This window comes from Sarcophilus harrisii, chromosome 5 (assembly GCF_902635505.1).
Source record: "Sarcophilus harrisii chromosome 5, mSarHar1.11, whole genome shotgun sequence".
Lineage (NCBI taxonomy): Eukaryota > Metazoa > Chordata > Mammalia > Dasyuromorphia > Dasyuridae > Sarcophilus > Sarcophilus harrisii.
This window is the reverse complement of record NC_045430.1, coordinates 142,408,339-142,552,517: the sequence shown is the minus strand read 5'-3', so window position 1 is coordinate 142,552,517 and position 144,179 is coordinate 142,408,339. Positions and strand designations below refer to the sequence as shown.

General features: G+C 32.7%; 1 protein-coding gene across 1 annotated transcript; it reads right to left on the bottom strand.

Moving 5' to 3' along the window:
• Nucleotides 1-23,813: 23,813 nt before the first annotated feature.
• GNAT3 (G protein subunit alpha transducin 3) lies at nt 23,814-115,847 on the bottom strand. The gene is made up of 8 exons (XM_031938677.1): nt 115,534-115,847; nt 86,724-86,766; nt 59,932-60,073; nt 50,361-50,518; nt 43,144-43,272; nt 27,501-27,630; nt 27,124-27,277; nt 23,814-24,531 (listed from the first exon to the last, which is right to left on the bottom strand). Exons 1-8 carry the CDS (start codon nt 115,649-115,651, stop codon nt 24,341-24,343), a joined length of 1,065 nt encoding a protein of 354 aa, XP_031794537.1. The 5' UTR covers nt 115,652-115,847; the 3' UTR covers nt 23,814-24,340.
• Nucleotides 115,848-144,179: the final 28,332 nt, after the last annotated feature.

The following is a 144,179-nucleotide window of genomic DNA, read 5'->3' as shown; positions in this document are numbered from 1 at the left end:
CACCAAAAACTTGCAAATCCAACTGTCTCTGAAAAGAGCAACATGAAAAATCCTGAAGCATAGCATAAGTTCAAAGTGAAGAAATAGGCTAGAAAAATGATCAAATGACAAACAACAACAAACAATTTGATAATAAAATCGTATTATGGTGGCAAGGAAGATCCAAACACAAACTCACAAGATAACAGTGAAACTGCTACAACCAAAGCCTCAATGAATCAACAAGTACAAAGGGTTCAAGAACAAAACTGCTGTCATATTCAGATATAGAGCTAATGGACACTAAAGGCAAATTAAAGAATATTTTTTCACTTACTATATTCTTTCTCATATTTTCCCTTTGGATCTTTCTTCATATAAAAATGTTTTGCATGATAACATATGTATAATATATCAAATTGCCTACCATTTTAGGGAGAGGGGAGGGAAGGGAGTGGAAAAAGTAGGAATCAAAATCTTGTAATAATGGATGCTACAATTTGTCTTAACATGTAATTGGGGAAAATATTTAAAAATGAAATTGGTGAAATGGACGAAAAGGTACAAAATTTCATTGAAGAACTCCTTAAAAAGTAGAATTTGCCAAATGGAAAAAGAGATAAAAAATTCTCACTGAAGAAAATAATTTCTTAAAAAGCTGAATTGAGCAAGTGCAATTTATTGACTTTAAGAGACATTAAGAAACATTTTAAAAGGAGCACCTAAGTGATCCAGTGGATATAGCACCAGCCTAGGAGTCAGGAGGACCTGAGTTCAAACTTGTCCTTAGACAACTACTATCAGTGTGACAATAGGCAAGCGCAACCACCAAACAAAAGGAAACAATTAAACAAATTCAAAAGTATATAATAGATTCAAAAGAATATAATAATAAAGAATAATAAAAAAAATTCAAAAGAATAATAACATAGAAGAAGATCTGAAACATCTCACTGGGAAACAACTAACTTAAAAAACAGATCAAGGGGAGATGATTTTTAAATTATTGGATTGTGTGAAAACCCAGAGAAAGAAAATCAAAAATATTTATTGGAATATAGATTCTTTTGGAACTGAGCTTATATCCCTATTTGTATTAGTATATTACTACCCCAGCAGAGGATCAAGCCTACAATAGTTTAACAAATATTTGTTGATTGAGGACTTGAACACAGAGGCCATCTTTTTTTAACAAATGGTCTTCAGACCATTTTACGACCTTCCACATAATTTTATATAGCATCCTTGGTATAAAGTAAAATATGTTTGACTCATATTGATCTTTTAAGGCTTGTGGGATCACTGTAATAAAAACCTTTTCTTCAGTGTCTCCAGAATTCAGAGAAACACTCTAAACATTTTTAAAAGGATTGTCTTCCCTACCTTTAAGGGAAATTGCAATCTTAAAAAATGTTTTCATCTCCCCAGGTCACCAATTCTATTTTTTAAAATGAATATTAGTATATAAAAGATAACATTTGTATTACAACAAAGTTTTTTTAATTATACTTTTTTATTTACAAAATATATGCTTGGGTAATTTTTGTTCCCCCCTCCAAAGTTTTTTAATAGCACATATTTATTTGTGCCTTAGATTTTTCAATTATAATTGAAAGTCAATTGCTTCTCTACAAAAAGAGAGCAGATTTTCAACCCCAAGGAAACTAATAGTAGACAGTCTCCAGACAAAACACCAAAAGGGGGATGTAACTTGGTCCTCATTCACACAAAACTCTCCTAGAAGAAATTATAAAAGATCTTAAATGAGAGCTAGAAGAAAAATGGGGAAAGGAAAGAGAAGTCCTGCAAGAGAGTATGGAAAAGACATAATTTGCTAAAAGAAAAATTTGATAAAGTCGAAAAAGAAAGCAACTCCTGAAATGTGATTTGGAAAAGGTAAAGAACTCCCAGGGAAACAGAATTTGTGAATTGAAAAAGATAAAGAATTCCCAGGAATGTAGGATTTGTGAGTTGGAAAAATATAATAACTCAGTAAAAAAAAAAAAAAAATTAGTGAAATGGAAAAAAAAAATTCCATAGAGCAAAACAAATCATTTAAAAATTCAATTGGACATATACAAAAAGAAGTTAAAAAAGCTAATGAAGAAAATAAGTCATTAAAAATCAGAACTGAACAAATGGAAATGAATGATTCATTGAGACATTAAGAATGAGTCAAGCAAAAACAAAAAAAAAAAAAAAGAAAGAAAGAAAAAAAGAAAAAAAATAGAAAAAAATGTAAAATATCTACTTGGGAAAACAACAGACCTGGAAAATAGATCTAGGAGAGATAATCTGAGGATTACTGGATTTCCTGAAAATTATGATGAAAAAAAAAAGAGCCTAAACACTATTTTACAGGAAATCATCAAAGAGAACTGCCTAGATGTAATAGAATCAGAAGGTAAAATAGGCACTGAAATAATTAATCAAATACCTTCTGAAAGAAACCCTAAAATAAAAACTCCAAGGAATAGTGTGGCTAAATTTCAGAACTATCAGACTAAGGAAAAAATATAAGCAGCCAGAAAAAAAACAAAACAAAAAAAACAATTCAAATACTGAGGAAGCACAATAAGGATCACTAAGGATCTAGCTGCTTCCACATTAAAGGATCAAAGGGCCTGGAATCTGATATTCTGAAAGGGAAAAGAACTTGGAATGCAGCCAAGAAAAAACTGCCCAGCTAAGCAGAGCATTTTCTTCCAGGGAATAAGGTGTACATTTAATGAAACAGATGAATTCCATTTGTTTCTAAGGAAAAAAAAAAAAAAACACAGAACTAAACAATAAATTTGACCACCAACTATAAAACTCAAGAGAAGCAGATAAAAGTAAAAAGAACTCTTTAGAATTATATTCTTTTTATGTACATACATAAAGAGTGCATGTATAATTGATTTTACTGATATAATATAAAAAAGGGAAGTAGAAGTAGAAAGGGGATAGTATCAGGAAAAAGGGAAAGGGAAAGATAAAAAGAGGGAAACTACATCCCACAAAGAGGCAAATGAAAACTATCATATCTGAGGGAATTTAGGGAGGAAGAGGAACATTGTGTGAATCTTACTCTCATCAGATTTGGCTCAAAGAGAAAATAATAGACATATTTGGTTTACAGAGAAACTTCTCTCACCTCATTAAAAAGTATGAGAGGAAAAGGGAAAAGGAAAAGAGTAATAAGGGAAAGGTATAACAAAGGGGAAGGAACTTAAAGGGGGTGGGGGTGATTTTAAAGAGGGAAAGCTGCTTGAGGCAAGTGGTGCCCATAAGTTTAATACTGGAAAGAGGGGTAAGGAGGGAAAGAAAAAGAAAAGCATAACCTGGGGGTAATAAGATGGCAGGAAATACAGAATTACTATTTTAACCATAAATGTGAATGGGAAAACTCTCCTACAAAGAGAAGGAAGATACCAAACTGTATCAAAAATCAAAACCCTACAATATGTTGTTTACAGGAAACACATTTAAAGCAGGGAGATACATACAAAGTAAAGGTAAAAGGCTAGAGCAGAATTTATTATGCTTCAGGTGAAGTCAAAAAAGCAGAAATAGCCATCCTTATCTCAAATCAAGCAAAAGCAAAAATTGATCTAAATAAAAGACATAAGGAAGGAAACTGTATCTTGCTAAAGGGAAGCATAGGCATTGAAGCAATATCAATAGTAAACATATATTCACCAAGTTGTATAGCATCTAACTTCCTAAAGGAGAAGTTAAGAGAGTTGCAAGAAGAAATAGACAGCAAAACTATAATAGTGGGAGATCTCAACCTTGCACTCTCAGAAATAGATAAATCAAACCACAAAACAAATAAGAAAGAAGTTAAAAAGGTAAATAGAATATTAGAAAAGTTAGGAATGATAGATCTCTGGAGAAAACTGAATAGAGGTAAAAAAAAGAATACACATTCTTCTCAGCAGTTCATGGAAACTATACAAAAATTGATCATATATTAGGACATAAAGACATTAAAAAACCTCAAATACAATATAAAATAAAATCATTTCAAATTAATGCAAGAATTAAATGCAGAAAGGCAGAAATAGTAAATACTTTCTTTTCAAATCACGATGCAATAAAAAACTACATTCAACAAAAAGCTAGGAGTAGATAGGCCAAAAAGTAATTGGAAACTAAATAATCTCATCCTAAAGAATGAATGGATGAAACAGCAAATCATAGATACAAGCAATAATTTCACCCAAGAGAATGACAACAATGAGACATCATACCAAAATTAATGGGATGTAGCCAAAGCAATAATAAGGGAACATTTTATATCTTTAGAAGCTTATTTGAATAAAATAGAGAAAAGAAGATCAATGAATTGGGTTTGCAACTTAAAAAGCTAGGAAAAAAGCAAATTAAACCTCCCCACCCCAATCAAATACTAAACTTGAAATTCTAAAATTAAAAGGAGAAATTGATCAAATGAAAGTAAAAAAAAAAAACAAAAAAAAAACTTGAATTAATAAATAAAACTAAGAGTTGGTTTTATTAAAAAAATAAATAAATAAAATGGATAAACCTAAGATAAATCTGATTAGATAAAAGAAAGAAGAAAATCCAATTGTTAGTCTTAAAAATGAAAAGGGAGAACTTTCCACCAATGAAGAGGAAATTAGAGCAATAATTAGGAGTTAGTTTGCTCAACTTTATGCCAGTAAATTTGATAACCTAAGTGAAATGGATGATTACCTTCAAAAATATAGGCTTCCCAGATTAATTAAATTGCTTAAATAGTCCCATTTTATAAAAAGAAATAGAACAAGCTATTAATCAACTCCCTAAGAAAAAATCCCCAGGACCAGATGGATTTACATTTGAATTCTACCAAACATTTAAAGAACAATTGACTCCAATGTTATATAAATTATTTGAAAAATAGGGAATGAAGGACTCCTACCAAATTCCTTTTATGACACAGATATGGTACTGATACCTAAACCAGGTAGGTTGAAAACAGAGGAACAAAATTATAGACCAATCTCCCTAATGAATGTTGATGCTAAAATCTTAAATAAAATATTAGCAAAAAGATTACAGAAAATCATCCCTGGCATAATATATCATAACCAAGTAGGATTTATACCAAGAATGCAGGCCTGGTTCAATATTAGGAAAACTATTAGCATAACTGACTATATCAATAACCAAATTAACAAAAACCATATGATCATCTCAATAAATAAAGAAAAAACATTTGATAAATTCCAACATCCATTCCTATTAAAAAACATTTGAGAGTATAGGAATAAATGGACTTTTCCTTAAACTAATCAGGGACATCTATTTAAAACCATCAGTAAGCATCATAATGGGGATAAATTAAAACCATTCCCAATAAGATCAGGAGTGAAACAAGGCTGCCCACTATCACCATTACTATTCAATATTGTATTAGAAATGCTAATTTTGGCAAAAAGAGTTGAGAAAGAGCTTAAAGGAATTAGAGTAGGTAATGAGGAAACCAAACTAACTCTTTGCAGATGACATGATGGTACATTTAGAGAACCCCAGAGATTCTACTAAAAATGTATTAGAAATAATCCACAACTTTAGCAATGTTGCAGGATACAAAATAGACCCACATAAATCATCATCATTCTTATATATCACTAACAAAATCCAACAGTTAGAGTAACAGAGAAATTCCATTTAAAGTAACTGCCAATAGTATAAAATATTTAGGAATCTATCTGCCAAGGGAACCTCAAGAACTATATGAACAAAACTAATAAACACTTTCCACACAAATAAAGTCAGAGCTAAACAATTGGAAAAAATATTAAGTGCTCTTGGATAGGTCGAGCAAAAAAATAAAGATGACAATATTACCTAAACTAATATATTTATTTAGTGCTATACAAATCAGATTCCCAAAAAACTATTTTGATGACCTAGAAAAAATAACAACAAAATTCATCTGGAAGTACAAAAGCTCAGGACTTTCAAGGGAACTAATGAAAAAAAAAAATCAAATGAAGATGACCTAGCTGTACCAGATCTAAAACTATAGTATAAAGCAGTGGTCACCAAAACCATTTGCTTTTGGCTAAGAAATAGACTAGTTGCTCAGTGGAATAGTTTAGGTTCACAGGACAAAATAGTCAATAACTTTAATAATCTAGTGTTTTATAAACCCAAAGACCCTAGCTTTTGGCATAATAATTCAGTTTGACAAAAACTGCTGTGAATATTGGAAATTAGTATAGCAGAAACTAGGCATTGATCCACACTTAACACTGTACACCAAGATAAGGTTAAAATGGGTTCATGATCATCAAACAGAATGAGATTATAAATAAATCAGAAGAATATAGCATAATTTACCTCTCAGAACTGTGGTAGAGGAAGGAATTTGTGACCAAGGAAGACTTAGAGATCATTATTGATCACAAAATAGAAAATTTTGATTATGTCAAATTGAAAAGCTTTTGTACAAACAAAACTAATGCAGGCAAGATTAGAAGGGAAGCAATAAACTGTGAAAATATTTTTATAGTCAAAGATTCCAAAAAAGGCCTCATTTCCAAAATATATAGAGAATTGACACTATTTGTAGCCATATGAAAAGGTGCTCCAAGTCATTATTAATCAGAGAAATGCAAATTAAGACAACTCTGTGATACCACTACATAACTCTCAGATTGGCTAGGATGACAGGAAAAGATAATGCTGAATGTTGGAGGGGATGTGGGAAAACTGGGACACTGATACATTGTTGGTGGAATTGTGAATACATTCAGCCATTCTAGAGAGCAATTTGGAACTATGCTCAAAAAGTTATCAAACTGTTCATGTCCTTTGATCCAGCAGTGTTACTACTGGGCTTATATCCCAAAGAGATCTTAAAGAAGGGAAAGGGACCTGTATGTGCAAAAATGTTTGTGGCAGCCTCTTTATAGTGGCTATAAACTGGAAAGTGAGTGGATGCCCATCAATTGGAGAATGGCTGAATAAATTTTGGTATATGAATGTTAGGGAATATTATTGTTCTATAAGAAATGACCAGAGGAGAATTTCAGGAAGGCCTGGAGAGACTTACATGAACTGATTCTGAGTGAAATTAGCAGAACCAGGAGATCATTATATACTTCAAAAACAATACTGTATGATGATCAATTTTGATGGACAATGCTCTCTTCAACAATGAGATGAATCAAACCAGTTCCATTTGTTCTTCAATAATGAATAGAACCAGCTACACTCAGCAAAAGAACTATGGGAAATGAATGTGACCCACTTCATAGCATTTCTAATCCCTCTGTTTTTGTCCATTTGCATTTTTTATTTCCTTCTCAGATTAATTTTACATTATTTCAAAGTTTGATTCTTCTTGTGCAGCAATATACCTGTATGGATATGTATACATATATTGTATTTAACATATACTTTAACATAATTGTTGGTCTACCTGCTCTCTGGGGAAGGCAGTAGGGGAAAGGAGGGGAAAAGTTGGATCAGAAAGTTTTGCAAGGGTCAATATTGAAAAATTACCCATGCATATATCTTGTAAATAAAAAGCTATAATATTTTTTTAAAACATATAATATTTCATTTTATACTAGTTACACATCAGGAAAATTTTAGCATTCATTTTTGCAAGTTTCTGAGTTCCATGTTTTTATCCCTCCATCCCTCTGCTCTCCCCTTCTGACTATGGTAACCAGGTTGATATAGCTTCTGCAGTAATAAGTGTAAATTAAATTATTATACTTATTTATTAAATATATATATATATATATATAACCACCGTGCAGCGTTATGCAAAAATATTTCCATATTAGTCATAGTTTTGAAAGAAGAAATAGATCAAAAGAAAAAAAAATGAGAGAATAAGTGGGAAAAATATACCTTGATCTGTGTTCAGAATCTCTTAGTTCTTTATTTGGATGGGGGTAGCATTTTCATAATGAGTCCTTTGTCCTTGTTTTGGATCATTATATTGCTGAGAAGACTTGAATTTTTCATGATTGGTCATCATAAAACATTGCTGTTACTTGTGCACAATGTTTTCCAGATTCTGCTAATTTCATTTTTATCAGTTTTTATAAGCTTTTCCAGATTTTTTTCTGAAACATGCCTGTGTATCATGACTTGCTGCACAATAATATTACATTACATTCATATATCATAACTTCTGCAGCCATTCCCCAATTGATGGACATCACCTCAATTTCCAATATTTTGCCACCATGAAATAGATTATAAATATTTTTTTGCACATGTAGAAGTTTTTTTTTCCTTTTTTATGATCTCTTTGGGATATAGAACTAGTAGTGATGTTACTGGATCAAAGAGTATGAAAACTTTGGTTGCATTGGGGCACAGTTTCAAATTATCCTCCACAATGATTGAATCAATTCATAACTCCACAAACAATGCATTAGTGTCCCAATTTTTCCACATCCTCTCCCACATTTATAATTATCTTTTCTTGCCATCTTACATAATTTGATAGTAGGAAGGGGAAACTCAATTTAAATATGTTATATATTTATCAATCAAAAGTGATCTAGAGACTTCTGAGGGTGGAGCCAAGATGGCAAAGATGACACATATCTTTCTCTGACCTTCTCTACAACCCTCAAACTAATTAGCAAATCCAGCCTCTGAATTAGCTCTTGACCGGCAGAACCCACAAATATTGAGAGTGCAGCAAACTGTCAGCAGAAGACAATTTCAAAAATCACCAGAAAAGGTTGGTTTCAATTGGAAACAGGAGGGAGGCAGCCAAGTACAAGGCTGAGTATAAATGCCAGCACAGACTCCCAGGGTAGTGCAGTCTCCACATGCCAGGGAATCTGTGGGAGGAAACAGACCAGACTGTTTCAATTGGAAACAGTAGGGAGGCAGCCTATACAATCAGCTGACCACAAACACCAGTGTAGACAGTGCAGAGTTCCTGGGTCAGTGAGGACTATGGGGGTGGTGTGGACTCCACGTGGAAGAGAATCTATAGGAATCTTCAGCAGTGTTGGCCACTCTGCCCTGGTTGCAAGCCAGTAGATCAGCACAGAAGTTATAAAACACCCAACACAAACACAAAAGGTAAATAGTGAACCCCCAAATACTAGAATCTCAATAGGACCTGGCCACATCCATCTAGCACTGGAAGTGAATCAGTACTAACCCAGCACAGCCCTGGCCACTTGAAAAACCTCCCCCACTGAAAAGCAGACCTTAACTTAAAAAAAAAGAAGTAAAAACGTAAAGAGGACTCTGATGATAGACAGCTTCTATAGTGAAAGAGAACAGATTTCAATCCCTGAGGAGACTAAAGACAGATTGTTGCCAGATGAAGCCCCAAAAGTTGACATATCATGATCCCGATCACATAAGACTTATTGAAGAAATTAAAAAGGATCTTAAAAGAGAGCCAGAAGAAAAATGGAGAAAGGAAATGAAAATTTTGCAAGAGGGTATGGAAAAGGCATATTTCTCATTAAAGGATAGATTTGATAAAATGGAAAAAGAAGCAACTCCCAGAAAAACAGAATTAGTGAAACAGAAAAAGAAAATAACTCTTTAAAAAACAGAATTTGTGAATTGGAAAAGGTAAATAACCCCCAAGAAAACAGAATCTGTAAAGTGGAAAAAGAAAATAACTCCTTAAAAAACAGAATTTGTGAAATGGAAAAAAAAATCCATAGAACAAAACAACTCATTTAAAAATTCAACTGGACAAATACAAAAAGAAGTAAAAAAAAAAGTAAATGAAGAAAATAATTTACTAAAATTCATAATTGAATAAATGAAAATAAATAACTCAATGAGACAAAAAGAATCCATCAAACAAAATTTTAAAAAAATGAAAAAAAAATAGAAAAAAATTGTAAAGCTGGTAAAAAAAAAATTGTACCTAATTGGGGGGAAAAAAAACAACAACTTGGAAAATAGATCTAGGGGAGACAATCTAAGGATTGTTGGATTCCCTGAAATACATGATGAAAAAAGAGCCTAGAACACTATCTTTCAGGAAATCATCAAAGAGAACTGCCCAGATATCATAGAATCAGAAAGTAAAATGACCATTGAAAGAATTCACCAAACACTTCCTGTGAAGAAACTTGGAACGCAGTCAAGAATAAATTACCCTGCTAAACTGAGCATTTTTCTTCAGGGAAGAAGATAGACATTCAATGAAACTGGTGAGTTTCATTCATTTTTGATGAAAAGACCAGAGCTAAAAAAAAATAAAATAAAATAAGACCTCCAAAAATGGAACTCAAGAGAAGCATAAAAAGGTAAAAAGAAAAAAGAAACTTTTGAGAACTATTTCTGTTATGGGTATACATAGAGAGTACATGTATAATCTGATTTTACTGTTATAATATAAAAAAAGAAACTAGAGATGGAAAGGAGATTGTAAAAGAAAAAAAGGGGGGAAGAAGAGATAAAATGAGGGAAATTACATGTCAGGAAGAGGCAAAGAAAACATATTATAATTGAGGAAAGAAGGGAGGGTGACGGATATTGTCAGAATCTTACTCTCATCAAATTTGGCCCAAAGAAAGAATGTTAAATATATTTGGTTTCACTGAGAAAAATCTTTCATCTTATAGAAAAGTAAGAGGGAAGAAGGGAAAAGGGAAAAGGTAGGCTAAATAGAAGGGAAAAGAGAAATAGTAGGAGAAAGGTATATGAAATAAAGAGGGTCTCTAAAGGGGGAGGACTGCTTGAGGCAAATAGTGCTCATAAGTAAAATACTGGAAAGGAGAGGAAGGGGTAAAGGAAAGAGAAAAGTATAATTTGAAGTTAATAAGGTGGCAGGAGATACAGAATTAGTAGTTTTAACTGTAGATGTGAATGGGGTAAACTCTCCCCATAAACGTAAGTGGATAGCAGACTGGATTAAAACCCAGAATCCAACAGTAGGTTGTTTACAAAAAACACATTTAAAGCAGGGTGATACAGAGTAAAAGTAAAGGGCTGGAGGTGAAGTAAAATAAGCAGGGATAGCCACCCTGATCTCAGATCAAGCAAAAGCAAAAATTGATCTAATTAAAATAAATAAGGAAGGAAACTATATCTTACTAAAGGGCACCATAAATAATGAAGCAATATTGATATTAAACATATATGTATCAAGTGGTGTAGCATCTGAATCCCTAAAGGAGAAGTTAAGAGAGTTGCAAGAAGAAATAGACAGCAAAATATAATAGTGGGAGATATCAATCTTGGTCTCTCAGAAGTAAATCAAACTACAAAATAAATAAAAAAAGAAGTTAAAGAGATAAATAGAATACAGGGAAAAAATATATATGATAGCTCTTTGGAGAAAATTGAATGAAGACACAAAGGAGTACACTTCCTTCTTGGCAATTCATGGAACCTATACAAAAATTGACTATATATCAGAACATAAAAATTTCAAAATCAAATGTAGAAAGGCAGAAATAGTAAATGCATCTTTTTTAGATCATGATTTAAAAAAATTACATTCAATAAAGGGTCAGAAAATAGACCAAAAAGAAATTGGAAAATAAATAATCTCATCCTAAAGAATGAATGGATGAAACAACAAATCATAGATACAATCAATAATTTCATCCAAGAGAATGACAATAATGAGACAACATACCAAAATGTGTGGGATACAGCCAAAGTGGTAATAAGGAGACATTTTATATCTCTAAATGCTTACTCATTGCATAAAATAGAGAGAGAAGATCAATAAATTGGGCTTGCAATGAAAAAAGTTAAAAAAAAGAACAAATTAAAAAAAACCCAAAATACCAAACTTAAAATTCTAAAAAAAAAAAAAAAAAGGAAAAATCAATAAAATTGAAATAAAAAAAACTATTGAATTAATAAATAAAACTAAGAGTTGGTTTTATGAAAAACCCAATAAATTAGATAAACCTTTACTTAATTTGATTAGAAAAAGGAAAGAGGAAAATCAAATTGTTCATCTCAAAAATGAAAAGGGAGAACTATCCACCAACGAAGCAATTTGTAGGAGTTATTTTGCCCAACTTTATGCCAATAAATTTGACAACCTAAGTGAAAGGAAGGATATACCTATAAAAATATAGATTGCCCAGATTAATAGAAGAGGAAATAAATTACTTAAACAGTCCCATTTTAGAAAACAAAATAAAATAAACTATTAATCAACTCCCTAGAAAAAATTATACACGGCAACAAGAAGACTATATGACAGTCAATTCTGTTGGATGCAGCGCTCTTCAACAATGAGATGATTCAAACCATCTACACCAGAAGGGGGACAGTGGGAACTGAGTGTGGACCACAACATGGCATTCTTACTCTTTCTGTTGTCATTTGCTTGCATTGTATTTTCTTTCTCAGTTTTTCTTTTTCTTCCTTCTTGATCTGATCTTTCTTGTTCAACAAGATAACTATAAATTTTTTAAAAAGTGATTTGGAATACTTCTTCATGTACCTAAAGATAGCTATGATTTTTTCCATATGAAAACTACCTATTCAAATCCTTTGACCATTTTTCATTTGGGATAATGGATTTTATCCTTATAAATTTGATTCAGTTCTCTCTATATTTGATAAATGAAGGCTTTATCACAAACACTTGCCATAAAGATTATTTTCCAGCTTTCTGCTTTCCTTATAATCTTGATTTCATTGGTTTTGCTTGTTCAAAAGGTTTTTAAGATAATCAAAATTATTTGTTTTACATTTCATAATTCTATCTCGTGTTTGCCGATGAATTCTTCTGCTTCTTATATATCTGACATTTGAACTATTCCTTGTACTTCTAATTTAATTATGGTATCATCCTTTATTTCGAATTCATGGTATCCATTTCAATATTATCTTTGTAGAAGTATGAAATACAAGTCTATGCCTAGTTTGTAAACTATTGTTTTCCAGTTTATCTAGCAGTTTTTATGCTAAAAGGTGAAGTATTTGGGTTTATCTAACTAGTGTTACTATGGTTGACTATGTTTACTATGGTTACTATGGCTGAATCTTGTATACTAAATCTATTCCACTGATCTACCATTATATTTCTTAGCTAGTACTAAAAAAATTTAATGATTAATGTTTTATAATTCAGTTTCACACCTGATTTTGCTAGATCACCTTCCTTAGTGCTTTTTCAAATTAATTCCATTGATATTCTTCACCTTTTGTTCATCCAGATTAATGATGTTTCTCTTTTTTTCTAGGTCTGTCAAACAATTTTTGGTGGTTCATTTGGTGTGATACTTAATAAGTAAATTACTTTAGACTGAATTATCATTTCTATTATGTTGGCTTGGCCTACCAAGGAGAAATTGATAATTTTCCAATTGCACAAATCTGACTTTTTTGTGTAAAAACTGTTTTGTAATTGTGTTCATATAGTTCCTGGATTTGTCTTGGCAAGTGGACTCCCAGATATTTTATATTGTCTACAGTTATTTTAAATGGAATTTGTCTTTCCATATTGTGCTGCTGGGCTTTGTTGGCAACATACAAAAATACTGATATTAATGTGGATTTATTTTATATCTAGAAACATTGCTAAAGTCATTAATTGTTTCAAGTAGAGTTTTAGTTGATTCTCTAGAATTCTTTAAGTATGAAGGAGGAAGAACTTCTTGGTGGACATGGAATGAAATAAAAATTCAAAATTTCAATTCCCATACTAATAATAAAAACAAGTCCATCAATTCCTTAAACAATTGCATAAGTACTAAATTGTAAAAAAAAATTTAACAGGTGTCAATAATTTTAAACAATTCATTACAATAAATGATTATGTGTTATTATATGCATTGTGCATTATAATATGAAATGATTATTCCTCTGCAAAAAAGTAATAATGTTATTTTCTGATTGCCTACTCTAATTCCTTCTTATTGTGAAGTTTACATTTCTAGTACAATATTGAAATATAATCATTCTTGTTTCACCCCTCTCTTAATGGGAATGCTTCTAGCTTATTAGCATTGCATATAATGCTTGATGGTTTCAGATAGATGCTATTTATCTTTTTAAGGAAAACGATTTATTCCTATGTTCTCTAGTGTTTTCAAAAGAATAGGTACTGTATTTTCCTAAAAGCTTTTTTCAGCAATTTTTGAAATAATAATATGATTCTTGTTTTTGTTATTGATTCTTGTTTTTGTTATTGATTTGGTAAATTATGTTGATGCTTTTTTCTTATATTGAACCAAACCTGGATTTCCTCATAGAAATCTCACCTGACCAAATTTTTTAATCCTTGTGATATATTGCCATAAGCACCTTGTAATATTTTGTCTATTTTAAATCAATATTTTTAGAAAGATTGATCTATAATTTTCTTTTTCTGTTTTGGCTCTTCCTGATTTAGGCATTAGCACCATACTTGTGTCAAATAAGGGATTTGCCAAAACTCCTTCTTTGTGCATTTTCCCAAATATTGTATATAGTATTGAAATTAGTTGTTTTTCTGAGACACTAATGTGGAGTTGTGAAATGACCCAGCTATTCTGGAGAGCAATTTGGAATTATGCCCAAAGAGCTATAAAACTGTGTATACCCTTTGACCCAACAGTGTAGTTACTGGGTCTGTATCCAAAGGAAATCATAAAGAAGGAAAAAGGACCCACATATGCAAAAATGTTTGTAGGTGCTTTTTTTGTGGTAGCAAAGAACTGGAAAAGGAATGGATGTCCATCAATTGGGGAATGGCAGAACAAGTTGTGGTACATGGAGATAATAGTATATTATTGTTCTATAAAAAATGAGAACAAGCTAATTATAGAAAGTCCTGAAATGTTTTACATGAACTGATGCTGAGCAAAACAAGCAGAATCAGGAATATGTTGTACACAATGACAGCAAGAATGTAGGATGATCAACTATGAAAAGCTTGTTTTTTCTCAGTGGTTCAGTAAACAAAAGCAATCCTAATAGACTTTGGACAGAAAATGCCATCTGTATCCATAAAAAGAACTAAGGAAACTGAATGTAAATAAATATATTCTAAGTTTGTTTCTTATTTCTGTTTTTTTTTTTTATTTCTCCCATGTTTTTTCCTTTTGCTCTGATTTTTCTCTCCAAACATGATTCATAAAGCAATGTATATTTAAAATAAATACTACAATAAAAAAGAAAAAAATAAGTTTGGTAATATTCTCTTTAAAATGTAATGTTCTCTATTGATGTTTTCTTGGAGTCTCTGGAGGCAGCCTTCGTTTCAGTTCAAAATCACCACAGGTAGCGAGGTGTTAAAGTCCAAATCCTTTATTGTCTCTTTCGAAGTCTTATCTCCTTCACTTGGAGCTTGGCTAGCTTTCTTAAAGGCCTTTTGGAGTCTTGGTTTCAATGGATAAGGGAAGGAGGAGAGCCTACCACCAAGATGGTGTGAGATGGGATGAATCTGTCTCAGCCTCTGAGAGCTTCTAGTGCACTCTCTTTTTTGGCCCTGAGAGCTTTTAGTTTATATGCCCCACACTGAATATAAACCAATCATTATATTACTAGGAAACTATTATTTGTTGTAGGATTAAATCAATGCTAAACCAGATTTAACCATTGTCTCCTCAATTTCACTTAGTACCTTGTTCCAAGTTCTGGCCCATAACATCTCCTTGTAAGATTAAATCAATCATACTGAACCATGCTAAATTAGATAACTATTGTCTCTTTCAATTCTTCTGACTTAGTACTTTGTAGGAATCCTTTGTTTCAAGTTCAGAATTCTGGCCCATAACAAAGTTTGGTAGAATACACTTCTATCCCTATTCAATTTTCTCAAGAAGTCTACTATATCTACATTTTCTGAGGTTCTGTTCTGTATTTTTTTTTTATTTTCTGGCTAGATTTGTCTGATTCTGAGAAAGAGAAATTGAGGTCCCTGACTACTATCACTTTGCTTTCTATTTCTTCCTGTGATTGACAACTTCTATAAATATTCAGATGCTGTATCACTTTGTGCATATGTTTAGTATAGATATTATTTCATTGTGGTACCTTTTAGCAAGATGTAGCTTCCATCCTCACTATCTCTTTTAATTTTATCTAATTTTGTTTTCTATTTATCTGCATTTAGAATTGCTCCCTCTGCATTTTTTTTGTTTGTTTGTTTTTGGCTTCAGCTGGAAAAAAATATAGCCTGCTTCACCTTTATTCTATATGTATCTCTCTGTGTTAAATGTGTTTCTTATAAACAACATATTGTAGAGTTCTGGTCTTTAATTCATTCTGCCTTGTGCTTCCATTTTATAAGACAATTTATTCCCATTCATATTCAGTTATAATAACCAGCTGTATACGATCCTCCATCCTATTTTCTACTCTGCAGGCAAAAGAATCAATATAATTCATTACAGTATTTGTTGGGATGATTGGCAGAAATTTGATACAACAGACTTGTTCATCCATTAGAGCTTTAGGTTTTAGTACTGTAATTAGTTCCTGTGATGCATGACATTTATTGTATTTAACATCCATTTTTCTCCCTAATGAACAAACATCAGACATATGGCCTTTTTATTTTTAAACAAGGAAAATATGGGTTAGATATTTTAGGAATCTGATTTTCTTTCAGGTTCAGACTAGTAGTATCGTTAGTGTGCCACTATTATGGAAAACATGAATGTCATTCATATAGAATGATTGTCTTTGCCTTAGTAGATAACATATGTTATTCTTTATCTGAAAAGTGTTATAATTAAAAGGCTATTATAATCTTTACAAAGTGAAATACACTCTCTTTTATTCCTCTTGCTTTCATGTACCTATTTCTTTCTCTAGTGTGACAAGATGTGATTTAGAACTGAAATAGTGCTACAGCTAAGAATAAAAAATTGTTCAAAATAGTAGTGGTGGAAATAAGAAAAGGCCACAGAGCACTCATTTCTCTCTTGATTTGATGGAACAAGTACTTGAAAGGAAAATGGTAAGAAAGAGTGGTGATTAATGTTGCAGTGACATGAAATTTTCTTTTTACTTACTGAATAGTTGCACATTTGCACAGAGGGTTCGCTATTACTCAAAAACACACTGTAGTCATACTTTGGCATGGAAATTATATTTCTTCATCTTGGAAGAAGTGTAGTATAATATAGTAGTGTTGAATTCGGAATTAGAGGACCTGGTTTCAAGTGTTTCTGATAGCTCTTGCCATGAACTAGGTTCATGTTTTTTTTTTATTTTCCCTTGGTCTCCCCTTATCTGCTAAAATAAGAAAAGGAGATTGAAATATATGTCATCACAGATGCCCCTCTTTGCCTCAGTTCTTCATCTGAATGAATAAAAACAAGAACAAAAAACATGAGCTGGAGAACTAATTTTCCAAGAAAAACCCAAAATGGATTCACAAAGAGTCAGATGTTATTGAACAACAGCAACAACAACAAAAAGTGTTTATATTTAGATGACTTTATGCTCTATTATGATTTGGGATGCTGCAATTATAAATGTCTGATGATTAAATGTTGCCTATGACTACTAAAAATTACAACATACTTTGGAATTGGGAGCATAAATTTTTCTTTAACTTCTAAAACACATAATTATTTTATACTGTAAAGTTTTCAATAGCATACTAAATATGATGTGAGACATTGGAGAGAAAAAAAAAAATTAATTGATGTGATTCTGCCCTCCAGTGGCTATAACCTTGTACAGCCTATGTCAATCATTTACATTGTTCAACAAAGTTATACAGATCCATCAAGGATCTGTGAAGGATTAAAAACTTCTTCATTGTAGTAGACAGGTAGAAGTCTCTCTTATTTTTGAAGTTCTTAGGAATGGATATTGCAATCCCCCCTCCCCCCCCCAAAAAAAAATATCCTATGGTCGTAATTTCTTGCAACCAAGGCATTGATATATACATGTCCATATCTATGTGCATGTATGATATTCTTATAAATATTAAGATCAATTAACAAACACCTACTATGTCCCAGAAACATAAGGGACTAGAGGTACAAATATAAAAAATTAAACTTTCCTCTGCTAGAGATGTTTGGAATCATATGATCCATATTTTAAATGTTGTATGATTTTATCATTGCCCTTACTTCCTCTTATTGACATGAAGCAGAATTTTCCAGATTTTAGCTCATGTTCATTAAGGTTGTAATGGCCAAAATTTCATTATCTAAAGGTAGATTTTGGGTAATGGGCTTATATGCCCTTAGATTTTCTACTTCAAATTTTGAGATAACATAGAATGTGTTACATAATTCAAAGTTAAGGATTGTTTTCCCTTCTTCTAGAACACATGATAGGCTAACTCTAAATAAATTTTCAGTTGGATTTTGAAAATAAAATCTGCTTACTAGTGGTGAGGTGGAGTGCAATGTAGTAAAAAGTGGTTAAAAATGTCTTATCAGTCCCGAGATATTTCCCAATACATGAAAATGGGAAAATAATATGTATTGATTGATTATTGAAATTCAATAAGAATCGAGAGAGAGAAAGAGAGAGAAAGAGAAAGAGAGAGAGAGAGAGAGAAAGGAAAGTCATCTGCACCCAGAAAGAGGATTGTGGGAATTGAGTGTGGGTCATAGCATAGTATTTTCACTCTTTTTGTTGTTGTTTGCTTGCCTTTTGTTTTCTTTCTCATTTTTCCCTTTTTGATCTGATTTTTCTTCTGTAGCATAAAAATTGTGCAAATATGCCTAGAAGAATTGCACATGTTTACTATATATTGAATTACTTGTCATCCAGGGGAGGGCGTAGGAGGAAGGAAGGGAAATAAATTTGGAACACAAGATTTTTCAAGGATGAATGTTGAAAATTATCTATACATATGCTTTGAAAGTAAAAGTTTTAATAAAAAAAGAAAAAGAAGCATTATCTAGAAAGCATACTAATAATCCCAGGGAATCTGTTGATCCTAAACTCTTCAATCAACCATTTGAGCTCTATTAGTCATTATTTCCCATTGATACCTATTTCTTTCTAGTTGAACTGGCCTTAAAAACAAAAACAACCAAAGACTATTCTACAAAATAGAACTCCAGTTCTTACCTCATGCCTTTGTCCTGGCAGCCTTCACACTTGGAATGATTTCCCTTCATTCCCCCACCTCTTAGATTTCCTACTGTTGTTCCAAACTCCCTCAAGGGCTAGCTTCTACATGAACTGCTTCCTGATCCCCTGGATGGTAAGGCCTTCCTATATGTGTGTGTGTATGTGTGTGAGTGTGCACATGTGTATATGTATTCATCCCACAGAAAATTGATACAAATACATAACTGTGTCAATATGTGGTGATAATACATATAGATATTTATATTGTATAATTTTACATCTCTATTAATTGTATGAATATATCAATAGACATCTGCATAGATATCTATTAACATAGATATCTTTATAATGTATACAAATCTATACTCAGATATAGATTATCTGAATATAGTCTATAGAATCTAGTTGTCAAACAAAACATATTTTTAATCACTTACTATCCTGCCACTAACTATTATGCTAAATGGTATCTGTCCAAAGATAAAAGTGAAGGCCTTCCTGACTTCAACAAACTTACATTTTATTGTGGAAAACAGCATTCTTCTATGGATAAGAATAGAGGCTCAACCCATAATTTCACCGATAACCAATTTCAGGATCCCTCCATAACTGTTGAACCATTTTACTTTTTTGTATATGTGTATAAATTATATATACAAAATGAATATAATGTGATCATGGGAGATTTATTGGGGGGAGAGGGGGAGGCAGGATAAGTAGGATCAAGGATCATGTGAAAGATTACATTTGAGATGAGTTTTGAAAGAAACCAACAATTTCAAGAGGAGGAAGTAAGACGGAAGTACATTCCAAGCATGATTAATGAGCATCATAAAGCTACTGAGATGAGCTGGTTGAATATTATATTTGAGGAATGGGCCAGTATGGAAAGTTTTGGAATACTGAAAATATAAGGTTGGAACAGTAAGAAGGATAGGTTGTTTCAAATGCAAGACAGAAGAGATTATATTTGATCTTTGTATTATCACTATCCTTACCCTTCTATTTTTAAAGTTATCATCATACTTTCAGATCTCCTAAGTGAGAATAAACATTAGAGATATGAAAAAGAAATGTCTATATTTTAAAAGGTTAGAGATAACCTGAACTAGAATACCAAACTTTGAAACCATGATCCTAAAGAATATTTGTTTTCTCTTCTGGAGTTTGCCATAGTGAAAATCCCATTTTTGAAATGTTAATGCACATAATTCCTATATACATTATATAGAATGGATTGTTATGTCATGATGCATAATTCGCTTTCCTATTTTGCATTTCTTTTTAATAAACATGTAAGGATAAATGTGTCTGGATAATATTTCAGAGAGAGAATTAATATGTAAATACAACTGAGTAGAATCCAGAGAACTGTCCCTTTCATTTCTGTTTAAATAAGAACCAAAGTTTGGAGAAAAGCACATTAACTTAATGAAGCCAGCCACAGAAAACAATTTATCTTTTAATAGAATGGTTATTAATATTGTTTCAGTTACAATACAAAGAATTTAAAACATGAAGCCATCAACCTCTCCAAAGAAAAACAACATAAATTATATTACATTTCCCTTTTTTAGTCAATAATCTTTTTATTTTAAATAAGTCATTGATTTGGATCTGAATTTGATTTGAATTTTGCTTAATGGTGAAATAAAGTTGCTATTGATGTATCATTGAAACTGATATATTTTTCCCAGTGTTTATTGACACTGAGCCAATCTGCTCTTTCAGTTAGGAGTGCACCTAAAAAGGACTTTGATATAGTCATCAAAATCATCCTTAAATACCTTTGATGATTAGAACTCATTAATTCAATATGTTTGCCTCAGTCATCCAGTAACCCTTACACTTGAGCAACTGTTTTCAACATTCAGCTTTTCACTACTCCATATTCTGAAGATAGCAGAATGGAAATTTGGTTCCCTGGGAATCAATCAAGATTTTTCCTGGAAAATTGTCTTGATGGTAAAAATTCTCTTCCAGTTAAATCATTTTTATTACTGGCAAGATACTGAACTGTCCTTCAACATCTTATGTAGCTAAGTGTTTACTGCCAGAGAAGTTTCTTTAATAGATACACTAAGTTACTTTTATAGTTCTTTTGATATCCATGTTCTTTTAAATTGGATTAGATAAAGGCTAAAGATTGCCAAATCTTACTTGTACCTGTCCAAGAATACTTCCATGACATTGTACCCCATAACTGGACATGATAGAATCACTCCCATTTTTAGGATAAAATGCTAAATGTATTTTTTTAAACAGATACTATTCTCTATTTGCTTGCTACATGAGTAAAGTATTATATAATCTTACAAATAAAGAGATAAATATACTAATCAAACCAAAGTGATAAAATTAATGGAAACTGCATAATTTCTCCTTATAAATGTAATATATACAATACAATGAAGTTATAAAATCAATAAGTCGATTAAATGAATAACTAGTGTAAAATTCAAATTATGCCTATTTCTACTTATTCAAATGGAAGAAATGTAATTGACTCATTTTAAAGAATAATTGTATAATATTGGTTATTATTTCCTCAGGCTACATATAGGAAATGTTTATACATAATCAGTCCCCTTAGGAAGTTCATTTGAAGAAAAACAGCAAAAAGTATTATTTCACTAAAAGGCACACAAGTGCTAAAAGTTAGAAAAATAGAAGTTCATATTATTTCCTCTAAATAAGTAGAATATGTTTTTCTGCAAGGCACTGAATTAACTTTTAAAATTTACACATATTTTTCTGGGATACAAACACTTAATATTTAAATAGGCAGCTGAATGAGTACCCTTAAGTAAGCTAGCTCACTGCTCAGGATCTATTTCCCTACACTTTAATCAGATGATGGCTTCTAAAGAAGCATTACATAATGTGATTGATGGCTACCACAATGATTTCTGCTTTGGTTAAAAAATTAGGAAGGCTACCTAGCATGATTACACCTGAGACTATAGGGGATATAGACTCATAGGGATAGGAAATAGATTTGTAATTTAATTGCTATCAGGGCTGTTTGAAAGGGAAAAAAAAAAACTGCCTTCACTAGTTAGTATACATTGGTATATTCTCTGTAAGTCCATGATCCAGTAGTATTGATCTCCTTGCTATTCTTTATCTAAAACAATCTATCTCCTGATAGGTGACTGTCTCCTGTGTCTAGAAGATTCACTTTCCACCTTTCTGTTTCCTAACCTCCCTGGAATTTTTCACATTAACTAAAATGTCACCTTCTGCTAGAACCTTTCCCAATTCTCCTTAATTTTAATGTGTTCTCTCTGACATTTTCTTACCACCCCTTTATCTTAGATATATCATACTTCTACATAGTTATTTGCATCTTGTCTCTTTCATTAAACTAAGATTTCCTACAACTAAGGAGTTATGTTTTTTGCTATTGTTATTAGTTTGTTTTGCTTAATTAAAATTTTACTTTTCTTTATTTCTTCAAAGCTTATAACAGTGCCTGGCCATAGTAGGCACTTAAATGTCAGTTTATTCACTGATTGCAGCTTAAAGTCTTCAAGCACTGAAAAGTTAATTGATTTACCAAGGGTCACAGAAGCAGTATGCCTTAAGTGAGAACACAATTAAATGAGATTTTTCTGGTTAGCTCTCTAATCACTATACAACATTGTCTCTTTGGGGACAATTTCATGTAAGAAACCAGCCATGGGAATAGTTGGGAAAATTTAAGGCCAAATTTGGGGAATTCTGAATTGTAGTAAAAGATGATTCCCTCCATTCATCTTGATCACAGAGGATCGGAACTGAATATATTATGTGCATCATATAAGATCCAATTGAAAATTCAAAATTAATGTCTTACAAGATCTAACTTAGTTTCAATTGATCAAGGATGGACAGAAGCAGCTACACCCAAAGAAAGAACACTAGGAAATGAATGTAAACTGCTTGCATTTTTGTTCTTCCTCCCAGGTTATTTATACCTTCTAAATCCAATTCTCCCTGAGCAACAAGAAAACTGTTCAGTTCTGCACACATATATTGTATCCAAGATCTACTGCAATCTATTTAACATGTATAGGACTGCTTGCCATCTTGGGGAGAGGGTGGAGGGAGGGAGGGGAAAAATCGGAACAGAAGTGAGTGCAAGGGATAATGTAAAAAATTACCCTAGCATGGGTTCTGTCAATAAAAAGTTATTTAATTAAAAAAAATAAAAAAATAAAAACAAAAAAAAAAAACAAAATTAATGTCTTACAAGGAGAAAAAAAAAAGACTCAACTAAAATCCTACTCTCAAGCCTCATAATAACCTGTAGAAGACTCTGGATTTTTAGAGACTACTTCAGTAGTATATAACTCTGGAAAATCATATTAAGCGGGAAAGATTTTGAGTATAGTAATAAGACTAAGTAGAACATGTCCTGAGTATGCTGGCTTGCTTACACAAATCCAGATAATGTTCTATTAATACCTCAAAGCAAGGGCTCAGAGATAAATAGTGCTTATCATCAGAAGACTAATCTTGCTAAGTATAGAGTCCCATCATCAGAATGTTACTCATTAGGAATTTGTTTGTTTGTTGTTGCCCATGGACAACTTAAAGAACTTAGAAGAGGTTGTTTTCTGTATCCACATTAGACTTAGCCATACTGATGAAATCATGTATTATTCAAATGATGAAAAAAATCAAAATAAAAATGTTGGGTTCATGTTCTACATAATTATATATATATATATATATATATATATATATATATATATATAATACACACACACACACACAAATGCACACACACACACATGCAAATGCATATATATATATATATACATTTAAAATTAAAGTGATAATATATATATGTATACATATATATATATATATATATATATATATATATATATTCCAAATATTTGTGTTATGTGAAATTGGCCAAACTAGTCTCAAATAATTCTCATTCAATTCTGAATAAAATCTCTCAATTTAATTTCTAATCAAAATTGACAGTTAAAAAAAATTGACCTTTAAAGAGTGTTCTAGTGCCCTGCATTTCCCATAATTTCTCTGCTTAAAGAATCTAGTTCACAACACAAAAGGCTATTTTTAAATGTCATCAATGTGTCCTATTTTAGAGTTCAAAGATATTTCAGGAGCTAAGCTCTATGAAACCTAAGGCATTAAATGAAGTCACACACTTCCCTACATTCTTATTAGACACCATAGTAAGTTCAGTTATTTATGATGCCAAAAACAATACAGGTAGTGCTTGAGCAAGAGATTGCATGTTTCAGCATTTGGGCACCAAGCCCATGCAAAATCATTCTAACTCTTATTGTAAGTCAGTTAAAACTTGTCCAGAATACATCAGAGCACACAGCATATCTTCCTTTATCCCATGAAAAAAATCACATAAGCAAAGCACATTTAGAAGCAGCAATTAAAAGAGCCCACAGTCTTTCAAGTTTTCTTTGATGATTATATCTGTCACTGCATCAAATACAAACTTGACATTTTGGGTGTCAGTAGCACAGGTCATGTGGGAATAGATCTCCTTATCTTCCTTTTTTAAATTCAGGTCTAGGAACTGGTTCTTGATATAGTTCCCTGCATCTTCAAATGTATTTGGTCCTAAATTGAAAAAGACAGGAATAATCAACACATTGGATATGAAAAACTTCAAATACTGAGGACTTCAAAGAAAGAGCTAATAGTTATTTCACACTCAAAATTATAAATAATGCCATCAAACATCCTTTTCTTTAATAAAATCCCTTTTTAAAATTAAATCTTGCTGTTGGCATGTATAGTGATCAAAATATACCAGATGTGCACCATCTTCAGTGGCCATGATTTAACTAAGCCTTGGAAAGGTTGTCATTGATTAATCATTTTCTATATGGATGAAAGAAAAACTAATACACTCAAAAACAAATGAACACTATATGGCAGTATGTGATCACATGCTAAAAAGTGTTGTTTGGAAGATACAAGCTGTAGTAATTCATAGGAGGAGAAAAATGGATGAGGCCAAAATAAACATAAGGGGTTTAAGTAAGAGATGAGGATTAAAATGGATTTTAAAGGATGTGCAGAATTTGGGTATCTATTGGGTAGGCATTAGCAGCAAATGAAAACAACATGAAAAAGGGCAAAATAACTACAGGGAGCAGTGAAAAGACTGGTCTGAGTAAAATAGAATATCTTGGAGTGTAATTACAGACCAAGTTAGATGATTTGGGAGGGAACAATCTGTTTAAACAGAACTTAACTAAACAGGGAGACAGATTAAACAGAACTTAATGGGATTGGCAATAAGAAGCCACTTTAGGTTTTTGAGTAGATGAATGACTGTGAAAATGCTATTTTAAAATATTAGTCGAGTAGCAATGCATAAGGTTTATTTGTCAGGAAATCTGATTTCCTTTAAAATAGTCCAAGAAACTTATTTTATTTGTCTTTAAAAGTCAAATTTTATTTAGCAGAAACTTAATACAAAATAGGATAAGGCTACTGGGATTTGCCTCTGGGAATGGTATTTTTTTTCATCTTTGCTGACTTGGTAGAAAATATCTATAACATTTTTCAAACAAGCCATCAATGAGCAATTATAATCATGATTGTTTAATTATATGAACTATATAGTTCTAAAGTTGCTATTTAATTTTTATGCCTTTCCCAGACAACATGACTTCTGAATAAGGATGACTGATGTTCAAGTGTCACCTCTGACTTATTCACTGAATGTGTATGTACTGTACCTGGGAAAGTCAATGACTATTTTCTGCCTAAACTTCCAAATCTCTAAAATAAAAGAGTTGGATTCAGTTTTCTCTAAGGTCCCTTCCATGCTTAAATCTATCATTCCAAGATATTTCTACATAGGTTTGTTGAAAGCAAAATATTCTCCTGGTACTTAGCAAATTATTCTTATGTAATAAATGTTCTTTGCAATTTAATGATTTCAATGATTAAAGTAATTTTTAATCACAAATTAACAAATATCTTTGAGATAAATTGCCTTGTTCACTATGATATCTATGCTTACCCAGATTTAGAGCAGAGGCTACTGAAATAATATTTGAATTTTAATCATGATCATATTACCTTCTTCATGACCCCATATAAAATTTTCTTGGCAAATTTATTGAAATTGTTTGTTCTCTTCCCAACTCACTTTATAGATAAGTAAACTGAGGCAAATCACATTCAGTGATTTGCCATTTAGGTGGCACAGTGGTAGAGGACTGGACTTGAAATGAGACTCATGCTTTTGAGCTCAAATCTGGCCCCAGGCATTTGTTGTGTGATCCTGTGTTAGTCATTTAACCCAATTAGCCTCAGTTTCCTCATCTGTAAAATGAGCTGCAGAAATTTCAATTGTTTTGGAAGGAAACCCCAAATGAGATCACAAAGACTTCAACATGACTGAAAAGGACTGAACAATAGTGAAACATCTTTCCCTCACTTGTAAGATTATGGTGAACTTGAGCCTCTGAAAACAAAGACTATTTATGGATTTTTTGTTTGTTTGTTTAATTATCAACTTATTCAGAATAAATATTGGAAAATGTAGAGTTTTAAAGACACATATATAGAATTAGAAATATACTACCCTCTGGTAAATCAGTTTTCTTTTCAGAGAACCCCAAAATGTCTGATATTTAAAGATTCCTTTAGAGAAAGATAGTTATAATGCAGGATATTCCTTAGCCTTTTCCACACTAAAAAGTGTTTCAATGCTGTATATATAGTAGTATGAAAATTAATATTTCCACTTTCTCAGTATCAATGACTCAGAAGTCTTATTTTCTTGTTCATTCAATAGCAGGTTTTTTTTTTCATTGTATACAACCTGGCTTCTTAAGTTATGGGTCATAAACCAATAAGGAGTTTCATAACTGATTGTGGGGTCATGAAACTATGATTTATTATCGGTAAATGTATATTTGTATGCCTATTTTATGTCCATGATTGTGTAAAATTTCCCAATGCAAAAAGGAGTCATGAGTGGAAAAAAGTTTAAGAAGCCGTGATATACAGTATAAAAACATAAGCTGGTATGAAATTCACTTTTTCTTCTTATGCTTGTACATATGAAAAACAACATCACTTTGAGAATCACTATTAACACAAAGATTTATACATATTAAGATATATTCAAGGAATCTAGATGCGTGGATATTGAATGAATGGCTATAGGATTTGGATAACAAATCTTACCAGTGTATTCTGGAAAACAGATACTAAGATGAACCTTAGCTACTTTTTCTTGAAAGAGATCCTTTTTGTTGAGAAATAGGACAATGGAAGTAGTAGCAAAGTACTTGTGATTACAGATGCTGTTGAACAGGTGAAGGCTTTCATGCATTCGGTTCTGTTAAATAAAGATGATAAGAATAGTAAATAGACATAATCCATTTTCTACAAAGAATCTTACTTACTTTGGTATAATAAACAAGGAGATCAAAAGAATGTTAATCTTTTAAAGATCAACACTGGGTAAAGAAATCTAATATATATCATACCATTGTGATACAGAATTATTTCTTTATTTAAAATTCTGATCAAATTAAACCATATTTTATATGTGGACTCACCACTTCCTCATCTTCCACCAGGACCATATCATAAGCACTTAGTGCTGCACAGAATATAATACATGTAACTCCTTCAAAGCAGTGAATCCATTTCTTTCTCTCTGATCGCTGTCCACCTACATCAAACATCCTTTAAAAAATAAAAACTCAAATAATGAGTACAATTAGTACACTTCAAAATTTAAAGAAAATTAAGTATACAACATGACTTTTATGGGAGAAAAAGTAAAATTAAGGCAAAAAGATAAGAAATGGCCATGGAAAGAACTATGGATCTGGAGTTAAGAAGACCTGAATTCAAATGTGACCTCAAACACTTCCTAGCTCTGTAATCATAGGCAAATTAATTCTCCTCTGTATGCTTCATTATCTACAACTGTAAAATGAGAATAATAATAGGACCTATCTCATAGATTTGTTTTGATAATGAAATGAGATAAAATTTGTAAAGCAATTGGTATATTACCTTGCATATAACAAGCACTTAATACTTATCTCCACCCATCCTTTTTCCTTTATTAACAATACAGTAAATAATAATTTTTTTTCTTTTAATGTATGGCTTATTTTAGCACGGTTTATACCTATAGGCAAAGGCAAAGGAATGGGAGTTGAGACGGTCCTAGTCTCCCTCTTCTCTTTCCACTTTAACCTAGTTGATAACAAAATGTTCATTTGGGAGCTAAGAAGATCTGCCTCAGAATCTGAGCTTTACCACTAACTTCTTACTTGACCTTATACAAATAAGTTCACCTTTCTAAAACTTCATTTCCTTATCTCTATATAATATACAAAATGAAGTGTTTGGACTATATGTTTAAACAGATAAATAGATAGATAGATAGATAGAATACATACACATACATAGAAAGAATCATTATTAAATACTTGCTACTTGCTACTTGCCAGACGCTGCCATAAGTAGTTTTACGATTTAAAAAAAAAAAAAAAAAAAAAAAAGGTTGCAACAAGCATTCTTACAGGGAAAGATAGCATATAAAAGGAAGTTTCAAAGGGAACTGGGCTGCAAGGTGATAAAACTGGTTGAAAATGGTATGAAAACCTGAGTCTCCTGTAACATTACGCAAAAAACTGACAATCATCACATAGGGATCTAGGAATTACAGTTCAGGCGGCTGTCAGAGAAGTGGGGAAGTGAAAGGACAGAGTTTGCATGTCTGGAGTGGGTCAGAAAGTGTTCTTTTTATTTACAATACTCTATGATACTATGATTTAAGTTTATGATCTTCAAGATTTAGATTCAGCAAAATGAGCTATCACCATAACTTTGGATTGTTTAGGTTATGAATGAGAATGAGACTAGCTCTACTATTCTCTACTATGAACACTGGAAAATGAATTTAGCAAAGGGCAGAGAATTATTATTCTTAATAAAAATCCATCACTAATCAGTGAAAGCACTAATTTAAATTAAATATCTTCATAAATTGTCATTTTTAAAAGAAATCATTAATTGGTTTTTTTGGATTCATTATTTGGTATCATAGAAAAAAAGAGTTTGTCTTTGAATTCTTCACATTAAGTCACATAATGACCTTAGGTTGATGATTGAAGGGATCACAGGATCACAAACTTAGAGAATCCTTCATTCTACAGATTAGGAAATTGAGGCCAAGGGAGGTTAAGTGACTTGACTCCATAGGTCCTATCTGGTTCCAGAGTTAAGATTCTTAAGGCCAGCCAATACCTGTATAGAAGTCTCCTAACAAAATCCATGGAAAATAATCATTTAGTCTCTGCTTGAAGTGTTCTAGAATTCTGATGAGGAGAAACTAACTATATCCCAATGCATGCCCTGCTTCATTCTTAAGACCTCTAAATTTTGGGAATACTCCCTTAGATCAAAACAAATTTGATGTTTTTCAATTTCTATACATTGCTCCTGGTTCTTCCCTTACTAGAATAAGGATAATCTCTCCTCTGCAAGAGTCATTCAGGTATTTGCTACCATACTTCTATTGGATCTTATTTTTCACCAGGTAAACACTCCCAAATCCATCAACATTTCTTTATATGACACTCTCTTCATTTTCCTCACTATCCTGGTTGCTCTGTCCTAGACCCATTCTAATTTTTTTAACCTTCTTTCTACAATATGGTAGCCATAAATGAATGAAATATTCCACATATCCTTTGATCTTGGCAGAGCATGGCAGGACAATTACCTTCCTCTTTTAGGCTACTATGCTGCTATAAGTGGCTCAATTTTTTGTGCCTCTTCTTTAATTGATTAAGGGTATCTTTTAAAGAGCTGCTTACACTATAAAGGAAGCTACTTATGCAGTAAAATTGACCTAAGAATCTGGCAACAATTATCATTTAAAATATCTCTGCAATTCCTCATAGTGTTTTTTGTGCATGAGCAATACTTAGGGAAATGTTATCAATGAATGAAATAGAAATCTCTCTAGTTTTCTTATGATAAAGATCCCCAACCAGTGGCAGAATATATACTGGTAGATGTCCTAGTCTGTTGCTTCTATGAGATTCTGTTCTTAGCCATACCCTAGTCTCCATATTGGGGCAGGATTGGATTTCCATTGTAAACATGAACACTGCAAATCTTGATGTTCCCTTCTGTTCCCTTCTCTTCCTTCATTTTTCTCATGTACTTTAATATCATTAACTTTTATCAAACCCTTCCCTCTAATCTCCTTATTACAGTGACATGAAGATGTTAGAGAAATGAAAGTTAACTGTTCCTTACAGAAAAGTTGGGGTTGGGTTTACTTGTGTGACCATGGGCACTCATTTTTTTTCCCCTCTAGTTCAATTTATCATCAAGCTTTTACTGAGAACTCACTGTCCTACAGGTACTGTGATAAACACAAGAGATGCAAAAAAAAAAAAAAAAAGAAGAAGAAGAAGAAGAAAGAAAGAAAGAAAGAAGTCTTTCTTTTCAGGGAGGTTAAACTCTATTGGAGGCAATAGCATGTGCTTGAGAGTATATACAAAAATATATTGACTAGCTGCGTTAATGGAATGTATTGTGCCTTCCAACTCTGAAATTTCCCATTTCTATTATTCCAGCAGTTGATAATGCCATTGAATATTCATGACATTTGGGTTCAAAATCTATCTCTGACATTTACTACCTGTGTCATTATGGGCAAGTCATTTAGGCCCCAGAACCATTTGTTCCATATGTGTATAGGGAAAGGGTTGAACTAGATGGTTTTCATGAAGATACTTTTGAGGTATAAATTTAAGACCCTACAAAACACTAAACAAAGAAATTTAGTCATATTTTTCCTAGTATCCATTTTATATGAATATTTTCCATCTATTACTGATGCTCACATATTTCCATATATTACCAATGGCAAAGACAATTTAATAAAAATCAATTTAATCTATTAAGAATATAAGGAGAGAAGTAATATGTTGTAGCAGCCATTTATAAGTACAGTGGCAATGGATAGTGTCATAATTATTACATGCAGCACAGAGCCATTCTCTCTAGACATACACACATATATATATACACACAGCCACACTAATATATGCATATGCCAGATGTTCATTTGTTAGTTTTTTCTTCTTGTAGAATGAAAAAAATATGAGTAATTGATCCCTAAGGTTTTGTTCCCAGTGATAAAACAACTAATGGAATACAAATATCTCCATATTCTATGACTAATGGTTATTAAGCTAGGAACCAATTTTTTGTGCACATAGATTGATGTGGGTGGCTGGGATTCATGTTATATGGGATATACAATCTTAAGTCTCAGTTTCAGTCTCTCTCTCTCTCACTCTCTTGCTCTCTATGCTATTTTCTCTTATAGAATTGAAATGTAAATCTGACTGAGAACAGAAGTTATTGATTTTTAACCAGAACTTTACAAGTTTTCATTTTTCCCTCTTCCAGGTAAAAATGTTTGTTCTTTTCATTGCAGAAACACCATTTTTACCATAGTTTTTCATGAATGATACTTTATTAAGCCTAAAATCTGTCTTTAAAAAGTATATATCATAAATCAAAGGTTCCCAACAAAAATCTATATATAGATTAACTATACAGGCTTTTAGGTAACAGCTGAGCATAAATTAGTTGCTAAAACACTCAAATGAAGAGCATGGCACAGGAGTTTATGGTTTTATAGTAAACAGTTGGCTAAGCAGTAGAGTTTTATGGTTTTATGTCAAACATTTGGATAAAGGATGATGTACACACTAGGATTATTGTCCCTCTACAGTAGTAAATGCTATTTCAAGATATGCAGTCCCAAATGATGCTTCCTAAAATGTCACATAACATAGGAAAATAATTAAAACCCCTGAGACTTTTAGATATCTCCTTTGTATATTTTATTCATCAAATTCAATCATTTTTTTCTTCTTTTAGCATAAACACTAGTATTGAAAACTGCAGTTATTCAATCATGTAATATTTGATAAGTACTAAATATGTTTGAGGAATTGTGATAAGCTCTTGGGTTTTAAAAAAAGCAAAAGCAATTTAAAAAAAAAAGTTACTACACTCAAGGAATCTAATGGAGAAAACAATATGTGAACAATTGTGTTTACAAAGAGAAAAATAAAGTATAATTTGGGGGATAGTATTGAAGTATATATATATATATATATATATATATATATATATATAAACATAAGTACTCTCTGTGTGTATGTATTTCTCATTCATAAAAATTTATTATGCAACTGAAGATTCATGACTGTTCTAGATGATGTACAGAATTGGGTTACAAGGTAATAAAATCTAGTTTATGCCTATTGGTTATGCTGTTCAAATATTAAACAAGAATGGGTAATTTTATAAAGTCCTTTATTTTTCCAATCAATACCTAGTTTTTGTAAGAGGAAGGGAAACCTGGCCAGAAATAATATGACTCAAATGCTCTTTTAGAAAACTAACCATTTTCCTATGCAACACAATTTGGGTTAGATAGGTTAGTGTCAAGAAAGCTGTGTAAATCTCACCTTTAAATTGTATACATTGGCACTTGCCTGCCAAGATTCACAAGAATATTCAGAGGAAAATGTATCTTCCTAAAAATTCTATGTGATGATTGTCTATCCTTTTGGTAAACTTAGGAATTCATATTAATAGGGAGTAACTCTCATTTTTTCTAAGTTTGAGAAATAAATTGCAACTCATTTCCATATAAAGTAACAGCTTCAGACCACATGTTAAAATAGAATTTAGATAAATAGGATTTAATTTACTAGTATTTTTAGCATGGCATTCTTTCATCAAAAGGTAAGAAGTAAGTCTTAGAATTTAGGCTAGATCAGTATTAATTTTATTTTTGTCTTAAATCATTTTGTCTATTCGATCAATGGGCAATGCATTTGATGCAATATCTTATATATCCAATGAAGGATTAAAGTAATTTGTCAAAATAGTAAATGACTATAGTAATCTAATGTTTGACAAATCTAAAGATCCCAGCTTTTGGGATAAAAACTCACTATTTGCCAAAAGCTTCTAGGAAAATTGGAAAATAGTATGGTAGAAATTAGGCATTGACCCACACTAATTCCATTTATCAAGATAAGGTCAAAATGGGTTCATGATTTAGACATAAAGAGTGATATTATAAGGAAATTAGAACAAAGCATAGTTTACCTTTCAGATATGTGGAGAAGAAAGGAATTTGTGGCCAAAGAAGAACTAGAATTCATTATTGAACAACAACAACAAAAAAAGATAATTTTAGTTATATTAAGTTAAAAAGTTTTTGTACAAATAAAACTGATGCAGACAAGATTAGAAGGGAAGCAATAAACTGGGAAAACATTTTTACATTCAAAAGTTCTGATAAGGGTCTCATTTCTAAACTATTTTAGAGAATTGACTCAAACTTTTAAGAATTCAAGCCATTCTCCAACTGATAAATGGTCAAAGGATTTGAACAGGCAATTTTCAGATGAAGAAATTAAAATTCTTTCTAGTTATATAAAAAGGTGCTCTAAATCACTATTGATCAGAGAAATTAAAATCTAAGGTATGATTACATACCTCTCAAATTGGCTAAGATGATAGAGAAAGAAAATGATAAATGTTGGAGGGGATGTGGGAAAACTGGGACACAAATGCATTGTTGGTAGAATTGTGAATTTGTGCAACCATTCTGGAGAGCAATTTGGAACTATGCCCAAAGGGCTATCTAACTGTACATACCCTTTAATCCAGCAGTGTTTCTACTGGGTTTATATCCCAAAGAGATCTTAAAGAAAGGGACCCATATGTGCAAAAATGTGGCAGCCCTTTTTGTAGTGGCAGGAAACTGGAAACTGAGTGGTTTCCCATCAATTGGAGAGTGGCTGATTAAGTTATGGTATGTGAATGTTATAGAATATTATTGTTCTATAAGAAATGGTCAACAGCATGATTTCAAAGAGGCCCAGAGAGACTTACATGAATGAACTGATGCTAAATAAAATGAGCAGAACCAGATCATTGTACACAGCAATAATAAGATATAATGATTAGTTTTGATGGATTTGGCTCTTTTCAACAAGATGATCCAGACCAGTTCCAATGATCTTGTGATGAAGAGAGCCATCTACATCCAGAGAGAGGACTGTGGGAACTGAGTATGGATCATAATATAGGATTTTTTTGTTGTTTGTTTGCTTCTATTTTATTTTCTTTCTCATTTTTTTCTTTTTGATTTGATTTTTCTTGTGCAGCATAATTGTATAAATGTGTATGTATATATTGGATTTAGCATTTTTTTTTTTACCATGTTTAACATATATTGGATTACTTGCCACCTAGGGGAGGGAGTGGAGGGAAGGGGAGAAATTGGAATAAAGGTTTTGCAAGGGTTAATGTTGAAAAATTATCCATGCATATGATTTGAAAATTAAAAAGCTTTAATAAAAATAAATAATAAAGTAATTTTTCTGACTCTTTGTTAGATTTCATGGGTTTTAGGAGCATCCTGATAGTGAGAATTCCATTTTCTTCCATTTGTCTTATAACATCCTGGAATTACCTTGAAAACTTTGCTCCAAATGGGTCATATAATTTGGAACCCTTTTTTTTTTCTATTCCAATTTCTTGATAAGTAAACTCAGACACAAAACCATCAATTTCTTCTTGTTTTTGTTGTTCAGTTTTGTCTGACTCCATGGCACCATTTGGGATTTTTTGGCAAAGATACTGGAATGATTTACCATATCCTTCTTCATTTAATTTTATAAATTAAGAAATTGAGTCAAAAAGATTAAAATGACTTAGGTCTTCCTGACTCTAGGCCTAGTGCTCTATCTACTCTGCCATTTAGCTGCCATCAATTAAATGTGTATAAAACATAATTTAGGAATAGCATGGTTCCCCTTCTCTGTCCCCTGCAATGACTTAGTAATAACAGCTGTCAAAAGTTTAAGACCATCCTTAATAATAATGGAAAGATGGAAATGTACAGAAGTTCCCCCATTTAATGCTGTAATGACAAGTTCAATTTCCCAAGAATTTTTCTACTAAAGGTTCTTGTCTTGACCATTATAACAATACAACATGTTCAGGGTTGATGTTTTATCAATAACTATAAATGTTATGTGTTATATATATATATATATATATATATATATATATATATATATATCTGTCTCTAGCTCTCTATTTCCTGTAGATAGATAGATAGATAGGCTCTCTCTCCTCTCTGTACATTTATACATACATATAAAGGCATGTATATGTATATGCATCAGGTTTCTCCCTCCTTACCCCCCTCTCTTCCTTCCCTCCATTCCTCCTTCCACACTTTCTTTCCTTCTTCTCTCTCTCTCCCCCCCTTTCTCCCCCTCTCTTCCTCTCTCCCTCCCTCCTTCCCTCTCTTTTTTTCTCTCTCAAAGAAACCTTAGGAGGCATCTCATCAAAGTCTCACAATTTATAGAAAGCTAACTGAAGGCTAGCTAAAAGTCTGTGCCTAATGAGACCAAATTTGGTTATTCTGAGTTTCTATAACTCTGTGAGATAATTTTATAGAAAACCAACCACTTTTCCTAGGAACATACAGAGTAACTGAGTTGGCCAAATCTGTTTGTTCTGAGATTGTAGGGCTAACATTTAACTGGTCTTAGCATTTTTCCCCTGCTCTTTTTTATACACCTAGGATTACAGGAAAAAAAAATCATTTATAACCCCAAGGGACCCTTTTGGATAAACAATTTTATTCCCTTTATTTTACACTTATACAAAATAAGTTCCAAAGAAGTTAAGTGATTTGCCTAAGAATACACAGGTAGGAAGTTAACTTCATGATATCAACTTCACTGTATTTTCTACTCTTATGTAGTTGGGCATCATAATAGAACTGGGAAGTGGGTAGGGGGAATATTGGGGAAAATACTAAATTTGGACTATTATAAAAAAGAATTAATGATAAGTTACTACTATTTTAAAATAAAAGAAACATTGAGGACCAGAAAAAAATCTATATTTTATAAAAATTATCTTTGTCCTCCCATGTATTTATAATATATATATATATATGTGTGTGTGTCTGTGTATACATATGTCTTTCTCTCTCTCTCTTTGTATATATATGTATATGTAGGTAAGTAGGTATATACATTCATATATGATAAAAGGACAAAGGAGTTAATAGAGAAATTAATTTTAAAAATATATCCATGTTACATAAATTAATATTTACATTATGTAAAAGAAACATTTTTGGAATTAGACTAACAAAAAATGTGGCAAAATTATTATTTAATTAATTATTTCCTAAAATTGAATTAGTTATAATAGTATTTCATGTCCTGGAATAGATGATCTTTTGTTTTAGCTGAATAAAAATGTACATCTATAACACAGATAAAATTCTGACTTATTTGTTCCAGAGAGTTTTTCCCCATTAGATTGAAGGTCAGATTTAAAATTTGACTGTATGGGTAATGTTTATACTTAAAAATGATGATGGCAGAAGGAAATATATATATCTCTATTTTAAATTTTTGTTAGTTATATAATTTCATATGTAAACTTAATGCATCATCTTCAATAACCACTTTTCCACTAATTCAAGGCAAATGATGTTTAAAATTCATAAGTTTGTAGAACTTGATATATAGTTCAGACAAGTCAAACATAACACTTACAAGCTATGTAATATAATAAATAAAAATACAATAAAACATAGATACTATAAATATGTGGTTTTCTAAGTCAATATGTGGCCTACAGGAATCCTTATATTTGTTTTAGTGCCAAAATTAATAATTGAAATTGATATTACTAATTAATTCAAATGAGCAGAAAACAATACTGATTTTAAACGTTTCAATATAAGGGTTTTATTACTGTAGCTCTGTAGAGAGCTACCTAACAAAATAAAGCAATAGCTGCCAGAATAGGGCAATTGGTGGAGCACATTTGAATGGTACGTGAAATTTCCACTGCCTATTTGCAACAGCTTGTTATTCATCTGGCTTGGTTGAGTGTGAATCTTTGTTAGCTTATAAACCATATTATCCTGGGATTTTCTTGGCAAGATACTAGAGTGCTTTGTCATTTCCTTCCTCCTCTTAAGGTAAAGGGAGGTGAAATGGTTTGCCCAGGGTCACACAGCTAGTAGATGTCTGAGACTGTATTTGAACTCAGATCCTCCTGTCTATAGGCTCAGCACTCTATCCATTTAATCACATAGCTAGAGTTTATAAATTGGAAAAAAAAAATCTCCTTTCCACCATTAATGTAATAAATATATATATTTTAAATATTTCATGCTTAAAATGGGGAGTAATTGATTTTTTAGGGTTTATTGAAGAGAATCAGCTGGCCATAATGGATAAATAATCTACCCAGAAGTCAATAAAAATGGGATTTAATCCCTACCGCTTACAGGGTGACATGATTTCTTATCAGCTAGACAAATCTTTATAGTTCATAACAGGTTAAGATATATTTTGGTGGAGCGAGTTTCTTCATGGGGAGATCCCTATTCTAATGAAAGCATATAGTGGTGCTATCTAAGTTTTTGTTTACACACACACATTATGTCTATAATTACAATGTCTACATATGCATATATTTATAATTCACAGACAGATGTTTATATATGCAAATATGTATATAGATATGCTTATCAGAATATCTGAAAAGCCTTAGTGCAATTTGAAGTTTAAATCTGTACTAAAACTTTAGGAACACATTACAATCTTTGGTTATAAGGAAATTACTTCAATATTTAATTCTATACATTAAAAAATTGGATAATTGGTACAAAATGAACTCAATGGTAAAATGACCAAACACTCAATTTTTATACAAATAAACACACACACATACACACACTCATAAAATATGTATAAGATTATATTTTCTCTATACCAATGTACATACATACATGTATGCATGCATAAATATAGGTATATGCACATATATGTATACATGCCAGCATGAACACAATATTTCCTTCTCTTTCTCCCTCCCTCCCCCACTTTGACAACAATGTTCCCTCCTTATAGATCTCATAGTGAAAGAAAAGCCTTTATCTATTCCCCTCTTTGCTTCTGAATTCAAAGAAAATGTATATTCATCCTTTCATACTTGCCCCACAAAAAGATTCCTGTGTGGCTCTGAGAAAAAATTTAAGAACTTTTGAAGTAGGTAGTAAAATACTACTAGCTCTGTGTGTGCCCTGGAGGATACCAGAAATACTATTACTACCATTACAACACTGGCCTTTCTCCAATCTATTGATGCATCTTACTATGTGGAGAATTTTTATTCACATGTTAGACGGCTATTTGGCAAATTAGTGCAGGAATGTAGGAGGCCATGAAATTCTTCCCACAATCCCTCCCACCTCACTGGACCAGATCCATAGTTAGATAGTAAAGGATGAAACCTATCAGTGTGATTTGAAGAAAGCTACAAATCTCTGTATTCTCCTCCTTGTGCAAATGTCTCCTATCTGCCTATTGTGTTGCTATATTCATAAGAATTAGATTGTCAGAGAAAAGAACAAACAAACAAACAAACAAACAAAAATCGATAGCCTATTGTTAAAGGGATACAAATGAGAATGAAGTCACTGAATATATTATAATACACTGAATCATAAACTACACTTATAGATTCTTCTAATTCAAAGGAAATTTAGATGACATTTAGTTCTGTTTATTGGTGGAAAGAGTTCCTACGATAATGTCTGTCCCTCAAAAGTAGTCTTTAGAATGCTATGTATTGAAGATTCAAATCCTTCCTATGACATAGTGATTAGCATGTCATTGATTTTTCTGTGCCATCTGGAGTCTCTCTGTAACTTTAGGTTGGATAATAGCTTTATGTATGTTAAAGCAACTTTAAGTTGTCCAAGTGCCTTGATGAACAGAATTTCCTCACTGGGAGTTATGCTTATAGATGCAATAATAGCACCAGGTTAAAAAAAAAAAAATCTTATGGTCTATAATTCCCCAGTATTTGGTCAATGGTCTTTTCATCTTATTTTGGATCTAAAGAACTAGCTTTTTTTTTTTTTTAAATGCCAGTGCTAATTCTAATAACAGATATATAGACAGAAAGACAAAGATTGAAATTATCTTAATTGTATAAATATATCATTCCTTCTTGATAAAATTTCATTATTTATTTCATTACTTTATCAATCTCTATTTTTCTGGAGCTATATTCCAGTTTTTTTTTTTTTTCCAGGAGATTAATTCAGATAACTTTAAATTTATTTTTCTCTATTTTCTTTGCTCTTAACATTTTTCACATTTATTTCATGATTAATTCAATTGTGTTTAACCTTTTCTCGATTTTGAATAATTTTACAAGTCCCTGTAGAACTTGTTTTTAGTACTTTGAATGGCATGAGATTTTTAGAATGTTAATGAACATTTTTCTTGTATATTTAGAATTTTATTTCCCATTTCCTGGTCTGTCAAGTAGAAACGCTTTGTCAGGAGGCAATAGTAATAGAAATAGATTTGACTCATTTTCATGCCAAATACATATTAGTGAACTCTATGAAAAACTAACAATGACTTGTCAACCTGGCAAATGCTATCATAAACAAATCAGTCTCTTCTAAATTATTTGCATGGTATATATTTTCAAAACTAGGCAAGCAAATTTTATGTCATTACCTCAAAGAGGCAGAAAGGTAGGAATACACAGGGAGTAGAGTTCCTAGAACTTCCAACTTAAAAAGGTCTTTAAATGATTTCTCATTAAGTATATTTTGTTTTGTAAAATAGAATCAGAATTTTTATTTAACTCTAATTAACAATAGGCAAAATTTGAGTCTTCTTGTGACTTTTTCTTTCTTTCTTTCTTTCTTTTTTAAATTTTATCCATTGGAAAGTATGCTACTTGTGAAAAAGGAATTGTTTCATTTATTTTATTTGTATCTTCAGGTGCTGGAACATTACCTGAAACATAGTGTGCACTTAAGAAAAGCGTGTTAATTTTTTTTTTTGAATTATTTGTTTAAGAAATCAAATCTTCATCTCAAGTAAGATCAGTTGGGGTTATTTATGAATAATTATTTTGATATTATCATATCATATCAGATATGATAACAATACTCATATATCTATCAATATACCTTTGTTAAAAACAAAATCCAAAAAATTGAAATTCATTAGAAATCTAATTTTCTTGGTATTTATGATACATAAAAATAAAGATGCAGATAATGGCAACTTTAATTGTTATGTACATGTAAAAGTTATGTTCATAATGGAAATCACAAAACAAAAATGGTTAAATGAGAGATGAGACCTAAAATGAATAGAGTTGTTAAGAGAAGGTTGTTTGATTAATTCATTTGTATCTAACAACTTGTGATCATATCTGGGATTCTTTGGCAAAGATAATAGAGTGTTAGGCATTTCATTCTCCGACTCATTTTACAGGTGAAGAAACTGAGATAAACAAGATTAAGTTACTTGCCCTTGATCACACAGTTAGGAAGTATCTAAGATTAGATTTGAATTAGATTACAAGTCTTTCTGACTTAAAGTCCAGTTTTCTATCCTCTGTACCATCTAGCTGCCCCTGGTAAGAGAGTACCCAGCTGCATAAAAAGAATTCAAGTCAATATACCCAAATAAATTAGATCACTGATTGCCACCCCCCAAAAAAAAATTCCATTTTGTATAGTGTCATTTGCTAGCAAGATGTTTCTTTATATCACACTTGAGTGAGACAAATTAAATCTTCTGCCATTGATTTTGTTATGCCCTTGTAGGCAACAGAACAATTCTAAATTCTTTTCAACATAATTACTCTTCAGATCCATGAAATTAACTATCATATCTTTTAAAATCTTTTCTTCTCCAAGTTAAACACATAATTCAAATGTTGCATGATCTTGAGGGTCTTCACAGTCAGGGTCACATTTTAATAAATATTCTTCAGCTTATCAATTTCATTCCACTGTCCCCTGCCCCAATAGGGTATTCAAAACTAAAATATTATATGGTAGATCTATCCAGGGTAGAATACAAGTTTTCTGAATACTCTCCTTCTCTTAAAATAGCATAAGATTGAAACAGCTTTTGTAGCTACAATATGACACATACTAAACTGGCAATCCACTCAAATCCTCATATCTTTTATTTATTTTATTTTCCTCCTCCCCATTCCACTGCCTAGAGCAATTATTCCACATCATAGGGAGCTTGTATTCCTTAAAAATATATAAAGCCAAACTAATTTTATTTTCTCTTCTGACAGAATTTACTAGACATGATTGATCAGGGGAATTCCTTAGTGGTTGAATATTAGAAAGAAAGAGAATTGATGAATAAATTTCTATTAACCAGAAAAGAGGTCTTCAATGATTTACTGATTTCTTTTCTGCCAATCTGGTCAGCATTTCTAACTGATTTAAATGAAGACATAGATTAAACTCTCATTAAATTTAAAGATAATACAAGTCAGGTTCCAAAAATATTTCATCAGTATAAAATGATAACACAAACCTGGTAAGATAAAATTTGATTTAATTAGGGATACATGTAAAGTATTACACTTGTATTCTATAAATAATCTGTACCAATGAAGGATGGTTGAAGGAAGACAAGTAAAAGCTCATGCAAAGAAAAAAATCTGAAGGTTTAGGTGGTTAGAAATTTAATATGAATCAAGAGCATGATATGGTAGCAAAACCAAACTTAAATGATCCCAGAGTGTATAGTATTCAGTTGAGTGAAATCTGTCCTTCTTTGTTGTTCAGTTATTTCAATCACATTTAACTCTTTATGACTCCATTTGTTTTGTTTTGGTTTTTGGCAAAAATACTAAGTGGTTTGCAATTTTCTTATCCAGCCTCCCTGAGACAAACTGGGTTGAATGACTTGCCCGGACTCTACAGATTTTAAGTATCTAATGTCAGATTAAGACTCGACTCCAGGTCTGATGCTCTATCCCCTGTGTCATCTAGGTGCCCCTACAACAACAACAAATGATCATCATTTTCAAGTATTTGAAGAAGACTGTGGCTTTAAAAATAAGAACTAAGAATAACAGATGAATATTGCAAAGAGGTGAATTTTTGCTAGATGATCTTCCTAATGGATTGTCTCAGGAATTAGTGAATTACCCAGAACTTTTAGATATCATGTGGGGTTAGGATAACTACTTGTCACAGATACTGTAGGAAGAACTTCTCTTTATGTATGTGTTTCATTGGATGAACTCTGCAATCACTTCCATTTCTGAGATTTTATTATATAGTCAGAAGAATACTAGAAAATATAAAATAATGCTTTCAAGTTTCAATCAAGTTTTCCTAGGTATTTAGTATTTTTCAATAAATCTTTCTTTCTCTAGTGATTAACAATATGTATTTAAATAACAACAGCTCTGAAAATACTGTGGTTGTCAGTCATGTCCAACTCTGTGTGATCCTATGGACAATACAGTCCATAGGATTTCCTTGGCAAAGAATCTAGAGTAGTTTGCCAGTTCCCTCTCCTATGGATTAAAGCAGATGGAGCTTAAAGTGACTTGTCTCAACAAGTTCATACAAGTACTAAGTATCTGAGTCCAGATTTGAAATCTCTAATTTAAGGTCTAGCAGTTTATCCCCTGAGCCACTTAATTTCCTCAAAGGATTATCACAGTAATATATCTGGGTAAAACATGCATAGTAATCACAGGCAGCTACCTGTTCTTAGGAATATCAAAAGTCCCATATTTTACTCAAGTCTTCCTCACTCACTTAGAGTGGCTATAATTGGAGTCAACACTTCATTTTAGTAACCTATTTTAGTAGATTTATTTATTTATTTAGTAGATAGCATGCCATGTGAGAATGGGGAGCACATTAAACACCCTAAAATGGTATTTTTTTTTCAGATGATAGCCTGCTATCACCTTGTTAAGTGATGAGGTAGATCTTGAGACTATGCAAAAGTCCTGGACTTACATATCTGTCCAAGCAGAATTCTTTAAGATGAAATAATCACAGAAGGGAATTCTGAGATATCCAAGGTCAGCACAGGTTTCCTTTTGGCAGAGATACAGAAGATAAAATGTGTCCGTTTAAGTGGGTTTGAATAGATTCAGCCTCCTCCTTAGAATTCCTGACTGTCCTGTTCTCTTAACTTCATGAGTATTAATCAGATGAATCTGCTATAAAATTATATATTTCTGCTTAGAGATAGGAAAGCCAAAGCATCATACCTGAAGTGCAAATCCTTGAAGGAGAATTGTGTTTCAATGATGCCAGTAGTTTTCACCCTGGAGTGCAGGACATCTTGTTCATTTGGAACATATCCAGGAGCTGTTATCCTGTCAAGATCATTGAGGTAACTGTAAAGGAGAAGGCACAAAAAACAAACAAACAAAAATATTGGCCAGCACATTTGAAGGACACAAGCCTAGATAATAGTACAAGGGTACTTTTACTGGAGATTACATTAAAACTTGACTTGTGATGCTAAATTTGTCCTTTGTAATTTTTTTCTTTCAATATAACAAATAATAAAATTAGCAGGAGTTGTATGTGTGTGTGTGTGGGGGGGTGTTTGGGGATGAATGCCATGATTAACGCAGAAGTAAACATCTTTTTAGCAGAGTAATGAGAAATGGACTTGGATTTCATCTGTAACGGTAACTCCCATGAAAGAGGGAGGCCATCATCTTCTCTTAAAGAGTGATGACTGATTAAATCACTAGTCTAAATTTAAAGAGCTAGGATGGGTCAAGGATGCTAATTAAGGATAGTTCCTCCTGACTCTGAGTTCAGCCTTTTATCCATGTAACCAAACTGCCTTTCTTATCTACAAATATGACTTCAATAATGTAATCAAGGTAGAGCATCTTACAATCCAGGTCACTGGGGCAGGTAAAAGATAAATATGGGCCTTACTGCTAGAGATTGAAGCTCAAGAGAGAATCCAGACTATTGTTGTGATGCAGAAAGAATCTTAGATCTGTTACATGCAGCCCTAGCCAAGTTGCAATACTCTCTTGACTGAAGGAAAGGGCTTGATTAGATGTCCTTTTCTCAGTCTTTGTGTATGTGTGTGGGTATTTGAGGCAAAAACCCAGGTACATAGATGAGAGAAACAGAGAGAGGCAAAAAAAAAAAAAAAAAAAAAAAAAAAAAAGAGGAGATTGAAGAAGAAAAAGATAGAGAGAAATGAGACAGAAAAAGAAAGAGGATAGAGAGAGAGAAAGAGAGATAGAAAGACAGAGAGACAGAGACAGAGAGACAGAGACAGGCAGAAGTAGAAAGACACACACAGAGAGACACAAGAGAGGCACAAAGAGATAGAGAGAGATAGGGAGAAAAAGTGACAGAGAGAAAGGAATTTACAGAAACAGAGAGGAGAGAGAAAGAGAAGAAAAAAGAGAGAGAAAGAGAGAGATAGAGGCAGACAGAGATAAAGAGACGAGAGAGAGACAGAAAGGGGGGGAGAGAGAGAGAAAGTGAGAGAAAGAGAGAGAAAAAGAGAAAGAGAGAGAGTGAGAATAATGAAATTTATAGACCTGTTCTTGGAAAAATAATATGTTTAAATGTATAAAACAAAATATATAAGATTATAAAGAAAAACAATTATTTTTAAATGCAGTGGTCAATATCAACCCTAGTTGTAGAACTTCTGTACTAGATAATCTCTAAAGGCCATGTTTCTATACAATATAAGATTGATTTATTAGGTTCTCAAAGACTAGAATTGAAGTCTGGATTTTAAATCTTGTCTCTGATACTTAACCATCTGTGTGACATAGGAAAAGTTATTAAATGCTTTGGTGTTAGTTTCCAGGGCTTCATACCATTTGATCTATGACATTTTTTCCAGATCCACTTTGTGTTCCTATAGGACAGAGTCTAATTTCTTCAAAGTTCTCAAGGATCTGGAGCTAAAGCTCTAAGGCTCAATAGCAACATTTGTGACAGTGGACAGATTTTTTAAGTTCCCCTAGGCCTTTGTTTTTATCTGCAAAATGAGAAGATCGGATTAGTTTGTTAATGAGATCCTTTGCTGCTCTAGACCCATCATCCTATAATTCTATTTTTTGGACTAGAACAGAGTCTTAACTCAAATCACCACACAGTCCCAGGAGATTCTAATCAATATGATGAAATGATATCAGGTAATTTTTCGTAACATGATCTGAAAGACTTTACTGTTTATAAAAGATATTATTACAGATAATTTGTCAGATTTGCAATTCTATATTGGAATAATTAAATAATATCTCTTTGAACACTTTTCATTTTCAGTTTCCTGCAGGGGAAGCCCAAGTTTCACACCCTCATTTAAATCTGAGGAGATCATCACTATGTGGGATACCACCACCTCAACAATCAACCTGTAAATTGGAGAATGAGACAATGCATTATTTCCCGTCTCTTAACACTCTAGACCTGGGCAAACTATTTACTTATCTATTATGTTATAAATTTCCTCCATTTGGATCTACAAAATAAGCAACACATAAAAGTTTTTAAATGGCTAATCCTTTCTGGATGATGGGCCCTTCAATTCAAATGTTAAAAATGTAGGCCATTTAACAGTTGCTCTTATCCCCTTAGTTCAAAATTGTAGCTTGAGATCCAACAGATATCACAAGCTTCCCTCATGTACTTCTAATATTCAAGCAATAACAGTCTCATTAGAATTAACAACAGCCTTAATAAAATTTTGCCACTTATGGATGATAATAACTTTGGAAAGTAATATGGATTTGTATTCAAACTACTGGATTCTATTGCTTGCTCCATAACTTAAGAGAAATGGAATCTCTGGCCAAGTATCTATAACTGTATAGCTACCTTGGTTCCTTCCCCCACCCCCATTTGAAGAATGGATGTGAGAAAAAACCCAAAGCTTCTTGGAATAGTGGGGAAAGCAATGCATTTGGAATTAAGAGAACCTGAATTTGAAATAATTGCAATAATACAGACAATGTGATGGGAAAAAGTAGATAAGAGTTGATAAATTAGAATAATTATCATTTGAGAGGAACAAAAAATTAGCTTTCTTGGACATAGAATTAATGGGATTTCACAACTAATAAGACAGAAAATGAAAGAGAATGAAGAATAAAGAATGATTCTGGGATTTCAAGACTATGTATATAGAAGAATGGGAGGATCTTCAAAAGAATCAGAAAAAATTTGATGATTCCCTTTTCTAAATCTATATATGTGAGTTTGGGGTTGTGAGATTTGTTGAGGAAGGTGACTCCCTTTTTGGATATATATAAATTTATAGTACATTACTTTTTTTTCCCCCAAAGTGGTGAGGCAGCTAGGTGTCACAGTGAATAGAGCACTAAAACCTGGAATTAGAAAGATTGTAGTTTAAATGTAGTCTTAGACACATACTAGCTTTATAACCCTGAGGAATTAAAAATGAGTTGTAAAATGGGGAAAGGAAATGAAAAACCACTCCACTATCTTTGTTTGAGAAAAACCCAAATGAGGTCACAAAGAGTTGGATATGACTAAAACAACTGAAAAACACAAGATAATGGATGATAAAAGAATAAATATTTCTGCCCAAAGAATTTAGAATATATGATTCTCAGTTTCTGTGGACACATTTTTTTTAACCTTCTGTGGATTTTAATATCCTGTTACACATAGAAAATTGGCTATTTACCTAAATATTCATATTAACTAAGAAAAATCTTAGTCTATTGAATCATTCAGTCTTTTAAAAACATAAACATACCTGTCAGGACCAAGATAATTAAAAAAAAAAAACTATACTAGTTAGATTTAAAAATTTTCATTTATAATGGAGCTTATTTGTATGCAAAATATAGTTATATTTTGCAAATTCAGGATTTGATTGTGGAAACCTGTCTTGTAAAGCTGGGGAGGCAATAGGGCCATTCAAGAATTTGGCTCAATTGTTTTGAAAGACCAGATTATTTCCTATATCTTTTTTTAAAAATTCTATTTCTAATGATATATATTACATAATTAATGTAGAAGAATTTGTAAGAGTCAAAAGGCCTGAAATTCTTGCTTTGCTACTTGTTATCTTCCTATTTGTAACTCATTTATAAAATGAAGGGTAATTGAACTTCACTAGATGATCTCTAAGTTCTTATCCAGCTATACTTTTATGCTTTTATCATCCAATGAATTTGCTATTTGATTCCTCAAAAGATAAAAGGAGTCAGATAGCTTTCAAAAGAAGAAATGCAAGCTTTCATTAAGCATTTGAAAAAATCCTAAAATAAGTGATAGTAAAAGAAATACAAATTTTAAACAACTGTTAGTTTCATCCTAATACTTTTTGGACTGACAAAGCTCACTGAAGAGGAAAATAACATGTGTTAATATATGTTTAAACTATTCTGGAAAATAATTTGGAACTATTTCCAAAAAGTCAATAAACTTTGTCAGCCTTTTGACAGAGTGACACTAAGATGCAAAATGCAAATGTTAAAGCTCTATGTCCCAAAGCAGTCATCAAAAGAATTTATGTAGATATATCATAGCAGCATTTTTATCATAACAACAAACTGATAAAAGGCTGTAGTCATCAAAAGATAAATGGTTGAATGAATTGTGGCATATGAAGGTTAATGAAATATTATTAGAGAGTAAAAAATGATAAATATTAAAGAGTCAAAGAATTATGTTAAAATTTCTATGAACTAATATAAAATAAAGTGATTAAAACCAGGAGGAAAATGTGTTCAATGACCAAAAGAATTATAAGGGGAAAATATTCTAAAAGACTACAGAACTCTCAATTACTAATGATGGCTCCATAAGACTGATGATGATGATTTCGACCTCTTGGGAAATAGGTGACAGATTGCAGGTACTAAAATACATGCATATTCAGGCAGAGTAAATGTGATGATTTATTTTTTTTAATATACTTATTTGTTACATGTGAGATAGTAATACAATAAAAAGAAGAAAAGAAAGAAAAGTGTGTCAATAAATCATTAGAAAATACCCCACAAAGGGAAGAAGGAAGTTCAGAAGGAACACAAACAAGACAATTGTATTATTATAGTGTTAAATTTAGCATACACAAAGATTCAAACTACATATAACTTCTGCCATTTTATATGCCATCTTCTATTTTTTTGCAATTATCATGTTTAATTTCTGTGCATGAGTGTGTATGTGTGTGTTTGTGTAAAACATTTTTAAAAAAATACTTAATCCTAAATCAGAGACCCCAACCTTGGGAGATCCCCAAGCTAAGACATCCATCCATATGTACTATTCTATCATACTTTACATTTTGCCAGCAATAGCTGCAAAATCTGCTTGGTTCAGGAGTTCTCTGGTAAAGCCAACCTCCAGAGATCTCAATACAAAATGAAAAATAAAATGCCTCTTTTCATTCAAAGTCATTTGATTAATGAATCCTGCCCTAAATTGATTTTCATAAGTACATGTATAAGAGACATTTGTATATATATATATATATATATATATATATATATATATATATATATATTCTTTATTATTATTATTCTCAGATTTTAATTTTTAATGTGAATATAATTCTATACTGTGAAACATTATGTTTCTTTTACAAAAGAAGTGTTGACCAGTCAACCTTTTTTTTTTTAAACCTTATTTAGGTTTCTTTGAGTATTTCTAATCCTTACTGGGACTTACTATGTGGTACTATGAAATATTATAAATAAATAAATATATACATACACACACACACAAACATATACATCTATATATATACATATGTCACTGAAATCAGAGTTCAAATCTTTATCTATCTCTATGTCCATTTATCAATAGCTCTGTGAATTCATTGTTATAGGAAGCAAGCAATAAAAAAATCCTTCTGACACAGACTAGTACCTATTTTACAACGTGCTTCTACCCTGGGAACTGAGAGATTAATCAACTTTTCAATAGCTCAGAGACAATATGTGTCAAAGAAATATATATATGTTTGCATACACAAACACCCATCTGCACCCCCCCCCCCCACACACACACACACGAGTATATACATGGAAGATCCTTTGGTCATTTCCTTTTTTAAAAAATGCCAAATTTTTGTCAGTATTGAGTTCTTTAAACACTAGCATCCTTATTTTATTATGACTAGGCCATGTTGTATTTAATGCCACAGAAACTGAGGCAAGATAGAGATTAGAGAGTTTTTAATATTTTATTTGGATTTCTGAGAGGGAGAGATTTTCTGGGACCAAAGGACCCATTTTGGTCCCAGAGCTAATGTCTCAAAGCATTCAACATCAGTATCAACATTGCTGGAACTTAGAGATAGAGGATACCAATTAGATAACTGAGATAGAATATCTGGAGTCTTATCTTTTGGAATGCCAGAGTGGCCAAATCTCTATAGCCCTAATTATCCCAGCCCTAATGCGGGGGGGGGGGGGGGGGGGGGGGGGGGGGGGGGGGGGGGAGGAAAGACAGGGGGGGAGAGTTGCAACCAGGGGGCTCAAGGCAGAACAATTCAAGGAACTAAGGCAGAACAATTTAGGGAAACTGAGACAGGATAATTAAAGGAAACTGTGGCACAACAATATATGTAACCTGACAAATATATTACATTGTTAGAACCCTAGTGTTAACTCAATGGAATTGATACAATGCTTATTGGTTCACACATTAGAGCAAATCTTACAAGGTATTAAGTTACTAATATTGATAGAAACAATGCTTAAGTTAGCACCATTGAGAGTTCACACATTAGCTCACATATTAGTTCACACGTTTGGGAGATTTCAGGGTTCAGTATGAGATATCCAGATTCACACCTCCCATAATCCCACTCTCAGAGGAGGAGTCAATCTTTGAGTTTACACCTCTAAAAGAGCATAAAAATAGCTGAGCTCAGTGAGGAGAGTTCAGTTGAAAAGATTAAGAGGGGAGCATCAGTTGGAGATTGAGAAACGGAGTCAGAGTTGAGCTGGAGGCAGAAGCTGGCAGACAAGCTGCAAGAGCTCTTGGAACCAAGGAGGGAGATAGGCCTCCAAGAAAGCTAACCGGGCCCAAGGAAAGAGACAAGACTTGGAAGGAAAAAATAAACATTTGGATTTTATCAGCTGCCTGCATTTGAGGTGATTATTGATCTAAACTGAAACTAAGACTGCCTCCAGAAAACCTCCCTAAGAAACCTGCTCCCAGAGAACCATTATATTATAAAAAAGAAAAACCCATCACATTATTTATCTTCTCATATACCACAATTAGAGAACTAACTGTGAAAACTGTTATTTGGTATTTATTTTCAAGTCTAATTTATCTTAACACTTTTTCAAAAAACTTCATCCCATTTGCTTTTTAGCTAGTAATTTTCAATGTTACAAATGCACATAGCATTGTTCCCATATTACTATTTGCAAATTAACTATGCTACTTGACTTTTTCAACATATTACACTGAAAATTTTTATAACAATGAATTTACTTACTAAGCTGCTGAGTCATTGAGTTGGTATTCTGATGCCCTCTCAAAGCAGTTCTGGATTCCTGGGTCTTTCCATAGTCGTTTTATAATTTCAGTCAGTTCAGGAGTCATGGTGCCATCTTCTAAGCCATTTGCTATCATAAAAAGTTGTTTTTGGTCTTCCTAAATAAGTTTTTAGTCAAAGGAATGAAAATGTTTTCACTTGGAGTCAAGAAATACTTTTTAAAAATTAGCAGGTCTTATTTGGAGGAATTTTTTTTTTTTTAATCATGTTCCTTTTAAAGATAACATGTCTTCACAGAAAGTTGCATGTTTTGTGTGCACTTCTCTCATTTTTTAATAGAACATCAAGAAAGACAAACATTGATTTCTATATTTCCTCTTCTCCTTGGTTCTTTAGAGAAAAAAACTGAATATTATACTGTTCTGAATGTATTTTAAGCATACCTTCTTTTGGCAAAGTTCATGTTCCTAGATCTTTTAAAGTGGCTATCTGATTTATTAAGAAATTAAGCAACAGACAAGTTAAAATTTGAATGAAAAATAGAATAAGTACAAGCTTTATAATTCTATTTCTTTATGCTACAGATATTGTTTCTTACTTTTATTTACTTAACTAACTTTGGTTTGTTAAGGATTTTGTTATTATTAGGAACAGACTAGAAACATTCATTTGTACAATGCCGATGATCAGTATATTAGAGTATGAGAGAACTATTTGAAAGCATTGAGGATTTATGTGAGTTGACAACTAATATGTGTCAGATATTACTTGACTCATGTTTTCTTGATTCCAAGACTGTCTCTCAATATATTATTCTTGGATTCCTGTCTTTTTTACTTTTTTGATTGTAATGAGAAATGATAAAGTGAGCTCCTTTGATGCATATGTTGTAGATATATATATATATATATATATATATATATATATATATATATGTCCTTATCCACCAGATATTATTTACTCTTTTATTAGCATATATAAGTGGAATTTGTTTTGATGGGAACTCAGGAAAGAGAAAAAGTTTCATACTGAAATTATTGAAGGGATATTGGGGGAGGCAAAAGAGAATACCAATAATATCTATCATCTTTATAGCCCTCTACAAAATGGTTAACATACATTATCTCACTTGATTATCAAAAAATTGTGAAATTAACTGTCCCCATTTTCAGGAAAACAAACAAATCAAGAACTCTGTCTAAGAGAGCTTGATTGACATGTCCTCAGTCACACAGATAGTTCAAGTGAGACTCAATTTAGTATTTCTTTATTCATAGAACAGCACTCTTTCCACTATTTATATAATCCTTATGAACTCTGTGATCACAAACTTATTTTTCTATTGTAGACAACTCCTATGAGGCTTAGAGATGCTCAGTGTTTTTTGAAAAAAATTGCTAGATTATTAGTGTAACTGCATTGTAGGTTATATTTCATGCATTTATCTGGGTGTATGGTAATGGTTTTAAGATTTAATAGAAAGAGATCACAAACTTTAATATGGCCTATTTGTTGCTGTTGCTAGTATGATCACAATCAAGCCCTATTGTCATGACACAACTCATTATTTACTGACCTAATTCAATTACTAAATAGCTGAAATCTCCAGATGGATCATGCCACTGTTGATTCATTTCTTGTATAGGCAACTTTCCTTCCTGATTGGACAGATGTTAACATGAATAGCAAACTGTGTTGTTTTTGATGATGGTTGTACATATACACTTCCTCTGTGAAAACGTAATCTGGAACATTTTATATAATGAGACTGCTGGTCATACATCCTTGATTCTAGAGCAATAATTTTAATTGAGTAAGTAGTTTTAGATTCCTAAACCAAAGTCTTAGTGCATTTCAAGACATAAAACCATTTCTTAAATATTAAGAATTTGGTTGCTTATTTTAGCAAAATAGTGAAAGTTAGCTACTATGGAAAGATTAAGGTGCTACAAGGTAGGAGGGGAAAGTGAGCAAGGAAAGATTTTTTTAAAACAAACTATTAGAAACAGTTCCATTCTTAAAATATTAAGAAAATTATTTTAAATAGTTTCCCCTTATTTTGGTATCATGTGATTAAAAAGTCATAAGAGTACAGAAAGATGTATTTTCTTGTATCTGCCTTAGAAATGATTCCAAGTACATGTTAGTGAACTCCCATCTTGAATTGTTGCATGCAATTTGCTGCTGAAGTACTTGTTCCAATTTAAAAATCAAACAAACAAAGCAAAACTGAATTTTAAAATATGAAAAGAAATCAGTTTTGAAACTGTAATTTAACATGGGACTAAAGATAACTTTTTGCTAGTTAAGTTTTTCTTATTATATTAAGGACTCTTGGGAAGAAACAATAGAAAGACTTCTAAATCTTAAGAAAGAGAATACTTGGTACAAAACCTGGTTTTGCTGATCATTTTCTCTATGTCCTTTGGCAAGTGGTTTCAACTCTGGTTTTAATTTCTTCCTCTGTAAAATGAGGTAGTTGGACTTAACTTTTTTAAAGTTCTTTTCAGCTCAAAATAAATGATCTTACACTTTTTTGCTCTGTAGTCTAAAATTTAAATTTAATACAAAATCATTATTTTCCAAGTCTACTATGCTTGGGGAAAACATTGGATATTTACTTATTTATGTCATTGATCAGAACCTGTCCCATTTTGCTCAGTTATATATGTGCATGAACTTCTTTGGGGGCAGAAAGTCAGAGTGCTAGATTTATTGTCCCATGACCTTGCTTCATATGCTGATTCAAATGATTATTCATTGATAATGAGATCCTGATAGATAATAATAATGAAATAATGAGAAGATTAAGTCTTTGTTTCCTCAAATGGTAATTAATGAAAACAATGGTTGTGACACAGCTTACAGAGTTGTGAGTTTCAAATTAGGTCATGCATGTAAAATGCCTCACAAACCTTAAAATATGTAAGTATCAGTTGTTATTTCATGAAAAGTTAAAAACTTACTGTGTTACCAAAAAATCTTCATTTTAATAGGATTTTGCTATTTTTTTTTACCAATTTATGTGTCCGACATGGAATAGAATCCCTAATAAATAGTTTACTATGTGTTCTGATCCTTGTATTGTAGTATCATTGTGACAATTTGTCAAGAACTAAAGTACTGTCAAAAGATCATCAATTCCGAGCTGGAAAGAAGGTCATGTGATTCATACTTTAACTTTTCACCACTCACACCAGTAGCATAAAGCAGAGCCCAGATTCTTCTGAACCCAGAACCATCATTCTAGTCTATTAAGACTGTCCCTGTAGTACATTATCACAACATTCAAAGTTCATACCTCAATTAGAGTCCATGGCAGTTACAAAGTACCTTCCAGTGATAATCCTAAGGAGCCCCTCTAGGAATTTTGGGGACTACCAAAGAAGTGAGTAAGAAAAAAATAAAACAAAACAAAACACTTTAATAAGGGAGAAAATTTTGGATAACCTTATTTGGCTCCTAACCATTGGGCGCTATTGTCTGGCCCAGCCCTTGAGATTGAGGAGAATCCTTGACATACCCAGGTTTCCAGAAACTTATCAAAATCCCAGTGAATTGTAATGGGTGTGTGCGACTATAAAGGATTCAAAATAATCTGCTTTCCTCCAAGACTTCTTTGGATTCATCAGAGCTCATTGCATAGGAAATTTCATTGCCTGAGAACTTGGATAAGAAGAAAATGGTTTATTTATTGGGCCTGGAGATTACTCAAAGTTCCTTCCTCCATTCCATTATTCTCAAGTGTTTCTAGAATTGGATGAAGTTGTCCTAGGATTAAAAGGGTGGGTCAGAGAGTGCTGATACTGGGATCTAAATAATTTACAACAGAGATTATTGCTATTCTGGGACCCAAAGCCTGAGTGACAGTATTCAACTGAAAGTCAACAGGCATTCCCTGGAGTACACAAACTAGTCAGCCCATGTCATTGACCATAATGTTGGATATTCAGGCAAAGTAATTCTCTATGCTAAAAATTTCATATATTGCATCTGAATTATTGCACAATGTCCTTGACATAATAGATTAAAAATTTCCATTTTATCTCTTTCCTCTACATTTCCATGTTTTCTTTTGTGCTATATATTCTCTTGTCCCCACACCCACACATACTCTCTACATGACTTTGGACAGATTGTATATCTTTCAATGCTTAGGTAACTCTCAAACACTATATGTTGCAAAAAAATATGGTAATCTGCCATCATGGAGGGCGTTTCTTCATCTGGGATCTCCTTTAAAATCACAGGTCTTGTCCCATCACTTTATCTTTCCCAATTCCTTATGACAGCAGTCTGATTGTATTGTATGCTTGGATTATAAACTCTTTCCAAGCAATACTATGATCTGTTTGATTTTGTTGCTTATAGAAGGCTCTCAATGATATTTTGGGTAAATTCTTAGAATATATGAGTCATAATGAACTTTGAGTCAGGAAGACCTAGATTCAAATTCTACTCTGACACTTACTAGGAATGTCAGCATGGAAAAGTAATTTAATATCTTTAATTATAATCTCTGAACCTCTGTTTCATCTTCTGTTAAATAGAATATTATTTGTACTACATATCTTAAAAGATACTCAAAAGGGACACTATATGCAAACTGCAAACTTTAAAGTGTTACATATAACTATTATTATTTTTATCATCATCATCCATTATTTGGGGCTTATGATGACTTCCAGATAAACTTATTTTGTCTTGTTTTTTGCTCCTCCTCATAACTGGTCTTATTTGTGCATGTGGAGAAATAAACTACTTCCTAGAGGAAAGGTCTTAGCCTGGTTTTGATGTGCTTTTAAAAAATGGTGCTGATAATTACATTTCAATATAATTAATGTCCTTTGAAATCCTATATAATGCTTTTTTCCTGTATATGAACTACATAGTTTATATAAAGCTATAAAGGTTGGCTATAAAGCTATGAACTGCAAGGCATTTTTCAAAACTCTGGGTACTTAGCTGAACTCTTCAACCCATTCAATCTAACAATTTAGTAAATTCTAGTGATAACATCTCTTTATGTTTGATCCTGGTGGTGAACTTGTCCAAGGATCAGTATAGCATCACTGTATCATACTAATGAAATGACACATTCTTTAAATCAGGGCTACCTCTGACTCCTCACCCAAGAAATTTTTATATGACCCTGGTTATATAGATATATAAAATGGGTATACAAATCAAATATTTACTGATGATAAATCATAATTTTGCAACTCTCACCTTCAGTTACAAGACTCTATATGGGATCAGAATTCACAGATCAAGAATATGGCCTCTATATAATAAAGTTAAAAACGTGTCTTCTCAATAATGCTTTTTGCTAATGGAAAGTGTATCCAAGAAGACCAACTAGCTTTGTGCAATGGAAGATAAACACATGGAATGGGCAGACGTTACACATAGAATGAATATACTATGTCTATACTAAATGAAGATGCTCAGAGTTAAATGATAAAGACTCAGCCTAAAGGATAAGGATTGAAATGCTGAAAGAGCTATAGTATTTTTTTTTTCACTATAAAACATGTGCCCATATATAATGTGTGTAGATATTAAGAAATAAATTTACTGTTATTGATTTTGAAAGCAAAACATGTTGATCACATCAGAACAGATTATTAAAACTCTTTTACTGAGAACATGTCAAAATGGATAACATCTAGTTACTAAGACTGAGTTCTAGCTAATAAAGACTTAATAGTTGTGAAAATCTAGGCAAGTTTTAAATTCTTTGAGCCTTGCTTTCCTCATCTGTAATATGGAAAAAAATAGAATTACCTTTCCACTAGGGTTATGAGTGTCAAAGGTATGAAAAGTGCTTTGCAAGCATTAAAGTGAAATCAATGATTATTATTGAGAAACAATATTGTATAATAGGAAAAAAAAAAAACACAAAGTCCTGAAAATGTGATTCCAGGTCTCAATTTTGACAAATCATCTTTGGCCCTGGACAATTTATTTAACCTCTGAGCAATTCTGTAAATTGCAAAGCAGTTGCCAGTTGGCTTTAAGAGGGGTTCTCTATATCATAGTTTCATAGTTTTAGAACTAAAAGACAATCTAAGATATCATGTAGCCTAACCTGCTCATTTTGTACAAAGGGAAACTGAGGCTAGAAAATGTAAATAACTTGGTTAAGGACACTTGGGTAATAGCTAGCTAACTAGTATTTATATATCACTTTAAAGTTTGCAAAGTGCTTTGAGGGTATTATTTCCTTTGCTCCTTCAACAACCTTGAAAGGTAGGTACTGTTTTACTGATAGGAAACTAAGGTTGAAAAGCTAAATAAGATGTTTGGGGCTATAATGCTAAAACTCATCTGAGCCAAAATTTGAACTCAGATCTTCCTGACTCCACATCCAGCTCTAATTCTCTTTTTTGAATGGTTGAATCAGTGTGCTGTGACTCCAAATCTAGTGCTAATTTTTCAAGTTATCATCTTACCTCACCAATGAAATCTCAGTTCTGGAACCCAATTACTTATTATTAAATTAGAGGTTATTAGCCTGAATTTGGTCACCTTTATAGGTTATTGTAAGGAAATTGTCAAATAAATTTTTATAGTCATATATAAATATGAATTGTTCTTAACCTTTCTAATTCTCATTTTCTCATTTGTAAAATGTAGGGGTTAATTTTTGAACACTTGGCTTTAAAGGGGAAAAAAAGCCCAATAAAAATCACTCTGGCAGTTGTTTCCAGGTGGCAAGAAGAAGAAAAAAATTAAAAATACTTCCACACATAAAATTCATGATTCACAGAAACATTCTTGGTCTTGACCATAGAAAAACTTACTTAGAAGCCATTTTTAGTTATGATGTAACTGTTGTAGTATGACTCTGCTGAACAAATCTCACCATGAATTTATAAGTATAATCCCTTAATTCTAAGACATGACAATCTAGAACAAGTTGTAGTTATATGAATAGATATAACATTTACCAGTCAATTGAAAAAAAAAATTAATGCATGAATTAGATGAGGAAATTTATGGCATCTGTTTAGACAAGTAATACTTTAGTTATATATTTGGCAAGTATATAAAGACATGTGAGTTGCATTTTTAATATGTGAGGTGAGAAGGGAGGGAGACAAAAATAGGGGAAAAAATTTACACGCCAACTTTGTTATATATTTAAAAGTAATAGAAATTTGAACATAATTGATTTTGTTTCATATGCAATCAACATGTTGTTAGACTGTTATCAAAATGTTTATTTTATTCCATGAATGAAAAATAAAATAAAGTCCCTAAAAATTTTAAAAAGAAAATGAAATTTAAAAGAAAATATAGTAGGAAAAGAAGATTGTTACTATTTTTTTCTTCTTCTAAGCAATCTCATGAAAGGATAATTTAGTCATTTATTCATTATTTCTGAATGAATTTCAAATTTTCTTATATGAATTTCTCATGAGATGTCTTTTGAAGTTTTCTACAAATATGTTTTCTCTATTTATTTTGCTATTGTATTTAATCTTAATTTTTTTATTAACTCCATTAATAGGGATGCTAAAATAAGCATTGGGAACAGTTTCTTTTATGGTTCTCTGAAAGAAGATTTTTTTTTATTTTGGGATAAGGTTGGATATCTTTAAACCTTTGCTTATGGCTCCCATCTTTTCTGTAGAGTCTCCCTTTGAGATTTTGATCAATGTTTAACTCATGCTATTGCCACTTACAAATCACTAAACACATTTTGGTGTCTTTTTTCTTACCTGAAAAGTGAGGGAGTTGGATTAGAAGATTTGATTATGATCTTATAGTGTATGCTCTGACCATAAATTCTTATACTTTTGTCATTTATTTTTATGATTGGGGGTGAGTGGGATGGTGAGTGTGTGAGATATAGTATAGTAGATAGAGAGACAGAATTGGCATCATGAAACTCTATCTGCAAAAGAGGGGGTTAGATTAAAAGATTTGATCTTATGATCTTACAGTGTTATGATCCATGCTTTGACTGGGTGAATTCTCATACTTTTGTCATATATTTTTATCATTTTGGAGGGGATGGGGGAGAATGAGGATATATAGCTTGAGAGATAGTTATTATAATAGACAGAATTGATATCAGGAAATTCTAGATTTAAATACTGTTTCTGACATAGATTGGCTATATGAGTGGGAAAGTTATTTTAACTTCTAACTATCCCTGGAAATGATAATATCATTATCTGGAAAAGTTGCCAGTCTACATTGTTGAAAGAATTTCTTCCATGGGAATCTCTACACAAAGGACATAAGTCCAATCCAAAAAAGGCAAACAAATAAACAAAATGACATTAGTGATAACATATGAATTCCAACAAGAAAATACCATTTTTTATATTTCTTCTATTAGTCCATATATAAGAGGTAACAGAGAGTGATACGTTATGGGCTAGTTTTAGAGTCCGGAAGAAATGAGTTCAAGTTACTTTTCTGACAAAATGCTAGCTATAATGACCATAGACAAATTGGAACAAGAAGACATGGGTATGAATCTTGGCTTTGACAATTAATTTTAGCATGATGTCAGATAGCATGTTACCTCTATGGTCTCATTTTTCATTAATTAAGTTAAAGGGTTAAATTAAATAACATTTAAAGATTTTTCTATCCTTATAATTTTGTTTATGAAAAAATAATTGGCTACCTAGAAAACTGGATTTTTATAAAACTTTAAATTCTTTATCTTTGTGAAGCTCAAATACTCCCATAGACTTGTGATCTCATCAGTGGAGTTATTCACTTCAATGAGCAGATCATAACATCCCTTCTCATTTTTTTTTTATCCTTAGCCATATTCTCCTATGAATAATTATTTATGAGAGTAGATCTACTAAACATACTGGAGTTATTTATTTAAGCAATTTTATTTTAAGTGAGTACCAGTACAGTGCATAGTCTGTCCATTTTGTACCATTCATTCTAGACATCTGATATTTTTCAACAAAAGGCACGCTGCACAGAATCTGGTACAAAGCTGATACTTATGACTATTTGTTGAACAAATAAATGAATTTTTATAATTTTTTTTCAAAAGTTTTTTATAATGTTTCAATCCAGGAAATAGAGGAGAAATTTTTTCTTTTAAAAAACTGCCTGTACATGATGAAAAAAAAGAGCAACATTGCTTGAATATTAACTTTACCCTATAGCACTATAAATATAAAAGAATTTGTGACCTAGATAGAAGCACATTTGGGATTTCAGGGTAGTTGTATTTAGTTACTAATAGTAGTAACACAAGTAGTAATAGTTGTTAAAATTTGAAAGTTTCCTAAGTGCTTCAGAGATATTTCATTTGATCTTCATAACAACCCTATGATGTACTTGTTATTTTTATCCCCACTTTATCAGTAAAGAATCTGAGGCTGAGAGACATCAAGTGATTTGTCAAAGATCATACTACTAATCACTGTCTAAAGTGAGTGAGTCTGAACTTAAAATTTCTTGAATCAAAGTTCAAGTCTAGTTCTTTATTTAGTGTGCCAACTAGTGGTTGCCACAAAATGATTTCAATCTTATTGTTTTGTTTTAGGATCTCACTATTGAATGGTATAGTTTTCACACTTACTGTACTTTGTTGATTTACATAATCAATTCCCAGAACTGCCATGGCCTTCACAATGGCCAGAATGGATTGCAGGGTGTTACTGTAAACAACAGCTTTGAACTCTATACATTCTTGCTCTGTGTAACCATTCTTATGGATAATCCTATAATGAAACAGAAGAAAAAAGGCTGAAGTGAGTTTAATATTTCCCTGTTTAGTAATATCAAATCATGCAAGAATACTTTATATTTTAGAGGCAAAAATCACTGACATTAAGGGATACAGGTGGGATGTTTGGGGGAATAATGGACTACTAAATTTCACTGGCACAAAAAATTCCTAAATATGTAAAGTTCTTTCTCCAGTCCAGACTGGCAGCTAATTTATAACTCAAAGTCATAGAACATTGCATAGGATATTGCATGATTAAGAGATTTGCCCAGGTTACTCAATTCATTTGCATTAAAAACAAGATTTGACCTCATTCTTCTTTAAGGCCTTCCCTTTCTACTTTGCCCCACCCAATATCTTTATTTATTTTTTTTAATGTGATTAGATATACTTCCGTTTATGTTATGGGAAATTAAAATGACTTTAGTATTATTATGAGGGTAGCTTTGACTTTCTGGGGCTCCTGAATTAGTCTTTGCACCCCCACTTGGCCTCAAGACCACTTAAGATACATTTCAATAAACAATAATAAAAAGAAACAAAAAGAAATATTCCAGAATGGCAGTGTAAAACATGAAATGAACCTGAATTACTTTGTCTTTGGGTTTGATTTCTTTCTTTTTTATCATTTAAAGTTTTTTTAATTTTTGACCTTGATTTTATCTAATCAGGAAAAACTATTAGATTGCTTGGAGATCTGGAATTCTCTCAGAATGCACCATTCTTTTTTTTTTGGTGGCAAATCATGGACATTTTGCTTGAAAAATTCACTCCTTACTCAAGAAGTTAGTATTCAGATTCTCAGAACACAAATATCTACAATCCAGTGAAATTTTTAATAGAATATTGAACAATTTCTACAGGAAGTACAGACAGTTGCTAGGAAATGTATTCCTCTTCTGATCACTTAAGACACAGGGGACAATAAGAAGGTCTGTTTTCTATTTTCAGTATTACATGATGTTTATTTCCAAAGGCAGGAAAAAGCATGATTTTTTTTTTTTATTTAAGTAATTGTCCTGAGGTTGAATTTATTGTTATTCCTTAGTACAAATATGTGCCAGTATATTTTCATTTGTGTTTTTCTTCCATAAAAACCTTTGCTCAGAAAAGGAACTAAATCATGTTATACTAGTAAGTATGGAGGGGTAGTTCATATATGTTGACTGAGAAGAAAGTAGTTCATATGAATTTAGTGAAGTTTACTGTATAATTATAAATATTGATCCACAGATTTGGCAGAATAGTTTTGAATAAAGTGCTAGTTTTTCTTTGTTTGTTTGTTTTTAATTGACTCTCTTAAGAAATGCTGGAGTTCAAAATGTGACTACTGCAATTGTTTTGGATTTTTTTAAACAAATTGAGTGGCCTTGGCACAATGAAGAATCCTCAATTCTTCTAAGCTATATGACTGAAGCAAATGATTAAAGAGGAGAAATCCAAAAAAATGATTCAATTTCCTCAGTCCATACAGAAATACTGTCAACAAAAACATAGAACTTGATCATTTACTATAAGCCAATCTATGAGAATATGAACAAATTCAACAAATTCAAGGATACTTAAATTAAAAATTGTACTTAAATACTTAAGTACAATAATTTTTGCCCATTCTGGAAAAAGTTAATTATAACATCTTAAAGCTGAGACTCAAACTATGTACCCTAATCTATAATGTGAACAGCATTCCTGAGAATAGTAAATTAACCTATTCCTGATGACTTCCTATGAGGGTGAATTCAGTTTCTCCTGAAGCAACCCATTTATGTGTATGTGCCCTATTTTTGAGTTGTTTCTTTCAAGTGTTAAGCAATTAATTTCTTTCCCTCCCACCAATTGTAAAAAAGAAAAAAAAAGAACTCGCACAAATAAGAACCATAGTCAAGAAAAATGAATTCCCACCTCAACTAAATACTCTAGCTCTATTAAGAACTTACAATTGAACACAAATTGCTATGAAAATGTAAAAGTACTGACAAAAATTTGTTGTAGACCAACACTTCACATTGTATTCCCAGAAAACTCTAAATGTAATACATATGTACGTGTATCTTTATATAGATACAAACACACATATAGATATGCATGCACATCTATATATACATATACTTTTCTATACACACACAAAAATATGTATATATATATGTGAGTATATACATGTGACTGTATACACACACACACCTTGAGAGAAGCAAGAATGAAATTTCCTTTTGAATTTGTAGATAGGGGAAGATTTCAAGCACATTTTATTTATATGTTGTATGGTATAGAGGACCAGAACTCTAGAAAGGTGTACTTGAATCAAGGACAGCAGGGTGCTTATAGTTAAGCACCTACTCAGTGTGATTGATGGGTAATAGTTCTCTATTTAAACATATACTTAAGTAATGTAATGATGTAATCATTCTAATTGGCATATACTTAGTGTAATATGGTGCTGTAATTTTCTACAGTTGGCATATGCTCAGTTGCTGTAGTGATGTAATGGTACTGAGGTATTTAAGGGCTGTGAGGACTGGGAACTAGGAGTCTCAGACACAGACACAGAGAAGATGCCAGACTCCAGACTCCAGACCCCAGACTCCATCTTTGACCAGCCTCATGGTAGTCTTCCTGCCTTCATCACTTCTCCACTTAAAGACCAAGGCCCATCCAGAGATCCTCTGGAAAGCTAGTCCGGACATTACTGTATGGAACACTGACCTTTACTCAAATTAAAATCAGACTCTCAAGGTAAAAGGCAAAAAAAAAAAAATTACAATCTTGTAAGAAACGGCAACTCCCAACAGACAAGGTGTCAGTAAAGAAGTGCAAATGACAAATTGCAAAACACAAGATTTATAAACCCTAAATGTAGAAGCTCCCCCCAAAAAAACTTTTCTCCCATTGCTTGGGGGAGTCCTAAATATAGAAATCTCTGCCAGAAACAAAAGAAAACTAGTAATAACAAAATCTTTACTCATTAAGTACTTAAATATACTTAGTACAGTAGGGGGAATGTTCATCCAAGATAATCAAATGTCTACAGCTTTTAGCTATAGTTCAACTTATTATGGGAAATTATCAAGTCACAATTAGGGTATAGATCAAAACCACATACCCATAAGAGATCCTCACTCTTTTATCTCTTTTAGTCCCTATTCTTTATTTATTGACATTTGAAGATATCTCACACTATTCTGTATATAGTTACTCAACTGTCTTGTTTTCAGTCTCCAATCCCTATGGACTTGGTTTGTCCTTTTTCTTTCTACTGGAATCCATCTTCATCCTTTTAATACTTCAAGTCTAACTGGACCTTCCTCTCTAGACTGTTCAAGCTTTCCTCTGTGGAAATTCCAATCATGTCCCTAAACTTAAATTTTCACTATAAAACCTACTTGTAGGCTATTCCATGGCTGCTTCCTTCCTTTGTGTCAGCCTACCATAGAATTCTGCAGTGTCTTTTCCCTTCCCCCATGCCACATAGTATCTTCCCTAACTTCACTATGCTTCCCAACTTTACTTCTCCTCCTTACAGCTAATTCATTTAAGGTATTTTTAGGATTTAGGATTTTAGGATTTAGCCTGCTAGCTAAGGACATGTCCCAACCTCATGCAGTACTCCCTTTGTACTGGAAAATTGTGAAATTGTAAGTTCCACTGAGGAACTTGTCTTTTATATGTTCTCCCAACTCCATTTTTGTATTCCTTCATTTTGTCAGTAAACTATTCCCCCAAAATAAATCTACTTTTTGCCAAAGAGAATGGTCACTGTGAATTCTTCACATGACTGAATGCCAACTTTTGGTGTCTGCATCATTTGATGACAAACCCCATATCATAGATCACATCAGTGAGGACCAGGTCTGGAATGGGGCATGGGCCAATTTTCTGATGTCTTTTGCAATTTCCTTTATTACCTGTACATTATCATCAGTTTCCACACAGCAAAAACTTAATTTCCCATAAACTCTATCTTCTTCAGCCAACAAGTATTCTAATACCAATCTTTGCTGGAGTACTGCCTCTCTAGTCTGAGTGGCCTTATCTGCCAACAAATTCAATGCCTCTGTATTCTGGTTAGTAATTATTTTGTCCATGGCCTGGAGTCTAATGAATCTATTTAGCATACAAATTGGGGTTCTGTATCCCCAGCTCCCATCTGGGGCCATCTATCATTTCAAACATTTGTGATCCCAGTATATAGAATAGGAAACTCTTCACAAATAAAGATGCCTATCTTCAGGAAGGCAGCAACAACAGGAAATGCTAAAAGAAACAGACAACCTAGGTCAAATACTTACCTACTTATTTAGGATATAATGACAACATATTTTGAGATAGGAAACTTAAAGATCTTACATACTTGAATTGAGCTCATAGCTTCAACTGAACACTTGCCCTGATTATAGAAATTTGCTGTAAGAGGAAAAAGCAAGGACATGATATAATAGCATCAAAACTAGTCTTTCAGGCCTCAACCTGAGAGCACATACATGGCAGGATAAAGCATTCTTAGCTAATTGTATGCAATAACAATTCTACCTTATAGCCAGACTCAGGAATAATCAGGTAGGTTGTTATTCAAAGGAACACCACTGGTAAACTGAGTCAGAAGAATTCAGCCTTAAGCAGAAGCCAACGTCATCCTCCTAACTTGCTCAAATATTAACATCCATTTGTAAAAATTCAGGATCACCATCCTCTGAGTAGCTTGTAGCACATTCCTTTCAGATGATGGATTACTTACTTGATGATCTATTAGACAATCATATCTGAATTCAATGTCAGATATAGTGCCAAAAGATTTTATCTCAAATAACAAATGTCATTAATCAAAGCTTAAGGTGAATTTAACTCTCAAGGATCCTGTATCCTAAATAAGTATTAACTAAAAAGATTCATCCTAAAAAGTCATAGCTTATCTTCATATCTAAGTAAATGGGTTTTAAATTCAACATTATGCAAATCATCTTATTTTAAGATGCTCAATAACCAATCTATATCAAAACAATATCAAATATTAACCATGCTCAAAGAGACAAAAACATAGACCATTGTTCTCAGAATCTCCCTAAACAATGGGAACAGCTTTAGAATGACTCAAAACAATCAATTCTTCATCCTAAAAAATGTTAATTCAACTTCCTCCAACTGAGGAGCCTTACAAACTTTTCTGAAAATATAAATAACAGGTACAATACCAATATTGTTAAAATTCCTCTAAATTCAATTAATCTCCCCTCTCTCTAAAACATTCCTAATTGCAAAGTCAATTTTAAAGGTTATAAATTGTCCTTAGTCCATTATTGAGGTTCCTCCATATGTCCTTTAAGCCTGATGTTCTCAGCCTCCAGACTGAAGTCTCAGATGTGTCTAACATTGTAATGCTGGAGAAACTGAGCAAGACAGAGATTAGAGAGTATTTAATAATTCATTAAATGGAGAGATATACTGGTACCAATGGATCCATGTTTGGTCCCAGGACTGAATGAGACTATCGTCTCCAAGAATCCAGCCAACAATCAGAATTCTCAATGACATATATACACGTGGCTCAGACACAAAGGGTAGACTGAGGCAGGGGTGGAATCAGGGTACTGAGAGCATGAACAGGACTCTGACAGGGTGGGGTGAGCCAAGGGGAGGCACCCTGGACATGGGGAGAGGCATCTTGATAAGACAGTATCTGATATTCTAATAGCTTGGGATGGGGAGAGGCATTCTGATATTCTATCAAGTATTCTAATAAAGAGGGAGAAGAGGCTTTGCAGAACTGAGAAGCAGGGAAAGCCAGGCAGGACTGAGTCAGGATAATTAGGGAAACTCAGTCATGACAATAAAAGAGAGCTGTAGTATAACAACATCTGGCAAAATCCTTCCCACTCTACTTCTTCAAGGCCTTAGTAAGCACTCAGTCTTCTGGAACTGCAAACTCCAAAGATGTCTGAGCCATAAATCCTTGCTTTCTGAGGACTAAAGGGGATGAAGACACTGCCAGCATATAATTCCTTTAAAAATTATCCTTTGTTTCAAAAGAGAGTGTTTCCCTTTCTCCTTCCAAATAAAATAAACCAATCTCATATGGAGAAAATTCCAGATCACTTCTGGGAACTGTTCTAATTACAAAGCAATAGCCAGGTACTTGACTATTTCAGTTTTTCTCAACTGACTTATCTCCTAAGCTGAATTAATACTCTAATGTTGCTAATCCACTTCCATTTTTGCTTTCTCCAAGTGTCTCTCTTCAGGAATTTACCCAATCATAATGGGAGTTCTAGAGCCAAGTTTAAGGACCACTGGAGAACTCTCCAGAAGGTGCCCGCCCAAGGATTCAGTGTGGGAGAGACATCCTTATGAACGGGAAGCATCCTGGAGTAGGCCCTCACAATTGTGTGGGACAGTAACCCTTATCCAAATGAAAATGAGAGATCTCAAGGTATAAAGCAACAACAACAACAAAAAAGAAAGAAAAAAAGAAAGAAAAGAAAGGAAAGAAAGAAAGAAAGAAAAGAAAGGATTTATTACAATCTCTCCAGAAAGGGTAACTCCCAACAGACCTTTGTCTGACACTTAGGTCAGTAGAGGATTGCAAAGCACAAACTGCAAATCATATTTATAGACCCTAAATGCAGAAGCCCCCACATTCATTGTCTGGGGGAGTCTAGCCTTATACCCTAAATAAGGAAATGTATCCCAGAAACAAAAGAATGCTAATAATAACAAAGTCTTTACCCATTAAGTACTTAAATGCTAATAAAGATGAAGTGGGGTGGAGGAGAAATATTCATCCAAGACAATGGAACATTTGCAGCTTTTTAGCTCAACTTGTTATTGCAAAGTCTCAGGACACAATTAGGGCAAAGGTTGAAGCCACATTCCCATGAAAAGTCTTTACTCAGATAATTTTAATTTAGAAAAGTTTTTCTTCACAAAAATCTTAAATTGTCTCCACAATTTCCATCCATTGGTTTTTGTCCTGCTTTATAGGGCCAAATAAAACAATTCTATTCTATTCCTTCATTAGGATTTCTTACAAGATCATTTCCACATTGCTCCTACTCTTATGCTAAAGATTCTGAGTTCCTTCATCCAGTTCTCATAATCCTCATTATCACAGCCAGTAGAAGATTCCTACATATCAGCCTCCTTCCTAAAATGCAGTGACAATATATGAATCATATTCCAGATGTAGTCTAATCAACTTCTTTCCCCAGCATATTATGGCTTTACAATTAGTATTGTTGACTTCCATATTGAAATGTTGATTCATATTGAACTTAGAGCATAACATATATGGATACAATCACCTGATCCACTCATCTATAAAGGAAATTAGGTCAATTGGACAGCAAGGATGAAGCCTTACTGGCTTTTTCTAGTCACTTCTTCCTTTTCTGTAAACTGTAGAAATTTGTGAGGAATCAAATCTACTCAAGCTCGCATATCTTTTTAACATGAAATGACTAATTGTCATAACTTCTTAAACTTCTGAAGCTCATATTTGAAGAATTTTCACCTATTCCTATTAAATTTTATAATTGAAGGTGGCATGGCATAGTAATGCCAAAGGTCACTTTTAATGAGGTGACCAGTTCCTCCATTTGTCCTATTTCGTATTCTGCCTTAAGGTTATGACCGTCCCCTCTTAATGGTTGAGATAAAGGTGTTATAGACATTCCTTAATGTCATTAGAATATCAGTAACTTTCATCTATGAGGCTATCCCCACCTAGGTCTCTGCTTATGTCATTGTTCTTGTTATACCATAAAAGGCTTGCTGTCTCGATTCTCTGGGCTAGATTCTTTGAGATCATACTCTCGTCTAGCCCTGGGATCCATTGGTCCCAGTATTTCTCTCCATTTAATAAACTATTGAATTGGTCTCTAATCTCTGTCTTGCTCAGTTTCTTTTGACATTACAGATAGAGACCCTTTCTCAGAGGAACTTGTATGTGGGTCAAGAAGCAATAATTAGAACTAAATATGCAACTGATTTGTTCAAGATGGGTAAAGATGTGAAGCAAGCCTGAATATTGCTATTTTATTTATTTAACTTTTGTACAAAGTACATCATGCAAAATGCCACAGTGCATGAATAGAAGCCAGAATTAAGGATTCTAGGAGAAAGGTCAACAATCTCAGATATGCAGGCAATACTACTCTGATGTCAAAGAGTGAAGCGAATGAAGCATCTTCTTGAGAAAGGCTATAAAAGGAGAGTGTAATAGCTGACTTGAAGCTTAACATTAAAAAAAAAAAAAAAAAAAACTAAGATCAGATCAGAGTATCTGATCTCATAATTGTCTTCAAATAGAGGAAGAAACATTGGAAGCAGTGTCAGATTTTATATTCTTGGATTCAAAGCTCATTGCAGATAGTAGCTGTAGCCATGAAGTGCCATGTGATTATTGGAAGGAAATCTATGGAAAATCTGGATAGCATGGTAAAAAGTAGAGATATCACTTTGCTAAGAAAGGTCTGCATATTCAATGTGGGGCTTTGTTTGTTTTTTTGCTTTTTTATCTTTTCTAGCAGCAATGGATGGCTGTGAGATTCAGATTAGAAAAAAAACTGAATGTTACAGAATTAACACTTTCAAATTATTAAATTGTATAAGATTTTTAAGACTCCCAAGGAGATAAAATCAATCATTATTTAAATTAATTCTTGACTATTCATTGGAAGGACAAATGCTAAAGTTTAAGTTGAAATACTTTGAAATGACAAGATATGACTCATTAGAAGAAACCCTGGGAAGCAAAGTCAAGCTGCTGATGGGATAGCCTGGGACTTACACCCAAACCTTTCCAAATACCTGTAAATAATAACTCTAAACAAATTCTAAAACAGCAGAATACACACACGCTCTCTCTTATACACACACACACACATACACACAAACAACAATCCAATTTGACTCAATTTCCTATATATTTGAGAAATGAGGCCTTCATCAGAGAAACTTGCTTCAAAATTCCTTTCTCAATCACTATTGCTAATTTTATATGCCCCTGTTTATTCTATTCTCTCTCCTTTCACCATCTCTCCTCATAAATATTTTACTTCTATCTTTCCCCCATATGCTCTTGGGGCATATTTCTTCTTACTCCTTTTTCTTACTTTCCCCCTTTTTCCTATCTCCTTCCCCTAAGGGTAAAATAGATTTCTATATCCATATTGAGTGTATAGGAGACAGGCTGCCTAGCAACCCCTAATTCAAAATGACTACTTAAGGGATTTCTCAAAGTGAAGATCAGAAATTTTATTACAATCTCCTGAGAAGCAGGCAGTCCACTCACTGAACTCTCAGAGAGAGGAGGCCAATTTTAAAAAGGCTAAGAGATCATTTAAATAGTCAAAAACCACAGGAACCCATGACCCTCTCCTCTCATCTGGCTGATTTTCACTGCCTGCTCAGATGGAAGTAGCAAAGGTATGCTAAATTCTAATTAAGCCAATATAGTTGACTTATTGCAGATATATTTGTCTAAATCTACTGTGATCAGCTTATTACAATATTTGCAAATGTTTACTTGAACTGATATGAGCACTCTATTGTAATGTTTGTACACAAAATTTCATTTTTCCAAAACCCATCAGACTTTGTCTTCAGGGAAGCTGCTGCTCCTGCTCCTACTCCTGCCATTATTACAGATTCATTGGCTCCTGGTTTCATGGAACTCCTCTGATACCCTAGGGTGACAAACTTTTCCTACTGATCTTCCAATTTGTCTTTGATGTCTGTGAGCTGAGACTTCTGGAAACTCCCACTGCTGTTACTGATTCTGAGGCCCCAATGCCAACTCTTGGTTTGTCCTGGCTAGAGCTGTGCTGGCATGGCTTGCACTGGGACCATGTTTCACTCCTTCTCTAGTATGACAGACCTTTTCTGTTGACATTTTAAGTTGTTTTAAGTTGGGGAATTTTTTCATTATATCTTTTTTTTTTTTTGGTAGATTTTGAGAATTTAAATTTTTTTTTAGAGTCATTATTTAAAGGTATTTGTAGGAGTTTGGGGAAAATCTCTAGTAAGGGTCTGCTTTTACTCTGCCATCTTCATTCCACCCTCAAGCATTAATAAAAAGACCAGAGCTGAACAGAAAAGCATAAAAAGGTAAACAGGAAAGGGAAACCATAAGGGACTTAATGATGTCAGATTGTTTTCATTCTTACAAAGAAAGATGATACTTGTTACTTATAAGAACTTTTTCATTATTAGGATGGAGGGAGTTTATAAAGGCGGAAGGCACCTGTTAGTTGAATGTAATATTAACAGTATCTAAAAGGGTGAAAATCAACAGTGAGAGCAGAATGAACTGGGAGAGGAGAAAAGAAAAGATAAATAAACTAAATTATCACAATCACAAGAAAAAAGTTTTTACATTGGAGCAGAAGAAGGGGAAATAATATGGGAGTAAGTGAATCTTACTTTTATCTGAATTGGCTCAAAGAAGGAATAACAGTCAATTAAAAATCTATCTTACCATGCAGGTAATTGGAAAAGGAAGATGATAAAAGAAAGAGGGAGGTAATAAAAGGGAAGGAAGATTGGGAGGAGGGGATAGTCTGAAGAAATGTACTTTTGAGGAGAGACAGGGTGAATGGAAAGTGCAATATGAGAAGTGCTCACATGGGAAATCTCAAAGGATGATGGGAATTGGTCTCAAGCACAAAGAGCTTTCTTGAAAGCACTCATAAAAAATTTTTAAATGCCAAATGAGAGAGGAAAAAGAAAAATTGGGGAAAGAAATAGAGGTAGGCAAGAGAGAGTCAACAGCTTAGAAAAGGAAAACAATTCCTTAAAAAAAAATTGGCGAAATGCCAAAACAAATTCAGTTAAGAACTACTCTTGTGCACGAATGTTTGTGGCAACCCTCTTTGTAGTGGCTAGAAACTGGAAACTGAGTGGATGCCCATCAGTTGGAGAATGGCTGAATAAATTGTGGTATATGAATAGTATGGAATATTATTGTTCTGTAAGAAATGACCGATAGGATGATTTCAGAAAGGCCTGGGGAGACTTACACGAACTGATGCTGAGTGAAATGAGCAGGACCAGGAGATCATTATATACTTCAACAACAATACTATATGATGACCAGTTCTGATGGACCTGGCCATCCTCAGCAATGAGATCAACCAAATCATCTCCAATGGAGCAGTAATGAACTGAACCAGCTACGCCCAGAGAAAGAACTCTGGGAGATGACTAAAAACCATTACATTGAATTCCCAATCCCTATATTTATGCCCACCTGCATTTTTTATTTCCTTCACAAGCTAGTTGTACAATATTTCAGAGTCTGATTCTTTTTGTACAGCAAAATAACGGTTTGGTCATATAAAAAAAAAAAAGAAAACTACTCTTAAAAAAGTAGAAATAATCAAATGAAAAAGAGGCACAAAAGCTAACTGAAGAAAATCATACATTAAAAACTAGAACTGAATACATGAAAGCTAATGGATATGAAAACATCAAGAATTGGTCAAGCAAACCAAAAAGAATGAAAAAAAGCAAGAAAATGTAAAATACCTCATTGGAAAAATAGTCTATCTAGAAAACAGATTGAGGAGAGGCAATTTAAAAATTATTGGTCTAACTAAAGATCACAATGCCTGGATAACATTCTTCAAGAGATCATCAAGTAAAACTGCTCTTATACAGTAGAATCAATGGGCAAAATAGTCATTCAAAGAATCCATCAATCATCTCTAGAAAGAGATCACACAAGGAAAAGCCCAAGAATCATTATTGTTAAACTCCAAAACTATAAACTCAAAGAAAAAATACTATAAGCTGCCAGAAAAAAAAAATATTTCAAGTATCAAAGAGCAAGAGTCAGGATTACCCAGGATCTAGCAGCTTCTACAATAAAGGATCAGAGGGCCTGGAATATCATATTCCAGAAGGCAAAGGACCTATCCATTGAGGCTGAGCATCATCTTTCAGGGGAGATGTATCTTAAATAAAGTAAGGGGTTTTCAATCATTTGTATGATAAAAAAAAAGCATAACTAACAGAAACTTGATATTCAAACACAGGACTCAAGAGAAGCATAGAAAGGTAAATAGAACAAAAAATAAGAAATATTCCTCAGGTGATAAATGATCAAAATCTATGAATGGTTTGCAGACAAAAATCATAATTATCTATAGACATATAAAATGCTCTAATTCATTTTTGATTGCAGAAATGGTAAATAAAACACTTCTGAAGTACTACCACAAACCTATTAAATTGGCTAATAGAATGGAAAAGGAGAATGACAACTGGTGGAAGAAATATAAGAAAAGTGAGACATTGATATATTGTTGGTAGAGTTGTGAACTGATTCAACCATTCCATAGGACAATTCAGAATTATGCATAAAGGAATATAAAATCATGTATATCCTTTTACCCAGAATACCACTACTAGGTCAGCAGTATTGTAATATAATCAGCTGGGAATAACACAACTATTGTAAGGAATACAATCATCCAAGACAACACAGGGGGATTGATATTGAAAAATTGTATCCATACCCAGAGAAAGAAATAATGGTGTTTGAACGTAGATTGAAGCATATTTTTTTCGGAAAAAGAGACCAATAGAGACACAGAGATGTAGAGGGCTGGAACTTTGAAAAGGGTTTGAATCTAAGACAGCAGAGCACTTAAGGCTAATTACCTAGTCAAGATGTGATAATGATTCTATAAACATATGGTGATGTAATGGTTCTCACAATTGATGCTTGCTCAATGTGTTGTGATAAGGTTATCAGAAGCAAGGGTTGGAGAGCTGAGGGAAAGGATCAGAGCCTCTCTGCCACAGCACACTGAGGAGAGAGGACTTCAGGCTCCAAACTCCAGAGTCCAGAATTCATCTTTGGCAAATTGCGTGGCAGCTTGCCTGCCTTCTTCATTTCTCCTCCTAAAGACCAAGGACTTTGACTGATCCTGACTCTGATCCTAAGGCTCTCCAGAGAGCTAGCCTGGACACTATACAGAGTGAGAGAGATAGAGATGGAGATGGAGAGGGAAAGGAAAAGGGAGAGAGAGAGAGAGAGAGAGAGAGAGAGAGAGAGGAGAGAAAAGGAAGGAAGGAAGGAGGGAAGAAAGGAAGGAAGGAAGGAGGGAAGAAAGGAAGGAAGGAAGGAAAGAAGGAAGGAAGGAAGAAAAGAAGGAAGGAAGAGAGGGAGAAAGGAAGGAAGAGAAAAATAAAGAGAAGATCCTGATGCTGGGAAAAATTGAAGAAAAAAAGGGAGGGGGATAGCTTATGGTAAAATAGAAAGTGTGTGGAAGCAATAAATACTTAATAGACAGGTTTGGGGAAGTAATGGAGGATAGAAGGCCACGGTATTCTGTGGTCCACTGGGTCATGAGAAATCATATGCCACTGAACAACTGAAGAAAAATAAATGTGACTCTAGTAAAATTACTTAAACTCTGAGGGCCTCAGGCCAGTCTGTCAGACTACAAATTACATAAAAATTATGCATCTGTTTTATTGGAGAAAGTTTCCTTACCAAAAGTTCTCTGGGACAATGTGTATGTGTGTGTGTGTATGTATGTATGTATGTGTGTATACACACATGCATATGTGTATGCATATATACATATGCATGTGCATACAAACACATATGTATGCATATATTTGCCTTGCATGTATGTGTGTGTGCATATATACATATACACACACACAAAGACACACACACAGAACACTAGATGGCACAGTGGATAGTGTCTCGTATCTGGTTTGCAGTCAGAAATATTCATCTTCTTCAGTTTAAATCTGGCCTTAGATACTAATGATGTGACTCATCTGTAAAATAAGCTGGAGATGAAAATGGCAAACTACTCCAGTATCTTTAGTCAAGAAAATCCCAAATGGGATCACAGAGAATTGGACATAACTGGAAATGATTCAGTTAGAGCATATAGACATGTTTGCATAAAAATAATTTGATATAAAAGATTTAAATGTGCTGCACAGCAGAAATTAGAGATACCTAGTTGATGCAATAGATATAACATTGGATCCAGTGACAGGAAGATTTGAGGTCAAATCCTGTCTCAGATTCTTTATTAGCTATGTCTTCTTGAGTAAGTCATTTAACTCTCTGTTTCCTCAGCTATAAAATGGAATAATAATAGTATCACCTCCCAGGGTTGTTAAGAAGAACAAATTCTATGCAGGGTTGTTTCATTCTGCCATTCATGTCACTACCAAATCTCTGATAAATATTCTGAATAGCCCAGAACAAAGCACAGGTGTGTAGCATATTTCATTTATAGTTGTATTCTAAGTGACATCAATACATTAACAATTATTCTTGGACCTTGATAATCAACTATATCTGAATTACTGATCCTCTAGTCTATACCTCTTTACCTTGTCCCCCAGAATATCGCATAATGTTTTATTAAAACTTAAGGATGATCTGCTGGTAGCGTTCTTCTGATGTACTCATGTAGTAACCTTATCAAAGGTAAAGGAAATGAGGTCAGTTGGGCCTGAACTGTCCTTGACAGTGTCATATTGTCCCTTTCTAGTCACTTCCTGGTCACGTTCCTCTTCTGGATGCTCATAACCATTCATTCAGTACTAAATTGTAGAATTTTGCAAGGAATCAAATTTCAGGTCACTGACTTCCTTTTCATACTTTTTCTATTGCTTTAAAAAGACAACACTTCTCTCTCTAGACCTCTGGTACTTCTTACTCTTTGTGATTTTTCCAATAGTAACCTGGGATATTCAGTCACCTGCATCAGATGATTGTCACTGAATCAAAAAGAATTTCAGGTTCTCTTTTATTGTTGTTCAGGAATTTCATTCTTGTTCAACATGTCCTCACTCCATTTGGGGTTTTCTTTTTTTTCCCTTTTTTAAAAAATTTGCTTGTTTATTTTAAAATACATTGCTTTATGAATCATGTTGAGAGAAAAATCAAAACAAAAGGGAAAAAACATGGGAGAGAGAAAAAAGAAAAAGAAAAAGCAGTAAACATAGCATATGTTGATTTACATTTAGTCTCTTTACTTCTTTTTCTGGATGAGATGGCATTTTATTTCCAAAGTCTATTGGGATTCCTTTGAATCACTGAATCCCGGAGAAGAACCAAGTTTTCATAGTTGATGACCTCATATTTTTTCTTTTATTGTGCACATTGAACTCCTGGTTCTGCTTGTTTCCCTCAGCATCAGTTCACGTAAATATTTCCATGTCTTTCTAAAATCAACTTGTTCATCATTTTTTATAGAACAATAATAGTCCATTACATTCACATACCACAACTTATTTAGTCATTCCCCAAATAATGGGCATTTACTCATTTTCCAATTCTTTGCTTCCATAAAAGAGCTACTACAATTATACCTATATGAGTCCTTTCCCCTCCTTTGTGATTTCCTTGTGATACAGACCCAGTAATGGCACTGCTTGATTAAAGGGTATGCACAATTTTATAGCTTTTTTGGCATAGTAACAGATTGCTCTCCAGAATGGTTGGATCAGTTCATAACTCCACCAACAATGGATTAGTGTTCCAGTTTTCCCACATAAGCTCCAACATTTATCATTATCATTTCCTGTCATCCTGAGAGATGGGAGGTGATATCTCAGAGTTGTTTTAATTTGTATTTCTCTAATCAATAGTGAATTGGAGAATGCTTTCATACAACTATAGATGGCTTTAATTTCATCAGCTGAAAATTGTTAATATCCTTTGACCATTTATCAATTGGGTAATTCTTATAAATTTGACACAACTATATGTTTTAGCAATAAGATCTTTATCAGAAATATTGGCTGTAGAGATTTTTTCCCTTTTAATCTTCTGTTTCTTTATGCAAAAAAATTTAGTTTAATATAATCAAAGTTGTCCACTTTACCTTTCGTAATGTTCTCTAGTTCTTTGTTCATAAATTTCTTACTTCTCCAAAGTCCTGCTAAGATAAATTATCACTTGTTCTCCTAATTTGTTTATGGTATTATCCTTTATGCCCCAATCATGTATCCGTTTTGACCTTATTTTGGTATGGACTAAGAGATGTAGATCTATGCTGAATTTATGACACTATTTTCCAGTTTTCTCAGCATTTTTGGTCAAATTGTGAGTTCTTATTCCAGAAGATGGAGTTTTGGGTTTATCAAATACTGGATTGCTATAGGCCTTGATTATTGTTTCAGTGTATCTAATCTATTCCACTGATCCACCACTCTATTTCTTAGCCAGTACCAAATAGTTTTGATGACTGCTACTTTATAGAGTAATTTTAAGTTTGGTACTGCTAAGACAGCATTCTTTGTATATATATTTTTTTTCATTAATTACTTTGATATTCTTGATCTTTTGTTCTTCCAGATGATTTTTGTTATTTTTTTTCTAGTTTTATAAAAAATGTTTTGGTGGTTGGATTTGGTATAGTACTGGACAACAGACCAGTTTTGGCATTTTTATTATATTAGCTCAGTTTAGCCATGAAAAATTGACATTTTTCCAGACTTTGTTTAGCTCTGACTCTATTTGTATGAGAAGTATTTAGTAATTGTGTTCATATAGTTCTTGGGTTTATCTTGGCAGGTAAACCTTCAAATATTTTATTTTATTTATCATAATTTTAAATGGAATTTCTCTATCTCTGGTGGATATAGAGATATCCTGAGAGAAATACTGAGGCTTTGTTGTGGTTTTATTTTATGTCCTGTAAGATTGCTAAAGCTGTGAATTATTTCCAGTAGGTTTTTGGATGATTTTTGAGAATTCTCTAAGTATATCATCATATCATCTGCAGAGTGATAGTTATATTTCCTCATTGCCTATTCTAATTCCTTTCATTTATTTTTTTTCATTTTTTATTCCTAAAGCCAGCATTTCCAGTACAATGTTGAATAATAGAGGTGATTATGCACATCCTTATTTAACCCCTGATCTTACTGAGAATTCACCCAGCTTCTCTCAATTAAAAGCAATGCTTGCTATAGGTTTTAGATAGATACTACTTATTTTAAGGAAACCTTCTTTTATCCCTAGGCTCTCTAATGTTTTTAATACAAATGAGTGCTGTATTTTGTCAAAAGATTTTTTTGTCATCTATTGAGACTATCATATAATTTCTATTGGTTTTGTTATTGATATGGTTGATTATGGTAATAGTTTTCCTGATATTGAGCCAACCCTGCATTCTTGGCATAAATCCCACTTTGTCATAGTATATTATCCTGCTGATAAATTGCTGTAATCTCTTTGCTAATATTTTCCTTAAATTTTTGCATCAATATTCATTAGGAAGATTAGTCAGTAATTTTATTTTTCTATTTTGGTTCTTCCTGGTTTAATTATCATTATCATATTTGTGCCATAGGAAAAAAAAATTAGCAATATTCCTTCTTTACCTATTTTTCCAAATAGTTTACATAATATTGGAATTAATTGTGCTTTAAATCTTTGGTGAAATTCACTTTTGAATCCATCTAGTCCTGGAAATTTTTTCTTAGGGAATTCATTAATGATTTATTCAATTTTTTTTTCTGAAATGGGACTATTTAAGTCCCATTTTAGAAATGGGACTTATTTCCTTTTCTGTTACCCTGGATAATTTTTATATTTTTGTAAATATTCATCCATTTCAGTTAGATTGTCAAACTTTCTTCCATACAGTTGGGCAAAATAGCTCCAAATTATTGGTTCCATTTCTTTTTTCATTGGTGGTAAATTCAACCTTTTCATTTTTGATGCTGGTGATTTGGTTTTTTCCTTTCCTTTTTCTGATTAAATTAGCCAAAAGTTTATCTATTTTTTTTTCATAAAAGCAACTCTTGGTTTTATTTATTAGTTCAATAGTTTTCTTAGTTTCTAGTTTATTAATCTCTCCTTTGAGTTTCAAAATTTCTAATTTGGTACTTTTTTGGAGGGTTGTTATTTTTCTATTTTTTTTTAGTTGCATGCCTAATTCATTGATCTCTTCTTTCTCTATTTTATTCATGTAGCTATTTAGAGATATAAAATTTCTCCTAATAACTACTTTGGCTGTATCCCATAACATTTGGTATTTTGTCTTATTATTTTCATTCTCTTGAATGAAATTATGAATTGTTTCTGTGATTTATTGTTTGACCCATTCATTCTTTAGAATTAGATTATTTAATTTCCAATTGGTTTTTAGTCTGTCTTTCTCTGGCCCTTTATTGAATACAATTTTTATTGCATTGTAGTCTGAAAAGGAACTTTTTTTTTTTCTTTCTGCACTTGTTTGTGAAGTTTTTAATGTCTTAATTTATGATCAATTTTTGTGCAGGTGCCATATATTGCTGAGAAAAAGGTGTATTCCTTTCTATCCCTCTTCAATTTTTCCAGAGGTCTATCATATCTAGGTTTTCTAGTATTCTATTAACTTCCCTAGGTTTGGGGGTTTTTTGTTTTGGTTTTTGGTTTTTGGCTTTTTGGGGTTTTTTTTTGTTTGTTTGTTTATTTGTTTTTGTGGTTAGATTTGTCTGATTCTGAGAGGCAAAGGTTGAGGTCCCCAACTAGAATAGTTTTGCTGTCTATTTCTTCCTGTATCTGGCTTAAAAGCTTCACTAGGACTTTGACTGCTCTATCACTTGATGCATACGCATTTAGTATTATTATTACTTCTTTTTTTATGGTACCCTTTATCAAGATGTACTTTCCTTGTTATTTTTTTAATAAAATTTATTTTCACTTTTGCTTTAACTGATTATCAGAATTGCTACCCCTGCTATTTTTTATGCTCCAGCTAAAGCATAATAAAGTTGGTTGCAACCTTTTACCTTTACTCTGTATGCATCTCTCTGTGTCAAATGAGTTTCTTGTAAACAATATATTGTAGAATTCTGTTTTTTAATCCACTCTGCTATTTATTCCCATTTTATGGGAAAGTTCATCTGATTCACATTCACAGTTATGATTACCAGTTCTGTATTTCCCTGCATCCAATTTTTTTCTCATGTATATACTTTTGTTCTCTCTTTCTACTTTATCCTCAGTGTTGTGTTTTTTTACTCACCCTACTCACTATCTTATTTCCTATGACCCCTTTCCCTTCTCTTACTTGTATTTTTTATCCATTCCACCCACTGCCTTATCTTCTACCACCCCTCCCCCTTTCTTAGTATTTTTTTTTAAATCCACTCCACCCACAACCTTGTCTTGTATCAACCCTTCCCCCCTTTCTTACCCTTTTCCCTAGTGTTTCTGACCTCTCTTTTGTCTTTCTCCTCCTACTTCTTTAATAGGGTTAGATAAATTTCTATACCCAACTGAATAAGTAAGTTATTCCCTCTTAGAGCCAAAACTGATGATATCAAGTTTTAGACAATGCTTATCACCCTTCCTTTTTTTCCTGGAGTGTATTAGGTCTTTTGCATCTCTTCATGTAATCTAATTTTCCCATTACACCTCCCCTTTATTCTTTGTCTAGTACAGACCTTTTTCTACCTCTTACTGTCTTTTTCTTTGATGTCATCACATCAGAGTCCATTCACAAGGACACCTTCAGTCCATGTAATGTCTCCCCTCTGTCCACCCCAGTGACAGATACAGTTCTCAAGAGTTATAAATATCATTTTCCCATTTAGGGATGTAAACCTTTAAATAATGTACATTTTCTCTCTGTTTATTTTTCTATGCTTCTTTTTATTTCTGTGATTGTAGATTACATTTTCTGTTTAGTTTTGGTTTTTGGTTTTTTTTTTTTTCAATAGAAATGATTGGAAGTCTCTTATTTTGTTGAAGCTCCATCTCACTGGATAGTAAATTCTTGGTTGTAATCCCAGGTCCTTTTTCTTCCAGAATATGGTATTCAGGGTCCTCTGATTTTTTTTTTTTATCATAGACACTGCTAGGTTCTAGGTAATCATGGCTATTTTTTCTTGATATTTGAATTATTTTTGTCTGACAGCTTGCAGTAGTTTTCTTTGAAATTGTAGTTTCACAGTGATGTGGCATTTTTTTTGTTGGATCTCTTTCCAAAGATAACCAACAGATTCTTTCAGTAAGTATTTCACCCTCTATTTCTGGAATATTGGGGCAAGTTTTAATGATTTCTTGTAGAATGCTATACTTTTTTTTTTTTTTTTTGGTCATGGCCTTCAGGTAAACCAATGATTTTTAAATCATCTCTTCAAGATCCATTTTCCAGATTGGTTTTTGGAAACAATGTGGTATTTCACATTTGTTCTATTTTTTCATTCTTTTTAGTTTGAATGATTCTTACTGTGTTACAAAGTCATTAGCTTCCATTCGCCCCATTCTATTTTTTAATGTGTGATTTTCTTCAGTTAGCTTTTGTATATTTTTTTCCCATATGATTAATTCTACTGTTTAGGGATTTGTTTTCTTTAGACATTTTTTTCCCCTTTTCCAAGCTGTTGAGTCTCATGCATATCTCTCATTTCCTTTCTCATGTTTTCTTCTACCTCTCTTATTTGCCTTTTTAAGTCTTTTAAGAGCACTTCCAAAAAGCTTCTTTGGGCTTGAGACTAATTCATATAATTCTTTGAGATCTCCTCTGTGTATATTCTGTTCTCATCTTAGTTTGTGTTTTGGTCTGCCCTGTCACCATATTAGCTTTCTATGGTCAAGGTTCTTTTCTGTTTCTTGCTCATTTTCTTTCCTTTTCTTTTGATATTTCCTCTTTCTTACTTTTAAGGTCTAGCTCTGCTCCTGGGGTATAGATGATGCTGTCCTAAGCTTTCTGTGCAGTTTTGAGCCTTAGCTTTGAGCACAGAGGCCCCTTGTGTAGGTAACTTTGCCTGCTCTTTTCAGGAAACAAGCCTGGTTTCCCAGAGTTTGCCTTTTGAGTTGGTACTGAAAGCTGTCCTAATGATTTGTTCCTCTACTGAGTCAGAACTGAGTGTCTTTTGCTAGTTTACTGCTTTCCCACAATCTTTCTGAGCAAAGCTGAACACCCTTTTCACCCCAGTAAGACTGAGCTTTCTTGAATTCCTCTACTCTTTGTACTTCTAAATCATTTTCCTGGATAGAGAGAACAGTAGCCAAAAAAAAAAAAAAAAAAAAAAAAAAAAAAAAAAAAAAAAAAAAGATCAGTTAACTTTCTCAGTTTATTCATCTATAAAATAGATGATTGTAGATGATTGTACTAGACAATTCTGAGATTCCTTTTAGATATATCTATAATCCTCTTGCCAAATTAAGTAGTTTTACTTTCTTCCTAGTTTCCATTGTTATTTTTTGTTGTTTTGTTATTCAGTTATTTCAGTTGTGTCCAATACTTCCTGATTCCATTTGGGATTTTCTTGGCAAAGATACTGAAGTAGTTTTACATTTCCTTCTCTACCTGATTTTACAGTTGAAGAAACTTAGTTAAACAGGATTGTGACTTACCCAATGTCACATAGTTGATTTGAACTCAGGTCTTCTTAAATCTGGACTTATTTCTCTATCTACTATATTACCTAGTTGCCCCATCTATTGTTTTGTATTCCACCCCAAATGTCTATTTTATCAGTGATCGTATCTTTTCTTTCATTCCCCTTCTTTAGCCAGTTTTGGCTTATCCTAAACTTCTCTTGACAGTTTTAGCTTATTTTAACCTTAAGATACTTGATACCATTTTTACATGCTTCCATTCTTTTAAAAGTCTATTGTCATTGTTAAGTTCCCCTTATATCTATATCCATCTCTTTATAAATATCCCACATCCCCCTTTTAACTCTTCAAAATTTCAATCTCTGGAAATTTCTCTAAAATTTTCATCCATAGTATGTAATTTTTCCTTCTTCTGAATTTTTTGTAACCTGTCATGCCAAAATTTAGTATTCATATGAGATGATCTACAGCTTTTCTCTCCAAGTCTATCACTGATTTTAAATTTGGAGTGATCACTTTCTCCAAAGAAATCTTCATCCCACTAACTAGTTGCTTCTTATTGGTGACTAGCACATCCATAATAATAGTACCCCCTCATTACTTCTTATGTCTTGCAAGATAAGACAAGCCTTAGCTATTTTGATTTTGGGAAAGAGTTCCAGCAAATGTCTAGACATGGAATTTCTTATTCCCTACTCCATTTTACTTCTTGGCTATTCTCATGGTCTGCTTCCCAAACTCCTTATGAATTTAATATTTTGTCCTCATCCTAAATTGTCTTTAACAAATTCTGATGATAAGACTGATTTTTTTTGTGTGTGTGTTTTCATTCAGACACACCCAAATTTTGTAGTTCACCATTCTGGTTCCAAATTTCCTTAGGGAAGTATATCTTTTTTAGTGGACAATGATATTTTGCAATTTTCTCTCTATTCATATCACTATCACATTTGTGTATTTACATTGGAACTATAGAAATAAATTCTTGATTAGTCCCCTTGCCTCTAATTTCTCTCTACTTTAATTCATCCTTAAACATTAGTCAAAATGATATTTTAAAAAAAAATCTATTATTACACTTCTTGACTCATTAAACGCCATTGCCTCTCTGTAAACTATGCAATGGAGCAAAGTATTATTAAGTATATACTAACTACTGTTAATTAGATTGTTATCAAAGTCTTTAACTCTAAGGCTATTCATCCAATAGAATTCTCCCCTTACCTCTGATATCCAGTCATAGATTCATAGTCAAATAGCTTGTCGCTCTCATTTACAACCATAAGATCTAAGGCTAAGTGACTTAATTTCTCTGTATATATAAAATGATTTAAACCAAGTTCTTTATATGTAAAATGAAGTGGCTGGATTAAATGACTTCCCTTTGAACCCTAAAGTTCTCACAGTCTTATGAAATGCAGTGGATGAAAGAAAACTAATGTATTCAAAGCATGGTTTAGCTCACAGAAATTTGCAGAGGCACTGTTTAGGCAAGAGATAAAATTAAAACTGCCAATTTCTAATGTCACTTTCATTCTATAAAAGCAGCATTGATATCAAAACTATATTTTATAAAGATGGGATAGCTTTACAGTAATATTTTTTAGAATATAGAAAACTAATGACCACTTAAACATTTATCAGAGCAATGTGTCTTAACTGATACTAATAAATTATGACTACAATATTTTTGGACTTTATATAAGTCAAAGTCCTGAGACTTTTAGTAACCTATAATAACAACAACAACAACAACAACAACAACAACAAAACTCTTATATTAAAATATTCCAGCAGGGAAATACAGTGCTTTTAAATGAATTTGGGTAAAAATAGTACAATGTATTTCTATTTCTATGTCACACAAATAAATGTGTGACAAGTAGAAATTAAATCCCCTTCCCACTTCCTTGTAAGGACATCGTAAATCAGACAGGTGTTGTGAGTTTCCTGTGAGACTGAAGTTGCATCTGTACAATGGAAACCACCAGATCAATATCAAGATCAATTAATTTGATATTTGGTATTATCACAACAACATCTGATTTGTATCGACAATCATATTAATCACATTAAAGATCAATAATTGAATATAGTTGAAAAATAAATATCTAAAATAGTAAATCAACTTGTGACTTTCTTGCTTAGCAGGCTTCCCTATCCCTTGATATAACACTTATCCTTCAAGATTGTATTCTGACAACATGTCTACCAAGAGTTACTCTTTGACTATCTTTTTCCTCCTAATGCTTATAACGAGATTTTTCAGTCCCCTTTGTCATCATATACAGTAATATCATGATAAAAATAATAACTGACATTAACATAGTACTTAATGGTTATAAAATATTTATATAATAATAACAATAGCATATGGGTGAGTTTTTAATCACTCCTCTTGTGGTCCCTCTGTTTCAGCCAAACAAGGTATTCTCTATTGTTTGTTTACTCTCTCCTCTCTATAAAAATGCTGTTGTCCTAATTCCCATGGCTAGAATAGATTCTTCCCCTCTACTTACCAAAAAAACTTTCCTTTTCATCGAGGTCTAAATCAAAATTAAATAAATATTCATAAAGTTTAATACTAAAAAAAATTGTTTAAATCAGCCACCACTACCTGATGTCTTCCATAACTTCCAAAAATGGAAATGATCCATCAAATCAATACTTTGTCTAGTTTTTCACATTTATTTTACTCTCTTTCATATCATTCTTATTTGTATATGTGCATTTCATCATAAATTAGGCAAAATTCTTGAGAGCAAGTACAGCTATCTTTTTAACTCTGCAATCCATGTGCTTTGTCCATAGTCATTATTTATTGAATTGAATTGCTACAAAACATTGTGACTTACTTTTTTTGCCTTTTGTAAAATTCCATGAGGAAAAGAGTATAAATATTTTTATCCCCATTTTACATATGAGGAACCTGAAATTTAGACAGATTAACTGACTTGCCACATTATTAATAAGTGAGTCTTATTTTTTTATTTCAAACCCTTGGGTTATTTGGCCTGTTTAGCATAATTTTTATGCATATATAAGTGTTTTGTGCATATATTTGTATATATAGTCTCATTTAAACTGTAAGCTTCTTCAAATATTAAAAAAAAAATTCTGACATCTTCTTTTATGCTCTGTAAAACCTAAGATAGTTCAAATCTTTGTAGGTTCATTGATTGACCAAGGTTATTAAACATGAGAGTTTATTTAGCAAGAAAGAAGAGAGAACATTTTTAAATTTTAATAAATTGATCTTATTCTAATTCTGAAGTTTCATCCACTTCTTTCTTAAATTAAAAAAAAGACGTAATTTCTATGTCTTTGAAATTGGTTCACACCTTTATAAACACTGTTACTACCTTCAATATGTTCTGATTACTATCCAGTGGAATAATTATCAAAACTTTTGAAATGATGCTATCTCTTCTCCTCTCCCTGATCTAATCTATTGTTTGTTCTGCTGCCAAGAATATTCTTCCAAATATGCAGATCATGTTATGTCACTACAATGCTTAAAAATCTTTAATGGTTCTCTATTACATAGCAAGTGAAGGAAAGCACTTTCGCTTGCTATTAAAAACCCTTTGCTATTTGTTCCCTTCCTACTCTTTATCCCATCTTATCACTCAACTGCTTATGCTTTTCTCTCCAGTCAGGCTGGGCAACTCTTTGCACTGCCCCTCCTCCACAAAACCAAGCCATGCAAAAACCAAAAATTTATAGTGTTCTTCCATTTTTATTATTTTTGCATAAGACTTCCTAGGCCTGGTATGTCTGTTGACATACCTACTTCTGGTTTTGTCTGTTGAATTCCTACTCATACATTAAAATCTGATTCAAATGTCATCTTTTCCTGATTTTTCTGAGTAGGAAATGTAGTTTATCCCTGCCCCCTACCCAACCCATATCCTTTAAAAAAGGAAGTTCCATTATTTTTACATAAGTAATTTTCCTATGATATAGTGATACAGTGACTCGAAGCTATTTCTGGAGCCCAGAAGATTTGGGTTCAAAATACAATTTTATACATGTACTAACCATGTAACCTTATATAATGTCATTTAACCTCTTCCTGCTTCAATTTCTTAATTTATAATAATAGTCACACTTACTGTCTCACAGTCCTAAATATTGATTGAGATAATATTGCTGAACTTATTTGTAAACCTTTAAGAACCATATGGTTGCTAGTTGCATTACTTGTAAAAATTATTATTAATATGATTATTACTATATACCACTCCACTCCTCTTCCCAGGTCCAAATGGGGGAAAATTAGGCAAAACTAACAGAACAGCCAGTCTGACAACAACACACCACACCCTAAATTCCCAAACTCTGCAATAAAATTCTCTACTCTATTTTGTAACTCTGAACTGCATTTATAATTTAGAAGAGGTAGTATTGTGATGGGCTAGAAAGAGCTTTAAATTTGACACTCTAGGACTCTAACTTGAAACTATTGCTTAACCTCTCTTGGTTTCAGATTTCTTTTCTAGAAAAATGAATATATTGCATTAGATGACCTTAAGGTTCCTTATGATACTAAAGCTAATGTCTTAATATATTATTATGTATTATATGTACTATATAATATAAACATATATGTTTACTTATAATGTATATATCAAACACACGCATACATATATATATATACACGTACCATATTACTATAGCATGATGATGTTCCTCTACTGGAAATTAAACTTAAAAGCAGGAATTATCAGAGATAGATGAGTGGTTCAGGGAATACAATGCCAGCTAGAATATGGGAGAGCTAGTTCCAATTCTGCCTCAGACATTGCCTAGCTGTGATCAAGGACAAGTCAATTAATAACTCTCAGGCTAGGCATTATTATTTATAAAATGAATATAATAATATTCATTTCACAGGACTATTATGTAGATGAAATGAGATAACAAATATAAAATGTTTTGTTACCCTGCAAATTATATAAAATAATATTTTATAATATTTAATATAATATAATTTTATAATATTTTTATTATGCATGTACATACCTCACCATCCTAACCATTAGGCTCTGTACTTAGATAGCATTTTATTAAAAAAAAAATTGTTCCTATTGACTTCTCCCTCCTTTTGTTTTTGTTTTTTTTAGAATTATTATTCATCCATTGTTTCTGACCACACATGATCAGCATATTTGACAAAGGAACTAGAAAAATTTCTACTATAACCAAAACCCAAATGAAACAACAACAAAAAGAAACTTCCAGTTTAGTATTTTTTTTCTCTAGTTCTTTATCTTTACCAACATTCAAAGATCTGCACAGGATGCTCTAAAAGGCAAATACTTACTTCATCTGTTTAACAATTGTGCTTTTTCCAGATTCACCAGCACCTGTAAAAAGACCAGACGACTCATGGTTAGCAATATGCAAAAATAGATGGCTGTATGTATTAAAAGCTATCATCATCCCTTCCTCAGCATAAAAGAGAAAAAAAGGAATAAATTTTTTCTTAATTTAATAAACAGCTTCTATTATTAATTTTAAAAGATACGCTTTGAGGCAACAAGGTAGCTCAGTGAATAGAGCACCAGCCCTGAAATTAGAAAGACCGGTGTTTAAATTTGACCTCAGACACTTAATTTAGCTGTGTGACCCTGGGCAAGTCATTTAATCCCAATTGCTTCAGGAAAAACAAAACAAAACAAAACAACACAAACAAACAAAAAAACTACACTTCTACAAGTTTGGAAATTTTCCTGGAAATTTGCTCTTCTAGATATTAGAGAAAAGACTTTGCCTCTTTTCTGTTCTCTGTTGCTGTTCATTTGTTCCAATTATGTCTAGCTCTTAATGACCCTATTTGAGATTTTCTTGGCAAAGATAATGGAGTGGTCTGCCATTTCCTTCTCTAACTCATTTTACAGATGAAGAAACAGGGTTAAGAGTCACATAGTTAGTTAAGTGAATCTGAGACTGGATTTGAATTCCAGACTTGGTGCTCTATCTACTAAAAGTCTCCAGACATATTGCCAGGTACTAAATAAACAAATAAACAAACAAAAATCTTCCTGTGACAGAAGCCCAAGTCAGTTACCACTAACTTGTTATGTTATGGAAACATATATATATATATATATATATATATATATATATATGTTTCTTTTCAAGTATCAAATAAATGACGAATCAAAATTATTTTGAACAAGTGGAATAAAAATTTCTAGTGTGTTTCAAATCTACATAAGAGAAAAATTAATTCTTTGAAATGATAACAAAAAATATTATCTAGCTAGTACTTCCCTTCTTTGTTTTTACCCTACAGTCCATTCCAAGCTCTGAGCTTAATTTCACGGTCTGTATTTTTTAATGAATAAGGAAATGTTCTTGCAATAGCTGTAGTGAAATTTCTATTAGCATATGCAATTAAGTAATTCTGGAGAGCAAAGTGTTGGGAAGAAAATGCTGGAAAGTGGGATCAAAAATATCCATTGTGACTCAAGGAAGGAACCCAGGATTCACTGTAAACCATGTCTTGGTTTGTAGATTCACTTGTCGAGCATTCACAATGGATAAAAAAGCCAACCAAATGTCAAAAGGAGAAGCAAAGAAGAAAATGTTGCTTTACTCTCAAACTCAAGATTTGCCTCTACCTAGTTTGCTTTATGAAATTTTGTTTATCATTTGCCAGTATAGAAGAGAGAAGAAACTGTTTTCAAAAGAACAATTGCAAATTCTGAACAACCACATGAAATATTGTTACAAATCACTAGTAATAAAGGAAATGATTATTGAGACAATTTACCATATACCCAGTAGATTGGCAAAGATGACATAAAGTTAAAAAAAGATTAGAAACGGAGTGGAGAATCAAACTAATGCATAATTGGTAGGGTTGTAAAATGGCCCAACCAGTGTGTGAAATAATTTAGAATTATGTTAAGAAAGTATCTTCAGTTTCCAATACTTGGGACCTAGAGATCTCACTACTAGATATCAGCTATGTAGATGAAGAAAAAAAAAAAGTCCCTTATATACCAAAATATTGAATTGTACTTTTTTAGAAGTAAAAAAATTACAAAGTAAAGACTCTCTAATTGGAGAATAGCTGATGAAATGGCAGTATATTGAGATTGTACATTGTTATTGTATTATAAGAAAAGATAAATATCATGCAAATAGAGAAGCATGGAAAGAGTATGTAAAATGATGCAAAGTGATATTAGCAAAACCAGGAAGAAATTTGCTTGATTACAACAATGTACAATTTTAAAAACTACAAAAGAATTTTTAAAAAGCCTTTAAATGCTACAAAATTATAATGACTAAAGTTCCCCTTCCCCCCAAAAAAATGATGAAAAAGGTACTTCCTGACTTTATGACCAAAGCAGAACTAGAGATCATTACTGATCACAAAATAGAAAATTTCGATTATACCGAACTGAAAAGTTTTTGTACAAACAAAACTAATGCAGACAAGATTAGAAGGGAAGCAATAAACTGGGAAAATATTTTTACAGCCAAAAGGTTCTGATAAAGGCCTCATTTCCAAAATATATAGAGAATTAACTCTAATTTATAAAAAATCAAGCCATTCTCCAATTGAAAAATGGTCAAAGGATATGAACAGACAATTCTCAGATGAAGAAATTGAAACTATTTCTAGTCATATGAAAAGATGCTCCAAGTCATTATTAATCAGAGAAATGCAAATTAAGACAACTCTAAGATACCACTACACACCTGTCAGATTGGCTAAGATGACAGGAAAAAATAATGATTGTTGTAGGGGATGTGGGAAAACTGGGACATTGATGCATTGTTGGTGGAGTTGTGAACGAATCCAACCATTTTGGAGAGTAGTTTGGAACTATGCTCAAAAAGTTATCAAACTGTGCATATCCTTTGATCCAGCAGTGTTACTACTCGGATTATATCCCAAAGAGATTATAAAGAAGGGAAAGGGACCTGTATGTGCACGAATGTTTGTGGCAGCCCTTTTTGTAGTGGCTAGAAACTGGAAACTGAATGGATGTCCATCAGTTGGAGAATGGCTGAATAAATTGTGGTATATGAAAATTATGGAATATTACTGTTCTGTAAGAAATGACCAACAGGATGATTTCAGAAAGGCCTGGAGAGACTTACACGAACTGATGCTGAGTGAAATGAGCAGGACCAAGAGATCATTATATACTTCAACAACAATACTATACGATGACCCGTTCTGACGGACCTGGCCATCCTCAGCAAGGAGATCAACCAAATCATTTCCAATGGAGCAGTAATGAACTGAACCAACTATGCCCAGAGAAAGAAATTTGGGGGATAACTAAAAACCATTGCATTGAATTCCCAATCCCTATATTTATGCCCACCTGCATTTTTGATTTCCTTCACAAGCTAATTGTACAATATTTCAGAGTCTGATTCTTTTTATACAGCAAAATAATGTTTTGGTCATGTATACTTATTGTGTATCTAATTTATATTTTAATGTATTTAACATCTACTGGTCATCCTGCCATCTAGGGGAGGGGGTGGGGGGTAAGAGGTGAAAAATTGGAACAAGAGGTTTGGCAATTGTTAATGCTGTAAAGTTACCCATGCATATAACCTGTAAATAAAAGGCTATTAAATAAAAAAAAAAAAAAGAAAGAAAAAGGTACTTCCCTGTCTTTACAAAGATGTAAGACTGTACATGTAGAACATTGAAATTAATTTCAGATAACTTTAATATATTCATTAATTTTATTGTCATTTTTTTTGTCAGAAGGGATGGCTTTCTGAATAGGGTAGAGGGCTTTTTTTTGATAAAATGCAAATATTACAAAAAATATATGATTTTTCTTAAAAGAAAACAAAATTGTCACATATAACCAGATATTTTTATCAGCCTGTTTTGTGTATCTGTGTGCTATGGGCCAGAATTCTTATACTTGAAACAAGGATTCTTACAACATACTAACTCAGTGAAATTGATAAGACAATGGTTATCTAGTTTAGCATGGTAGTTCTCTAATTCAGTACATAAACTGAGTACAAGTACAAGTATTTGTACTAAAGTACAAGATTAACACCTATTCTACAAGATTCACACCTACAATGATATAATTAAAACAGAGCATATAAAGCTGGGACAAACTCAGCCAGAGTCAGAGCCAGAGAAGACAAGAGGACTCGGGGTGGGAGCTCAAGCTCTTGGAGCAAGGAGAGACATTCACTCACTTCATCTCACACCACCAGTGGCTGGCCTGGGCTCCTGCATTTCCTCCACTGAGACCAAGGCCTATTTGAAGAAGCTCCAGAAAGCTGGCTGAAGCCTGGCTATTCTTGTGGTGACTACTCAACTGAAACATAGGCTGGTCCAAGACCTCCAGAAAACCAATGAGAACACTACATCTGTGTTAGCAAAAAACTATAAATAAAGCATTCAACTTAGTACATGAATATGATGAAAATTACTATTCCAAAAGAAATTCAAACATTTGTAAGAATGCAAAATAGTATAAAAATATTTATAAGGCCTGAGTATATGAGGGAAGCAGAATCATGCACATGATATATTTAAAAACTACATCAATATAAATACAAAGATAAGAAAAAGAAATTATCGTATATGGTTATTACAATAAAGCTTGGAATTGGAGAAGAATTAAGGAAAAAAAAAAACAGTCTCCCTCTGACATTTAATAGTTGCATGGAATTTAAAGAATCAAAATTGTGGATGAAAAAAACAACAGATAATCACTATAAGAATTTTTTATTTTGTTCAAAGGTCTACTCAGATGATGTCTTTTATGGACAGACTTTCCTGAATCTCTCAGCATCCATTGTCTGTTATTGTTAAGTCATTTCAGGCATGTCCAACTCCTACTATTTGGGGCTTTCTCGTCAAAGGTACTTGAGTGGTTTGCCATTTCCTTCCCCAGCTCATCTTATAGATGAGGAAAAAGGGGTGAAGGGACTTATCTAAGATCATATAGCTAATAACTGTTTGGGACCAGATTTGAACTCAGGAAAATGAGTTTTCCTGATTTCAGGTCCAGCCCTCTATCCACTATGCCCCCTAGTTGCCCATGAGTTTCCATACTCCTCATAAATTAGCCATGTGTTTATTTTATGTGTGTATATGCTAAATATATATGTATATATATATATATATATATATATATACACATGCATACATATATGTATATACATACATATACAATCTCTCTCTGTCTATATATATATATATATATATATATATATATATATAAAATGTCTGCCACATGGTAGGCAATTAATAAACATTTCATGACTTAGTTAAAAATGGAGGGATTAAATTAGATTGACTCCAAAGTTGGTTACAATTCTAAATTTATGATCCTGTGGTTTAAAAGATGCTGTAAAGCTTTTTTATAGTATGATATTTGATTGGGTTGTGATCCCTTAGCAGATAATTTCACTGACAGTGAATTCATAGACATTAAAGTATTAACAAAAGATAATTCAACAAAGATGAAATGAACATTTAGTTTTTGCAAGGTGATATGAAAATCAGCAGGGGAAACAAAAAGCAAAGTAGAGCATAGAGGAACACATTGTAAGATCTTCCATGTTTTATTATGTCTGTTTTACAAATGAGGTGCTGTGATGAAGAGAAATTATGTGACTTGCCTGTGATCATTTTGGATGTTTCAGAATGGATATCCCAGACACATCTCAAAATCAACAGATCCAATATTGAACTGTTTCATTACCTTTCCTTCCATATAGTCTCTTCTTTTAGACTTTCCTATTTTAATCAAAGGAACTACTATCCTTCAACTCTCTCAGGATATTAACCGTGGGATTTTTCCCAACTCACTCTTACATTTAGTCAGTTGCCAAATCTTGCCTTTTCATTATTTACAACAAATTTTACCATTTCATAATTTACATTTTCTATTATTGCACGACTTTGCACTTAACACTGGTTCCACTTCAGCTCAAGTCTTCTGCATATTTTCCCAAAATTACTGCAACAGTCTTCTATTTGATCTCTCTTCTTCAAGCCTTTTATCACTAAGATCCATTCTGCATATTATCATGGACAAATGATTATGCTTAAGAGCATCTCTCACCATGTGACTCAGTAGCCTCAAGTGACTTCCAAAGGCCTCTAAAGATAAAACTGCAACTTCTCTGTTTAGCTTTTAAACACAATATAAGTCCTGTCTTGTTTTCCGGCTTCAGTGAATATTATAACCTTTTCTACATTGTGCAATTATTCTTCCTTCCATAATAATTATTCTGGCTTCCAAAAATTGGTCTGCTCTCAATTCTTCACACACTCCCAATATGCTCAGAATGTTCTCCTTCCTTCAGAATCCCTCTGTATCTTTAAGACATAGCTCAATCAATAGCTTCTAAATGATCTCTTTATTGCTAATACTCTACCTCCCAAAGTACCTTGTATTGTGTATGTGTGTGTATGTGTGTATATATATACACATACATGAGTATATATATATATATATATATATATATATATATATATATATATGTGTGTGTGTGTATATAGACACATATATGGATACATGTACAAACATGTGTATATCTATTTTGTGCTAGATACAGAATGTAAAGCCTTTTTAAATAGAGATGGTTTCATTCTTTGTATTTGTATCTCTAGTGCCAAGAAGAGTGCTAAACATGTGGCAAACACCTAATAAACACTTGCTGATGGATTCATTGATTGATGTCCACACAGATTTCAAGTGTCAGGAAATGGATCTGAAGCTAAATCTCTTTTGATTTCATGCTCAGTACATTTTCTTATACTGCACTACCTCATATGCAAGAAATCTTGTTTAAAATGGAATTGACAGATTTTTGGGAATGATTGGATGTGTGGAATGGAGGAGAAATATAGCATAGTGGCTGAAGGTGATTGCATGAGTTATTGAGAGAAAGGTAATATGGAAATAACAAGAAAGAATTAAGGAATGTGGTAGATTCGTAGAGAATAAAGATTAATTCAATATCAGACATGTTGAGTTTGAAGACATAGAACAAATAGGTAGAGATGCTTAACAGATAATTGAATAAATTGTAATGTATGAAGTAGATTAGATATAATGTAGAAATCATTTTCATGGAGGCAATGATGAAGACATGGGAGTAGATGAAAAGATTGGTAGAGAGAAAAGAAGGGGGGATACCTAGAGACAGAGCCTTGAGGAATGTTTATTTTAGAAATATTGAATCAGAGGAGAACTGGGGACTATGGAAAAAGGAAAGGTAATTCTTGAAGACTTCATCCCCATGACAAATCAACTCCATATGTCATGTGCTCCGTTCTGTTCCTTAGATTTTGGGTATTTCTCAGTGGAGTACCCTACTTTTTCTCCCTGAATACAGAGAGACTTTAAAGCTACATTTGTCCCTTCTCTGGTCACTGTGGTTTTTGTTTTGCTTAAAGTACTGTTTTTTTCCTGTTGCCCATGAATTTGTGACTTTTGGTATGGTTATGGAAAGAAATAAATCACTGTAGGTCCTCAGGAGATTTCTCAATCATGATTAAGATTGGATTGCTCTGGTTTTTACCTTAATATTTTGCTTTAATAGGTAAGAACCAGCTCCCCTCTATTCAGATAGTCCTATTGTCAGGAAGTCCCTCAACATTATTTTACTTAATATCTTGTGATATGTTCTTAAATTTAAATTGACATATCTAAGTACAGGTATAGTTAACACTTTGTATGGGAAATATGGATTTATCAAGCTTGTCTAAATATACCTACTTTCTAGATTTCTCAGAAAGAATTAAGGTCTAGGTTTTTGTCTCATATCTGCAGTCTTTGCTGCTTTGTGGGCTGGTAGATAAACTGAGTTTGGGAATTCTAAATGTAATCAAGCCAAATCACTAAATATTTATTATTTACTCTATCCTAGGCATAATACTAAGTATTGAGAATGCAACTGCAAGGGCAATAAGATTCCTAGCCTTTGTGGAGCTTACAAACTAGTGGATAAAGACAATATAAAAAGAAGCTGAAAAGTAGTCAGGGGTAGTGGAGAAAGCTCAGAGGGTCAGCAATGAAACATGAATAATAAGAACAAGGAAGCAGATTCATAGAATTTAATTCCTGGCTGAGAAGGCCAGTCTTGAAGTAAGGTTCTGGGATGAGGAGACAAATATGAAATGGTAGAGAAAGTAAAGCTCTGGCAATAACTGATCAATCAGAAAAAGGCCACCCTAGTGATAGTATACTTTCTGCAGTAGGAGTTAACGTGATTGGGAGTGCACATGAACATGATCCAATATGGTGAGTTTCTGGGAGCAGAAGAATATCAGGCTACATACCTAAAGGTAGAGCACTGGGCTTGGAATAAGCATGACTCATCTTCATGAGTTCAAATCCAGTCTCAGATACTTACTAGCTATGTGACTCTGGGGAAGTAATTTGACCCTATTTTCTTTAAGTCTATATGATACCATATAATTTCATTTAAAAATTTAGTAGTCCACTAGATAGAATAGATTATTCTGGGCTAGAATACCAATTGGTCAATAGAGAGAGCATGAAAAAGCACAATTAGGAAAACAACATGATAATCCAATAGAGTACTTTGAAGATAAAAGCAGAAATAATTCTACTAATCTTCCTATCCCAATATGATCATCACAATGGTGGACAGTATGGGGCCCGTATATATTGTAGTGTCTCCAGACAGCAACACTTATTAGACTCACTTCAGCTTCCTAATTAGATGGTCCTGAAGCTCTTAAAGTTCTATTTTAGAATTCTGTTAAATAAGAATCTTTTTATGAATAGTACTGTGACTGGAACAGTTCTGAAGAGAGATATTCTACTTCTTCCTGGAGATAAGTAATGTTTTCCTTTTGAAACATTAAGGACTCAGAGTTTATAACTGGCTGTTGTATGTGATGGAACAGTAGAAAAAATGCTGGGCCTGAAATTAGGAAGACTCCTCTTCACAAGTTGAAATCCGGCTCTAGACATTTATTAGCTGTGTGACCCTGAGCAAATCATTTAACCATGTTTGCCTCAGTTTCACATCTGTAAAATGAGTTGGAGAAAGAAATGGCAAGCCACTCTAGTATCTTTGCTAAGAAAATCCCAAATGAATTCACAAAAACCTGACATGATTGAAGTGTCTCCACAGTAACAACAAAATGTCCATGGATAGCATAGTAAGCCATAAAAATCTTCAATATGCTGTACCATATTTAGTTTTTTAAAGTAAAATTAACCTGAGATTTTGTTTTATAATGAGCCAATGATGATTTCTTGATTTAATTATTTTACTGTCAAAACCAACATACAAGAAGTTGACAAGTTTCAAGTATGAAATTTTCTTTACTCATTTCCAAAAAACAATTAACTATTTGAATGGCATGGTGCTACAATTATTGTAAGACCTGAAAAAGGCAAGTCAGTGAAATCTGCATATTGTTCTTCTTTTTTAATCTGTTGAGTAGTTAATTAAAAGGAGATACGCATGTTGGATACAGGAAACTATATATTAATAGCTGACATGTAATGCTTTTAGGGTATAAAAGCATTGTAATACATTATCTCCAGCGTACTTTACAACCATACAGCCAAGTAGATAAGATATATGTTAATATCTCCATTTTTAAAGAGGAGAAAAACGAATGCTCTAAGGCTAAGTGATTTGCCCAAAATCTCTTAGTGAATGATACAAGTATTTCTCATTTACCCAAAACACAATCTATTAATCTTCTTAGATTGTGATATGAAACTTATTGTGTATGATACTCCCTTTAGGGGAAAAAAAGGCATCCAGAGAAAACTTGCTTAAAATCAGTTATTTTAATTATTCATTTGAATAAGTAGTATATTCAATAATGTCATCAAAAGATAAGCTTTGAAGAAAAGCAGTCATGTTTCAAAAAAATCGATTAGTTTGTATTCTAGGATTCCATTTTGAATTTATTTGAGGATGAAAATGATTGACTTTCGTCAATAGCCATAGGGCTTAATTAACAGGGACAATTCCATTCTTGTAGCATTAGATCATGTTACTAGGCCAAATATAGCTGCTAAGCAGCATGTTCACATATATCTAAAGATGTCCTGAGATACTCCCTGCCCTGCCAAATTGTGAATACATTGCTAAAAAGATTTTCTAGGTCAGAGTGCATGAAACATTTTAGCACTGTATGAATAAATCATGTTCATTTATGTGATTTTGCCCAACATCTTTTTAAAAGAACTCAAAAGACTTCTTTCATATTATTACATACTTACACAGCTAAAAGTTATTTTCATTCTAGTTTCCATGGAGGAACTAAAAATCACTTCTAAATTTAGGATGAAGTGGGTTGTGGTACCTTTAAGAAATTGATTTGTGCAGATTACTCCCAGCCCCTCCTGGCTGATGCATTATCAGTTCAGGAAGCCTGAACCTATGATTCACAAATCCTGGTCAAAAGCACCCATTTTGAATTCTAATAGGAGATCTGAGCTTGTCTTAACCCCTACCAGATCTGAGCCAACTTGGGCTCTCACAACCACCGTAAGATCTGAGCCAACTTGGGGCTCCAAAGGGGCCCCTTTAGCTAGATCTCTCATTATAAAAGGAGCCAAACTAAAACCCTTGCTTTGCAAGAGGTTCCAAACATGGCAGCCCTACGCTTGGCACACCAAGGGTCTCTGCCCACAAAAATATTATTTCCAGTGCCCTCTTCTCTTTACTTAACACCTTTTACTAACTAGACTTTAACCAGACTTTAACCTTACTTCCAATCTCCATAATAAACCTCTTTTATCTAGGTTTTCGGGTCTGTAAATTCCTTTACAGGGGACTCTTGTGCCACCACTAGACTTCATTTAACTCCCTACCCTTGTGCCACCACTAGACCTTATTTAACTCCCTGACCACCAGAAACCCTAATTTCATTTGGGTACCCCAAATCTAAACCTCATTAAGGATACATATTTTTGGTGTTTGTTTCTATCTCTTTGTGTTATGTCTGTCTCTCATCGTATCTTTTTCTCTTCCTGTGTATCTCTGTTACTAATTTTGTCTGTTAATTTATGCCTATCTATATGTATATACACAAACAAACTTATCTGTATGCATGTGAATGTAAAATAGGTATACATATGTATGCGTATCTTGTATTTGAATATTCATATATATGTGCGTGTGTATTTGTGTTTAGGTAAGGGGACAACTAAGTAGCACAGTGGATTGCATCCAGTACCTAGCATCGGGAAGACACATCTTCCTGAAATCAAATTTTGCCTCAGATACTTACTAGCTGTGTGAGCCTGTGAAAATCACTTTACTCTATTTGCCTCAATTTTCTCATATGTAAAATAAGCTGGAAAGAGAAATGATAAATTCCAAATGGTTTCACAAAGAGTTAGACACAATTGAAATGAGTGAACAACAATGTATATTTATATATCTCTGTGTTTATCTATATATCTATATCTATATAATTCAATATTCAGTTCTTATTGCATCTATCTCCTTAATACTAGAAAGACAAGGATTATTACTTTGCAGATATTTTAAAACAATAATTTTACAACAATTCACAGTAGATTCTCCTATTTTGCAAATGTATTTGAAATACAAATAATTACTAGGAGAAATTAAATTTTACTTTGAAATAAAACAAAATCATCATACTATATCTATTTATTTTTTCTCAGGGGGAAAAATAAGTGCATTAGTTGATGCAACTTGGTCCTTGAAAATATTCTTAAATTCCAGTTCTTCTTTTAACATGAGCAGAAGGGTGAAAGCATAGAGAAAAGAGACAATAATACATCCTTGAACATATTGTATGTAGTGGAAAGAGTACTGGATTGGAAATCAGGAATTCTGGTTTGTATTCCTGATTTTGCTACTAAATAACTCTGTGCCTTTCAGCAACTGTTTAACATTCTAGGTACCTACTTTTCCCATTATTAAGAGAATAAGAGAGAATAAGTAAGAGTAAGAGAATTGTACCAAATACTCTCAAAAATCTCTTCTAGATCCAAAAATCTATGAGAAACTTATGAACATCTCAGATAAAGTATTTGTTTCAAAAATCATAAATTAAAATTTGTGGAATTGTGGTCTAGTTTACATTTTTCCTTCCTTCCTTCCTTCCTTCCTTCCTTCCTTCCTTCCTTCCTTCCTTCCTTCCTTCCTTCCTTCCTTCCTTCCTTTCTTCCTTTCTTCTTTCTTTCTTTTTTTCTTCTTGCTTTCTTTTTTCTTCTTTCTTTCTTTCTTTCTTTCTTTCTTTTTCTTTTTTTCTTTTTCTATGTGTCTGTCTCCCTCTCTCTTTCTCTCTATCTTTCTTTCCTTCTTATATTTCTTTGTTGATTTTAGAATAATTAAAGCTTAATTACTCATATAGAAGCTAGCATCTTTTTTTTTAAACTTCCACCTCTGTACTTACACAGTCCAAAAGTCTCATAATACAAATGAACTATGAAGTTTGAATTTTTTCCGTTATAACATGGCTCTGGGACTCATTGTTCCTAAGTTCCATCCCTCCTTCAGTCATCACTTCCATGGTTGCTATATAAATATTTCTTCTTTTACAAGGCTTTGTGATTCAATTCTTGTTCTTCATTATCAGTTAGTGCTAACAGCTTCTTTTTAGGGCTATGAATATTCTAGGACCTCCAGAGCAGGATTTGCTCTAAGTTTTTTTGTACCTTACCTTGGGATCTCTATCTTATCTATTCTGGGAGTATCTCCTAGTCCATTCAATTCATTTGCTAGTCTTTTGTGTCATCACATCAGGAGCTCTCTTACATTTTCTTGCACATAAGGCCTACAACTTCTCCATGAATGAGTTTGCAGGGACTTGTCAGGCTCTTGTCTAAATCTGTTGTATGGAAAACAAACCATTTCCATCCTCATCCCAAACTCCACAAAATCATTCACAATAGAGACCTTTTACCAAATTGAGAGTGAACTATTAATCACCATTATTGGGAGTGTGCCAAAATCATACCCATTATCTAGGTACTTATTTCTGTTATTTTTAAATCAATGTAAACAATACATTTTTCAGCTACTATATCACACTCATTTCAAACTGTCAACTAAACTCTCAGATCTTTTACACTTCATGAATTGCTAGTCTTGAGATAAATTTACATCTAAATTTTCTTTACTAACATATTTAGCTATTCTCAATAGCTTTATGTCATTGACAAATTTAATTTATATTTTCATTGCCTTAGTCCATATCATCCAGTCCTTGCAATAAAAATGCTGAACTGGATCACAAAAAGACTCTCTTTCTCCCTCCCCCATAGCACTAAAGACATCTCACCATATTAATAATAAATCAATGATAAACTTTCTCTGTTCAGCTGGCCATCATGAGTAATCTTTAGTTAGAAAGTAACATAAAATGCCCACACAAAATATGAATAAGCTTCAAAGGCTTTTATTTATTTTGAACATTCAATTAAATCAATAAATATGTTAAGCAATATAAAGATAAAGAAGGCACAGTTCATTTTTCCTTACAATAGCAGCCTGGTTGAGGGAAATATATACACAAATAATTATAAAGCAAGATGAAATACAATATGCTAAGAGAGCCAGTGAAAGTAATGTAATAAATTTGAAGATGAAATTGCTTTCAAAAGATTTGGGAAATTATTTAAAATTTCATGGACATGACACCTAATTTGAATTTGAATAAAATATTAGTAGACATAGAGTTAGCACTTTTTTGAATTGAAATTGTCCAAGTTCCACACTAGGTAGCACAGTAAATAGGTGCCAGGCCTTGAGTTAGGAAGAGTCATTCTTCAAAGTTCAAATCCAGCCTTAGACACATACTAACTATGTGACTCTAGGCAGCTCACTTAAACCTGTTGGTGTAAGTTTCCTCATCTGTAAAATGAGCCACAGAAGAAAATGGCAAACTCCTCTAGTATCCTTGCCAAGAAAATCCCAAATGGGAATCCAAAGAATTGGGCACAACTGAAATGACCGAACAACAATACAAATACAAAGCAAAAGTGAGCAATTGATGTGAGTATGCAGGCTGATTTAGGGTAGACAGATGGAGTTTTCCTGTTCTTTTAGATCCCTTCTCTGAGGATTTAACCATGCATGGCACTATGGCCTATTTGTAAACAAATCCTAAATTTGTTCCCTAATGAATGGTGAAAGATGATCTACTTACATGACTAAGCCAGGTAAATCAATAAGTGATCAGTATTCCTATCTCTCTTTGAAGTATAGATTTCAAAACAAACAAATGGGGGAGAGGGAAGCATTTTTCCTTCTAGGTAAAAAATCAAATAAACCCCACAAAAGCAGAGAGAGATAAACCAGCTTCCAGGGTGCAATGATTTTTATCACATTGCCTAAAGTCGATAGCTGAAACAAATGAATTTGAGAGCAAAGGTAGCCAGATATGTTTAGATTCTCTTGAGGAGCTATTATTGACAGAGTTGGTAATCATTCAGTTTGGTAGACTAACACTATTTTGATCTGATGAAAACAAAGTGTGGAATTGTTTTTTACGTCACACATGGGAAATCTGATTTGACTATTTTCATCTTTCATTCCGTAGCATGTTAACATATACTGTGATCAAAAGAGTAAAGCGTAGGAAGGAATTAAGCAATCATATTGTGAATTTGATAAAGGCAAAAGGCTAAAATAGTCATTCTAGGCCTAAGCCAGTCATATTCTTTAGTTGACAGTCATCCTAATTATTAATATAATCTATTTCTTTTGTCAATGGAGACACTGTGTAAATATACTCTACTGCATAATATAGTTATATTATTCTTCATATAATGTGTTCCATACATATTTGGAAAGGAGAGAAACAAGAAAAGAAAGGAGGAAGAGAGAGAGACAAGAAAAGACCAAAAGAAAGAGAATTAGAATAATATAAAAGATGACAATATTGAGAAAGAATATCTCTCCCTTTGAGCTTAGTAAATTCTCTGTTGTCATGTGTTGTCCATATGTAGCTACTAGATTCTTTTTTAATCTTAATGTAATCAAAATCATGTCATGATTGCTGATAAATGGAAATTGATTTTTCAGGTTAAAATGAGAATATATCATAAAGTGTTTAGTGACATATATGTAAATTTACATATATATATATATATATATATATAAACATATAGGGCCATTACATATATAGTATTTATATATAATAAAAAGAATAAAATGCCATGAATATTCACTATAATTATGTGAACTAGATTAAAGATCATGAAGATCTAGAACTCAAATATACCTTTGGGATTAAGTAGTCTAAAGTTTCATTTTTGAGGGAAAATTTAAAAGAGTAAAATGACTTTCTTATATAAGAGCAGTATATATATAGGATATATAACATGCAAATGCAAGGTATACCACATCTGTCTCCTAATCTCAGTGCAAAATGATAGATGTTTTTGGTTTTGTTATTCAGTCAGCTCTATTGTGTCATTCTTCATGATCCCATTTTGTGTGTGTGTGTGTGGGGAGAGATCTGTTTTTTTGATAAAGATGGTGGAGTAGTTTGTCATTTCCTTCTCTACCTCATTTTCAAGATGAGGAAAGTAAGAGAAAAAGGTAAATGATTTTCCCAGAGTCACTTAGCTAGTGTGTAAAATTAGATTTGAACTCAGGTCTTCCTGACTCGGGACCTGAACTTTATTCACTGAGTGACTAAATCTAAAGATTGATGATCTATTAAATTTGAAGAAAACTAAGAGGTTTCTTCATCTTTGAACACCTAGAGAAAAACCCAAATTTTTATATTTGCAGAGCAAAGCCTGAGTAATGGAACTACATAAAACACAACATACAAATAAATAAATAAATGTGGATGAAAAGCCTTTAAAAAGTAAATTGTCCTGGTCTATATAAATGAGCTGTGATTCTTGGCCACACATTACAAACTAGTTTGGGAACATTTTCTATAATGCAGATTGTATCATTTTTATCCACTAAAACACAATTTTATAAACTACTTTCACCTAATAAATTTTACTGTATCCTGGCTACAAAACTACTGGCCCTGAAGAAGCTTCTGAACTTACAACAGATGGTCATGGGATAATAGACACAACTACATACTAAATCCATATTCAAAACTATCTAGCTTGATAGAACTTACTAGAACTTATTTTCAAATGACATTCATTACCAAATTGAATTAAAGACATTTATACATAAATATTTACACTTATATTATATATAATATCAATATTTAGAAGCACATGAAATAAGCTTTTGGAATTATAAGATCAAATCTAAATAGTGACCAGTGACAAAAGCTGGTTTGTTCTTCAAGGTCATCCTTAATTTACAGGAATGTCATGAAAATCACATGACTTAATATATATGAAAATAATGAATAAATGGCAAATTATTAAATAAATGCCAAGTATTATTAGCAGTTCTATTGAGATTTTTTAATGTGATTGATTGCATGACCTTAACATTTCAGAAGAGGGAAGGTGACTGATTATCAAAGTTTTATTGGTCTTTTCACATCAAGAGAACTTGAGGAAGTTGCTCATTATAGTTGATGGTTTTGGTTGGACTTGGGAAGAGTAGCCCAGTATGGACAGGCATAGATAAGCTAGAATTTATAACATTTGTAAGAATTGCCTGTTTTGATGTGCATCAGAGATTCATTAAAGGATATGAATATATTCATATTATTCCCTATGTTATATTCCCTGGCGGCTAGATTTTTTTTTTTATTGATAGAGGTCCTCAAACTACGGCCCACGGGCCAGATGTGGCAGCTGAGGACAATTATCCCCCTCATCCAGGGCTATGAAGTTTCTTTATTTAAAGGTCCCCAAAACAAAGTTTTTGTTTTTCCTATTGTCCGGCCCTCCAACAGTCTGAGGGACAGTGAACTGGCCCCCTATTTAAAAAGTTTGAGGACCCCTGATTAGAGGATGGAATGTCGGGCCTCGAGACAGTAACACTTCTCTTCCTGAATTTAAATCTGGCTTTAGACAATTACAGCTATGTAATCCTTGCCTATTCTGTTTGCCTCAGTTTCCTGATCTGTAAAACAAACAAGAGAAAGAAATGGCAAACCACTTCTGTCTCTTTGCTAAGGAAACCCCAAGTGGAGTCGCAAAGAATTGGATAAATGAAACAACTGAACAATAGCAACAATAATATTCCCTGAGTTATTTTTCTACCAGACCTCCTTACCTACGTCCTTTCTCTTAATTTTCTCAGAAAGCTGATTTCCAGTTTTGCCTATGGTTTATATAAATAACAAGTAATTGTAAATCCATAGAGTGAGAAATCACAAACAACTTAATTCAAGCTTTGAGGTGAGCAAAAGAATTTAAACATTTTTATTGAAATCATGCAAATTACCCCATAAAATTGCAGTCTTTATGTGGCAAATCTTAACAAAATCTATTAGAGTAGGTATGATATAACAAAATCAATGGATTCCACCTCAGCTCAGAATGAATTTTGTTAAGCTAATATTGTGTATGTGGCACCGATTAATTTAAGCAAATGAATGAAAACAAACAACAAAATTTATGCAAAACAGTTCTCTGAATTCCATCATGTTAGTTTTAGAAAAGATTATTCCTTTGTCAGTTTGGGTTAAAAAAAAGTACTCGACATTATGCAAAGCTATTTAATGCTGCCATCTGGCATCCTTTGTAAATAATTGCAACTTTGTAAATAATTAGTTTTGCATCTGGAACTTGCAAATTTGTGTGTTGCAAATAGGCCATTACACTATGGGATATTGTGAAATTCTCCAAGTAGTTGACTGTCTGTGCTGTTGTCTGTATTTATTTTGCTCTAAAACAAAGAAAAGTTTAAATAAGGCTATTTCTGTTAAAAAGAAATCTACTACCCAGAATTTGGCAAAAGGCTGAAACATTTGTTATTCTAGAATAAAGAACAATTTAAAAAAAAAATGCTCCTTTAAAATTCCAAAAAGCAAACAAATAAGATGATGAATATTCGAGACAGAATATTTCAAGGAGCCTTTCATGTTGTTAACAAGATACTTTTCATGTCTCTTGGGATCAGAAAAAAAATCTCCACTATAATTATTAAAGCACTATTAATAGAAAATCTGTCGCTGTAAGTAGATATATTAATTTACAAATTTATTAACCAAAGCATAAATCAGGGACATATTGTAATCAAATATGTTTTGCCACTGTCATAGAAATTGAAATGGAATGTTCCTCAATAGATAGATAATGAGATTCTCCTTATGTTCCTACTTTCAGATAACATTGTACTTATTGCATCAAGCTTGAGAATATTACAATATTCCTCAATGAAACCAATAATCACTGAAAAAAATAATAACAGCCTAACAAACCAAATAAGGATGAGAGAGCAAAGGAGGGATATAGAATCCAAATTGCTCAGATTATGGTATATAGTTGATTTGGCAACACTGACTTCAGATAATGTTCTGGGTCCCACATTGAATAAAAGGAAGTAAGTGAGCTGAATTGTTTTTGAGAAATTGTGCAGCACTTTTAATGATTCCATCTTTCTCTCTATCATAAAAATTAATCTTGTTATTATTATTATGCAGTTGATGCTAGATGTCTATAAATTATGAAACTAGAAAATCTAAATTGTAATTTGATCCAAAGGTGAGTGAAAAGAACATAAATTCTCATAAGAAACCTCAAATTTATCTAATATGCCTCTCTCATTTTTCACATAGATGTTATCATATAGATGAGAGAAAGTAAAAAAGAGTCAGTGGAGGTACTTGGTATCATGGTAACATGGTCTCAAAAACTATTTTCCTCAATGAGACAATAGTTTACACAAGTAGGCAGCAGCAAAATGTGTTAGCTAAAATCAAGTAGCTGATTTAAATGACTTTTTAAGCTAGAAATCATGTTCAGTTAATTAGTATTGACAAAAGTGAACTGCATTTTTAAAGAAAATAATTCTGAGATGCAGTAAGGAGGGAGTACATCCCAGGCTCAGAGGACACCCTGTGCAAAATTATGAACACAGGGGATGGAGTGTTCTGTGTCAGGAAAAAGGAGATCAGTTTACCTGAATTATAGATTAGATGAAAGAGAGTAATCTTTAATGGGCTGGAAAGATAGGTTGGGACTAAATTCTGTAGGACCTTAAAACCTAAACATAGTAGTTTATATAGTATCCTAAAGGCAGCAGGAAACTAATGGAATTTATTTGAGTTGGAGCCATATTGTTAAATATATCCTTAAGGAAAATTATTTTAGCAGCAGGGTATAGGATGAATTGGTGGAGTGAGAGACTTGAGGTAGGAGACAATATATGAGGATGTTGAAATTATCTAGTAAGAAATAATGAGATCCTGAACTTAAATGGCAGCTGAATGGGAGTAGAGAAGGTGTGAGATACAAGATACTTTATGAATGTAGAAATGATAAGATTTGTCAACTGATTAGATATATGTAGAGAGTCATAGAGAGGAGCTAAGTATATCACCAAGATTTACAAACAAGAATGGTGATGTAAAGAAAAATAAAAACAGGTAAGCGTGGAAGAGAGGAAGATTCAGGAAGAATGATTCTGTTTTAAATATGTTGAGTTTAAGATGTTTGTGGGACATCTACTTTGACATGTCTGATAAGCAATCAATGATTCAAAGTAAAGCTTGAGAGAAAGACTAGAACTGAATGTATAAATTTGGCACTCACTTGCAAAGAGGGGCTAGTTAAATCCAGGGAGGTGATGAGATTAACTAGAGACAAAACAGAGTGAAAAGTGAAGGATCAAGAGATATCCTTGGGAAAAACCTGCATTTAGAGGCAGAAACTCAACCTTTTAGGTGATTTTAAAAGCAATTTCATGGCATCTAGACTGACATGGAAGTAGTATCCCTGAAATACCTTACAAGTGTGACAAACCATATAACTCATATTTACCTAAGACAATCTCACTTTTTTGAAAAGAGTGCAGTTTAAACAGAAATTTTCAAATGAAATGTATTCTAATATATCATTAAATATATATCTTGGTGCAGAGATTATAGACATTATTAAAAAGCATGGAAATTATAGTTTACAACTCAAAGAGTAAAAAAAAAATTAAATTTCACAGTACAATGGCTAATATTCTATAGACAACTAAACACATTTTTTCAACTTATCCCTACTGAATAGTAAGAGAAAAAAAGCGTTCTTCATGCTGATGAATCTTTCAAATTCCAAGACCCAAATAATAAATAATTGTCATAATCAGAGGCAGAATAAAACAGTTATTTATATTTATATAATGATTCTAAGTGAAAATTTCAAAATAGGGCAAAGATGAGTATTAGCAGTCACGGCATTATTTTCTTTCCCAATACAGTACCTCTTGCAAATATTCTATGTTCCCAATTAGATAATAAAGCAGTCAAAAGTAAATAAAGATTTTGATAGTATTTCTAGTTGCATTGAGGCAATAGAGTCAAATTCGTGCTAAACTTGGTATAATATGAGATCTAGGCTTCTGATACTTAAAAACGATGTAATCCTGGGCAAGTCCCTTAACTTTTATGAATGAGAGTTTTTCTTTGCTAAAATGGGAGCAATAACGCCATGTTTATATTATGTGGCTGTCATGAGGATTAAATGAAATCATACAGCTTTTATTATTGGAAGCCTCTCATATCTAGATGTGGTGGGTTAGTTTTTGTTTTTGTTTTCTTTAGTTTTTATTATCAAGATCATTTCTATGCATCTTTGAGTAAGTGTCAGAAGGAGGAGAAGTCATTTCTTTTCCATATCTTTCATTGTTTGAGCCAGTAATTTCTTAAACATACTGCAATTAGCAATCAGGGTTAACATTAAACTATTTGAGAGCATTATCCATTTAAGGCTGTCTGGGCCTAGTTCCCATTTTCCATGTTCCAAATTGCATTTTCATGTGCCCCCATAACTATTTATGGAGCTCCATTTGTGTAGAATTCCATATAGACCTGATCCCATGGAAGTTATCATAATAAACAATGAATAATTTTACAATATGATTCTTAAAATAATCATACATTAGTATGTTTGCAAACAAAATTTTATTGAAATTATTTTAACAGTTGAAAATATTATTTTCTAAATATGATGTAGAGATAATTATATGAAAATATGTGATTTTAATCAGTTAACATTTTTTAAGCACTTACCAAGTACTGAGCTCTATACCTTATTCTAAAACACTTTGAGGTTAGAAGACATTTCATCTCTCTATGTAAGATGTTCAACATAAACATTTGTTCAATAAATGACTGAATCTACTAATTGCTGTCAAACTTGAAATTGGTTAATTTGTTTATTTATAATCATTTAGCTCTTGCATTAGAGGTGAAGGGAATTTTATTTTCTTTTACTTTTAAGATGGGTTCAAGGTAGCTATGGAAGGTTAAAACCATAAAAATTTTAACTCAAATTACTGCAAAATATAGCAATGATTTCAAATTACATTTTTGACACGAGCTATTTGGAAACATATATTAATTTTCATAAGCAAGAACTCATATTTATGTGATTTTCTTTTTTTTTTTTTTGCATGAAGTTTCATATGCTTGTTCTCATTCTTTATCCCCTGCAGGAATTTAGCTTCCATGTCACAAAGTTTAATATGGCAATTAAATTTTGGATCAAAATTGAATTTCTAATATTCTTAAAAGAGTACTATATGAGAGACTGTTCCTTTTTTTATATACAGCAAAGAATCCTGGAAAATATTATCTAATTTGATGCATTCTGGGTTTTTAGAGCAAAAAAATGATAGTCTCTCCTATCAAATATGACTTCACTGTAATTTTTTTTTTCCTGATAGTTCATACAAAAACTCAAATACTATTATTGAATCCTTGAAAACAACTAAGGTAAAAGTCATAAAGTCAATATTTATCGAGTGCTTTCTACATGCCAAGCATTGCCTAAATTCATACAAACATCATCTAATATTTTTGTATGAGTTTTATAAACCAGTGAAAATTATCTTCACTAATATAATTGTCATAATCATGTATATTGTTAATTTAGTTTTGCTTTGTTCACCTTCAATAATATTTTATATATTTTCTCATATTTCTCTGAATTCTTAATATTTATTTTTCCTTAAAGCATAGCAATTTATGTACACTAAACTTTTCAATCACTGAGCATAATTTTTTTTCTTTTTACAAATTTTTGCTATTTCAAATAGTGTTGCTATATTACATATAGATAGGTCTTTTCTTGCTTTTAATTATATCCTTCACATATATAAATCAGATATGTAGAGGTTGCTAGTCAAAACTGAATATTTCCAAGCTGTATTCGAGGGCAAAATCATGGGCTACTTTGTCTTTGGGTTTCACCTTAGGTCCCTATATCCTCTAAAGGTACTGACCTACAACACTTCATGGTTAACAGATGGACACTGAAATATACTATGTTTATGAAGGTTCTTCTCAGCATAATCTCACCTGTCAAGTGGAAATGTATACTTTGGCATTGGCACATATGTTCATATTCTTGTGAATATTTATAATTATATCGAGAGAGATGATTGACCAAGGAATTGTTTTGAAAATTGAAAATGATAACATATATTTGGTAATATATTTCTGAGGCAGAAATTTTGGAAAAGGCATGCAATTATGAGTCAAAACATAAGCTTTCTAATTTCAGCTCTGCCAATTTTTGCCTGTGTGATCTTAGGTGAGTCATGGAATCTCTTTAGGTCTTTGTTCCCTCATCAATAAGATGAAAAGGTTGGATTTAATGATGTCTATCTTTTATGACTAATTCAACAAATCTATAATATTTAACATATCTTGCCTTAAAACGTTATTTCAAGGTCTTTCATGGCAGGCAATTGAAACTAGATTCTTAAAGGAAATAATGTTGATCCTCAACTTGAGGCAGGACCCATTATATTGACCTATCATATTAGGGTATAGGAACAATCATAAATTGCAATGTATCATCCATGGAGTAGCATGGAGAAGTCTATCACCAAGCAAGTGAACTTGTAAAGTGACAAATTTCTCAAAGCATCTTTTAATGGCAATTGACACAGATGGATAGATGGTGCTCCATTTCAATAAAGGTAATACCAACTCTGATAGAAAGATAAAAATTACAGGTGATAGACATGATGAAAGATTGATAACAATTGTTTATTTTTTTCATACATTCTTTAATTCTTACATAATCCCCTGAACCATGACTCTATTTTCCAAAACATGTAAAATAATCAAATCAGGTAACATAATTCCAAAACGCTAAGGATCATCCTTTACTTTATAATTCTGGCAACATCAACTTTATAAACTGACAAAAACGGGATAAAAACGCTCATATTTACAGATTTTAAAAAACAGAATACCAATGGTGAGGGCCTTGTGTTTTCCACTGAAAATCAGTACTAAGAAGACACATGAAATAGTACATAGTAAAATAAGCAGAATCCAGAAAACAATATGCTTAGTGAGCACAGCATTGTATATTAAAAAATAAAAGAGAGGAAGAGGAGGAAGAGAGGGAAAGAGAAAAACAGAAAGAGAGACAGAGACAGATACAGAGAGAGAGAGAGAGAGAGAGAGAGAGAGAGAGAGAGAGAGAGAGAGAGAGGGAGGGAGAGAGAGAAAGAGACAGAAAGAGTCAGACAGAGACAAGACAGACAGAGACAGAGACAGAAGGAATGAGAATGATGTATAATAATAAGGATAATTTCAAAGATAAAGTAAGAAAATAAATTTCAATTTCTTTTTTTACAGAGGTGGGATGCTGCTTGGAAATATAGAATAGACTTATCAAACTTAATTGATGTATTGATTGGTTTTCCTGAACTGTTTTATTTTATTTTTAAAAATATTATTATTCTATATTATTAAAAAAAATAGCTTGCTGGGTAAGGGAGGGATGAAATTCAAAGCAGAATAGGCAAAAAAGGGCCTTATGCAAAACATACAGGTACAGTGAAACTTATCCAAAGAATCCTTAGATAAACAATTAAGTAATTTGTTAGTAGATGTAAGCTTCAAGCAAACAAAAGAGGAAATACATCAATTCTTTAAAATTTGGCAATTACCTGCTCTCAAAATCTATATTTAGAACAACTTGTGCATTTAATTAACATTAAGTATATTTTTCAAGCAAATTTCTCTGAAAAAGGCCTCTTTTCTCAAATGTACAGGGAATTGCATCAAATTTATAAAAATAAGAGTCATTCCTCAATTGATAAATGATGAAAAGTTATGAACTATGATGAAAGGGCTAAAAAATCATGTGTATCCTTTGACCTAACAATACCACTATTAAGCATGACTCCCAAAAGAGATTAACCAAACAATGAAAAGGACATATATGTACAAAAAATGTTATTGTAGTTCTCTTTTCAGGGCAAAGAATAGGAAATTGAGGAGAAGTCCATCAATTGGGGAGTAGCTGAATACATTGTGATATGTGATTATGATGGAATATCACGAATATTACTGTTCTATAAGAAATGATGAGTAGGATGATGCTCTCAGGAAAACCTAGAGTCCTCCATGAACTCAAGCAAAGTGAAATGTACTATGTACAAAGTAATAATAAAGCTATGAGATGACCACTGTGAATGACTTTGCTATTCTCAGAAATACAATGAGTCAAGAATACTCTAAAGGATTTATGATGAAAAATGCTAGAACTGATTATGTCTAAATACAGATTGAAGCTTACTTCTTTTACTTTATTTTATTTAAAGATTATTTTTTATTGGGAGGATAATCTATATTTTCTTCTGCAGCATGCCTTTTCAAAACAAATATTTAAAAATTGTTTTACATGTAATTGGGGAAAATAAAATTATTAAATAAAAATGAATAAAAAGAGCAAACCAAAAATTTATAGAGTGTAATGTTCAAATATTTTGTCCAAGGAATTTTATAGGTTGATTTTTAACCACATGATATGGGAAATATAATGGCCATTATAATGTGCTGTCAAAATATAAATTTCATATTTAGTATTTCTTAGAAACCTATCTTTTACTGAAGAAAGTAACATCTGTTTCACAATAATATATTCATTGTTTAAAAACAATAAAACAAGTACCTGTCTGCAAAATAATCTTTTGATTATAAGAGAAACTTTTTGATGGTTCTTTGAAGGCAAACATGAAGAGGATGTTCAATATTGTTGAATAGTACATATCCTTTGAAGATATATCTACATTCCTCAGTGTCTATTACAGGTGAAATATTGGACATACCTATAAATATATATATATATATATATATATATATATAACTACCTAGATAAAAGACCATATAATGTACTAGATACTATACTAAGAAGAACTGGAGATAAAAAAACCAACAAAAAAAAGTTAAAAAGTAGCTTTTTAAAGCCTTTAGGGAGTTCCCATATTAATTGAGTATACAATATAGATAGATAGATGATAGATAGATAATGCATATGTGTATATATATGTGGACAAGAATGTAAACAAAGTATATACACAGATTGTGTAACATACACATCACATGTCTATATACCATATGGACACATATATACATGTATGTACATTGACGAGAGTAAATGGAAGATTCCTAATCTCAGAGAAAAAGCACCATTGCATACAGGTCCAGGAAAAGCCTCCTCCTGAAGTTGAGACTCCAGAGAAGATAAGGAAACTACAAGGTGGTGGGGAAGGGAGAGATTCCAAACAGTGAAAAGGCACAGGGATTGGAGATGAAGTATTGCAGCAAGGAACAGAAAGATCATTCTAGCTGGATTACCATTGGGTGCATAGAGGCAGGTCTATTGCAAGAAGAGTAAAAGGAAAAGAAAGAACCAGGTTATGAACATTTTTTAATGTCTGAAGACTTTATATAGACATGATACAGGCAAATATACTCTCTCACAAAATTAATATGATTTGTAGTTATGAATAGAAGAAAGGGGGCAGAATAATGTGTCTCTATGTTAATAAGTCTGACCAACAATTCTTCATGATAGAATCAGGAACTTGAAAGAAAGAGTGTAGGTCACAGTGCTAACAGTGCTCATTAATTATCCCTGACAAGAACCAACTTGAGTAATATTTGTGTCCTACCGCCATCCTCCTCTTGCTGCCTTAGTCTACTCCCTGCCCCCAACAACAACAAATACTCCAAATGGACGGGCCGGTGGAGAATAGTGATTATAGTACTTCTGTATATAAAAGAAAGATTATTCTCTGTCCCTACTTGACATCACTTAAGAACTTTCTGAGAAAGTTTGTTCTTTGCTACAGAAGCATGACAAAAAGAATCCACACTGGATCCTGAGGAGAGCAACATAATTCATCACAATCCGTTGTGCTAGGTTGAATAACCACTATGAATAAAGAATAAAGGAACTACTATAGTAGGCAGGAATTCATCTGATATATTTTTGTTTGTTTCGTAACACCAGGAATATTACTTTGCACATAGCAAGCACTTGGATGATTTGATTTTTAGAAAATTGAGTAGGTGTTTTTAAGATATGCATGGCTAGATAGGATCATGGGTTTAAGCTATGCAGGACCTTAAGTGCAACTGAATTCAGTTCTATTATTTTATAGATGAGAAAACTGAGAACCAAAGAGATTCACAATTTTCCCAGCTGTGTCTGAAGCTGGATTCAGACTCAAGTCTTCCTGAATCCAAGCCTGGTGTTCTATCCACATATAAATACACACACACACATATACATAAACACAGGGGTAGGAGGGAGGGAGACAGAGAAACAGAGAGAGACAGAGAGCTAGAGACAGCGATAGAGACCAACAGAGACAGAGAGACATAGAGATAGAAAAGCAGAGACAGAGACAGAGACAGAGAATATTTAGGTCTACAGACTTTTCATCTGTACACTTTCTATAAGAATTCAATTTTGTCCTGATATATTCTGCTATTTTATAAGATCTTTCACAGATGAGAAGAAAATCATAACTATAAAAATAATAGAAAATATTTAAATTTTATGCACATTTTTGTTTGTTCATAGTAAAATACACAAGAAGGAAAAATACATGTATTAAGCACTTAGTATGTGCTAGACACTGTGCTAAGCTCTTTTCAAATATTATTTAATGTGATAATCGGAACAACCCTGTAAGGTAGCTACTATTATTATCTCCATTTCACAGTTGTCAAAATTGAAGCAGATAGAACTAGCTCTAAAAAATCCCCAGAGAACATTAGAAGTGTGAGATTACAGTGGTTATTCTCAGTGACATGTATGTGTATGTGCATGTGCACACATGTGTGTGTGTATGTGTGTATGTATGTGTGTGTGATTTTTAAATTACTTGTTTCTTAGATTTTCCTAGAGCACTCTGTCAGGAGCTCACATTTTTTCCTACCATATTCTATCAGGTATTATATAATGTGTGGACTGTCATTAATATTTCCACTCAGATAAAATGTAGTCCTTGAGGGAAGTGAATGGGTCATTTTAGCCTTATGTCTACAGAGATTTTAGCACAATCTCTCATTTTTTTTTTTTAATTCTTTAACCAGATTTGTAATTTTACTACTGTAGTGAGCTCCTGAGGAAAGTCTTTTATCAGCACAGATAAGCATCAGTTGTACTGCTCCCTAACAGTTTACCTAGTTGTTAGTTTTTCTTTACCCAATAGGGTAAATGATACAGAGTCAGTTGGTGATGAAACGGAAAATTGAAAACAAATTTTCCTTATTCTTAGGCAGCTTTCTCTCTATCAGTTCAGAGGGGCCTTCATAGTAAACTCATAATAAATACTGCAAAAATAGTTTCTTAATAAAAACTGATTTAAAATTAATACAAACTAGTGTGATTGTGCTCATAATCAAAGAATTAACATTGAGAAAAAGAGAAAATGTTTTCTGTGACTTTACAAACCAGATTCTGTGTATCCTAAAGTGAGTTTCAAGCAACCTCAATAGTTGAGGTAAAAATGGGTACAATTATACATACACAGACGACTGTATAACAGCAAATACACATGTCTTTCCTAAAATCTCACCACATAGTGCCATTCCCCTCCTCCTCACTTCTTTCAATAAATGTATTGGGAAGAGATAAATTAACTCTACTTCTTACTTCACAATTCTAATTTTAGAAACCTTTTCATTGTAGATATTTAATACCAAGCATTTGTCACTTGTGCCCATTGAACTGAAAATCCAAGATTCCAGGTAAAAAGTTATGTGGTATATGGGTCATAGAAGTAAATCTTTCTTACTTGCTCTTTGTTTAAAGGCCTGGATAATAAATGAAGAATAATAAAATGATTTTGTTACTCTATATGATAATTAACATAGAATAACTATGAATAAATGAGTTTAAAAGGAATCTGATGTTTCTTGGCTAGTTCTCTGCAAGGATTTCTGTTTAAACTTCCAATAAATTGTACTAACTATATCTATATCTACATATCTATGTGTATATATATATATATATATAATTTAATTAAAAACATTTTAAATAAAAAACTGACATTAGGAAATATATTATTACTTATAAAGCAGCATGGATTGAAATGGTCATATAATATTCTTATACTGTTTTTACAAACTTTAAAGTGCCATATAAATGCTATCATCATCATCATCATCATATGGCCATATATAATTAAGGAACACTATATTTTCCCAAAAAAATTCATTTTTCTCTGAGGAAGTACATAGTCTTAATAAATATATTTTTGTGTCTAAATATCAACATTTGGATTATAGAACATTACAAACACCTATACACACAGGAACCACCCTGCATTGTTTGTTCCTTTAATTTTCAACTCCTAACATAGAGAATACAGTGAATGGGGAACATTATGAAAATGAAAATTCTGATAGTATGTTATTCAGTAAATAGATATTTTAACTTTTGCATTGTGAATAAGTCATGGTTGTGTTTATTGATAGCCTATTGATATTTGTTCAAAAGTTAAAAACTAAAATTGCCTTCTAAAGAATCTAAGTGGACATAAAAAAATTAAAGTAATTCTAATATTACTATTTTAGCTTTCTAAATAACATAGAGTGTATTTTAATAAGATTCCATTAATAAAATATATAAAACATGTTTATTAATTTTTTACAAATAATGGGTGATATATATTAAAGATCTGCCTCAATATTTTAATATAAAACTTTCAAAAGTTGCTAACTCTGAAACTGAGTTTAAAATATGGAAATTAATCTTAATATGAATCAAGAAAAATATTACCCAACAGGAGAAGCTTTACAGTTCGGGCATCTCGCTCTGCATCTTCCTGAAGTTTTTTTTCAAGTTCCTTTGATCTTTTGGCTGATTCCTTACTCTCAGAACTTATTCCACTCCCCATGCTGAATTGTTGGATAATCAGGTTATTCTTTAAAAATAAAATATTACAACTAGGAGAACAGCTATAGGCCAAATATATGGTGTAAGAAGAATGTTATGCAGAAATTCCAAACTATCTCTCCAATCATCTATCTATAGGTTCTGTTTTGACTAAGGAGTTGCTTTCCAGTCTGTCACCTGATCCAGGAATCTGAAGAGGAAAATCATTAGGCTTTCAAATTACATAGCACTTCAGGGAGCCTCTGGGAAATAACATCTTTAAGGGCCAGGGTTGATGAGTAGAGGAGCACTTAAATCCACTAAGAGAGCCTCTAGAATCTGGACAGTAAGCCTCAAATGGGAAAGAGCTTTAGAGATGGAAAAGTATTTCCTGTTTTAAGTGATTCACTTCTTTCTTTTCTTTTCTTTTCTTTTCTTTTTTTTTTTTTTCTAGAGTAAAATGAAAACTATAAAGTGCAGTGGATTTAAAATCAGAAGAGCTGAGCTTAAATGAAGCTCTGCCACTTCTTCTTTGGATAACTTTAGGCAAATCAGCAACTTCTCTTAGCTTTGGTTTTGTCATTTGTAAAATAAAGGGATTAGACTAGATGATTTCTTAGTTTCTTTTTAGTTTTAAATGTATGATTGTTTTCTTCTATAGCTCTAGAAAGAGGAGTGGTAAAGTGGCAGTGATTTGTTCTATGAAACTAATTACATTATTACCACAAAATTTTTGGAAGATTATAGTATTCATGTACATTTAGATTACATAAACATATCATAACAATTTATTATAGTTTCTAATTGCTGAAAGATATTAGTTTTTCCTAGAAAAACCCCAAACTTCATTCTTATATTTTTATGTGATTCTGAAATCCTACAAATATCTTATTTTTCAGTTGGGGTTACTAGACTCCTGATTTTTATATTTAAAATATCCATCTATACAAATTGTATCTGTTACCACTTCTGAGAAAGTCAACTCATTAGCATTCATTGAATGTCCATTGTATCTGGAATGTAGTACTATTACTCACTTTGGGGAGTACATTAATTCTAACAGCACTAAAGTACCAATTGCTACATTTGATTAGATAATCCAAATGGTATGGGGAATATAATAGATTTGGAAAATTCTTACTAATAGGTAAAAACACTATGTAGTCATGTATATCTTTCCCATATTTCCCATGTTATATTATATTAAATCAAATAGAAGTAGAAACTCTAGATCACATGGATTTAATATTTAAAACAAAGGAAGTTTCCCTAAAATAAGGTTATTTTTATTTAACCTCATGCACACAAAGTTGGACAATTTGGAATACATGTATAAATGCATACATATACCATATATATGTGTGTGTATATATATATATATATAAGTATACTAGTATCATATTATTTAAATGTGTGCTTCATAAATACATATGCAAATATTTAACATAATAGTTTATAGTTTGTGAAACATTTTATGTACATCATCTCATGGGATTGTCATACAACTCTGTGATATACTTGTTATAGATATGATTAATCCTCATTTTATAGATGATAAAACTCATTTACAGAGAGTTTATGACTTATAGTTAAAATTCTTGTGAATTTCTGAGGAAGGATTTGAATGATCATTATCTAGCCTTCTGTCCTTGACCTTATCATGTCATGCTTTCACATGGATTATATATGTATGTGGGTATGTATACATACATATATGCACTGTGCATACATATAGGAACATGTATGTACATATATGGATATGTATACATGCATAAACACACATATAAATATATACACATATAGACCCACATTTATAACACACATTTTATTCCTATGATTTTTTCTTTTTAGTTGACAAGAACAAAAATGTTTTGGGCAATGGTCATATACTCTTGGCCTAATTATTTTATTTGAAAAAAAAAAAACAAAACAGGAAAATGTGTTTAACTTGGCACCATATTTTCTTGCAATATGAATATGCAAAAGTCCCACCTGTTCAAACAGAGCACCTGACTCCACAAAAAAAAAAAACTGTATGAGCAGACAGACAAAAATACTTAGTAAATTCTGGTAACTCAGATTTCATAGAAAGGATGAACACATTGAAAGAATTTCTGTCATGCTCAAGACAAAACCCTCAAGTTAAAAGAAAAAAAAATATCAAGAAGAGAGAAAGCATTTATTAAAAGCTGTATATAGGAATAAGTCTACAAACTGGTGAAAATTTGGAGTTTCAGAAAGATTGCAAATCTTGCTCAGTAGAATTCTAAAGATTGGTGAACTAGAGCAATACAACATAGTTATCTATGTGTAAGGAATAATAATAGAATGTACAGTTTAAGAGAGCAAGTACCAAAACTAGAGGAGACTGGTTCCATTAGGCATACCCATTAGTCCAAGAGCTAATATTTTTCCTTAGTTTTAAAATGGGTTTAGTTCATTGCTTGTCTTTACTAAAGTGTACTGTAAGTGTGAGCTTAGGATATATTTTCTAATCTCTTTCTACAACCCTGACTCTGTGATACAAAAGAATCCATTTGTAGGATCAAAATAACAAGAAGAATTTATATAGTTCTTTAGGGTTCCCACAACAGCACTTTATAGCTATTATCTTACTTGATCTTCACTATAACCTTGAAAGTAGGTACTTTTCCTACAACCCACTTTATAGGTAAGGAAACTGAGAGGGACTGAATCCCTGTTAGCCTCTCAGAGAGTGAAAAGGATGTGACTTGCTTAGAGTGTCTATAAGTGGTAATTATAGACAAATCATTTAAATTTTCTTAGTCTTGTTTTTCTCATCTTTAAAGTAGGGGAATAATTATACTTGTAAAATGTGCATATATGGTAGGACTAAGGGGCCATTAAAGACCATGATACCTTTCCACATAAATTAATGTTGAAACTTAGTAATATTATATTCCTTTTTAGAATGTGAACTCCTTTTTGAATTCTTAGAACTTAGCAGATGGTACATAAGAACTATTTAATAAATATTTTCCATCCATTCACCCATCCAACTATCCATATATCTAGTCATCTATCCATTTATTTCCTTACTTCCTGCTCTATATCAATAATTTCATGAGAATAAATTTGGACATTCCTGTTGGAATGCCAAAGGTTTGTCAGATTCCTTTATTTAGCTAACATATGCACTTAGCTGCACCTACACACAATTGGGAAGATCTGAGCATGGTAAATACCAGATAACTTCACAAAACTGTCAATAACTATATCTCCCAATTATTTTATATACAAAATGACTTGATATAGATTAGTGTCATTCTTGAATCTCTTTAAGTATCAGGGAACAATTGATTCTTAAAATAAATCTCTCATTTTTATTAGCTCTAGACTTCATTATTATAATTATTAGTGAAAGGAACTGGACCTATGATAATGTTGGTTTAGAGAACACCCAGATGAGAAAAGCCCCTTTGTTCATGTGCACAGGCCGTGGTTCTGCAATACATACCAGATCACTGAAGAGTCTTGTCGTCTCCCAAAGCTAATATAGATCAAAAGAACAACCTTACAACTAGTTTCTCCCACTTGCAGGCCAGCTGTCTATCTACAATGTCATGATCATCATACATTTGGCATGGTAGCAATATACTTTTTTATGTTTTATGAAATTTTCATTGAGATAAATGAGGATATGCTACCATATGAAGCTCTTGTATTTATAAAGACATTTTTCATTTACTTGTTTTTAATAATTCAGTTGTTTTTAACAATTCCTTTTTTCACTTATCAGCATTTTTTTCACTTACATATAAAGATAGTTTTCAGTGTTCATTTTTGTAAGATTTTGAATTCTAAATTTTTCTTACTTTGAGTGTTCCATAGGCCTTCTGTTATAGTTCCTCTGCTTTATATATATATATTATTTCACTTGGTTATCCTATCAGTTTCCATGGATTCAATTGTTATCTTTTTGCTGACAATTCTTATGTTTTTATCCAGACCTAATTTTTGTGCTGAACTTCAGTATATAATCTCTAATTATCTTTAAGATGTCTTTAAATAGATATCCTATATATATATCTAAAACTCAGCATTTCCAAAATGGAAATCATTAGCTTTTCCTCAAACTCTCCTTACCTTCTGAACCTCCTATTTGTATTAAAAATAATTCCATCCTTCTACTCATAGAGGCTCACTTCCCAGGTATCTTGACTCCTCAGCTTCTTTTACTACCTATATCCAATCTTACTCCAAGTTCTGTCAGTTTTACCTTCTAGTATTTCTCATATCTGCATCCTTCTCTCCTCTAACATTGGGACCACAATGGGATAGGCCCTCTCTACCTCACGTCTGAACTTTTATAATCATCTCTTTGTAAGACTCTTTTCTTTAACTGTCTTCCATCTTCTATCCATTTTCCATTCAGCAGCTAATTTCATCTTCCTAAAATACAAATATGACCTCGTGACCTTGTATTGAGTAAATGCCAATAAATCCCAGAAATCTCCGGAATCAAGTATAAAATTTGTTTGGCATTCAGAGTACTTACATTTAGGCCCTACAGTGTCTTCTGCAATCCAGTGATGCTGGCTTTCTTGCTCTTCCTCAAACAAGACTTCATCTTTTGACTCTGGACATTTTCACCAGCTGGAATTCTAATGCTTAGAATGTTTTTCTTCCTCATTTATGCCTCTTGACTTTCCTGGTTTTTCTTAGTTCCCATATACAACCTCATCTTTTACAAGAAGCTTTTCCAGATTTCCCTTAATGCTAGAGACTTCCCTCTATTTATTATCTCCTATTTTTCAAATATAAACATATATGTATGCATGTGCACATACAAAGACAGAGAGAAGGAGACTGTTGAGAGTGCTTGCCTACATATATTATTTGCATAGCTTTCCAGTGATTAGCACTGGCACATAATTAGGACTGAATAAATACTTATTTACTGATCTATTGTCTTCTCTAATATGTTTCCATTGTATCTTGATTACATAGTTCATAATGGTAGGGTAATGTGAGAACAATAGAGATTATAATCAATTTATTGCTATCCATTTGGGTTTGGAAAGACCTTAGTTTATAAAGTTTTAATATGTACTTCTTCAATATTTGTAAAGTTATAAAGTCCCTGAGAACAGAGAATTGTGCTTTATTTCTTTTGTATTTTTTTTAGTACCTAAAATAATACTCTGAAAATATATACACATTTATATGCATATATTTGGGAGTGTGTACAAACATTTGGAGGGGTAAACCAGACCTGAAAATTTCCTACTAATGGAAGTAAGAAATTTAGGGAATTGCCTAAGACTAGAGAGACTAATTAAGTGATATGTTTAGGTCATTTAGCCTCTATGCCTAAGAGGCAGGAGTTGAATCCAGGTCTTTCTGACTCAAGAGGACTATTCTTTAACCATAGCAGTCTCTGCTCTGAATTCATTAGCTGCTTAATGACCATTTACTGAATTGAATTGAGTTCTGCTTGATTACTGGTATATTACTGGTAAAAATATCAGAATATGTGCCTTTCACTCTCTTCACAATCACTTCACAATCTATGCTTCCCATTAAAAGGTACAATATTATGCTTCATTATTCTCAGTGCACTAGAGTTTTCTCACAGAGTAATGGGCAATCTTAATGGAAAATTCTTCTTCCTGAAAGCTTAAAGCTATACCAAGAATGTCTACACACACACACATACACACACACACACACACAAACAACAAAATATAAATTTAGAAAATTTCCGAACTTAATTTTTAAAGTATTTATTTTGATTCCGTTTTCTGGGATAGCTCAAGTAAACATTTTGGAGTCTGCATCTGGCAATCATTTTGCCTGGAATGGATTAAATTATTGGCCTTAATCCCATTAAATTCATTTTCTATAATTCCCATCTCCCACAACTTCAAATTCTAAAATAAAGAATTTCTACCCCCTCCCCCCAACATGGAAACAATGGATGGGATAGCTTAACTAGCTTTTATATATTGCTTTAAAGTTTGCAAAAACTTAAAAAAATTCTCACAAATTTTATCTCACTTCTCCTCACAACAATGCCAGGAAGTAGATGACTATATTATCCTCATTGTACAGATGATAAGACTGAAAGAGATAGAAGTTAAGTGACTTTTCTAGAGTCACATATCTATTAAGTGTCTAAGGTAGAATTTACTTCTTAATTCTAAGTCCAGCACTCTATGTACTGGACTAATTCCTGTGCAGTAAACATCTAGAGGTAGCTACAAGAAAAAAATCAATTGAATTCAATGTTTTGCTTTTGTTTTATAGAAACTAAAATAGGAAATGTTCTATTCATCACATTTTAATTTTGAAAAAAAGAAAATAACTCCAAATATTATGATTATATTATATTATATTATAGCCTAGTATACCATATGTTATACTATTATCAGAAAATATTTAAATTATGTATAATTCATATTTTAAATACCTTCATTTTCATATTACATGTTACTAATTCAGAGAGAGGAAATACGAGAGAAAGAGAGAGATCTGATTACACAGAGACTTAAATCTGGAAAGAATCTTCATTGAGTCTAATCTTCTCATTTTACAAATGAAGAAACTGTTAAGAAAAGTCAAATGGGTAGGGAGGAAGACACAGCATAATACACACAGATGCTAGAACAAGACAGACATAAATTTTCATGGAGATACAAATTTGTAGTGGAGCATAAATTCACAAGCACCCACAATGAAATTAAAATAGTTCTACAATAAAGGAAAAAAAGGAAAACCAGTCATGAAGATATGCTTTATGGAATAATATTCCCATCTGGTGGCCTTGTAGAATATTACTGCTAATGGATTGCTAAAAGATGTTGCATTTTTACACCTATTGTATAAAAAGGGAGGGAAATGTCAGTTTTTGTTTGTTTGTTTGTTTGTTTTTGTTTTTATTTTTTAAATCTCTGTCCTATACCCTGGTAAAATAAAGCTGAGTCCTGAAGTCAGAAGGAAATTCCTGAACCATGCTTTAAACTAGACATTAAAATTTGAATTAGAGTCACTTCAAGGAGCCAAGGTGACTGGACAAATAAATAGCACATTGCTGTAATTCTCTCATATCTTCATCAAAACTACCAAAAAATAGTATCTCAAAACAAATCCTGGAACAGCAGAAGCAGCAAAAAGATGGAAGGAAACAATCTTCGAGTCCAAGAAACCTGAAAATTGATATGAAACATTTGTCTATTTAGGTAAAAGGATAGTAAATGAGTCAGCTATACAGCAGCATATCCCACCTCAACAATCCAGGATCCTGAGTTTCAGTGTGGTGGAGCAGGTAAACATCTACACCAGTACTGCACCATATGCCCTACCACACCCAGGATAATGGGCAGACACCAGCTCTGAAACTCATCATATGTTTCAGCATAGCCCCTGGCAAAGATGCAACATGCAAGAGCCAGACTCCACTTTGTTTCAGTGTAGAACCAGGAAAATTGGTAAATACCACCTCTACTAGTTCCTAAGCAGATGGACAGCCTCCAACATCTAGTCCCTGTGGCATGCTTTAGTATATACCTGGGAAAATAGGCAGCTGTCAGCTCCCAAATCACCAAGTACTTCAATGTAGTAGTCTGGGAAATTCAGAAATATCCCACCAGCCTCTGCACATATCAGGACTGCAGCTCAGTACTAGACTCCTATAGCTTCTGGTGGCACCAGCTACTCCCATCACATTTCCATAATCCAATACCAGACATAAGGGTGACTTGGAGGCTCACAGCAATCAATTAAGCACTAATAAACAGTCAGTGCCTATATCTCATGGCCCAAGAAGCCTGAATCTGGGGCCCTGTCACCCTCGGGAATTTAAAAGAAAATTTAATTTAAATTTAAAAGAAAAGAAAAACATCCAAAAAAAAATGAATAAAAATCAAATTTAAAAAAATCTAATCAGAAAAGTGACCAAGAAATTAGAAAGCTGATTGAGGAAAACATCTCCTTAAAAATTAAAATTAGGGAAATGGAAGTTTATGACTCTATGAAAAATGAAAAATCAATTAAACAAATTCAAAAAAATAAAAAATGGAAGAAAATATAAAATTCTTCATGAGGAAAACAGCTCACCTAGAAAATAGATCCAGGGGAAAAAAAAGTCAGAATTATTGGAATACCTAAAAGCCATAATCAGAAGGAATATCTAGACAGCATCTTTTAAGCAATTATATAAAAAAAAATAAAATAAACAAACTATCCTGATGTCCTGGAACCATCTGGCACAATAGATATTGGAGGAATCCACTGATCTCCTCAGGAAAGAGATCTCAAAATAAAAATTCAAAGGAACATTATAGCCACATGTTAGAACTATTGGGCAAAGAAAAAAAAATACTACAAATGACCTGAAAGAATAAAAAGATAAATTATTGGGGAGCCATAATCAGAATTACACAGGACTTGGCAACTGCAACTTTGAAAAATCAGAGGACATGGAAAACAATATTCCAAAAGGTAAAAAAGCTAAACTACAACCAAGAATCATTTATCCAGTAAAATTTAACATGACACATCAAGGCAAAAAAAAAAAAAATAGTTTGATGAAATAGAAGGATTTTAAGCTTTCATATGAAGATTGAACAAACCAAAAATTCAAACCATATCAATACCCATAAACAAGTAAACAGGGCTAAGAAAACATAAGGGCATCTAGAGTTAAACTACTCTGTTGACTAGTTTATATTTAACTGTTTACATCCCTACATGATACTTGTAATGAAAATGACACTTGTTATTTTAAAAACTGTGTCACTAACATTATAGCTAAAAGAAATATACATAGAAAGTATGAGTATAAGATGAATTTGAGGGAGTGAAAAAATTAAAGGATGAAAAAGAGGAGTACCCTAGATTCAGAAGGAAGGGAGAGATAGAATAGGGGTAAATTATTTCACATAAAATGCCATGAAAAGACCTATTACTGTGAAAGCAAAATAGGAAAGTAGTTGATGGACATTAGTTGAACCTTACTCTCATCAGTATTAGCTTAGAATGGGAATAATATTGATTTAATAAATTAAATATAGAACTCTATCTTACATAGTAAGAAAGTAGGAAGGGAAGTGATTATGTAAAGAGTGGTATGGACTGACAGAAGGACAGAATGGAGGAAGGTGGGGACTGAATGAACAAAAGTGATAGATGGAAGCTAAACTCTGTGGTGGAGGGAAAGGATGCAAGAGAGAAAGGGGAAAAAAGGAAGAAGAATAGGATAAGGGTAATACACAGGTAATAACCGTAATTGTGAATGTGAATGGAATGAACTCTCCCATAAAAAACAGCAGATAGCAGAATCCTATCATATATTGCATACAAGAAATACACTTGAAGCAAAGAGATACACATAAAGGAAAGTTAAAGGATGGAGCAGGAATCTATAATACTTCAGCTGAAGTTGAAAAAAAAAAGTTGGGGTAGAAATCCTGATCTCAGATAAACAAAAATAAAAATAGATCTGACTAAAGAGATAAGGAAGACAATTACTTCTTGCTAAAAGGTACCATACAAAATGAAGCAATATGAATTTTTCACATATATGGGACAAGTGAAATAAGATCCAGATTCCCAAGCAGTTAAGTGACTTACAGGAAGAAATAGACCACAAAACTGTACTAATGGGGGATCTCAACTTAGTTCCCTCTTAGAGCATCTCAGAATCCAACAAAAAATAAACAAGAATAAACCTAATAAACAGAATATTAGAAAACTTAGGCCAGAACCTTGGAGAAAACTGCATGGGAACAGAAAAGAACATACTTTTATTTTTTTTTCTCAGCAGTACATAGCACACACAAATGGACTACATAATAGGCCATAAAAACTTCAAATTTAAATGTCAAAAGCAGAAATATTAAATGTATTCTTTGTATATTCAATTTACTAAAAAGAGTGAAAAATAGATTAAAATTTAATGGGAGACTGATTTAATCCCAAAGAATAAGTAGGTCAAAGAACAAATCATAGAAATAATAATTTCATTTAAAAGAATGAAAACAATGAGATAATATATTGAAATTTATGAGGTAGAGCCAAAGGAGTATTTTAGTGGAAAATTTATTTTTCTGAATTCTTACATCAAAAAAATAGACAAAGACCAGATCAATGAACTAGGAATAAAACTAAAAGAAAATAGAAAAAGAACAAATTTAAAATCCCTTATTGAGCACCACAATGGAAATCCTGAAAATCAAAGGTGAGATTAATAAAATTAGAAAAATAAACTATTGAGCTAATAATAAATCTAGGAGCTGGCTTTATGAAAAAAGCAATAAGATAGATAAATCATTGATTAATCTGATTTAAAATAAAGAAAGAAGAAAACCAAATATCCAGTATTAAAATGAAAAAGGTAAAATCACCATGAATGAAGAGATTAAAATAACCATTAGGAAATATTTTGCCCAATTATATGCCATTGAATCTGACAAAATGAGAGAGTGAAATCAATGAATATTTACAAAAATATAGAGTAGATTGATTAATCCAAGAATCAAACTTGATTTCTAAGAAACAGAATGCTTTAATTAGCATATCTTAGAAACATTAATTGAACAAGTCATTATTGAGCTCCCTAGAAAAAAATCCACAGGGCTGGGTGGGTTCACAAATGCATTCTCCAAAATTTAAAGAACAATTAATTCCAATGCCATATAAACTATTTAGAAAAATAGGTAAAGAATTTCTACCAAACTCCTTTTATGACACAAATATGGTGCTGATACCTAACCAAGAAGAGCTAAAATAGAGGGAAAAAAAATATAGACCTCATCTTTCTAATGTAATAATATTAATGCAAATTTCTGAACAAAATATTAGCAAGGTAATTACAACAATATGTTATAAAGATTGTTTACTATGACAAAATGGGATTTATACCAGGAATGCAGGGTTCATTAAATAGGAGGAAAAGTATCAACTTAACTTAACATGTCAATAACAAAAACAACAGAAATCATATAATTGTTTTAATAGAAAAAAATTTTTTGACAAAATTAAAATACCCATTCCTATTAAAAAAACACTTTAGAGCATAGGAATAAAGGAAGAATTTCTTAAAATAATAAGCAATATCTATCTAAAACCATCATTAAGCATTATATGTAATGGTGATAAACTATAAGCCTTTCCAATGTGATCAGTAATAAAGCATGAATGCCTATTATCTCAACCAATTCAATATAACATTAGAAATGTTAGCTATAGCAATGAGAAGGGGAAAAAAGTAATTAGAATAGGCAACAGGGAAAAATAATTCTCTGTCTTTGAGAATGATATGATGGTATATTTAGAAAACTTTAGAGGATCAAAAAGCTACCTGATATAATCAATAATTTTAGAAGTGTTGCAGAATATAAAATAAAACCATGTATGCCATTATCATTTCTTTATAAGACCAACTAAACCCATAAACAAGAAATAGAATAATGCCATTTAAAATAATTACAAACAATAAAAACATTTAGAAGTTTACCTGCAAAGATAAAACCAGGAACTATATGAACACAATTACAAAACACTGTTCACACTAATAAAGTGAATTTTAACAATTGGAAAACTAGAAATTGCTCATAGGTAGGGTGAGCCAATATAATAATGATGACACTTAAACTAATTTACTTATTCAGGGCCATATCAATCCATTTACCACAAAAATATTTGATAGGGCTAGAAGAAATAAAAATAGAATTCATTTAGAACAATAAAAGGTCAAGACTTTCAAGGGCATTAACGAGAAAAGAAATACAAAGGAAGGTGGACTAGTGAAACAAGATTGAAAATTATATTATAAAGCAATAATCATTGAAACTGTCTAGTACTGAGAAATGGAGTGGTGGATTAGTAGAATATATTAGGTACAAAAAAAAATGACCATCTAGTATTTGATACATCCAAAGACCCCAGTTTATGGGCTAAGTCACTACTTGATAAAAACTGCTAGCAAAACTAAAAATATTAGGACACAAATTAGGCATAGACCAATATTTCACGCTGTATACCAAGATAAGGTCAAAATGGATTCATAATTTAGACAAAAAGTATGTCACTGATCAAATTAGAAGATCAAGGAATGGTGTACCTGTCAGATATATAGGAAGTGTAAAAATTCATGACTAAACATGATAGAAAGTACTGCAAAATGTAAAATAGATAATTTTGTTCTGTCAAATTAAGAAGTATCTTGTACAAACAAAACCAATGCAACTAAGACTAAGTGGACAAAAGAAAGCTTGGAAATAATATTTATAACAATTTGTCTGTGATAAAGCCCTCATTTCTCAAATATTTAGAAAAGTGAATCAAATTTGTAAGAATATAAGTAATTCCCCAATTGATAAATTATCAAAGGATATGAATAGGCAGTTTTTAGATAAAGAAGTAAAAGCTTTCTGTAGGTATATGAAGAAGTCCTCTAAATCACTTTTGATTAGAAAAAAGTAAATTAAAACAACACTGAAGTACCATCTCACACTTACCAGATGGCTAATATGAGAAAAAAAGAATATTATGAATGATAGAGAGGATGTGTGAAAATTAGGACACTAATGCCTTCTTAGTGAGTTGTGAATTAATCAAACCATTCTGAAGAGCAATCTGGAACTATGCATAAATGACAACTAAACTTTCTTTAATTCAGCCATACTATTACTATGTCTATATCCCAAAGACATCATAAAAAAGTAGAAAGGACTGACGTACAAAAATATCTATAAATAATCTTTTACATGGTGAGAAAATATTGGAAATTGAGAAGATGCCTATCCATTGGAAATGGCTAAACAAGCTGAGGTATATCAATATAATGGAATAATAATGTGCAACGAGAAATATTGAATAGTCAAAAAAACAGAAAAACCTGAAAAGATTTGTACAAAGTGAAAAGAGCAGAACCAGGAAAACATTGTACAGAATATCAGTGACATTATTTGATGATCACCTATGACTGACAAATCTTTTCAGCCACACAATGATCCAAGACAAGTCCAAAGGACTCATGAAGGGAAATTCTATCCACATCTAGGTAAAGAACTGATATACTGTGAATGCAGATTGAAATTTTTTTTCATTTACTTCATTCTTTTTCATGTTTTATTTCCTCCTTTTTAATCTGTTTCTTCTTTTACAAATGTGACTAATATAGAAATATATTTTCTATGAAAATTCATGTATAGCCTATATCAAATTGCCAACCATTTTTGGGAAAGGGGGAAAAGAATAAAAATGTCAAAATCAAATCTTGTAAAAATTAATCCTAAAAATTGTCTTGACATGTAATTGGGGAATATTAAATTACAATTTAAAATGCATAAAATAGCAAGTCTAAGGAAGAGGCTAGAATGATGGAGATTTATTTTTCTTTTTCTGCAAAGAAATGCTGGGGTTAAGGAATATTTGAGAACTTCTATATTGAAATTATCATTTCTCTAGGGCTTTTGAGGTACCAAAGATTAAGGTGCTATTTTTTTATCTGCTTTAAATAACAGAGCTTTCCACCTGCTTACTCTGAAATGACTTTCTCCACAATTATTCATATCTATGCTCTTAGTGCTCCCTAGAGGAATGTGCTTCTGTCCGTACTGTTCCAAGCTAATTTTGAAAACTAGTCACTAACTCTAAACTAGGATAGAAGAACTTAATTCTTGACAGCAGGGAAAATGGAAGTTGTTAATATAATTTTTCTACCTTGGGTAAATAGCACAAGACCAAGTCCCAAGAGAATGCACAAGAAGGAAACTTCAAAAGTTGCTAAGAAAGCAATGTTCAAGGTAATGTGATGAAAATCCAGAGAGCAGAAAATATCCAGACAAGAGCATCAAATGCAGTGTCAAAAAGGTCAAGAAGGAGGAGGAGACCAGAAAGACAAAGATTGGTAATCATAAAATCATTGGTGACTTGGAAAATGTCACTGCAGTGCACTGGTAGTGAGAATCCAAATTGCAAAGGGTTTAGGAGCAAGTGGGTAGAGAGCTTTTTTAAAGAATAAGTTAGTGGAAGAAGTTTTCTGGGCAATTACCTATCAGGAGCTCCTTATTTTGACTAATTAGTATTAAAACTGGAGGAAAATAAGGTATTTCCCTGCATTTTTCCAGTCTTGGGGAAAGGTTATAGCATTATCAACCCCTAACCCTACTGGGGCAATGCAGATCAATAGCTAAGGGGATTAAACAGATATTATGAATTTGATAACTAGATTAGTGTGAGTAGCAAATAAAGAGCTCACAAATCTTAAAAGATATCTTTTTTTAAGATTTGTGAGCTCTTTATCTGCTACTCACACTAATCTGGTTATCAAATCATAGTATCTGTTTCTTTTCCTATCCTTATATTACTCAGTCACTAATCACAAGTAAACTTTGTCTAATCACCATATTTCATTCACTCATCCCCATCTTCCTTAACCTGCTTTACTTATGAGGCACTCTAAACTTCTAAAGCTTCATTGTACCCTCTGGAATTCCCATTTCATGGTCAATCTATAAGGAATGATTAATGTTTCCTATATGTCAGACAAGGCTAAGTACCAGGGATATAAAGACAGGCTTCCCTTCATTCTAAACCTTTTTCTTATAAACGCCTATCTAGTTTAGTGAGATCTGGCTTCCCTCTAATTACATTGAATTTTTAGTCATTTTCTTTTTTTTTTTTTATTTAATAGCCTTTAATTTACAGGATATATACATGTGTAACTTTACAGCATTAACAATTGCCAAACCTCTTGTTCCAATTTTTCACCTCTTACCCCCACCCTCCCTAAATGGCAGGATGACCAGTAGATGTTAAATATATTAAAATATAACTTAGATACACAATAAGTATACATGACCAAAACATTATTTTGCTGTACAAAAGAATCAGACTCTGAATTATTGTACAATTAGCTTGTGAAGGAAATCAAAGATGCAGGTGTGCATAAATATAGGGACTAGAATTCAATGTAATGGTTTTAGTCATCTCCCAGAGTTCTTTTTCTGGGTATGCTAGTTCAGTTATTCACTGCTCCATTAGAAATGATTTGGTTGATCTCGTTGCTGAGGATGGCCTGATCCATCAGGACTGGTCATCATCTAGTATTGTTCTGAAGTATATAATGATCTCCTGGTCCTGCTCATTTCACTTAGCATCAGTTCATGTAAGTCTCTCAGGCCTTTCTGAAATCATCCTGTTGGTCATTTCTTACAAAACAGTAATATTCCATAATTTTCATATACCACAATTTATTCAGCCATTCTCCAACTGATGGACATCCATTCAGTTTCAGTTTCTAGCCACTACAAAAGGGCTGCCACAAACATTCCGTGCACATACAGGTCCCTTTCCCTTCTTTATAATCTCTTTGGGATATAATCCAGTAGTAACACTCTGGATCAAAGGTATGACAGTTTGATAACTTTTTGAACATAAGTTCCAAACTACTCTCAAAATGGTTGCATTAGTTCACAACTCCACCAACAATGAATCAATGTCCCAGTTTTCCCACATCCCCTCCAACACTCATCATTATTTTTCCTGTCATCTTAGCCAATCTGACAGGTGTGTAGTGAGTATCTTAGAGTTGTCTTAATTTGCATTTCTCTGATTAATAATGACTTGGAGCATCTTTTCATATGACTAGAAATAGTTTCATTTTCTTCATCTGAGAATTGTCTGTTCATATCCTTTGACCATTTTTCAATTGGAGAATGAAGCTGATTTTTTATAAATTAGAGTTAATTCTCTATATATTTTTGGAAATGAAGCCTTTATCCAACCTTTGACTGTAAAAATATTTTCCCAGTTTATTGCTTCCCTTCTAATCTTGTCTGCATTAGTTTTGTTTGTACAAAAACTTTTCAGTTTGGTATAATCAAATTTTCTATTTTGTGATCAGTAATGATCTCTAGTTCTGCTTTTGGTCATAAAAACCTTCCCCTTCCACAGGTCTGAGAGGTAAACTATCCTATGTTCCTCTAATTTATTAATAAATTCAATCTTTATGCCTAGGTCATGAACCCATTTTGACCTTATCTTGGTGTCTGTTAAGTATGGATCAATGCTTAGTTTCTACCATATTAGTTTCCAATTTTCCCAGCAATTTTTATCAAACAGTAAGTTCTTTTCCCAAAAGCTGGGATCTTTGGGTTTACCAAAGAATAGGTTGCTATATTTGTTGACTGTTTTATCCCTTGAACTTAATCTATTCCACTGATCAACTAATCTATTCCTTAGCCAATCCAAATAGTTTTGGTAACTGCTGCTCTATAGTATAGTTTTAGATCTGTACAGCTAAAGCCACCATCATTTGATTTTTTCATTAATTCCCTTGAAATTCTTGACCTTTTTTTCCATATGAACTTTGTTTTATTTTTCTAGGTCATTAAAATAGTTTTTGGAGTCTGATTGGTATGCGCTAAATAAATAGATTAGTTTAGGTAATATTGTCATCTTTATATATTTGCTCGCCCTATCCAAGAGCATTTAATATTTTTCAATTGGTTAGATCAGACTTAATTTGTGGAAAAGTGGGTCTGTAATTTTGCTCATAAAGTTTCTGATTTTCCCTTGGCAGATAGATTCCTAAATATTTTATATTATCAGTAGTTACTTTAAATGGAATTTCTCTTTGTAACTCTGACTGTTGGATTTGTTAGTGATATATAAGAATGCTGATGACTTATGTGGGTTTATTTTATAACCAGCAACTTTGCTAAAGTTGTGGATTATTTCTAATAACTTTTAGCAGAATCTCTGGGGTTCTCTAAGTATACCATCATGTCATCAGCAAAGAGTGATAATTTGGCTTCCTCATTGCCTATTCTTATTCCTTTAATCTCTTTCTCAGCTCTTATTGCTATAGCTAGCGTTTCTAATACAATATTAAATAGTAACGTGATAGTGGGCAACCTTGTTTCCTCCAGATCTTATTAGGAATGGTTGCAGTTTGTCTCCATTACATATGATGCTTACTGATGGTTTTAAATAGATGCTGCTGATTATTTTAAGGAAAAGTCCATTTATTCCTATACTCTCAAGTGTTTTAATAGGAATGGATGTTGGATTTTATCAAATGCTTTTTCTGCATCTATTGAGATGATCATATGGTTTTTGTTAATTTGGTTATTAACATGGCCAATTATATTGATAGTTTTCCTAATATTGAACCAGCCCTGCATTCCTGGTATAAATCCTACTTGATCATAGTGTATTATCTTGGAGATGATTTTCTGTAGTCTTTTGCTAATATCTTATTTAAGATTTTAGCATCAATATTCATTAGGGAGATTGGTCTATAATTTTCTTTCTCTGTTTTCAGCCTACCTGGTTTAGGTATCAGTTACCATGTCTGTGTCATAGAAGGAATTTGGTAGGACTCCTTCATTTCCCTATTTTGTCAGATAATTTATATAGCATTGGGGCCAATTGTTCTTTAAATGTTTGGTAAATTCACATGTAAATCCATCTGGTCCTGGGGATTTTTTCTTAGGGAGTTGTTTAATTGCCTGTTCTATTTCTTTTCTGAAATGGGACTATTCAAGCAATTTACTTCTTCCTCTGTTAGTCTGGGAAGTCTGTATTTTTGGAGGTAGTCATCCATTTCACTTAGGTTATCAAATTTATTGGCATAAAGTTGAGCAAAATAACTCCTTATTATTTCTCTAATTTCCTCTTCATTGGTGGAAAGTTCTCCCTTTTCATTTTAAGACTACTAATTTCATTTTCCTCCTCCTTTTTCTAATCAGATTTACCAAAGGCTTATCTATTTTATTGGCTTTTCATAGAACCAACTCTTAGTTTTATTAATTAGTTCAATAGTTTTTTACTTTCAATATTTTTAATTTCTCCTTTTAATTTTAGAATTTCCAATTTAGTATTTGATTGGGGGTTTTTAATTTGGTCTTTTTAGTTTTTTAGTTGCAAGCCCAATTCATTAATCTTTTCTTTCTCTGTTTTATTCAAGTAAGCCTCTAAGGATATAAAATTCCCTCTTATTACCGCTTTGGCTGCATCCCACAAATTTTGGTATGATGTCTCATCATTGTCATTATCTTGAGTGAAATTATTAATTGTATCTATAATTTGCTACTTCACCCAATCATTCTTTAAGATGAGATTGTTTAGTTTCCAATTACTTTTTGGTCTATTTCCCCTAACTTTTTGTTGAATGTAGTTTTTATTGCATCATGATCTGAAAAGAAAGCATTTACTATTTCTGCTTTCTTGCATTTAATTTCGAGGTCTTTATGTCCTAATATATGGTCAATTTTTGAATAGGTTCCATGAACTGCTGAGAAGAAAGTATATTCTCTTCTATCTCCATTCAATTTTCTCCAAAGATCCAACATACCTAATTTTTCTAATATTATATTTACTTCTTTAATTTCTTTCTTATTTGTTTTGTGGTTTTTATTTGTCTAATTCTGAGGTGCAAGGTTGAGATCTCCTACTATTACAGTTTTGTTGTCTATTTCTTCTTGCAACTCTCTTAACTTCTCCTTTAGGAAGTTGAGTGCCATACCACTTGGTGCATATATGTTTTAATATTGATATTGCTTCGTTGTTTATGCTGCCCTTTAGCAGGATGTAGTTACCTTCCTTATCTCTTTAATTAGATCAATTTTTACTTTTGTTTGATCTGAGATAAGGATGGCTACCCCTGCTTTTTTGACTTCACCTGAAGCATAATAGATTTTGCTCCAGCCTTTTACTTTTACTCTATATGCATCCCCCTGCTTTAAATGTCTTTCTTGTAAAAACATATTGTAGGGTTCTGACTTTTGATCCAGTCTGCTATCTGCCTCCTCTTTATGGGGGAGTTCATCCCATTTACATTTACGGTTAGAATTACTAAATCTGTATTTCCTGCCATCCTAATAACCCCAGATTGTGCTTTACTTATTCTTGCCTCCCCCAACCCTCTTTCCCCCTTTTAAACTTATGTACCCCTCTTGTATCACGATACTTATCCTCTTTATAATCCCTCCCTCCCCCCTTTGAGTCTTTCCCCTTCCTTCCCTTGTTCTCTTTTTCTTTTCCCTTTTCCTCTCCCCCGTTTTTAATGAGGTGAGAGAGAATTTTCTCTAAAACAAATGTCAATTATTTTTTCTTTGAGCCAACTCTGATGAGAGTAAGATTCACACAATGTTCCTCCCCCTCTCTAAATTCCCTCAGATATGATAAGTTTCCTTAGCCTCTTTGTGGGATGTGGTTTCCCTCTTTTTATCCCTCCTTCCCACCTTATTCTGCCATCATCCCTTTTCCATATCTACTTCCCTTTTTATGTTATATCAGTATCAATCAAATTATACATGTATTCTTTTTGTATATCCACACAGAAATACAATTCTCAAGAGTTATTTTTACCTTTCTGCATCTCTTGAGTTCTATTCTTGGAGATCAAATTTTTGTTTAGTTCTGGTTTTTCTTCAGAAACAAATGGAATTCCTTTGTTTCATTAAATGTCCATCTTCTTCCCTGGAAGAAAATGCTCAGCTTAGCTGGGTAGTTTATTCTTGGCTGGATCTCAAGTTCTTGTGCCTTTCGGAATATCATATTCCAGGCCCTTCTTTCCTTTAATGTAGAGGCAGCCAGATCTTGGGTGATCCTTATTGTGGCACCTCGGTATTTAAATGGTTTTTTGGCTGTTTGTAAAATTTTTCCTTAATCTTATAGTTCCTGAAATTTTGCCACAATATTCCTTGGGGTTTTTATTTTAGGGTTTCTTTCAGAAGGTGTTCGATGAATTCTTTCAATGCCTATTTTACCTTCTGCTTCTATTACATCTGGGCAGTTCTCTTTGATGATTTCTTGTAAAATAGTATCTAGGCTCTTTTTTTCATCATAGTTTTCAGAAAGTCAATAATCCTCAGATTATCTCTCCTAGATCTATTTTCCAAGTCTGTCGTTTTGCAAGTAGATAATTTGTGGTTTTCCAGTTTGTCATTTTTGTTTTTGCTTGACTGATTCTTGCTGTCTCAATGAATCGTTAGTTTCAATTTGTTCAGTTCTAATTTTTAAAGAATTATTTTCTTCAATAGCTTTTTACTTCTTTCTGTATATGTCAATTGAGTTTTTGAATGTATTGTTTTGGTCTGTGGAATTTTTCCATTTCACTAATTTTTTTTTTTTAGTAGAATTATTTTCTTTTTCAATTCACAGATCCTACTTTCTTGCATGTTCTTTGTCTTTTCCATTCACGGATCCTACTTTTCTTACTGAGTTCTTTATTTTTCCAATTCACCAATTTTGTTTCCCTGCACTTCCTGAGAATTTTTAACTTTTCAATTCGTATTTCAGGAAGTTATTTACTCCTTGTAAGGCTTCTCTTTCCTTTCCCCATTTATCTTCTAATCTCTTTTGAGACTTTTAATGGTCTCTTCTTGAGAGCATTATGTAAAGGAGGACAGTCTGATGCATTTTGCTGTTTGAGGTCTCTTCAGGTTTGCTGACCTGCTCTTTTTCTGCATAGAAGCTGTCGATTGTTCTTTTCATCTTTTTATTCATGTTTTAAAGCCTTTAGGGTGGTCTCCTAGGCAAGGGGGTTACCAGCTTCCTCTGCAGAGCAGGGAAGATTTAAACCGAGTTTCCGGCTCCGAGGTTATGGGAGTGCTCTGGGTGAGGTTTTCCCTTCCCCAACAGGAAGTGGATTCAGCACTGGCTGAGCTATCAAACTGCTTAGTAGGGCTGGGTGGATTATCGATTGCCCTGGGCTAGAGACTAAGTGGTGAAAGTGTCACCGCCCAGGCCGGAGCCTCTTGTGGGACTGTGAGTATTAGCAGCTGAGCGCAGATCTGCAGAAAGCAGACTGCTGCAAACTCTGCCCCAGTGTCTCTGCCTGATGCAAATCGGCCCTGGAAAAGCTCTATGGCCCCAAGCCGAGCTCCCCCCTGCGCAGATTGGAGGCTAACCCAGGCTGAGTCCTCCTGTCGTGCAGGATCACAGCTGCCCCAAGGAAAGCCCCTTACTGCGGGTTGGGGCTGCGGCGCTTGCTGAGATCTGTGCCTTCACCCTCGGTTTGAGACTCTCCTTGGAACCTAATTTCTCTCCCAGTCTGCGCTGATCTCCCCCCTGGCCCCAGAACCAACCTTTTTTGGTGAGACTGCAGATTTTCTTCGGCTGGTGAGTTGTTCTACTTCTTATCTTTACGAATTGTAGCAGTCAAGACTATTTTTGAGGCTCGATATATTGATAAAGAGGGTAAGAGAAGAGCTTAGAAAGACGCGTGTGTCTTCTCCGCCATCTTGGCTCCGCCTTTAGTCATTTTCTAATACTGTCTTGTATTCCCAAAACTTTCTAGAAGGGAACTTAGAATGTTCTGTGCTCCCCACTACTACCAGCTTCCAGACTCCCTTGATTATTATCATTCAGTGACCTTTCATCTTCTTAAATGCCCTTTATTACTGTTTTAAATATTATGAACATCATGGTGACTTATATACTGGCCCAGATATCATTTCCCCACTTTTTTCTAGCTGTTTTACTATTGTGTTTATCACCATCCCCACTCTAATATACTAAGGTGCTTCTAACATTCATGTAAATGCTTCTTAAAATTCTCTAATCTCCCATTTCTTGTATTTCCTCAAAATCTTGTGATCAACTCATTCATTCTACTCAAGTCATACAGGAATGATAATACCTGGGATTTCACAATTATTACCCACAAATGTTGCCCTTAGTGCAACTTAGTAAAAACATTGGCCATTTTCTAGCTAATCATCTCTCCCCAGATCTAATTCATCCTGAATACATTTGTTCAACCGTATCATATAAACCAATACTTGTAAGCTTTCTCATGCCATTACTGCACATCTAACTTCACTTTTTTTTTTTTCCCTTTTCAATCTCAATCCCTGAGTTAGCAAATTCAGGAATATATTGTCCCCTATTATTAAATTTTTCCATTTGATTGTATTGATTGTCCAATCATTGATTATTCTTTGCCAGACTCTAATCTTAGATTCCCCCAACAACAGATATTTCTCTTCCTCTCCTAATCATATGTGAATGAATGGAGGTGGAGAAAATCACTAGTATGATGACTAAGTAGATTAAAATTCATTTCAATTTTCAAATGTAACCTGGAAACAAGGCAATATTTTTTTTTTTCTTTCTTGATTGACACTATCTTGTTCCTCACAGAATGTCTTATTCCTGCTCTATTTCTTTCCCATTTCCTTCCTTCAGGTGAGAAGGTTAAGATCTCTTTTACTGAGAAAATGCAAATAATTATTCATAACCTTCCTCTTCTTCCCCTTTCTTTATGTCAAAAAACCTCAAAATTATTTTCTATTCTTTCTTCCTTTCCCTCATCTCTGATAATGAGGCAATCCTTTTTGTCAAGTCTTGCCCTTCTATACATGGCCTTGTTCATATCTACTTCCATGTCTTTCAGAGATTGTTCCCTTATTCACACACACACACACACACACACACACACACACACACACATTCCTAATTTTCTATTGGTTCTTTCTCTACTTCCTGCAAACATACAAGTCCCTTCCAAAAAAAGAAGACTATCAGTGCATTGAAGTAACATTTTCCAAGTCACCAATAATTTTGTAATTACCAGTCTTTGTCTTTCTTGGCTCCTGCTTCTTCTTGACCTTTTTGACACTGCATTTGATGCTATTGTCTGGATATTTATGTCTCTGATTTTCATCATATTACCTTGAATGTTGCTTTCTTAGCAGCTTCTGAAGTTTCCTTCTTGTTCATTCTCTTGGAATTTGGTCTAGTGTTTTTTATTCAAAGTAGGAAAATTATCAAATCAGTTACCAAATATTGTCATTTCTACCTCCACAACATCTCTTTCTATACTCAGACAGAGATTACCTTTATTTATTGAGGCCCCTATTGCCTGTGTTGTTTCAATTTCCTTTTAAGTGGTTTCCCTGCCTCGATTCTCTTCCCATTCCATCTTATCCTCCACAAAGTTAAGGAAAATTTCCTTAAATAGTGATCTCACCATATAATTATCCTATTCAATAATCCTAATCAATAATTGAATAATCCTATTCAATCAAAAATCAGTGGCCACCTTTACCCCTAGATAAAATATGAACTCATTTGCTTATCTCCTGAAGTCTTTCAAAAAATTGCCTAGATCAAAATTCTTAGCTTCATTTTATAATGTCTCAGTTGCCACATGGAGTGTTCTTGCTAGATGGTGGGTTTTTTTTTTTTTTTTTTTTTTTTTTTTTTGGTGTGTTTTAAGCTTTCTTTTTTTTAATAACTGATATGCCATCTCCTATCCATATCTTTGCCTTTCTCATCTTTCATATCTAGAATACACTCTATTCTCACTTTTACCGTATAGCATTTCCATCTCCTTTTCACAATTCAGTTTGAATACCACTTTATACATTGTCTTTTCAAAAATCCCACTACATTGCTCCTTGAAAATCTTATATTTGTTTGAATTTACTATTTTCAATTTCTGGCACAATGGATAAAGTGTCAGGCCAGGACTAAAGAACATTTCTCTTTATGAGTTCAAATATGGCCTCACATACTTATTAAGTATGACCCTGGACAAGTCATTTAACTCTGTTTAGGTCTGTTTCCTCATCTATAAAATGAGCAGGAGAGGAAAATGGCAAATAGCACTAGTATCTTTACCAAGAAAATTCCAAATCAGGTTATAAAAATAATTGAAAGCAACTGACCTGAACTGAATTGTTTTCTCCCCTATATTATGTAAGGTCCTTGAGAAGCCGCTAGTTCATTCACTATATTTGTACACTCAGAAATACAACACATTATCTGTTATATAATAAGCACTTAATAAATGCTGGTCAATTGGTTAACAGATACTATAAGTTCAGCTATTTCTATGTTATTTAAGGACTAAATATGTTTTAAGTTTCTTCTACATTTTGGCACATTGAGGTAAAACATACATTGTTTTACCTTAGATATGACTGATAGTAATGATTTATATTCAATTTTGGCAAGTAATTTTCTTTCAGAAACTGAAGGGTATTGACTCTTTAAGGGCTTGAGTGTTTTGGACTCTGGATACCTTAGTGATCACCTTTATCCTTGTGTACTCTCAGGACAATTGTGATGAACCTGCAAACCTCTGTTAATAGTTCTCAAATACGTACTTCTGGGACTCAACAATAGGACCTTTTCTCTAGGGTACTATTGCCAGGCAGGACTTACAGAGAGTTCTTCTTTGATCTTTAGGGAATAAGACATTTATTCCCTGTTTTATGTTAGTCTATTCAGATCATATACTTATTTTGAATTGTATTAGGAGGTTTTAAAATGTTTTTAATCCTAATATGTTGCTTTAAATATATTTTAATTCCCTGATATTTTTCATAACTTTAAACCAAAAAGGACTAGATTTATATGATCTTAGACTATAGTGTTAAATAATTAAAATACTATAGGCATAGTATATCTGTATTTTTAAAAGGCATTTGAAAAAAGTTTCTTGGATACCTTGGTTGAGGTAATAGAAGAAGAAAAAAAAAAAAAAAAGCATGGACTAGATGATAAGTTAGGTTAGTGGATTTCAAAGTAGCTAAACAACCAGCCCTAATGAGTGTTTGTTTATGGATGGAAGTAAACATGGAGAGAGATCTCCTGAGAAATGATACAAAGATCCATCCATGGCCTTGTTCTGCTAAACATGTTTATCAATGACTTGGTTATAAAGGCTTAGTTTAGGAAGTATGTCCAATGATACAGAGGCATGAGAATTAATTAATACATTGAAAGCCTGAAATTGTGATTTTAAAAAATTTTAAGTCTATAAGGATGGGCCAAATGTAACAAAATGAAATTTAATAGTTACACACTAAAAATTGAGCCCTATAACCTGATAAAGGATCCTGAGCTTCAGTGTGGTGGAGCAGGTAAACACCTACACAACTACACAAAACCCAACTGAGATATATCATCCAAAACCACTCATTAATAAAACTAGAAGAACAAAATATTAAAAACCAGCCAAAGAGAATATATAGCTGAAATATACAATGTATAGCTGATTGCTATTATCTTTATAAAAGGCTTTTATCATCTCCAGTGACAATGACATCATAATATTTTAATTCCAAAACTTAAGTCCATAATGTTCAATTATCCTAAAACTGAAATGACATTTAAGGAGACAGCAAAGAAGTATCTGAACCAAAGCCAAGTATGAACTAAAGAAATGTTGAATAGGCTGAATCAGATATTATATTTACATCTCCTGGATAATAAGTAAGAGCTAGAATGATTGCATACAATTCATTCTGCTGAGTGGACTGAAAAGAAGTTTTGACTACTCTCTTTATAGTTAAGTCACAAGAGTATACAGCACAAATATTATGTTTGGATGCATGTGAAAAGATAGTTGATCCTTTAAGAGGAACTTTAGAAACCTTCTCTTCAAGAATCCATCGCCAATTATATAATAGTCTGGTCATCTTTAATGGAGACCCATGTGCAAAATTTGGAGCCATGGCCAATAAAATTTGCCACTCTGTGATGGTTTCATAGCATACATTAATTTGTGCATTAGTATAAAAGATGTATATCTTGTCAGGTCTTATCCCAAATAATTGTACTGCTTTCTTAATGGCCTTTAATAAAATTCTAGCCACAAGTACTGGGTAAGGAGAAAGGCTTTGTTCTGGTTGTGCTGGGAGGTTCACCCACTCTATAACACTGTATCCTTGATGAAGGACTGCTGTGGGTGTCTCTTGTGTAGCAAATACCGATATTTCCAAGGGTTTTTGAGTGACTCTTTCAACCACATTGGATACAGCCAGTTCAACTTCTCTCAAAGCCTCTTGAGCTTCTTTTTAAGCTGCCGTGGTGAGGTTAAAGCATTGTCTCCCACCCTGTTTTCTCATTCTGTCTCTATACCAACATTGAGCTTTCAGATGTCCTACTTACCACATTGAAAGCATTGATGAGTCTCTCTGGAAGTCCCTTGCCAAAACAGACCCTGTCTCCCCATGTTTGGACTTTGGGAAGTCTGCATCATAGCCTGGCATTTGTGCCCACTGTGGCACAGCATCTTATGAGCTTCTCTAAAGGAGCATCCTTGCGCAATCCTAGTATAATTCTTCTACAAACCTCATTAGAATTTTCTTTAGCAAGTTGCCTTCTCATAATGTCTGTTACTGCATTTTCACCATTAGTTCTTGTGACAGCTGTCTGCAAATGTCCCACAAAATCAGCAAAGGGTTCATTTGGCCCTTGTGTTATTTTTGTGAAGGCTTCACCCTTGTCGTTCTTATTGGGAAGCAAAGTCCATGCTTTGATAGCAGCAATAGCAATTTGCCCATAAGCTGCTAAGGGGTAATTAATCTGTACTGAAATTTCTGCATAAGAACCTACACCTGTAGTTAGTTGGTCACAGGTCATTGGAGGATTAAGTCCACTTTGACTATTTTGTTGGGCTTGTATCCTACATAACTCACTATATTCAGAAAGCCACAACAAGTTTTGTCCTGGTTCTAAGCATGTCCTTGCTATAGATTTCCAGTCCCTAGGGGTTAAGACTTCATAAGCCAAATTTTGTAGTAACATCTTAACATAAGCTGATGTAGCCCCATAAAGAGTGCAAGCCTTTTTCAGTTCTTTGAAGATTTCTATATCAAAAGGAGCGTATCTTCTACTTTCTTGACCTAAAAGTCAAACTCTTGAATCACTGGATACATTTCCATTTGCAAGTCACTTAAATTCTGGCCTTCTTCCCTGGCTTTAACTACTGCCTTTAGCAATGTAGTCATAGGAGGGAGTGATTTTTTTAGGGGGAGGTGCTGGTGGTGAAACAGCCCCTCCTACTATTCCTTCTCCCTCCACCCAGGAAGGTGAAGTTGATGGGGGCATGTCAAGAACCAATTCCGATGTAGGTGGGGTTGAAGCTGCTCTGTGAGTGCCAGAATCACCACACCCTTCACCACACCCTTCATCCTCACTTAACTCCCCATGCCCTCTGGTGATATCGCTGTTAATCTCTCCTTTGTCCTCCTCATTTTCCTCACACTTACCATCTGGCCATTTTTAGAATTTTCCTTTTTTGTATAACTAGCAGGACTTTTTAAGGCCAATTGTATTATGTTGTGTGTATATATATATATATATATATATATATATATATATATATATATAGTGTTTCTTTGGTAAATGAATCGGAACCATTGTCATTATAATATTTGCAGAGTTGATCTCCTACAAGTATCCAATTATCTAAGCTTATCTCTTCTTCCTCAAAGAATCAAGGGGACATATGCTCTAATGTATCCAGGAATCCATCAATCTACTCCCAAGTCATAAATAAGCCCTGTCTCTTTATCAGTGTGAGTATGTTTCCTGCAGATCTCCTTTGGGGTGGGGTTGGGGTTGTGGGTGGGGCTGGGGTGGGAGAGAATCTTTTCCCAATATCTGCCCCACTGCAGCTAGAAAAGGTTACTAGTTTAGCCCTTAACAAAGTAAGTTCCCTGTTTGTCTATTTAAATACTCACCCTATTTCCTGGTCACCAGAGATTTCTTCAGTGAAGTTAGGGTCCTTGGTTCCCACGCTTGGGCGCCAAATGTAATGACCACACTAGCACCCAGGACACCCCAGAATCAGCTGTAGTTAGGATAAGCAAAGGTCTTTAATCTTTATTCTCGGTCCCCAGACACGGGATTGAACAGGATAGAAGCAGAATCTTGGAGACCACCTTCCCTCATCTACCACCGAGAGTGTCCTCTGGCTAGCTTTACTCCACCCCTTAGTCCCTCCTACAATCTTCTATACACCCAATCATTGAACCAGTACAGATAGTGGAAAGGACCATTTTCCAAGCATATGCCCATAGAGTATTGTCCAATCAGAAGTTAGCTTCAAACACTCAGCAATCCCAATCTCAGTGCATAGTTCCAGCCCTCTACAGAAACAGATTCCATTTATGCTACTAAATGAACTTAACAACCTTAAAATTCTTGCTGTGAGTAATTAGAAAGCAAAAATTAACATTTATTAAGTACATATTCTCTGCATATTCTATGTTAAGTACTTCAATATATTATCTTATTTGATCCTCCCAACAATCCTGAAAGAATTATATCATTTGCTAAGTGAAATGAGCAGAACCAGGAGATCGTTATATACCTCAACAACTATACTATATGAGGATGTATTCTGATGGAAGTGGATTTCTTTGACAAAGAGATCTAATCAGTTTCAGTTGATCAAGGATGAACAGAAGCAGCTACACTCAAAGAAAAAACACTGGGAAATGAATGTAAACTGTTTGCATTTTTCTTTTTCTTCCCAGGTTATTTTTTACCTTCTGAATCCAATTCTTCCTGTGCAACAAGAGAACTATTCAGTTCTTCACACATATATTGTATCTCGGATATACAGTGACATATTCAACATGTATAGGACTGCTTGCCATCACCGGGAGGGGGTGAAAGGAGGGAGGGGAAAAGTCAGAACAGAAGTGAGTGCAAGGGATAATGTTGTTTAAAAAAAAATTACCCAGGCATGGGTTCTGTCAATAAAAAGTTATAATAATAATAAAAGAATTATATCATTATCTTCATTTGAGAGCTGAGGAAACTGAAAT

Bases quoted from the DNA above. Each gene is read 5' to 3' on its own strand.
- GNAT3 (XM_031938677.1), bottom strand. From the start codon at position 115,651: ATGGGGAGTGGAATAAGTTCTGAGAGTAAGGAATCAGCCAAAAGATCA. The intron at 27,631-43,143 runs GTATGATGCTTT...TATTTTTTAAAG, and splicing joins TTCAAGGATTTGCACTTCAG to GATGTTTGATGTAGGTGGAC. The intron at 27,278-27,500 runs GTGAGTCCACAT...TTTATTTAACAG, and splicing joins TGGTGGAAGATGAGGAAGTG to AACCGAATGCATGAAAGCCT.